This window comes from Capricornis sumatraensis, chromosome 3 (assembly GCF_032405125.1).
Source record: "Capricornis sumatraensis isolate serow.1 chromosome 3, serow.2, whole genome shotgun sequence".
Classification (NCBI taxonomy): Eukaryota; Metazoa; Chordata; class Mammalia; order Artiodactyla; family Bovidae; genus Capricornis; species Capricornis sumatraensis.
Genome location: NC_091071.1, coordinates 147255437 through 147399615, shown reverse-complemented (window position 1 = coordinate 147399615; position 144179 = coordinate 147255437). Strand labels below are relative to the sequence as shown.

Sequence of the window (144179 nt, the reverse complement as noted above, 5' to 3'; positions counted from 1 at the left end):
CCAGCTCATAGAGGCATGTGCTTTCTGGGTCTACACTGCTCATGCTCCAGGGTGCTCTGCAGGGGAACTGTCCAAAGGGGGCCCTACATTTCATGCACTTCCCAGGTCTAAGCTATTCAGGTTCAGGTTCTCAGGTACTCCACAAAGGCACAGACTCAGTTGGGCATGCGTTTTGTGTCCTTCCCAGGTCTGAGCAGCTCAGGCAACCAGGCACTTGGTGAGCGCACAGTCCTGGATGAGCTGCGCATCTTAATCACCTCCCTTGTCCCAGCCGCTCAATTTCCTGGGTGCGTTGCTGGAGGACTGTCTCAGGTGTGCCATATGTCTCCTCTGGGGAGCTGATCTCTGGCTGTGACCCTCCTGGAAGATGTCAACCATCCAGGATCCCAGGAAGACTTGGTTGGCAACTGGAAGTCTGTTTATAGTTTGGTGGAGGATGCCAGTCTCTGGGGCTGAGATTGCCCTTGCATTCTGGCTCTGGCTGATGCCCACCTGTCTCTTTGCCTCCCTGCCTCTGGCAGGGGGATGGGCCAGTCTGCAGCCGGCTAGCTTTCCTTTGGTATTTGCTCAATCCTTTGTTCTGTGAGCAGGCCAGGCTGTGCCTTAGGTTAGAGCTTTTCACTGGAAAGTTCTCTCTCTCTCTTTTTTTTTCCCTGTCTCTGGCTATCCCATAGTTTGGGCTGCTAACTCACATTAGCTCCCTCAGATTGTCCTCAGGGCATTCAGGCCCGGTCCTTACCCTAAGCATGTAACCATTCCCTCCCTGTCCAGCCCCTGCTTGCTGGTGGTGGATGCGAGAATCTGGGCTACTTCTCCAGTGAGAGTTGTGGTTAGGCACATATTCTGTGGGTTTTTTTTTTTTTTTCTTTTCTCCTGGTTATGTTGCCCTCTGAGGTTCCAAAACTCCCCACAGACCCACTGGTGAGAGGGTTCCCTGCTGTTTGGAAACTTCTGCTTCATGACTCCCTCCCTGGGATAGGTCTCTATCCCTAACTCTTCTGTCTCTTTTTTTGTCTTTTATATTTTGTCCTACCTCCTTTCAAAGAGAATGGGCTGCCTTTCTGGATGCTGGTGTCCTCTGCCAGCATTCAGAATTTGTTCTGTGGAAGTTGTTCAGCGTTCAGATGGTCTTTTGATGAATTTATAGGGGAGAAAATGGCCTCCCCATCCTATTCCTCTGCCATCTTAGGGCTGCCTCCTGCTATGGACTTTTTAAGAGAGTGTGAAATATGCTTCAGAACTGTACCACTGCATTCCAAGAGATGAGAATACCAGGCCACCTGACCTGCCCCCAAGAAATCTGTATGCAGGTCAAGAAGAAACAGTTAGAGCTGGACATGGAACAACAGACTGGTTCCAAATTGAGAAAGAAGTACATCAAGGCTGTATATTGTCACCCTGCTTATTTAACTTACATTCAGAGTACCTCATGTGAAATGCCAGGCTGGATGAAGCCCAAGATGGAATCAAGATTGCCAAGTGAAATATTCTCAGATATGCAGATGACACCACCCTTATGGCAGAAAGTGAAGAAGAACTAAAGAGCCTCTTGATGAAAGTGAAAGAGGAGAAGGAAAATGTTGGCTTAAATCTCAACATTCACAAAACTAAGATCATGGCATCCAGTCCCATCACTTCATGACAAATAGATGGGGAAACAATGGAAACAGTGAGAGACTTTATTGGGGAGGGGGCTCCAAAATCACTGCAGATGGTCACTGCAGCCACTAAATTAGAAGACACTTGCTCCTTGGAAGAAAAGCTATGTCCATCCTAGACAGCATATTAAAAAGCAGAGACATTACTTTACCAACAAAGGTCCATCTAGTCAAAGCTGTGATTTTTCCAGTAGTCATGTATGGATGTGAGAGTTGGACTATGAGGAGAGCTGAGTACCAAAGAATTGATGCTTTTGAACTGTGGTGTTGGAGAAGACTCTAGAGAGTCTGTTGATTACAAGGAGATCCAACCAGTCCACCCTAAAGGAAATCAGTCCTGAATATTCATTAGAAGAACTGATGCTGAAGCTGAAATGCCAATACTTTGGCCACCTAATGCAAAGAACTGACTCAGTGGAAAAGCCCCTGATGCTGAAAAAGATTGAAGGTGGGAGGAGAAGGGGACAACAGAGCACGAGATGGATGGCATCAGTGACTCGATGCACATGAGTTTGAGTAAGCTCTGGGAATTGTTGATGGACAGAGAAGCCTGCCGTGTTGCAGTCCATGGGGTCACAGTTGGACATGACTGAGCAACTGAACTGAACTGAACCCTTCTTTGCTTCCAGGCCAATGACTGGAGTCAGGTCTCAGCATGAATCAAGTGGGGAAATGCTGTCCCTGTTTTAAAGGAAACAGTTTCCCCAAAGTTCTTCAGAATCTGCTAGTATGTGTTGTCAAGAACCAGGAGATTCATATCATATGTATTTGAGGGGGACTGGGGGTAAGGTGGGGACAGAATATTAATTTACTAGTGAAGATTTTATCAATATGGGCTATTCTCCTGTGACTTAGAAGGCAACACCTTGACAAGGATTCCTGGAGTCAGTCTCAGTATGCTGCTGGAATGATGCCTTGAAGCTTGAAAAATAAGGACTGTCTACAATGGGGATGGAGATGAAAGCACAGGCTCAGGAGTGTTTTGAGAAAAGGGTCCTGATACTCAAAAAGATAGCCTTATTACTTAAGTCAAAGGAACCCATTAGCTGACTCTGTTATGTAGAAGGACCCGGGCAGACACTCTTTAAGAAAAATAAAGGATGCATTAGTGAAGGGATACTGGTATCATTGAAAAACAAAGTGATGGATGTCATCTCTAGATCAGGATTGACAATAGAGGAGTCTGAGCTTCCTAATGATGCTGGAGATGAAAAAATTTTGGAATAATCATAGTGGGATCATTTAACTAACACAGGTAATTACTATAACATTATTACTACAACAGGCATAGACCATAGTGGGAACCAAGGAAACCTAACCCACAAAGATCTGTGGTGATGGTGAATTAACCAGGGTGTGCCTTGGACTAGATAAGTAGGCAATCAATAATAATTGTTGATTCATTTGTATACGCAAAAACAATCAAGAGCTGGAAAGCAAATGTTTGATGTCAGTCATTGAAATAACAAATCATGCTCACTTACCTTGTGTTCACATCTGAGTCTATTCTCAGACCCAAGGCTCACTGATCAAGAAGAAGGCCAGGTTCTCTTCAAAAAGGAACTTGCAATGTCATAGCAAGTATATAGTAGAAATATTTCACCAAATCTCCAAAAGAACCTCAGGGCTTTTATCACATGAATAGTCCACTAGACAGATGGTAATACCCAGAACTTTCAAGGATTTAGCGTCAAAGATGACTCTGATGCTGAGGGACACAAAATGGCTTCAGAGCCCCTGTTCAATTTGGAATACACTGAGGCCATAAGACAAATAGAGGTCCTGTCCATGTCTATCTCACAGTGAGTCCATGAAGTCCCCAGGTAATTGATCATTTCCCCATTATAAATGCAAAACTGGATATATTTTGCAGGTAGCAGAAACCTCCATTTACTCCTTGACTTGATAAGTAGAGCCATGGTGGTAGGAAAAGGCAAGAAGTCTCTGAAACTGACCCTGCCACCTGGCCAAAACAGTAACTCAATATCAGTCCTTATCAGTTGGAATGCCAGAGATGTGTACCATCCTCAAAGTCTTAAAAGATAGACTCCATTGCGTTCTCATTTAAATCACTGGTATAGCCCCTATGAAAATCAGATTGATGACACATGATAGTGGACTACCACAATACAGACCTTTTTCACAGCTGCTGTCATATGTGGTACTGCTACTAGGACAAATCAACACAGCTGCTCTTGACTTGAAAAATGAATTTTTAAAATTCATTACCAGGAAAGAGAATCAAAAGCATTTTGCATTCATGCGGACGGGCTTGTGGTTATTCAGTTGCTAAGTCACATCTGACTCTTTGTGACCCCATGGACTGCAGCATGCCAGGCTTACCTGTCCTTCACTATCTCCCAGAGTTTGCTCAAACTCATGTCCATTGAGTCAATGATGCCATCCAATCATCTCATCCTGTGTCTCTTCCTGCCCTCAGGATCAGGGTCTTTTTTAATGAGTCGACTCTTCCTATCAGGTGGCCAAAGTATTGAAGCTTCAGCATCAGTCCTTCGAATGAATATTCAGCATTGATTTTCTTTAGAATTGACTGGTTTGATCTCCTAGGAGTCCAAGGGACTCTCAGGAGTTTTCTCTAGCACCACAATTTGAAAGCATCAGTTATTTGGCACTCAGTTTTTATGGTCCAACTCTCACATCGTACATGATTACTGGAAAAACCATAGATTTAACTAGATGAACATTTGTTGGCAAAGTGATGTCTCTGCTTTTTAATATGCTGTCTCAGTTTGTCATAGCTTTTCTTCCAAGGAGCAAGCATCTTTTAATTCATGGCTGCAGTCACCATCTGCAGTGATTTTGGAGCCCAAGAAAATAAAGTCAGCCACTGTTTCCACTGTTTCCCCATCTATTTGCAATGAAGTGATGGGACCGGATGCCATGATCTTAGTTTTTTGAACGTTGAGTTTTTTAAGGCAGCTTTTCACTCTTCTCTTTCATCATCATCAAGAGGCTTTTAGTTCCTCTTTGCATTCTGCCAGTTCCTCTTCACTTTCTGCCATAAGGGTGATGTCATCTGCATATCTGAGCTTATTGATGTTTCTCCTAGTAATCTTGATTGCAGCTTGTGCTTCATCCAGCTCAGCATTTTGCATAATGTACTCTGCATATAAGTTAAATAAGCAGGGTGACAGTGCACAGCCTCGACATACTCCTTTCTGTTGTTCTACGTCTGGTTCTAACTGTTGCTTCTTGACCTGCATACAGGTTTCTTAGGAGGCAGGTTAGATGGTCTGGTATTTCCATCTCTTAAAGAACTTTCCACAGTTTGTTGTGATCCACATAATCAAAGGCGTTAGCATAGTCAGAGAAGCAGAAGTAGATGTTTTTCTGGAATTCTCTTTCTTTTTCTGGGACCCAGGGGATATTGGCAATTTGGTCTCTGGTTCCTCTGCCTTTTCAAAATCCAGCTTGAACATCTGGAAGTTCTCAGTTCACATACTTTTGAAGCCTACCTTGAATAAGTTTGAGCATGACCTTGCTAGCATGTGAAATGAGTGAAATTGTGTGGTATTTTGAGCATTCTTTGGCATTGACTTTCTTTGGGATTGGAATGAAAACTGACCTTTTCCAGTCCTGTGGTCGTTGCTGAGTTTTCCAAATTTGCTGGCATATTCAGTGCAGCACTTTCACAGCATCATCTTTTCAGACTTGAAATAGCTCAGCTGGAATTCCATCACCTCTACTAGCTTTGTTTGTAGTAATACTTCCTAAGGCCCACTTAACTTCACACTCCAGGATGTCTGGATTATGAGTAGAGAGCCATATACAGTTAGAGTCCTGCCCCAGGTCTTTGTAAACTTTCCTGCTTCCTATTGCAGTAGACTCTAAAGCAGAACTCCACAGAACTTTACACTGGTCCTGTAGGTGAATGACATTCATTGAACTAGTGACCATGAAGTGGCAAACGCTCTGGATGCTCTGATGAGTCATATGTCAACTGGAAAGTACATAAACCCCACAAATATTCATGGTACATCAGTGATATTTTTATGGTCCAATGTCTTGAGGAATGCCAGGATATTCCTTCAATGCTAAAGGACAAGTTATTACACCTCTTACCTTAAAAACAGAGGCACAGCACTGTAGCTCTCTTTGAATTTGGGAGATATCCTATTGGTAGGGTTAACTATCTGACATTCCTTGCTCCTTGGTGGTAAAATTCAGAAATATGTTTTGCTCGGTTTCTCAGAGGACCAACAGCAAGACTGAGCCCCAGTTATCCACATGCTGACCTTCTTATTAACATTAAATCTTTTATTGGCTTTTCTTCTTACTCTTCTCTTTGCACCTCATCCTACAGTGGTTCTTAGGAACATCTTCTAAATAAATTATATCCACATTCTCACTCAGGATCTGTTATTGGAGGCACCTAAACCAAGACACTTTATAGGACAGAGACAGGGAAAGCCACTACAAAGTTATTGCAATAATGCAATAGGAGATGATGATGATGGTTCATTCAGGGTGGTATTACTGTAGTCAGGAGAGGTTGAATTCTGGATATATTTTCAAGTTAGATGCATAAAGTTGGATGTGTGATATGAGCTAATGAAGGAGTCCAGGATGTTTCCAAAGATTTTGCCTGGATTAATTGGAAAAATTGAGTTTCTTTCAAGTGAGACAGAAAAGATTTCAGGAGGAGCAGATTTTCTGGGGGACATACAGAACTCAGTTTTTGTCAGCCTACTAGATATCCCTGAGAGGCTTTCAAGTAACTAGTTGGAAACATGAGTCTGGAGTTCAGGAGGAAGACCCACTGAAGGGATACAATGATAGTCATGGGTATATAGATGATGTTTCCAGCAATGAGATCATCAAGAGAGTGATTATAGGGAGAAAGAGAAGACAACCAAACTCTGAACATTGCATCCCTCCAATGTTAAAAGACTAGAGAGAAGAGAAGGAACAAGGGAGATCAGAAAGAAGTTAGCAGTGGAATAGGAGGAAAATCCAGGAAATCAGATGTCCAAATGGGAAGCCAAAGTGGCAAAGAAAAATGATAAATCAAGGAAGAAGTAGCAAATGCTGAAGATAAGTTAGATTACAGAAGGACTAAGCATTTATAAGAGAATTTAGCAATGGAAAGATCAGTTCAAGCCTAATGACAAATGTTGGGTGTTCAAAGCACTTCATAAATCCAGTGAATGTCAGTGGATATCAGAGCATTCCTGGGACTAAAAACAATCCATGTTTTATAAAAAAGCTGAAGAGAAAATGCATGAAAAAAAAGAAGGACTCTTAAAATGAACTTTGGCTGCCTTTCAGTTTTGCTTAGGGTCAGCCATGTCATTGACAATAAAACATTGGAAATAATATAAACGACAAATGAGTAAACTCCCCTTGGTGCTCTGGGGAAAAACTGTAGCACTAGAATTTCCTGGCAGTCGAGCCAGATAATTAACGCAATGATTTCTGATAGATTTTACTATAAAATAAATTGAATAAACTGGATAGTAGGTTCTATTGAACAATAGTATATAAAATTTCCAATTGCAGAGTATTTTGACTTATTACAATCAATAAGAGGCTGCTAGATACTTTGGAAATGATGATTAAAAATAGGATGGTACAGCTGCCTGATAATAATGCTGGAAATCACTTGACAGTAAGCCTTCATTGTTCAATGAAAACCCAAGAGAGATAATGCCAAAAAGCCTTATATACAATAAGCAACAGACTCCCAAAAAAGAGAGGGCAAAATAAGTTCATATAATCATGTCACCCATTCTCTATGTGGCAAAAAGTTGTTCTGTGTCTGGTTTTAATGTTGGTACAAATAATGGATTAGTTTTTCCTTATGATCGTATTTGACTTTGATCCAAGAATTACATTTAGCTTTACTTCACTGGTGCCTAATGTCATCTTCTTTCCTGTTGGAAAGTGTTACCTACACAGGATTTGCATTTCTTCATCCACTATCCTTCTCTTGGCAATATACACTTAAGATAAAAGTAGTATCTGTCTATAGAGCTGTTAAGAGTATCATGCAACTTAATCTAGCTCAATCACTTAAAACAGTACCTGGAAAAAGTGGTGCTGTGTATATGAGTGTTTCCTCTTATTTTAACTCTTATGTGGTAAATGTTCTACCTTTGCATTGCCTATGTTCATATTGGTTTCTGGCCTTTGTGATCACGACAATTATAATATATAGAGTTTGCCAAATCATTATGAAAATGAATACTTATAATTCTAAATGTATGCTTCCCAGGTGATACAATAGTAAAGAATCTGCCTGATAATGCAGGAGATACAAGATACATGGGTTCAATCCCTGGGTTGGGAAGATTCCCTGGAGTAGGAATGGCAACCCACTCCAGTATTGTTGCCTGAAAAATCCCATGGATAGAGGAGCCTGGCAGGCTACAGTCCACGGTGTCACAAAGAATCATAGGTGGCTGAGCACACACACATATTCTGAATGTATAAATGTGTAAAAATTGATGATCCTGAGACCTTTGGAAACCCTACTAATTCTGGAGACAGAAGTAAATATGAGCCACTCATATTCCAAAGGCCTGGATCAGAGCTCAGAATCTTAAGGTTTTTGAGTCTGAGATAAGCACTCAACATATTCTAAATGAGTATTTACAGCAATTACATACTTCTAAAGGAAACTAGGAAAGTTATGACCAACCTGGATAGCATATTCAAAAACAGAGACATTACTTTGCCAGCAAAGGTCCGTCTAGTCAAGGCTATGGTTCTTCCAGTAGTTATGTATGGATGTGAGAGTTGGACTGTGAAGAAAGCTGAGCACCGAAGAATTGATGCTTTTGAACTGTGGTGTTGGAGAAGACTCTTGAGAGTCCCTTGGACTGCAAGGAGATCTAACCAGTCTATTCTAAAGGAGATCAGTCCTGGGTGTTCTTTCGAAGGAATGATGCTAAAGCTGAAACTCCAGTACTTTGGCCACCTCATGTGAAGAGTTGACTCATTGGAAAAGACTCTGATGCTGGGAGGGATTGGGAGCAGGAGGATAAGGGGACAACAGAGGATGAGATGGCTGGATGGCATCACTGACTCGATGCACGTGAGTCTGAGTGAACTCCGGGAGTTGGTGATGGACATGGAGGCCTGGCATGCTGCAATTTGTGGGGTCGCAAAGAGTCTGACACGACTGAGCAACTGAACTGAACTGAACTAAAAGGAAACTAATACATCTATCCCTTGGCCAGCCCCATCATATCTAAGGTTTAGTAGGTATTCTCTTTGGCCCAAATAGGGCCTGTTTATTGTCCAAGCCTGGATTTTCTTTGTAAAGAGGCATCATTGGTAACATGAGTACTGAGACCCTTGCAGAAACTAGGAGCTTTGGTGATTGGACCCAGCCATTCTTCAAGCTCCTGACAACTCCCCAGGATACAGTGAAGAGGTGGAGTGCAGATCTGCTACTCTCAGGAACCCTCATCATCAACGCTCCTAGGAGCCTCTTTCAATTTTGTCATGTCTGGTTCCTGATCTTACAACCTCAAAGCATATCTGCTTTCTTGGACTATTTTCTCTTACAAAAGAAAATTTTCTTTTTAAAACAATTTTTCTATTTGGTGGCATCAGGTCTTAATTGCATCATGAAGGATCTTTGTTGCTTCATGCAGGATCTTTCCTTGTGGGGCATGGACTCTAGTTGTGGTGAGGCTCAGTAGTTGGGCACACAGGCTTACTTGCTCCATAGGACATTGGATCTTAGTTCCCCACAGGTATCCAACCTATGTCCTCTGCATTGCAAGGCAGATTCTTACCCACTGGACCACCAGGTAAGTCCCCCAAATTTTCTTAACTCTGCAAATCAGGGTCCAGGACTCTATCAATTGAAAGTGTAACTGAGACAGAGATTTGAAGAAGTAAAAAAAAAATTAGTGCTTGTGCTTCTGATTCATCTATAGCTATGTAAAGAAAACACACATTAATTCCTCAGTGAAGAATTCTGGCACATAGTAGTAAAGTGGGCTGTACCATCTCTTGCCTCTGACTTCCACTCATGCCACTTTCTCTGCCTGGAATACTGCTGCTTGCCCTTCCTTCTTCCTTCTTCCTTACCTGGCTAGCTCCTACTCACTCTGCACATCTTAGTCTAAACCCTCCTTGAAGTGAAGTGAAATGTTAGTCGCTCAGTCATGTACAACTCTGAGACTGCATGGATTATAGCCCAACAGGTTCCTCTATCCATTAAATTCTCCAGGCAAGAATATTGGAATGGGTAGCCATTCCCTTCTTCAGGGGTTCTCCAAAGGATCTTCCCGACCGAGGGCTTGAACCCAACATTGTAGGCAGATTCTTTACCATCTAGGCCACCAGGGAAGCCCATCACTTAACAAATTTAAACTATGCCTTGACTCATTATCTTAAAAAATTGGCACAGATGAAAAAAAAAATTGGCACAGATGAACATTTTCCAGAACATTAATACACTGTCACACATGATGTTCACTGCTGCTTCTGCTGCTAAGTCGCTTCAGTCGTGTCTGACTCTGTGCAACCCCATGGATGGCAGCCCACCAGGCTCCCCCGTCCCTGGGATTCTCCAAGCAAGAACACTGGAGTGGGTTGCCATTTCCTTCTCTAGCACAGCTTAAAGTGAGGATAGGGTGGCCCCAGCTGGCCTGTGGATAAGGCCAGGTTTCTCTTCCAGGGCTCCTGCTTATGCAAACTCCTCGCTGGAGGAGGTCCACGTTTTCAGAAGTAGAGTGCTTGCAGGCTCTTTCTTTCATTTTTTCCCCAAATCTTCTGACAGAAAAGGATCTGTAATCATCTATTTGCATCTTAGTGGAAATGTAAATTGCTGCCTTGAGTGTCCCAGGGCTGCTGCAGGTTCAACCTATGTACTCTTGTGCAATGCAAAGCTTTATTCCCAAGTAAAATAAGGTTAAGCTGCAGAGTAGATTTTGCTTATTTCCAATACAGGACAATACAGGAAAAGGGGACGACAGAGGATGAGATGGTTGGATGGCATCACCGACTTGATGGACATGGGTTTGGGTGGACTCTGGGAGTTGGTGATGGACAGGGAGGCCTGGCATGCTGCAATTCATGGGGTTGCAAAGAGCTGGACATGACTGAGTGACTGAACTGAACTGAATACAGTATTAAATGACTGGTTCAAAGTTGGGAAAGGAGTACGTCAAGGCTGTATATTTTCACCCTGCTCAGTTAACTTGCATGCAGAGTACATCATGCAAAATGCCGGGCTGGATGAAGCACAAGCTGAAATCAAAGATTGCCAGGAGAAATATCAATAACTTCAGATATTCAGATAGCACCACCCTTATGGTAGAAAGCAAAGAGGAACCAAAGAGTCTCTTGATGAAGGTGAAAGAGGAGAATGAAAAAACTTACTTAAAACTCAACATTCAAAACATCAAGATCATGGCATCCGGTCCCATCATTTCATGGCAAATAGATAGGGAAACATTGGAAACAATGACAGACTTTATTTTCTTGGGCTCCAAATTCACTGTGGATGGTGACTGCAGCCATGGAAGGAAACCTGTGATAAGTGACAGTGAAAGTCTCTCAGTCATGTCCCCATGGACTATACAGTCCAGGGAATTCTCCTGGCCAGAATACTGCAGTGGGTAGCCACTCCCTTCTCCAGGGGATCATCCCAACCCAATGATCGAATCCAGGTCTCCAGCACTGCAGGCAGATTCTTTACAGCTGAGCCACAAGAGAAGACCAAGAACACTGGAGTTGGTAGTCCATCCATTCTCCAGCAGATCTTCCTGACCCAAGAATCAAACTGGTGTCTCCTGCATTGCAGGAGGATTCTTTACCAACTGAGCTATCAGGGAAGCCCTTATACAGTGTATTAAAAAGCAGAGACATCACTACACTGACAAAGGTCTGTCTAGTGAAAGCAATGGCTTTTCTAGTAGTCATGTATGGATGTAAGAGTTGGATCTTAAAGAAAGCTGAGCACTGAAAAATTGATGCCTTTGAGTTGTGGTGTTGGAGAAGACTCTTAAGAGTCCCTTGGACTGCAAGGAACAGTCAATCCCAAAAGAAATCAACCCTGAAGGACTGATGCTGAAACTCCAATACTTTGGCTACATGATGAGAATAGCTGACTCATTGGAAAAAACCTTGATGCTGGGAAAGATTGAAGGCAGGAGGAGAAGGTGATGACAGAGGATGAGATGGTTGGATGGCATCACCGACTCAGTGGACAAGAGTTTGAGCAAGTTCTGGGAGATGGTGAAGAGAAGGGAAGCCTGGTGTGCTGCTGTCCATAGAGTCACAAGAGTTGGACATACTGAGCAACTGAACAAAAACAACAATTAAGTAACTGTGTGTGTGTGTGCTGTTACTCAGTTGTGTCTGGCTGGCTCTTTGTGACTCAATGGACTGTAGCCCACCAGGCTCCTCTTTCCATAGCATTTTTCAGACAGAAATACTGCGGTGGGTTGCCGTTTCCTCCTCCAAGGGATCTTTCAGACCCAGGGATTGAACCTGCATCTCCTGAGTCCTGCACTGGCAAACAGATTTTTATTGCTACTGAGCCATCTGGGAAGCCATTAAGTGACTTCAGGCCTGACCTAACTTCTGCCATCAGTTAAATATCATCAAATATATTCTGATTTTCCCAAGGGTCATTTTGAAAACCAAATGAGATAATGTATTTGAAAGTGTCCATAAACTATAAAGTATTACACAAATGTTAGTGCTATTATTAGTAAGTTTCATGAATTTGACATTCATTGGCATTCAAGGCGAGTCTAAAAATTCCTTATTCATGACTGCCAGATCTCAGACACACTTGCTGTATTCTTTTCTGCATTCAGTAGAATCTGTAATTCCATGTACATTTAGGGGGAGATTCTGAATATTGTCATAAAGCAAGAAAGCATTTTTGTTTAAGAATAAAATGATACATCTGTCTTGCAATAATTTTTTAAAATCTTTTTTAATTCTGTCTTTTGTCTCCATGAGAATTGTCCCAGCCTTCCTTATTTTATCTCATAAGAGAATTTTATTTTCCTATGTGACTTGAATATTTTTTTCTGTCTGATCCAAGAGCTGAACTTCAATATTCAGTAAAATATAATAAATATTTAAAAATACATTAAAACAGTATAATTTAAATATCAAATTATATATTAAATGTATAATTTAATATATAAATATAATATGGTAAATATATTAAAATATAAAAACTCATTTTTTCATTTTTGATAAAAATGTATTATATCCTCTATTTACTCCTGGTTAATAGGAAAAATATTACATTTATTATATCTTATAAGCAAATTGCAGAGTTATAGAACCTTATCTTTTAAAGAACTATTTTTTTCTTCCTATCAAATGTGTACAATTCAAACATTAGCATATATTTCATATTTCCTGCATATCACTAAGGTACTAAAATTTTCCTTTAATCAAATGTTGTAAATTTACATAACTAAAAATGATCATTGTCTATTCATGTTGAAAGTTTGTTTAAAGATTGGCCTTTGTTTAAAGTGGTATTTGTTTGAGAATGTTTTTCTCCGAAGCCAGAAAATTGTTTCAGAAAACAGGCAGCAAATTATGAAACAAAAGAATCTGTTATTTAACCTCAAGCTCAAGTACCTACATCATGGGATTGAAGCCATTTACCTCAGGCTGAGATTTGAATCCATGAGCTGGGACTCAAACCCAGCCAAAACCCAGTTTGGGACTCAAATCCATGTGGCTGGGACCTGAACCCAGCCAAAACCCTTGGTCTTTCCACTAAGATCACAGACTGGGTTTCAGGACCTACTGAAGCTCAGGTTCTTGATGTCTCATTGCAGAAAGAATTCAATGAGAGACAAAGTGATAGGTGAGAAGTGGATTTATTCAAGAGAGACACACTCTACAGACAGATTGTTGGCTGTCACAGAGGGCAAGTGCAGTGGCCTCAAAATGTGGTGTGGTTAGCTTTCATGGGTAATTTCATAGGCTAATGAGTGGCGGGATTATTCCAACTATTTTGGGGAAGGGGTGGAGATTTCCAGGAATTGGGCCACTGCCCACTTTTTGGTCTTTTGAGAGCGCCTTGGAAATGTCATGATGCCTCTGGGTGTGTCATTTAGCTTGCTGAATGAGGATCAAGGTCTAGTCAAAGTTGACTTGTCTGCCGTCTTGGGCCCATTTGATTCTGCTTGGTTTATGTTTTGTCCTCTGGGACATGTCGTTCTTTCAAAAGTCGTGTCCTGCCCTCTTCTCTCGCGTTTAAGGATCATTTATGTATGGCAACCCACTCTAGTACTCTTGCCTGGCAAATCCCATAGATGGAGGATCCTGGTAGGCTGCAGTCCATGGGGTCGCTAGGAGTCAGACATGACTGAGTGACTTCACTTTCACTTTTCACTTTTCACTTTCATGCATTGGAGAAGGAAATGACAACCCACTCCAGTGTTCTTGCCTGGAGAATCCCAGGGAGGGGGGAGCCTGGTGGGCTGCCATCTATGGGGTCACACAGAGTTGGACACGACTGAAGTGACTTAGCAGCAGCAGCATGTAGTCACTTAGCTCTGAGTGTCTGAGTGAACTGCAATGTCATGAGTTACGTTTATACTCTAAGCATATTGACTTTTAAAAATGAGAATTCATTCGAGTATTCATTTGCTTATTCATCCAACAAATACTTTTGGCCAAATATGTTTGAGGCACACATTTAGGTGAACAAGTGCCTGATCCAGGCATTCAGATGAATAATAGAGTCTCTTGCTTTCATGAAGATAATGATTAGGTGGATAGAAGTAGACCATAAAAAATACATAAAACAAGATCACAAAGAGCTGTAATGAGGGAAACTGATAAGTGAATGAAGGGAAGGTGAGTTATTTAGATTGGAGCAGGGCATGGCAACCCATTGCAGTATTCTTGCCTGGAGAATCCCATGGATAGAAGAGCCTGGTAGACTGCAGTCCACAGGGTCACAAGGAGTTGGACATGACTGAGCACGCACACACTTAAACCACAAAGAACTGGAGTAAAATGTTTCTGGGAATAGAAATGCAAAGGCCCTGAAGAAGGAGAAGGCTTTTTGCCTTTTTGGTATTTCAGCAAGAAGCCAAAGTGACTGCAGCTTAGTGAGCCGAGGAGAGAGTGTAGGAAAGGAAGTTAGATGGAGTGGGGGGGTGGGGGTGGGGGTGGCAGGGAGCATCATGAAACTCATGAAAATCACAGAAAGAGATTTGAGTGGTAAAACTTCCACGTGGAAAAAGAAGCCACAGGAGAGCTTTAAGCACTGGAGTTACAGGGTCTGTTTAGATTTACAGCATCACTCTGACTGCTGTGCAGAGAATGAACAGCAAAATTCCAAGAGTTGAAATGGGAAAGTTAATAGCAAAGTGATTTCAGTGGACTAGGTGAGACATGGTGGTGGACCAGGTAAGAACAGAGGAGATGGAGAGAAATTAATGGGTTTGTGGTACCTTTAAAGATAAAGCCAATGGTTATCAAAATATTAGAGGAGGGGATGAGAGAAATCAAGGTTAACTCCTAAATTTTTGATACAAGGCACAGTGTCAATGACCATGCCATTTACTGAGATAGAAAGGCTAGGGGAGGGATGAGTTTTTTGATAGAATATCAAGAGTTCCAGGAAGAGTATGAAACCTGGGAGGAGATGATAACATACCAGGAAATGAGGAGAAGGGGACAACAGAGGATGAGATGGTTGGATGGCATCACCAACTCAATGGACATGAGTTTGAGTAAACTCTGGGAGTTGGTGATGGACAGGGAAGCCTGGCACACCATAGTCCATGGACTCGCAAAGAGTCAGACATGACTGAGCGACTGAACTGGACTGACTGAGACCAAAAACAAATCAGTCAACAGTAGCAGAACTACAGTTAGAGGGGAATGACACACGGTTCTTCCAAACATGGTCTCTTTCTTATGCTTTGAAGACTAACCAATGGGCGCAAATAATTCCATGGGTTCTAGCTTGAGAGAGCTGTAGTTGTGCTTAGGTGCAGAATACATAGATTCACAGTTTTACAAACACTGATATATCTAATTTCCTCATATAAGTTAGAAATATTTTGCTATAAGAAATATACATATATTATAGAACTATACAGGTGCCTGATGTATAATACATGCTCAAGAAATATTTGTGGAATGAATGCAAACACATATAAAATATAAAATAATTATGAGTACATGTGCTCATGGAAAACTAGAGGAAGAATCATAAACTATTTATAGATGCATTTAGAAAAGCTATGACAAACCTAGGCAGTGTATTAAAAAGCAGAGACATCACTCTGTCAACAAAGGTCAGTATAGTCAAAGCTATGGTTTTTCCAGTAGTCATGTATGGATGTGAGAGCCAGACCATAAAGAAAACTGAAATAATTGATGCTTTTGAGCTGTAGTGTTGGAGAAGACTCTTGAGAATCCCTTACTGCAAGGAGCTCAAACCAGCCAATCCTAAAGGAAATCAAACCTGAATATCCCTTGAAAGTACAGATACTGAAGCTGAAGCTCCAATATTTTGGAGCTTCTCTCCATGATGAGAAGAACTGACTAATTGGAAAAGACCCTGATGCTGGGAAAGATTGAAGGCGGGAGGAGAAGGGAACAACAGAGGAAGAGGTGGTTGGATGGCATCACTGGCTCAATGGACATAACTTTGAGCAAGCTCCAGAAAATGGTGAAGGACAGGGAAGCCTGGTGTGCTGCTCTCCAAGGGGTCACAAAAAGTTGGACACAACTGAGTGACTGAACAACAAAAAGTAAATTGGTGAGCATAGAGAAAGCCTGAGTGGACACACAATAGTGCAATTGTACTGTTGCTTATTCCAAAGCCTCTATCTTTTCAGTATTTTTTTTTTCAAATAGGGAAAATTACTCAAAGAACATGTTATTTTAAAAATCAGCTTTCACCTGTGATGGTGGTGGTTTAGTCGCTAAGTCGTGTCCGACTCTTACGAGTCCATGGACTGCAGCCCACCAGGCTCCTCTGTCCATGGGATTTTCCAGGTAAGAATACTGGAGTGGATTGCCATTTCCTTCCCCAGGAGATCTTCCCAACCCAGGAATCGAACCTGGATCTCTTGCATTGCAGGCGGATTCTTTACCGACTGAGCTATGCATTCACCTGGCATACAATGAAATCTTCATCCACAGGGAAACATGCAGATGTGGGCAAATGAAGGATATTCCTGCCTGAAAGCTGTAAGAACTGATGTTGTAATTGATTTGACTGGATTCTAAGAATGACTAAGTGGCCATAGATCATTAGGAAATAGAAGATTAACTAGAGAATATGTTCTTTGCTAGAGAGTAATAAGCTGGGAGTTTACGGTTTCTGATAATTTCACTATCCACTTTACATTTTTATTAAATCTGTGTTATTGGAGTACAAGTTAGCTAACTTTAGATGTAGCCAGTTATTCATTGCACAACATAGCATTCAAGTAAATGCTAATATGGCTTCTAAAGGTTAAAGTTTCCAGTGCAAGATTTTCCTAGGCAATAGTTTAAAAGACTTGACATTTGCTGAAATGAGCCTCTTCGTAAAAGTGTTCTTCCTCCTGGAAAATAAGATTTACAGGAGCTAGACCCATTCAATAAACATTGAGGGTCTAATATACACTAGGCATTGGGTATGATACTTTGAGACAAGCCTTTTATCTGATATAGAGGTTAAAAGACCAACACCTATACCCTTTCCTTTTCCATCTGATTAATGGGAAAGAACACAATAAGGACTGGTACTCTGAGAGTCTAGAGGAGCAGCACCAGGCCCACCATTGGAGCCTGGGGGCCCAGGAAGTCTTCCTGGAGGAAATGACAAAGTAGCTGAGTTTTCAGAGATGAGTAAGACCTCAGGAGTTTACATTTCTGACATCTATCATCACCGTCTATTAACTCTGTTTGTTTTTTACTTGAGAAATTTATGTCATGTAAATTTTCATCTGAAAACCAATATTGATCTTAACCGAAACTTTGTATATTCAAACCATGAGAGTTCCAATCAGAGTGGGTATGCACTTATTCTGAAAACTATGGTTAACTCATAAAGATTGCATTAGCAAATGACATCCCAGAGCAAATATATCGGGGAATATCTTTAACCATAAGGTGAACATGTGCATGGGTGCTGTAGTTTCTCAGGCTTTGAGAGATAAACTCTTCCTGGAAGTTTGTTGGGGAAGTAGGGAAGAATAGAAAGCTATTGACTAGCTAAGCCTTATAGAGACTTCAAATAATGTTTCTGAGTCAAGTAGCTTTTACAATATATTTTAAAATAGTAGCTTTTAAATGGAAAAAAATGTTTCTCATACTGAGGTTTGCTTACATATATACATACAAAGGTAAGACTAAGTCTAATTTCTTAAGCTAATAGCTCTTATAAACTAAAATAAATATGTAAATAAAATATAAAATCAACAAAATTACAAATTAAATATAAATTAATGTATAAATATAATTCAATTTAAATTGAAAACGTTAACTATGTCTCATGCTACTATTTTGGTAAATTTAAATAAAAAACAAAATAACGAATAGATTAAATAATACAAAGATTTGAAAAATATAGACTCAGCCAGACTCTTATATTAAGTGTATATATATTTTTTACCACTGTGACAATTAAGGACATTTATTCTATTTTTCTCTTTTCTATCATCTTTACCTGCTACTTCTTACAGTATTATTTCAACCTCATGTAATGTATGTATTCATATTTTTAACACAGTAATACTAATACAAATAATACTAGTTCACATTAGTATTGACAATTTCACAGGGTTGCTTTCTAGTTGAAAGTAATTAGATTTTGTACCTAACTAAATTTTGACCAGAGAAACCCATGATTGCCAATTCATTGAAATTTGCATTAATTAGGTACATAACTTGAGTTATCGGTGAGGAGGGAAAAGAAAAAATTTTTCATGTGTATCTCTTATTCTGTTTGTTGTTTAGTCACACAGTCATGTCCAACTCTTTGCAACCCCATGGGCTGCAGCACACCAGGCCTCCCTGTCCATCACCAACTCCCAGAGTTTACTCAAATCCATGTCCATGGAGTTGGTGATGCCATCCAACCATCTCATTCTCCGTCATCCCCTTCTCCCGCCTTCAATCTTCCCCAGCATCAGGGTCTTTTCCAATGAGTTGACTCTTTGCATCACGTGACCAAAGTATTGGAGTTTCAGCTTCAGTATCAGTACTTTCAATGGATATTTGGGTTGATTTCCTTTAGGACTGACTGATTTGATCTCCTTGCAGTCTAAGGGACTCTCGAGATTCTTCTCCAGCACCACAATTTGAAAGCATCAGTTCTTTGGTACTCAGCCTTCTTTATGGTCCAACCCCCACATCCATATATGATCACTGGAAAAACAATAGTTTTGACTATAAAGTTTACTAAATTGCTACATTTGAGGAATATGATAAATTCGAGGAAGAATATCCACATTTATGAAATCCTTTTCATTATCAGTTACAACTGTATACAAGACTAAAAGGATTGCTAAATACTGAAGGTGAAGAGGAAGGTGGGTTAAATTTGAGAAAACTGTCCAAGCATTGTTATATCTTTATTGATTTCTCGCATGAGAAAGTTTCTTCTCTTTGGAAGAAAGGAAGGGAAAAATAATTTCGGTGTAGGAATAAATACAGAAGCAAGTAAAAGTGAGACAACACAAAAGAAACATCAAGATGAAATTTGTCTGATTTCAGCAGACAAGTTAAGTTGGAGCAAAGCAGGTGAGGGGATGCAAGAGAAACTTAAATTTATCAGTATTGTGAGTTCCTTAGTGAAGGAGAGACCCACAGTTCAGGACAGTGAACAAGTGAAATCACTCAGTTGTGTCCGACTCTTTGCGACCCTGTGGACTGTAGCCCACCAGGCTCCTCTGTCCATGGGTTTCTCCAGGCAAGAATACTGGAGTGGGTTGCCATTTCCTTCTCCAACAATTCAGGATTCTTCTACCATAATTTGATGTCTGTCATTTATTTTGTCATGAATTTGAAAGCTTCAGAGAGGGAGAGTAAATGGACAGAGGATGTTTGCAGTTTCCATAGAGATTGTTTGGAAGAAAGACATAGCTGTTACCATGGTCTAGTGGTTTTACAACCTATTTTTTCTCAGGCATCTCTCATAGTAATATATAATTTTTTAAACCTCCTTCAGTTTGGTTCAATTCAGTCGCTCAGTCATGTCTGACTCTTTGCAACCCCATGGACTGCAGCACGCCAGGCCTCCCTGTCCATCACCAACTCCCGGAGCTTAATCAAACTTATGTCCATTGAGTCGGTGATGCCATCCAACCATCTTATCCTCTGTCATCCCCTTCTCTTGTCTTCAATCTTTCCCAGCATCAGGGTCTTTTCAAAAGAGTCAGTTTTTCGCATCAGGTGGCCAAAATATCGGAGTTTCAGCTTTAACATCAGTCCTTCCAATGAACACCCAGGACTGATCTCCTTTAGGATGGACTGCTTTGATCTACTTGCAGTCCAAGGGACTCTCAAGAGTCTCTTCCAACACCTCAGTTCAAAAGCATAAATTCTTCGGCGCTCAGCTTTCTTCATAGTCCACCTCTCACATCCATACATGACTACTGGAAAAATCATAGCCTTTACTAGACGGACCTTTGTTGGCAAAATAATGTCTCTACTTTTTAATACGCTATCTAGGTTGGTCATAGTTTTTCTTCCAAGGAGCAAGTGTCTTTTAATTTCATGGCTGCAGTCACCATCTGCAATGATTTTGGAGCCTAAGAAAATAAAGTCTGTCACTGTTTCCACTTTTTCCCCATCTATTTGCCATGACGTGATCGGACCAGATGCCATGATCTTTGTTTTCTGAAAGTTGAGCTTTAAGCTAACTTTTCCACTCTCCTCTTTCACTTTCATCAAAAGGTTCTTTAGTTCTTCTTGGCTTTCTGCCATAAGGGTGGTGTCATCTGCATATCTGAGGTTATTGATATTTTTCCTAGCAATCATGATTCCAGCTTGTGCTTCCTCTAGCCCGGCGTTTCTCATGATGTATTCTGCATATAAGTTAAATAAGCAGGGTGACAATATACAGCCTTGACGTACTCCTTTACCTATTTGGAACTAGTCTGTTGTTCCGTGTCCGGTTCTAACTGTTGCTTCCTCACCTGCATATAGATTTCTCAGGAGGCAGGTTAGGTGGTCTGGTATTCCCATCTCTTTCAGAATTTTCCACAATTTATTGTGATCCACACAGTCAAAGGCTTTGGCATAGTCAATAAAGCAGAAATAGATGTTTTTCTGGAACTCTCTTGCTTTTTCCATGATCCAGCGGATGTTGGCAATTTGATCTCTGATTCCTCTGCCTTTTCTAAAACTAGCTTGAACATCTGGAATTTCATGGTTCATGTATTGCTGAAGCCTGGCTTGGATAATTTTGAGCATTAGTTTACTAGCGTGTGAGATGAGTGCAATTGTGAAGTAGTTTGAGCATTCTTTGACATTGCCTTTCTTTGGGATTGGAATGAAAACTGACCTTTTCCAGTCCTGTGGCCAGTGATGAATTTTCTAAATTTGCTGGCATATTGAGTACAGCACTTTCACAGCATCATATTTTAGGATTTGAAACAGCTCAACTGGAATCCCATCACCTCCACTAGCTTTGTTCTTAGTGATACTTCCTTCTTTGGAAATTTAGTGATTTAAACCTTCTTGGGAAATTTAAATCATTTGGTAATTTTTTATGTACTGCTAAGTTTCTAGGAACTTGCTACGTTTTGATATGCATGAACTAAAATAACTGTGATTGAGTTTATTGAAACATTTAATTCAAAGCAAGACTAACAATAATTGAGAATCATCCTAAAATATCACTACTGTTTCTATTATCTCCCTGGCCTTTCCTAATGTGAGGCCACTTCTTTGTTACTCATTGGAAAGTGAGAGGAATAGTGTGTATGCGACAGAGCTTTTTGCACCTGCCATGGATCAAATGGCAAACAATGGAAACAGTGATAGACTTTATTTTCTTGGGCTCCAAAATCACTGCAGACAGTGACTGCAGCCATGATATTAAAAGATGCTTGCTCCTTGGAAGAAAAGCTATGACTAACGTAGACAACACATTAAAAAGCAGAGACACTACATTGCTGACAAAAGCCCATCTTGTCAAAGCTATGTTTTTTTCAATAGTCATGTATGAATGTGAGAGGTGTACTATAAAGAAAGCTGAGCACTGAAGAATTGATGCTTTTGAACTGTGGTGTTGGAGAAAACTCTTGAGAATCCCTTGAACTGTAAGGAGATCAAACTAATCATTCCTAAAGGAAATCAGTCCTGAATATTCACTGGAAGGGCTGATGCTAAAACTGAAACTCCAATACTTTGGCCACACGATACAAAGAACTGACTTTATAGAAAAGATCCTGATGCTGAGAAAGATTGAAGGCAGGAGAAGAAGGGGATGACAGAGGATGAGATGGTTGGATGGCATCACCGACTCAATGGACATGAGTTTGTGTAAGCTCCGGGAGTTGGTGATGGACAGGGCATGCTTCAGTCCATGGCGTCACAAAGAGTTGGACGCTACTGAGACTGACCTGAATTAATTTATCAAATTCTAACAGAAAATCTTCTGGCCATTGTTCTAGGGAAAGTGATTAGTCATTTCTCAAAGTTACTAGAGCATGTTTGTGGCTGACAGGGAAAAGTAAAGCCAGTAGTGCATTATCTGAAGTGTTCCCCACTGTTTAAAGCAATGAGAAGGGTCACAGGATTCTAAATAAAGAAATGACTGAAAAATATAGATTGCTTCAAAATTGGCAGGTTATGAACCAAATTATTAGAACTTAGGCATTAAAGGTGGCGGAAAAGAGTGCATCTCTATTACATCTTTTCATCTACTGATTATCTTTTGGCCAATAATGGCTTGTTTTCTAGTGAAACAAATGCAAAACAATTTGGGCAATGAAGGTGCTTCTTCCAAAAGTAAACCTTTTTCTTTTTTCCCAGTAAAATCAAACAAGTCAATTTTATGATGCATTATGATGATTTTTCCTGCATCACTAGTACAAATGGAATGTGGAGATTTGATATTATAAGTGGGATTTTGTCAGAATACCCATTCTTAATTATTTTTGAAAAGCACTGGATAGATTTGTTTGATTTACAATTTTTTATCACCTTGGTTCTTATGTAAACCCCATTTGAAAATCCAAATTAATCCAGAGAAACTTTCAAAATGAAATAATACATTCATTTAATAGAAAACTTCCAGGAATACTAATTGGTAGTGAGAGCTTTATTTCCTAGCAACAAGTTTCTTGCCAATGTTATATTTTTCAGACTGTGAATACACATTGTATCATCAGATTATAATTGCATTTCAAATTGTCATAATTTATAGTTACCCTTTCCCTACGTATATTTGTACAAACAACAAATCTTTTTTGTACCAATTTTTTTTTTAAACCAATTTAAACTCCCACAAAGAAAAGCAATTAAAATAGAGAATCTTTTGTTTGTTTGTTGACAACTCACCAGTCAGATAGTGGATAAGCAATTATTTTTCTACTATTTTTTTTTAGTTAAATTTTGACATAAACAACTAACTTGCTAAAGACTAGACATATATTGCAAAGATATACTATTATGACATGAGAATAGCATAAAAAATTTCTGAGGATGAAATAGAAACATACTTCTCAATGACTACGTTTTATCTATATAAAAATCTAGTCATTTATAGGATGTTCAGAAAGACAGGCCATTCTTGATTATTTAGAGATCAAAGAGGTATTTCTTTTGAGTTTTCATAATCAAATTCCTAGATGTATACAGGATTGTATAGGAAAGAAAATACAAAATACTTACAAATATACATTACAAAACTGGCCTTTGGAAAATTAGTACTCACTCAAAGGGAACAGAATTCTGTACACTTAACACTAGATTCTATTTTGCCCAGTGCTTAAAACATCAGCATCTGGAGAATATGATATAAATGCAACAGCAAATCAAATTCAAAGCGAAAATACAAATATTGCATAAAATGCCAACTTTCTTGAAGTCACTGAAAGTGATAATAGATAACTGCTAGAATCTTGAGCAAATGCCAATTTCACTACCCAGCCACTGGAGAGGAGCAAAAAGAGTAGGAGGCATGAAGACAAGGGAGGAGCTTCAAAAAAGAACTATTTGACTATCAAAGGATTAAGAGAGGCCCATACATGGATGAAAACATGAATTAAGAATGCCATGTCTGACTATCAAACACAATTCTTTGCCATGTTACACCCCAAAGCAGTGAAGTTTTGTTTCATACTTTGTTCATTCTAAAGATGAACACGTAATTGCAGTTATAACCTGTTGTTAAATAATTTATTTTCACAATTTTGATTTCATTTTTTAAGTTAAAGAACCATCATATCTCTTTTATCCCCCTCTTCTTCTTTCTCCTTCTCTTCTTCTATTTTTTTTTTTTCATTCTCCTACATTAGTATTTATTATGAAATTCTGCCCTGGAGTTAAGAGGACCCACCTCAAGTAGACTGTTTTTGTTATTGTTTAGTACCTTAGCCAAGTCTCTTTTGAGACCCCATGGACTATAGCCTACCTCGCTCTGTCCAAGGGATTTCCCAGGCAAGAATACTGGAGTGGGTTGCCGTTTCTACCTCCAGAGAATCTTCCTGACCCAGGAATCGAACCCACATCTCCTGTGGCTCCTGGGTTGGCAGGTGGATACTTTACCCCAAGTGGACCCACCCCTTTCAGAATACTGAGATTTGAAATAGCTCTGGCTCATTCCTTTTTCTGTTCCCCGCCACCCAAAAAGGGTCTCCAGGATCTGACACTATTTGGTATTAGTCCCCAGTTTGTCTATTGCATCAGTGATGCCATCCAGCCCTCTCATCCTCTGATGACCGCTTCTCCCTCTGTCCTCAATCTTTCCCAGTATCAGGGGCTTTTCCAGTGAGTTGGCTGTTGGCATCAGATGATCAAAATACTGGAGTTTCAGCTTCAGTATCAGTCCTTCCAAGGGTATTCAGGGTTGATTTCCCTGAAAAGAGCTTTCTAAATATTGATACTTATTTGACCAAAAACATTTTTTTTCTACATGAAAGTCAAGTTTTAACAAACTGAACAGGTACTACATGGAGGAAGCCATTCTTGTTGCATTGCTATTCTGCAACATGTGGAAATAAATCTCTCATATCCTTCCTTTTAATTCTGGACTTGAAATGGAATCTCTTTCTATTTGATGTATTCTTTTTGTTAATTCTAAGTATCAGAGAAAATCATCACCAGAATAAATTTTCAGTCTCTTCCAGACTTAAGTAATTGGAAAGGAGGATATGACTGACTAAACAGCTTTGCTCATTGTGATTCAGTCAAGACCATCCATACAAGTGAGGAATGAAAACTATTGGTACCTACCCTTCTAGTACTTTCTAAGGAACCCTGGGTCATTAATACTGGGTTTTTTGTTCACCCCTAGTTCTAATATAGATGCCCAATAGAAATATTAAACATAAATTATAGGTTGAATTTGAATCTTAAGAAGAGATCCATATTTGCAGTTTATTTTCTTCAGGTACCTTACAATTAATCTTAATGGAGTATTTTAAAGAAAATCTCACCAGTGATGGATGTAGCTTCAGTGTAAGATGTGAAATGATTATTCCTCATAAAAACATAATTTATACAGGATTTTATTATATTTCACTTAAATATTAAGTAAAATGTGGTTCATTGTGATTATACACTTTTATAAATTGTTTCATGACATTCTTTGTTTCATATTCTGTTTATGCAGAATATGAATAATAGAAAAAAGAGGTGCAATCCTTTCTAAAGTCATGCTGGAAAGCAATAAAAGGTTCATTATTTTAAAAATATAGTTACAATTGTGAAATTGCTCTCCCTGTACTTATTTCAGTGAGTTAAAATATTGATTTTCACAAAGATGAATATTTTTAACTTTTACTATATTAAAAAACATATCAAACCTTGTAAAATAATGAGTACCATATTTGTATTCAAATTTTCATTAGGCATTTTAATAAATAAACTATTTGTATTAAGTAGTACATAAAGATGATAAGTGGAGCTACTTAAAATACAGAGGCTGTAGTACAATCTATTTGGAATATGATTGTACTTCTCTTCCAAAGTGCTATTTTTCTCTTTAAATTTGTTCTTTAAGAAGTGCGTTGCTTGGAAATCATATCACTCTCTTAGCAAGGTTGGGTCCATTGTTACTTTGACAGGATGTGGACGTCTTGATTCATGTTCGCACAGAACTAAGCTATCACATATATCACACCACGCTTAAACACTACATAAACCAAATTTAGTGATCTGTTTATTCTTTATGCTTGCATAGGCCCAGTTGTTCACACTTTGAAATGTTCAACTGTCTGCAATAATTTACTGCAGAAAAAAACTCTTTCCTATATTTCTAAAGTCTGTAACTCTTCAACCTTGTGAATTTAAGAATGAGTCAGGTTAATCTTATATCCTACTACAATAATATATGTATGCACATACTATTACTTTTATGTGCCTTTGATCTTGGTTGTATTATGTAGTGGTTTGTTCTATGTTTACTTGGTTGTAAATTTAAGTAAAGCCCAATACAGAAGTGCATACATAAACCAATTTATTCACAAGTCTGCAGGCATATTTCAGTTTGTAAGAAAGAAAATGATGTCTTATGGTAACTTTTATTTTCAAAAGTTAGTGGCAACTTTATTTAGAAGATCCATGGATCAAATACTATCTAAAATAGGTACTACCACTACTTCAAAACTGGTGTGTTTGTCAGCAAGTAATACTTAAAAGAAATACACATTTCCAGTAATACTTAACAATTTTTGATTAATTATAGAACATTTACCAGAGCAGAGCTTGTCAAGATTGCTTGAGCTACAAATATCTTAGTGCTAGAATTTTATTTAAAGAAATATAGCATGTGAATGAGAATAAGAGAGGATATGGGGTTATGGTTCTGTTTGACTTGATATTAAATTTAGTCCCTGAGTAGGCATATTAACTTGCCATTTTGTTTGTTTTTATTTATTTTTTTGTTATTTTAATTCAATATTTGAAAAATTATCTTTAGATATACTTTTCTTTTAACTATGCTGTAATGATGTTATGTAATTAAAAACTAACTAGGTCTGAGGATATCTCTATTTAAGTTATAGGGGGTTATTTTGTCTGTGGTTCTAGTATTAGAACAGAATGAGTGTGATTTTGTGATTCTCCCCCAATGCTTCAACCATTTATTCTGGCACCCTACAATTCAAGAAAGGAAATTTTATTCCTATTTGGAAATGAAATCCAGATGAGAAATTTCAAAGCAAGCCACATTGTCTATTGATCATAATGGGAGTTGCACAAAATCTTGATAGATTTTACTTTTTTAAAAGAAGGTATTTTCTTCAGCAGAAGCCATTGCGCACTGACAAATGAAGTTTAAAAAATTTGTTTCAATTTTAACAAATGTAGGGTTGGCTGAGTACCTCTTATTTTGAGTTCAAGTAAGGAGAAGTATTTGGTCTGATCTCCTTGCAGTCCAAGAGAGTTTCAACAGTCTTCTCCAGCACCACAATTTGAAAGCATCAATTCCTTGGCGCTCAGCTTTCTTTATGGTCCTACTCTCACATCTGTACATGACTACTGGAAAAACCATAGCTTTGACTATGGACCTTTGTCAGCAAGGTGATGTCTTTGCTTTTTAATATGCTGTTTAGGTTTGTCATAGCTTTATAATAATCATTGGTGTGTATAGTTTTCATAGTGTTTTTACATAAGATATTCTCATTTGATTCTCACAGCAATGCTATGAGAAGGTAATTATTATTTTTCCTATTATAGAGTTAATACAAGGGAAGCAGAGATTATAAAATCTGTGACGGGAGTGGGAGAGAGATTGGTTTTCTAGCACCTAATAGAGTGATGGCATGTACACGCTCAAGAACCACGTGATGCATGAGATACGTTAAATGACTTAACTAAAGTCAGAGTATTAGCAAAAGGCAAGACAAGGGCTTGACCATGTATCTTTTATATATATATATATATAATTTTTTGGCTGTGCCAGGCAACATGTGGAATCTTAGTTCCCTTACTAGAGATTGAACCTGCACCCTCTGCTCTGGACCAAGTCTCAAGTACAATGTCCTGTTTTCATTTTTGGTTTGTTTTTGTTTCTTAGCCTATTCATTAGTTGTTATTCCATCTCTCGTATTTTTTTTTATCTCCCTACTCCTACCCCAAAAGATGCACATGAATCCTTTTAAACATATGTATACATTTGAAGTATATTTCTTTTTGTTATAAGTAGACTTAGCCATTAAAAATAGTTGGAAAACAAAGGGTCTTTTTCCTTTTCTTGTTCTTTCTGGGTTTTTATAATTACTGCTCTCATAGTACCTACATTCACCAAAAGTAATAAGCCAGAAAGGTGCGAAAATCTTGGACATCATGTCATTGAATGTGAAAATAGAACTCTATTGAGAAGATAATATGATCAGAAAAAAATTTCAGGTAATGTTTTTTACCCACACAGACTCTCATCTCTTGCCTCTTGCAGAATAAGCACACATTTGGTGGGCTGTTTGAATGGTTTTGAGGGTGAAAAGCTAGAAGCCTGAAACATCTTCCAGCACCACAGTCTTTGTCCTTGTTCTGCGAGCAAAAGGTTTCCCCTTTGGGGCAGAAAGTATCTGATGTTTAAAAAGTAATAATAAAACAACAAAAAACCCAGAATCTTCTTACCCAGTGGCCCTACTGAGATAAAACAAAAGATTAGATTTCAAGGCAGACTTGCTCAAATCTGGGCTCTTACCATTTTTGCTAACAATTTCATACTTTCCTCATCATTTCAAGGTCCCAGATTGCCAGCCAGCTCCTATCTGTATTTTTTTTTTTTTTTTGGTGTCGGGGGCTGGGCAGCATATGATGTGCTCTGATCTGTAAGCAAAAATATATTCAGCTACCTCACTGGCATAAGAGACATGAAATACCATTATCTCCACCTCAGTGTACATAGAGAGCATCCATAGCATTTATCAGGGAGCCAGGCCCCATAAATATATGGAATTCAGATTTGTTTCCATAGTAATCCTATAGCCGGCTAAAAGAGTTCCATTATTAAGGACTTGTTCTTAAAGTTCTCACCATCCAACTCCTGGGACTCTTCATTGGCTGCCTTTTCTTGTTGCAAGCCCTATCCCTTAACAGTCTTGTTGGCTCTTCTTTCTGTTCCTCCCTCCCCCATTTCCTCTTTCCCAGGCCCCAAAGCTAATTATTTTTTCTCCTTGTCCATAGTAGTTTAAACACTGCCTGTTGGTGCTTTAGCTTTTATGAATACCCTTCTCAGCCAAACATCTTATCAAGAATTTTACCAAATCATCTCACAAAAGAAATTCTGATTTGAACCATTAAGAAAATCATTTTTCAAAAACATTTGGGGGGTTATTCTGATTTTACACATTCATAGGTTTTATTTCTCTTCAGACAGTTAAAGAACAGAATGGGAAAGATGAGAGATCTCCTCAAGAAAATTGGAGATACCAAGGGAACATTTCATGCAAAGATGGGCTTGATAAAGGACAGAAATGATATGGACGGAACAGAAGCAGAAGATATTAAGAAGAGGTGGCAAGAATACACAGAGGAACTGTACAAAAAAGATCTTCATGACCCAGATAATCACAATGGTGTGATCACTTATCTAGAGCCAGACATCTTGGAATGTGAAGTCAAGTGGGCCTTAGAAAGCATCACTACAAACAAAGCTAGTGGAGGTGATGGAATTCCAGTTGAGCTGTTTCAAATCCTGAAAGATGATGCTGTGAAAGTGCTGCACTCAATATGCCAGCAAATTTGGAAAACTCAGCAGTGGCCACAGGACTGGAAAAGGTCCGTTTTCATTCCAGTCCCAAAGAAAGGCAATGCCAAAGAATGCTCAAACTACCGCACAATTGCACTCATCTCACATGCTGCTTGGAGAAGGAAATGGCAACCCACTCCAGTATTCTTGCCTGAAGAATTCCATGGACAGAGGAGCCTGGCGGGCTACAGTCTATGGGGTCGCAAAGAGTCGGACACTACTGAGCGACTTCACTTCACATGCTGCTAAATTAATGGCCAAAATTCTCCAAGCCAGGCTTCAGCAATATGTGAACCGTGAACTTCCAGATGTCCCAGCCGGTTTTAGAAAAGGCAGAGGAACCAGAGGTCAAATTGCCAACATCTGCTGGATCATCGAAAAAGCAAGAGAGTTCCAGAAAAACATCTATTTCTGCTTTATTGACTAGGCCAAAGCCTTTAACTGTGTGGATCACAATAAACTGTGGATAATTCAGAAAGAGATGGGAATACCAGACTATCTGACCTGCCTCTTGAGAAATCTGTATGCATGTAAGGAAGCAACAGTTAGAACTGGACATGGAACAACAGATTGGTTCCAAATAGGAAAAGGAGTACGTCAAGGCTGTATATTGTCACCCTGGTTATTTAACTTCTATGCAGAGTACATCATGAGAAATGCTGGACTGGAAGAAACACAAGCTGGAATCAAGATTGCCGGGAGAAATATCAATAACCTCAGATATGCAGATGACACCACCCTTATGGCAAAAGGTGAAGAGGAACTAAAAAGCCTCTTGATGAAAGTAAAAGAGGAAAGTGGAAAAGTTGGCATAAAGCTCAACATTCAGAAAATGAAGATCATGGCATCCGGTCCCATCACTTCATGGGAAATAGATGGGGAAACAATGGAAACAGTGTCAGACTTTATTTTTTTGGGCTCCAAAATCACTGCAGATGGTGACTGCAGCCATGAAATTAAAAGATGCTTACTCCTTTGAAGAAAAGTTATGACCAACCTAGATAGCTTATTCAAAAGCAGAGACATTACTTTGCCGACTAAGGTCCGTCTAGTCAAGGCTATGGTTTTTCGTGTGGTCATGTATGGATGTGAGAGTTGGACTGTGAAGAAGGCTGGGCGCCGAAGAATTGATGCTTTTGAACTGTGGTGTTGGAGAAGACTCTTGAGAGTCCCTTGGACTGCAAGGAGATCCAACCAGTCCATTCTGAAGGAGATCAGCCCTGGGATTTCTTTGGAAGGAATGATGCTAAAGCTGAAACTCCAGTACTTTGGCCACCTCATGCGAAGAGCTGACTCATTGGAAAAGACTTTTATGCTGGGAGGGATTAGAGGCAAGAGGAGAAGGGGACGACCAAGGATGAGATGGCTGGATGGCATCACTGACTCGATGGACGTGAATCTGAGTGAACTCCGGGAGTTGGTGATGGACAGGGAGGCCTGACGTGCTGCGATTCATGAGGTCGCAAGAGTCGGACACAACTGAACGACTGAACTGAACTGAACTGAACATAGCTTTCAAGCCACCAAGAGGAGGTTACTGATCATGAAACTGGCAAGAAATGTGCAGGGCCACACCTTTATGTACTGTAGCATGTTCATCATAGAAATTTATAAAAAATATAATTCACACTAAGAAGATAGATAATTTTTAAAATGTAGGAAAACATTTAGGATGTGATGAGTTTTAAATATTTACTACTTTTAAGAAACAATTTATTTAATTCTAAGCTTACATAATATGTTTTTTGATAATGGATATGTTTAACAAATAGCTAGTAAAATTCCTACAAAGTTAGTGTTGAATCTTTTGAACCTGTATAAACCAGCTACCACACATCACTGATAGATGCCAAAACCATATATATGTGAATTGTTGTTTTTAATAATGTGAGTTAATTTTTATTCTCATGCTCAAGTTGCCTTGAAAAAGCAAGTTAAAAAAAAATTCAGTCCTTTAATTTTATTCAGTTTGCTTTAACTGAACCAGGGCTTTTATTTGAATATCTAAGCAACCTATTTCCAAATCTCTCTTACAGTGCATAAATGAGCAAATAATAATCTCAGTCATTATTAGTTCATTCCTGCTTGCTTCCTGCTCAAGAAAGTGGATTTTCATGGACTCCTCTCCCAAATTCCTAAAATTCTTTATTGCACTCAGCTATGTATTATACATGGGCTTCCCTTGTGGCTCAGCTGGTAAAGAATCTGCCTGCAATGTGGGAAACCTGAGTTCAATTCCTGAGTTGGGAAGATCCCCTGGAAAAGGGAAAGGATAACCATGGTGACTGCAGCCATGAAATTAAAACACGCTTACTCCTTGGAAGAAAAGTTATGACCAACCTAGATAGCATATTCAAAAGCAGAGACATTACTTTGCCGACTAAGGTCTGTCTAGTCAAGGCTATGGTTTTTCCTGTGGTCATGTATGGATGTGAGAGTTGGACTGTGAAGAAAGCTGAGCACCAAAGAATTGATGCTTTTGAACTGTGGTGTTGGAGAAGACTCTTGAGAGTCCCTTGGACTGCAAGGAGATCCAACCAGTTCATTCTGAAGGAGATCAGCCCTGGGATTTCTTTGGAAGGAATGATGCTAAAGCTGAAACTCCAGTACTTTGGCCACCTCATGCGAAGAGTTGACTCACTGGAAAAGACTCTGATGCTGGGAGGGATTGGGGGCAGGAGGGAAAGGGGACGACAGAGGATGAGATGGCTGGATAGCATCACTGCCTCGATGGACGCGAGTCTGAGTGAACTCCGGGAGTTGGTGATGGACTGGGAGGCCTGGTGTGCTGCAATTCATAGGGTCGCAAAGAGTTGGACACGACTGAACGACTGAACTGAGCTGACCCACTCTAAAATTCTAGCCTGGAGAATTTCATGGATTGTAAAGTCCATTGGGTTGAAAAGAGTGAGACACAACTGAACAACTTTCACTTTCATGCACTCTAGATAATCACTACTATTTAATATGTATTCAGAGTCGGACACGACTGAAGCGACTTAGCAGCAGCAGCAGGAGCGGCAGCAGACTGAAGCAACTTAGCAGCAGCAGCAGCAGCAGCAGCTCGAGCCAGCTGAAATTGCTGTTACCTGACCAATTCTGACCTACAAAATCAGTCATTTCATATGCTTCAATCTAATGTTTTTGTTCTAGTCAAACTGGTGCCAATGTTCCCCTATCATGCGTCTCTTTGTTATATGATTCTGCCCATTTGAAATCATCTTCCTCTGCTTTTCTACTACTTCAAACTTTTATCTTCCAAGACTAAACTCCCACTTTCACCTCTCCCATAAAAACATCCACCATCACCCCAGTCTTCTATAAGCAATTTTAAACACTCTATCCTTTGACATTTTGTGATACTTACAGATGCACTGCATAATGAAACACTTAATTATAACCTGTCTCATATAATTTGTATTGTTTCTTATATTAGTCTTATCTGTAGACAGAAAATTTTCTTGGGAGAAAAGACTATGAATTAAACTTCTATAAATTTATAATGAGGAATTGTGCTGAAAGTCAGTATGCACTCTGGTCTTTAATTTGGAATTAAAAATCCTTTGGAAGTTAAATTTAATTAAAAGTAGGTTATGCAGGTGCTTAAAACTTGGGTTTTGAAGACAGGCAGACCTGGATCTATTTCTCACCTCTGCCATTTATAAACTGTGTGTCCTTGGGATGGTTACTAAACTATCTGAATCCTCTTTTCTGTCTATTGAAGAGATAATGACACCTGTACCATTAGGTGATTGTTTAGATTATATGGTAAATCTGCATTTGATAGACTCTTTTTGGAAATTAAAAGCCAATAGATAGAGTTGACTGTTGAATAACGGGAGTTTGAACTGTGCAGGTCCGCTTATACATAGAATTCTTTTAGTAAATGTGTAGTTGGACCTTCTTATCTGTGGCTTCTTTATCCTCAGATTCAACCAACTGTGGGTCCCAAACTTGGTACATGGTCCAAGGTTGGCTTATCCTTGGATATGGAACCCGCACATGCAGAAGGCTCACATGACACTTGAGCAACCTCGGATTTTGGTATCCATGGCAGTTCCTGGAACCAATCTCCCCCTCCCTACCCTATGACTCCTGCCCCATATTGAGGAATGACTGTATATTTTTCTCAATGATTTGAATACTTCTGGTAAAGATTATCATTGTGTTATGTCTGGCTTAACAGTGAAAAGTGTTGGTATAGTTATTTTTAAGATAAGCTTTTATCATTTGAGGCAACTTCCCAATCTCCCAATTAACATCTAAAAATTGCACGTGTGTTCTCAATCACTTAGTCGTATCCGACTCTTTGGCACCAGATGGACTGTAACCTGCCAGGCTCCTCTGTCCATGGAATTTCCCAGGCAAGAATACTGGAGTGGGTTGCCATTTCCTTCTCCAGGGGATCTTCCTGATCCAGGAATTGAACCTGTGTCTCTTGAGTCTCCTGCTTTGGGAGGTAGATTCTTTACCACTAGTGCCACATACATACATACACACACACACACACACACACACACACACACACACACACACACACATATATACACAGACACAGAGAAAGAGAGAGGCTGAGGGAACGTATATTTTTAAAAGTTGAAACATACTGGATTCCGATCTGAGCATCAAAGAGGATATTGTCATTCTTATTACTTAAGAATAAATTTCTTATCACTGTATTATTCTTAGACCTAGAGTTTTGTACAGTAATAAGTGATAGTATTAAGAGTTTACAATGTATCAGTCAAGGACTTTGCTAAGGGTATTAGTTTACTTTATTCGTACAATAGCAATGAAGTATTTTCTATTATCCCTGCTTCACAGATGAAGAAATAAATAAACTATCTTTGAAATAGTGAGAAAAGCAACTAAATGAAGGCATATGCAAAATATTGAGAGATTTGATAAACTTTCTCTCATAGAGTGACTTTACATAGTAACTAAATTTTAATTCAATGTTCTAAACTCTCAAATCTATTTTTGAAGGGCTACTAAGGGTTATTACCAACACTAGCAAAATGAATTCAATTATGGTATAAACCATAATTTTCAAAACAGTATATGTGAATGGAAAAAAAGCTGAAATGCACTTTGTAATTTCAGGGACAGTGGTATACAGTCATTCACTCATTTATTTCACTATTAAACATGTACTGTGTCTAAGGTATACTTAAATATACTGATTACCTCTCACTTGGCCTTGGAAAGAAATTTAAATTATCGTATGAATTTTGATTAAACTGATAACAAAATTTTGAAACACAATGGAACCCAAACTAGGTCCCATTCTTGTTTCCTAAATGAACACTTTATGCGTAAACAAACAGCTGCTGGAATTCAACAGAATTTAAAACAAGCTGTTTGTAAATTTTACTGACAGCTGTTTTTGGTGATTTTCGTCAACAGAATTTTTCTGCTTTGCATCACAACATTCTTTTATTATGGGGTCCCCTCAAAGAATAACTTGCTTGCTTTAATCACGTTTACAGAGATTTATGACTTGATGCTTATTCATTGGTAGAGCTTCTCGACACAAAATGTCAGTGAGCCTGTTATAAATTGCGTCTGGCATTCCTACTCTATCTTTTATTTGGCTGGGAGTATTTCCACCTGAAAGTGATAAATTCCTGCTATAACTACTTTATGTGCTTCAATAATTACACTGTACAGAAAAAGGAGGTTTCTACTGAGATATCTCCTTAAAAATAGCAAGCCATAAAAGGCAGTGGAATGGGCTGAACTCTGAAGTCTGTTGAACACAAAACAATGCCCAGTGAAATATCTGTGTCAGACTGAATTTGATAAATGATCAGGAAATATAGAAGACACAAAAACCTTTAAATTCTCTGCTGAAGGGACTTACTAATATACCCATGCCTTTAGACTAGTTACTTCTGATCCAGTGACAGAAATTTGGTAGGTGCCTACAAGAATGGGGTTAACATCCTATCAGAAACCATTTCAAACTATCTACATGCTTCTAGAGACTTAGGCAGTTTTTCAGTAAATGCCAAGGTCTACGTGACCTTGAGACTGTGTCTATACATGCAACACAAAGAGGCTGCAGCCACTAACTTGATCAATACAGGTGTGCACAACCGTACTAATCAAGAGGGGATCCACCTGCATCACATGGTTCTGTAAGGGGTGGGTACTGATTTGTTTTGGCCATACTGTTTGGTTTGTTTCATAATGCATAATGTACAGAGAACAAAATTATTGGGTTTTTTTTTTTTTTGCACAGCATATGTGATCTTAGTTCCCTGACCAGGGATCAAACTTGCGCCCTTTGCATTGGAAGCACAGAGTCTTAACCACTAGACTGCCAGGAAAGTCCCCCAAATTACTGTTTTTAACTGCTGAGGTGTTCTTGCTCTTAAAGGAGGAACAAAACATTGTAAATAAAAGATCTCCAAGTTAACTGAACAAAAACTATAAGGATTTTATTATCAAGTCCTAACACCATGCCAAGTATGATGTTAGGAATTCAGTAGATACTGCATCTGCGAAGATACTAAGAGAGATTATGGGCATTAAACAGAATTCAAGTTTCTTTTCAGAGTTATGACATCATATTTGCGAAGGAATTGCTACAGCCAGTACCTCGGTTCCATAGGCACGGAATTGAGTGGCTCCTTCTTGTTCAGAAGAGGTAAGAGAATTCTCTTTCGTAAGAGAATTTTAAAGCAAGTGTAACTGGCTTAGTGTAAATCAACAATGCTAAAACCAGTTCTAAGAATGGGAAAATGTGTTGTGCACTTTCTGTGACATAAGCTTTAATATAGACATTAAGGTTTAGGACAGCCCATTGTGAAGGGATTTGCAATGGTTGTGCTGCCTTCTTGGTTTAGAAGAGTTTCAGTTTGTCATTCCTTTCTCACAACAACCCTATGAATGTGAGGTTGATATACATTAATCTGAGGTCTGCAAAAGATTAAACTAAGTTCCAGGATAAGTTAAACAATGAGCCCATGGACACAATTCTAGGAAATGACAGGGCTTGGTTTTTAACCCAGTTCTGCTTGATTCCAGAGCTCCAAGGCATTTAATCATTATGCCACACTTGTTTCCAGAAAAAATGGCACAGAACTTATGACTTTAACTTGGGTTAATGGCATTTTCACATCATAGGAAGGCTGTCTCAGTTATAGGTAGAGAGCAGACACCACCCTCCTAGATGCGGGGGAGGTTTGTTCTACTCCATCAATTACCACATTCGATTGTTCTTTATCAATTGTTTTCAAACTGTATTTTCTGGGGGGAGCTCGAGGTTTCATAGAGGTCCTTGAAAACAAAATTTATATCCATCAAGAAGAAAGCACTCAAAAGAACTGAGGTGGTGAGTTCACTGCATGACATCATAATTAAAGGCCAGAGAAGAACTAGTGTACGTGCTAAATTTGTGGGATAGCTTACATTCCATTGGCTGAGAGTCTGGGTATTATGCTTCTCCCATTTTGCTTGTTATATATGTTCATCTGAATGAATATGAGGAATTTACTATTTGTAAAATACTTCAAACACAACAAACAAGTTAGCATTTAGACTGTTTTCAACAAATGGTTATACTGAGCCTGAATATTGGGAAAGAGGTCCAGGCACAAGATGCCTTTGGAATAAGTAAAAGTGGTTCACTTTGTGACCCCATGGACTCTACAGTTCATGGAATTCCCCAGGCCCTAATACTGGAGTGGGTAGCCTTTCCCTTCTCCAGGGGATCCAAGGATTGAACCCAGGTCTCCCACATTGCAGGAAGATTCTTTACCAGGTGAGCCACAGGGGAAGCCTATTTGGAATAAAGTAGAATTCATGTTTGTGCTCAGTCTCACTCTTTGAGGCTTCTCTGTCCATAGGATTCTCCAGGCAAGAATACTGAAGTGGGTTGCCATTTCTTACTCCAGGGGATCTTCCCAACCTAGGGATGAAACCTATGTTTCTCATGTCTCCTATGTTGGCAGGCAGGTTCCTTAGCACTGTGCCACTTGGGAAGCCCAGAGTAGAATTATAGATGATAGTCACAGTGAGGAGGGGGTGGGCATGGAGAGAGCAGAATGGGTAAGTAGGCTAGAGCAAGCCAATTTGTATCATTCAGATTACCTCCTGGTACCAGAGTGTTACACTGGGGTAGGATGAATAATTTTGGAAGAGTCTAAGGTTCTGGGAAATAATGCTTAATTGGAAGAAGAGAACCAAAGACTAGGAGTGAAATGAAGCAGCAAACCGGAACTCAAGGATTCAGGAGGTCCTTGCAGGGAAACAGAAAGGGACATAAGATACTATTTTGTTGTTCAGTTGCTAAGTTGTATCTGACTCTCTGTGATTCCATGGCCTGCAGCATGCTAGGCTCCCCTGTCCTTCACATCTCCCGGAGTTTGCTCAAACTCGGGTCCATTGAGTTGGTGATGCCCTCCAACCATCTCATCCTCTGTCGTCCGTTTCTCCTCCTGCCCTCAGTCTTTCCCAGCATCAGGGTCTTTTGTAATGAGTTGCCTCTTCGCATCAAGTGGCCAAAGTATTACAGTTTCAGCTTCAGCATCAGTCCTTCCAATGAATATTCAGGGTTGATTTCCTTTTGGATTGACTGGTTTGATCTCTTTGCAGTCCAAGGGACTCCTTGTCTTTTCTAGCACCACAACTCAAAAAAATTATTTGCCAGTCAGATTTCTTTATGGTCCAAATCTCACATCTGTGCATGACTACTGGAAAAACCATAGCTTTGACTATGCAGACCTTTGTCAGCAAAGTGATGTCTCTGCTCTTTAATACGCCATCTGCTGCTGCTGCTGCTGCTAAGTTGCTTCAGTTGTGTCTGACTCTGTGTGACCCCATGGACTGCAGCCTACCAGGCTCCAGGCAAGAGTACTGGAGTGGGGTGCCATTGCCTTCTCCATTAATACGCCATCTAGGTTTTCATTTCGGGGAAGGCAACGGCACCCTGCTACAGTACTCTTGCCTGGAGAATCCCCGGGACGGGGGAGCCTGGTGGGCTGCCATCTATGGGGTTGCACAGAGTCGGACACGACTGAAGTGACTTAGCAGCAGCAGCAGCAGCAGGTTTCATTTAGGTTTGTCATAGCTTTTCTTCCAAGGAGCAAGCATCTTTTAATTTCATGGCTGCAGTCACAGTCTGCAGTGATTTTGAAGCCCAAGAAAATAAAATCTGTCACTGTTTCCTTTATTTCTCTGTCTATTTGCCATGAAGTGATGTGAAGATACCATTTTGCCCTTTTAAAGCAGAGAAGGGATATTGTTAATGCCCTAAGCTAAAACTCCACTGGAATCCTATATGTGGACTAGATTTCCCAGGGGAGGTTTTCTTTAGGAGCAGAATTTCAGGATTTCACACATTGTTCATGGACCTCATCCTGAAAGGTTGCTCATCTTTTTACCTGCACACCCAGTGGACATGTGAGAAAGAACCGGCTCTTGAAATTCAGGATCCAGGGCTGGGAGGAAGAGTTGGTTTAAAAACACATATCCCATCTCAACTAAAAGCTAAGCATCAGCCAGCTGAACTGCAGCACTGTGGGGTTGGAAGTAAGGAAATGGAAGGGGAAGTGGCTGATGGAAGAATAACTGCCTATTCTTTTGACCAGTTAACTGTGGCCACCACAAAACAGCTGCCAAGAATTTTGTGAGGTTAGGGGGTGGGAGGTATTGGAGCAGTGGTGGTAGTTTAGTCACTAAGTTGTGTCCAACTCTTGTGATCACATGGACTGTAGCCCTCCAGACTCCTCTGTCCATGGGATTTCCCAAGCAAGAATACCGGAGTGGGTTGTCTTTTCCTTCTCCTGGGGATCTTCCTGACTCAGAGATTGAACCTCTTACATTGCAGGTAATCTCCTGCATTCCTGGAAGATTCTTTACTGACTGAGCCACTGGGGAAGACCTAGGGAGCAGTGGTAGAGGGAAGGAAAAAGGAAACAAATAGGAGAAAGAACTCATTGCACCTGCATCATAATTTACTTAATAGCACTATGAATAGACCAGTAACAATTATTTGGTTCTCAAAGCATTTGACCAAAATGTGAAATTTTCATTTACGCTGATCACAAAGTAAAGTATGCCCTGATAAAAAATAAAAGGCATCTGATAAAAGTATTCAATGTATTTTAGGAGAAGTAAAGCATTCACAGTACCAGTCATCTTCACATTGGTTTTGGGTACTTACGATGTAGGTGATTTTACATTTATCGTATTTAATAATCTGACAAATCTACAGGATAAATCCCTATTTTGCGAGTAAGGAAACAAATTCTTAGAGAACTTAGGACATGGTGTAAATCACACAATTATTCAGGAGAGGAAGTGGGATTAGAAGTAGGGCTGTCTGAGATGCATGGAAAAAGACAGTCTTGTGCATATCTACAATGGAATACCACTCAGCCATGAAAAAGCAATAACGCCATTAGCAGCAGCATGGAAAGATCTAGAGATTATCAACTAAGTGAAGTGAGAAAGAGACAAATATCATATGATAACACTTTGTGTAATCTAAAGTACAACATAAATGAAACAGAAACAGACATTAAAAACAGACTTGGGGATCCCAAGGGGGAGGGGTTTGGGGGGAGGGACTGAGACTTTTCCAAACTATTACATATAGAATGAATAAACAATAAGGTCCTACTTCATGGCACAGGGCATTATATTCAGTATCCTGTGATAAACCATAATGGAAAAGAACATAAAAAAGAATATATATATATATATATATATATATATGAAAAGTGTGGAAAGTGTCATTCTCTTTCCAACTGTGTTCCACAGTTGTGTCCAACTCTTTTCCACCTCATGGACTGGAGCTGCCAAGTTCCTCTGTCCATGGAAGTCTCCAGGCAAGAATACTGGAGTGGATAGCCATTCCCTTCTCCAGGGGATGTTCCTGACCCAGGGTTCAAACCTGGGTCTCCTGAATGACAGGCAGAGCTTTACCTTCTGAGTCACCAGGGAAGCCACAGAAGAAATTAATACAACATTGTAAATCAACTATACTTCATTAAAATTTTTAAAATTATGATTAAAAAAAGACTGGCTCCTGAAATTGCCAACTAATTCTCTAAGTTCATTTAACATTTTAAGTTTGCTAAACAATAAACTGTGGAAAATTCTGAAAGAGATGGGAATACCAGACCACCTGACCTGCCTCTTGAGAAACCTGTATGCAGGTCAGGAAGCAACAGTTAGAACCAGACATGGAACAACAGACTGGTTCCAAATAGGAAAAGGAGTACGTCAAGGCTGTATATTGTCACCCTGCTTATTTAACTTCTATGCAGAGTATATTATGAGAAACGCTGGGCTGGAGGAAGCACAAGCTGGAATCAAGATTGCCGGGAGAAATATCAATAACCTCAGATATGTAGATGACACCACCCTTATGGCAGAAAGCCAAGAAGAACTAAAGAGCCTCTTGATGAAAGTGAAAGAGGAGAGTGAAAAAGTTGGCTTAAGGCTCAACATTCAGAAAACTAAGATCATGGCAGATAGATGGGGAAACAGTGGAAACAGTGTCAGACTTTATTTTTTGGGGCTCCAAAATCACTGCAGATGGTGATTGCAGCCATGAAATAAAAGATGCTTGCTCTTTGGAAGGAAAGTTATGCCCAGCCTAGACAGCATATTAAAAAGCAGAGACATTACTTTGCCAACAAAGGTCCGTCTATGGTTTTTCCAGTAAGTCATGTATGAATGTGAGAGTTGGACTGTGAAGAAAGCTGAGTGCTGAAGAATTGATGCTTTTGAACTGTGGTGTTGGAGAAGACTCTTGAGAGTCCCGTAGACTGCAAGGAGATCCAACCAGTCCATCCTAAAGAAGATCAGTCCTGGGTATTCATTGGAGGGACTGATGTTGAAGCTGAAACTCCAGTACTTCAGTCACCTGATGCGGAGAGCTGACTCATTTGAAAAGACCCTGATGCTGTGAGGGATTGGGGGCAGGAGGAGAAGGGGAAGACAGAGGATGAGATGGTTGGATGGCATCACCAACTCGATGGACGCGGGTTTGGGTGGACTCTGGGAGTTGAAGATGGACAGGCAGGCCTGGCGTGCTCTGATTCATGGGGTCGCAAAGAGTCGGACACGACTGAGCGACTGAACTGAACTGAAAGCTTGTTTTGTCTGCAAATTGTAAACAATGGCTTAACAGGGTTAAAAATCAAGGATTAACTTCTTGGCTACCCCTGAACTTAAATGTGTTAATAAACGCATGCTCAATTGCTCACTTGTGCCTGACTGTGCAACCTCGCGGACTGCAGCCCACCAGGCTTCTCTGCCCATGGGATTATCCCAGCAAGAAAACTGGAATGGGTTGCCATATCCTCCTCCAGGGTATATTAATAAATGTTTTAGGCCACAATGGAAAAAAATATTATAAAAAGAATATCCTTATAAAAATTTTGAAATTTATAACATATATAAAAATGTAAATATATACTTATATATAAATAGAAACATATGAATAACATATATTTACATATAATTTATATGGCTTCTCTGGTGGTTCAGACGATAAAGAATCCACCTTCAATGTGGGAGACCTGGATCCGATCCCTGGGTTGGGAAGATCCCCTGGGGGAGAGCCTGGCTACCCACTCCAGTATTCTGGCCTGGAGAATCCTATGGACAGAGGAGCCTGGTGGGCTACAATCCATGGGGACGTAAAGAGTCAGACAGGACTGAACGAGTAACATAGATAATACTTAAAACTTCTCGGCTTGTGACTTTCCATTGATTAAATTCAGTGAAAGTTCCTTAGAATCGTCTCAGTTTTTTGCCTTTATCCCTCCAGACAGCCTGTGGCCCCGCCCCTTTCCCTCCAACACAAGGGTTCTGCGGCGGCCGCTCCCCCTGTCTAGGCCCCGCCCCACCAGCTAGCGTGCCCCTACTTTTGGCGCGTTTCGGCCTTGCTCCGCCCACCCCGCGCGCCCCGCCCATCCCGCTAGCGCCGCCCCCTAGGCGTCCCGCTGGCCCAGACCTAGAAACTGCTTGGGCTGGGGGCGAGGAGTCGGGTCGCCGGTCTCCGGTGTCTCGGAGGTTGCCCGAGTTCTCTCAGCCTCCCGCCTTCGGAGGAGCCTACCCCGAGAGGGCGGGGCGATGCAGGGGAACCGGCAGCCGAGGGTCCGCTCTGGGAACCAGTCTCATCCTGCGCCCGCCATGAAGCCGGCAGGTCGCGGGGCCTGGGCCCACAGCCGCGCCGCGCTGGACCGGCTGGAGAAGCTGCTGCGCTGCTCACGCTGGTAAAGACCGATTCTCGAGGGGGCTTCCGGGAGAGCCGCAGCGCGGCCAGGGGTCTCCTCAAACCTCCGATTTCCTCCTTTCATTCCCGCTTCCCTTCCCGTCCCCTATTTGGGCGGGCGAGTAGTGTTAATACATGCCCAGGGATCTGGCCTGCTGCAGTCTAGGGGTCTCAAAGAGTTCCACACGACTTACGACGGAACAGCAACAGGGATCTGGTGTTCGTTCTCCCCCGTCTGGCCCCCATTCAATCCTTTTCGGGCGACTTTCTGCCTTTCAGTTGCACCAAACACCATCTAAGATGGTAGTTTTTGAACTTTAGCGGGCAAAAGAGTCTAGAGGTGTGGCTAAAGAGGAGGATCCCAGTTCCCGCCTGCACAGTTTGAATCGGTAGGGCTGAGGCATCTGCACTGTTCACCTTGCCCCTGGTTCTTGTGTCCAGGGTAATTTCAAAACCTTAGGCCCAGGGCTGTAAGGTTTGAAGAAGCCCGCTAAATATAAAGCAGCAGTCACTTTGCTGAACTGGCTCCTTTGATCAGTTCTCCGTCGCAGCCTTGTTTGGGGAGGGGGAGTTCTGGGTACCCTTGTTGGCGATTGAAGATGCCAGTGTAATGGACACTGCCAATTGCGCATTCAGTTCCACATTTCCTTGGTTTGATCAAAGACTGTGTGGCTTGGGATTCCAGCTCCTAGAGATGCTGTATGTTATTAACTTTTGCTTGTTTTCCTTCATACTGTTAGACACCATGGGGATCCTTTCAAGGTTTTCATTCCATCATTTTTATGACTGGTACTCCTTGCTTCTCCTTTTCCTGTAGCTTCTCCTAATATAGAGGTCAAGAAGGTTTATAAAACCAGAAAAGGGTTTATCTCACTTTTCCTGCTCAAAAATCATTTATTGAGCCCCTGCTGTGTGCACAGCTCAGTATTTCTGCATCACTATCACTTTGGCAGCTTTTCTCCCTGCTTGTGACTGTTCTATCATATTTCTATTTTGGACTTTGCTTTCTCACTGTGATTTCCAACTTGCAGAACTTAGTTGTACAGAAACCATAAGTAATATAGCAACTTTTTCAAACTGAAAGGACTTAACTGTCAAGAGTTTTGTACTTATATTTCGTTTTACAAAAACTTTAAAACTTGTGATGAAATGACATCGTGACAGTAGAAAAGTGGCGTGTTTGTATATGAAGACATTCTGATTGTGTGTGTTTTCCCATAGCTCACAGGTCATCCATCTGAGAATAAAAAATTTCAAACAAACCGGCTCTCCCGGCTGTTAAAACAGAAGCAACTGTAGTCACACCTTTAAAAGTCAATGAAAGTTAGACATTCAGATGGTACATTTCAGTATGGAAGGTGCTAGGGTAGCAACATGTTGCTTCATTAGACAGTAGAGTTCAGCTGTTGGGGTGGCCATTGTGACTATCATAGAACAAGTGATTGACAATAGTTGTCTTTTTTTTTTTTTTGACTACATTCGGTCTTAGTTGCTTCATGTGGGACCTTTTTCTTTTTCGTTTTGTTATGTGGGAGATCTTTCCTTGGCGGCACATGGGGTCAGTAGCTGAGTCACTTGGGGGCTTAGTTTCTGCAAAACTTGTGGGATATTAGCTATCCAACCAGGGACTGAACCACATTCCCTGCATTGCAAGGCAGATTCTTAACCACTGGACATCAGGGAAGTCCTACAACAAGTGTCTTATAAACATACAAAAATACAGTCTGCTTGCTGAATGGTTTGGGAGGAAGGTGGACAAAAGAGGTAATCTATAGGAATAATCTGTAGGTTGTACTGAAATCTAATAAGGCCAGTTTCAGTTTTATCCCCTACCAGTATTTTTCCAGTTTTATTAAAGTGAGCAAACAATAAGAGCCAAAAAAGACTGAAAATAGACATCGGTAACTAGGGCTAGATTTTTAATACAACTCATCCCGCATGGTTAATAATATTTAACTCCAGTGATTGAAAGCACAAAATTAATATGTGAACCACTGATGGATTAACTAAATCATAGCTATTCCTTTTGTGCTTATTTTAACATAGGGCTCTGCAAACTCTCTAAGGGTCATATGGTATATATTTAAGGCTTTGCTGGCCACACAATGTTCTTTTGTTTTTTACAACCCTTAAAAACATAAAAAAATTCTTAGCTCAGTTCAGTTCAGTCGCTCAGTTGTGTCCAACTCTTTGAGACCCCATGAATTGCAGCACGCCAGACCTCCCTGTCCATCACCATCTCCCAGAGTTCACTCAAACTCACATCCATTGAGTCAGCGATGCCATCTAGCCATCTCATCCTCTGTCATCCCCTTTTCCTCCTGCCCCCAGTCCCTCCCAACATCAGAGTCTTTCCCAGTGAGTCAGCTCTTCGCATGAGGTGGCCAAAGTACTGGAGTTTCAGCTTTAGCATCATTCCTTCCAAAGAACACCCAGGGCTGATCTCCTTTAGAATGGACTGGTTGGATCTCCTTGCAGTCCAAGGGACTCTCAAGAGTCTTCTCCAACACCACAGTTTAAAAGCATCAATTAAAAACATAAAAAAGTTCTTAGCTCAAAGGCTGTACAAAAATAGGCTTGATTTGGTGCATAGACAATAGTTTGCAAAACTATTTTAAAACATCTTAAGGTTAAAAAATCCTTTTTGATGGAAAATTTAGCGTCAGATAGGGTTTAGTGTTTAGAAATGATTAGTGTTCCTCTTCCTGTCACTGCACATTTGACATTGTCTGTGGCGAGTAAAGTATGGGAGAAAACCAGCCCAGTCTTCCCACTTATGCTTTGCTTAGTGGCTGTATCATAGCTTGAAAGGAGCAACTCAGGATGCCCTGTTTCTTGCTTTTGCTACCCATCATTCAAAACAAAGTCATATTATCTGCAATTGTGTGTCAGTATCTCCTTTTTATAGAGCTTCACAGTTTTACTCAGTGGGCTAGTGATTACCCCAATTACCCTCACATTCAGCTTGCAGCTGTTATCCATCTCCCGTTCCCAGCTGTCACCTGTCCTGTGTAGAACATTATATCTGTTTTGGAGCAAGCATTACTGGTGGGTGAGGGTGGATTGGCTACATTACAGGGCATCCTTTCTTGACCTTTAACAGGAGTATGACTTCAAGGCGAAGCTCATGAAATTGTTCAAGAGGCCAGATGTGACATTTGTGTTAAGTGCGTGCTTCACAACCAAATAGCAGCTATTTAAAGATTTGCAAAAATGCAACAGGAAGACTGTCGTTTGAGAGGCTGGCCGAAAGCATGAGAATAACGTGTTCCTAAAGGAAGCAGGAAGTAGGAAATGTAGTGTGAAAGCCCAGGTGTCATTTGACACTGTTTTGTGAGATAAAATAATTAGATACCTCTTGATATATTTTTTTGGTGGGGGTTGGAGTTTAGCATCTACCACAATTTTAACTTGGAATTCTAGTGACTTTTAAAAAAATTGAAGTGTAGTTGATTTACAACGTGTTGTGTTATTGTCTGGTGTACAGCAAAGTGATTCAGTAATATATGTACATTTTTTCATATTTTCCATTATGGTTTATTACCATAAACCATTGATATTGAATATTCTCTGTGTTATACTATAGGTCTTTATTAGGTCCTTATTCTAATGATTTTTTTAAGTCAACTTTTAGTAAAAAGTAAAAATGTAGTTTTGTGTTTTTTAAGATAGGGGATTTTATTTTTCTAAATTATCTCTGGTCATTTTATTAATAGTAAAGGTGATTGACATTGTTTTGAAGTTGCATAGCTTAGTAGTTAAGAGAATGGATTTTGGATCCTGGCTTCAAATCCTGGCTCAGCGATTTTGGACAAATTATTTCATTTTTATATATTTCCTTTTCTTCATCTGCGAGATGAGTTAGTAGTTTTTACTTTGTAAGTTTGTTAAGGGAATTAAATGAGTTAATATTTATAAGGTACTCAGAGCAGTGTGTGTTCTGTTTGAATTGCTATATGGATGCTTGTAAAATAAAGGATAGAATTCCTGATGCCAGCTCAGGAATTTGTCTTTCTTCATTAGTTCTGATTGTTCAGAGGCGTTTTTTACAGGCCATCCATCCTTTAATGGGATGATTATTGCCTTCATTGTTAGGACGATGCGAGGCACCTGTGTGTTCTGATGCCCTGAGGCTTTCCACCCTCAAGGAGGGTATCTTGAGCTGTAAGAGGTGAAATGTGTTACCCTAACACACAATCCGGGAGAAGGCAATGGCACCCCACTCCAGTACTCCTGCCTGGAAAATCCCATGGACGGAGGAGCCTGGTAGGCTGTAGTCCATGGGGTCGCTGAGGGTCGGACACGACTGAGCGACTTCACTTTTACTTTTCACTTTCATGCTTTGGAGAAGGAAATGGCAACCCACTCCACTGTTCTTGCCTGGAGAATCTCAGGGATCGGGGAGCCTGTTGGGCTGCCATCTATGGAGTCACACAGAGTCGGACACGACTGAAGTGACTTAGCAACAGCAGCAACACACAATCCAGGGTAAATTAGGGGATGCAGAAATGAATACTTGTGCAGGGCTAATGGAGGAAAGCTTCCTGGGCTTTTGAATTGGGGTTTAGATAGATTTTTATAGGTGGATCCAGATAGAAGATTATAGCACATGAAAATATGCGGAAAATTATATAGAATAGGAAGGGAGTGAGTCAGGTGGGCAGAGTTAGGACAAGGTCAGATCCTAGATTAGAAGCATTGTTACTCCCTAAGGAGAGCCACTTGTGTAACTTTCCCTGGACTCTGGCATCCTCCTAAGTAAAATGAGGAAAATGGATGACTTGATTTTTCGAACTCTTTCCTGTTCTCAGATTCTGGAATTATTAGCATGTTTTGGATGCAAAATATCATTTAAAACTTTTTAGTTAAGTTGGATAGACACATAGCAAAAGGCACAGACCATTGTATCATGTCCTCCAAATTGTGGGATTTATTTACTTCTGTGGTCTTTTGGTTTCTTTGATTGGCACCTTTCTCTCTCACTGATACTACACATTTCAGAAGGGTAGGTCCACATTTGCCACAGTGTTGGACGTATAGTTTCTTAGTGTTTGTTAAATTAAGATATTAAAGCATCTAGATTAAGATTACATTGCAGCTGTGAGTACCAGAGGACCTGGTCAGTTCATTTGAAATGCCAGGAATCCTCCATAGGTTCCTGGGGGATAATTACCCATAGTAAACAGTGACTAAGGCTTCATCATCACATCCGGTCCCATCATTTCATGGCAAATAGATGGAGAAACAATGGAGACAGTGACAGACTTTATTTTCTTGGGCATCCCAAATCACTGCAGACGGTGACTGCAGTTATGAAATTAAAAGATGCTTGCTCCTTGGAAGAAAAGCTGTGACAAACCTAGATAGCACGTTAAAAAGCAGAGACATTACTTTGCCGACAAAGGTCTGTATAGTCAAAGCTATGGTTTTTCCAGTGGTCATGTACAGATGTGAGAGTTGGACCATAAGGAAGGCTGAAAGCTGAAGAATTGATGCTTTTGAACTGTGGTGCTGGAAAAGACTCTTGAGAGTCCCTTGGACTGCAGGGAGATCAAACCAGTCAATCCTAAAGGAAGTCAGTCCTGAATATTCATTGGGAGGACCAATGCTGAAGCTGAAGCTCCAATACTTTGGCCACCTGATCCAAAGAGCCCAATCATTGGAAAAGACCCTGATGATGGGCAAGATTGAGGGCAGGAGTAGAAGAGGACAACAGAGTATAAGATGGTTGGATGGCATAACAGACTCGATGGACATGGGTTTGAGGGAGTTGGTGATGGACAGGGAAGCCTGGCGTGCTGCAGTCCCATGGGGTTACAAAGAGCTGGACAGGAGTTAGCAACTGAACGAAACAACAACAACAAGGCTTCAGGGCAGATGTAAAGGTGCAGGTCTTTCCCCTGTGGATTTAGAGCTAGAACCAAGACATGCACAGTCCTGTTACAGGCTACACAGACCTGGTGTTATATAGGGCTTGTGACTGCTGGGGAAACTTACCAGAGACATTGAGCACCTTTTAGTTACTGACCTCTGTAGCAGAGGAGATGGTCTTCCAAGTGAAGTTACTGTTATGCAGGTCTGAGGCTGAGGAGAGTTTCAGGCTCAGTGCAAATTTGAAAGTTATCAGCAAATACATGGCAATTGAAAGCATACTCCCGGAAGTAAGTGGGAAAGAGGGTATAAAAATGTCGACTTAAAAAATAGTCACAACCTAGAATTTGAGAGTTATGTTTTATTCAGTGGGAATTTTTAGGACTTCAAGCACTGGAGACAGCATGTCAGGTAACCCTGAGAGTATTGCTTGAGGGCTGGGAGGAGTCAGTTTACATAGAAGTTTGCAACAAAAGGTGGGTAGTCTGAATATCAAAAGCATTTTTGTGAATTAAAATCAAATATCTCAGGTTAAGGAATTTAGCACTTTTCTGTGTATGGGAAGATGCAGGTCTGGGCTCACAGAAGTCATTCCTTTCAGAGGCATCTCAGCTATTTGGGGCCAGTAGCATCTGGGCTCCCTGTAGGGAGTGGCTGCAGGCTACTAACTGCTGGATTGGAGGTATTGTTTTCCTTCCTGGTTGCCCTTCAGGCTCAGACATTCAGGGTTGAAATCGCTGATGACTGTGATCCTTGTTTACTGATGTGGCTGGAATACTTCATCTATCAAAGGTGAATACCTGTGTCTAAGCCTTAAAACTCCAGAGAACCCACTCCAGTACTCTTGCCTGGAAAATCCCATGGATGGGGAAGCCTGGTGGGCTGCCGTCTATGGGGTTGCACAGAGTCAGACACGACTGAGTGCTTTCCCTTTCACTTTTCACTTTCATGCACTGGAGAAGGAAATGGCAAGCCACTCCAGTGTTCTTGCCTGGAGAATCCCAGGGACGGGGAAGCCTGGTAGGCTGCTGTCTATGGGGTCGCACAGAGTCGGACACGACTGAGGCGACTTAGCAGCAGCAGCAGCAGCAAGCCTTAAAACTCAGTATATGAACATCAGGTAGGTGAAAGAAGTGAAGTGAAGTGAAGTGAAGTTGACTTGACTTGTGTCCGACTCTTTGCAACCCCATGGACTGCAGCCTACCAGGCTCCTCTGTCCGTGGGATTTTCCAGGCAAGAATACTGGGGTAGCCATTTCCTTCTCCAGGAGATCTTCCTGACCCAGGAATTGAACCTGGGTCTCCCGCATTGCAGACAGACGCTTACCGTCTGAGCCACCTGGTAGGGGAAGTGATGCTTTAAGAACAGGAGCATCAGCAGTTACTTAGATACTGTTTTGCTTTGATAGAAAGGGAATATATCGGAAGACAAAATAACCGAAACTATTTGAGTTGGATATACATAATATTCTCTGTGGCTTATCTATCTCCTAATAGTAGATTCTATTCTGTTAGACATTAGGGTATAGAATTCTATTAACCCCTTTGATGTTTGACTCACTGATTTATTCAATATTTATTGACACTAAATAATTAGATATGCAGATGACAACACTTACGGCAGAAAGCGAAGAACTAAAGAGCCTCTTGATGAAAGTGAAACAGGAGAGTGAAAAAGTTGGCTTGAAACTCAGCATTCAGTAAACAAAGATCATGGCATCCGGTCTCATCACTTCATGGGAAATAGATGGTGAAACAATGGAAACTGTGAGAGACTTTATTTTGGGGGCTCCAAAATCACTGCAGATGGTGACTGGAGCCATGAAATTAAAAGATGCTTGCTCCTTGGAAGAAATTTAAGACCAACCTAGACAGCATATTAAAAAGCAGAGACATTACTTTGCCAGCAAAGGTCTTATCTAGTCGAAGCTGTGGTTTTTCCAGTAGTCATGTATGGATGTGAGAGTTGGACTGTAAAGAAAGCTGAGCATCGAAGAATTGATGCTTTTCAATTGTGGTGTTGGAGAAGACTCTTGAGAGTCCCTTGGACTTCAAGGGGATCCATTCTGTCCATGTCCATCCTAAAGGAAATCAGTCCTGAATATTTATTGGAAGGACTGATGCTGAAGCTGAAACTCCAGTACTGTGGCCACCTGATGCGAATAACTGACCCATTTGAAAAGACCTTGATGCTGGGAAAGATTGAAGGCGGGAGGAGAAGGGGACAACAGAGGATGAGATGGTTGGGTGGCATGAGTTTGAGTAAGCTCCGGGAGTTGGTGATGGGCCTGGAGGCCTGGTGTGCTGCAGTCCATGGGGTCACAAAGAGTCGGACAACTGAGTGACTGAACTGAATAATTAGACATGAATTATTATTTTTCCCTGTGATTTACTTTAATCTGACATACAGAATAACTGTGCAAAATAATATGCTTTCCTGTCATTGTCCATATTCCTTTATTTGCTAACAATTTTGTTTTTTTCCCGTTAAGAAAAAAACCCAGATTGTATAGTTCACTTGGTGAGCCTCTGCATTGTGGTAAGTGTGTTGGTCCACGCTTAAAAGAGCATGGGGATTTTCTGAAATGCTTGAGCACTGTAGTAGCTGTCTAAATCAGCTAAATCAGGTCCAGCTCTTTAGCGACCCCATTGACAGTAGCCCTCCAGGCTCCTCTGTCCGTGGAATTTCCCAGGCAAGAATGCTGGAGTAGGTTGCCATTTTCTCCTCCAGGGCATCTTCCAGACCCAGGGATTGAACCCAAGTCTCCTACTTGGCAGGCGGATTCTTTACCACTGAGCCACCAGGGAAGCCCAGTAGCTATCTTGAGTGAGTGAATGAGTGAAGTTGCTCAGTCGTGTCCGACTCTTTGCGACCCCATGGACTGTAGCCTACAAGGCTCCTCTGTCCATGAAATTTTCCAGGCAAGAGTACTGGAGTGGGTTGCCATTTCCTTCTGCTATCTTGCCTAATACTAAATAGCAATTGATATCTCATGGAAATTTAGGGACCAGTTCAGTTCAGAAATAGGTCTGCCTCAGTATTGTGATCTCAACTGAATTTACTTTCTTTTTCTTCTCTGCAAAGAAAATTTTCTGTCAGTAAGACCTTTAAAAAAAAAGTCTGTTTTCCCTACTTATTTCTTCACTTAGTTTTAATCCTCTGATTACAGGTCTTTCTAAATCAACTACATGTAAAGTAACAAAAGTATGACGGCAGATGGAAAAAAGTAAAGTAGCTGAATTTTCAAGGTGCAGAAATCCTGTTACCATGCAAATATATTTTCTTATTCCTCTGGCTTTTTTCCCCTGTATATCAGACAAAATACAGGGTGAGGATAAAATAGAATTGCTAATATAAATGCATTTTTATATGTAGTCTTCCACTTGATTCATGCACTAAGGATTTATTGAAATCACATGGCACCATGCTAGGTAGGTAATGGTGTGTTGGGGAGCTCAGAAAAAATGAAAGTCAAGATTTCTTGTCCTTAGGACTATGATCTATTTGGAGACTTAAAAAAAAAAAAGGAATCAGGAAGATATCAACAAAATACTTAGTTTTCAACATTGGTTTTCAGAGCCCCCGCTTGATGCCCTGTGTGGAACTTTAGATTTTGTACCTAAGACACATGTTAACTTGGCTTATAAAGCTACCTAACTAGATTAGTAAGCCCCTTAGGAAGGAGTATAATGCAGTCAGCTTTGCGTCCAGTGTGTGTCTGCTGCAGGGTACAGATTCTGCAGAAGTGAATGGTATGGAAACAAAATTCCAAGTGTTTCTATGCTTCTTTGTTTAGTGTCACTTTTATATTGTCATCCTGGAGAGTATTTGGAAAATGTGTTGGGAGAGGAGGAACTGGGGACAGTCTGAGCAGTCCTGGGCTTGGCATTGGACTTAAGGTGTTCGAGAAATGTTAACAGATACTGACTGGTGTGATAAGAGCAGTTTTTGCTTTGGAGTAACCAAATTGTGAAGAACTGTTTAAAACTGTGTTTTAAAACCTGAAAGTAATACATGTATATGAATTAACACAGTATATAGTCATTCAATATTTGTTAAGTGAATGACAAGTAAGTCTGAACCTTCTTCAAGAACCCACTGTGATTAATTACTTGTGTGTCCCTTAAGTGGTTCTCTGTTTGTATAAGCACTTTGTACCTCAGATGAGAGGATACAGTGACCAGGTAGATGTGTCATGATTTATTTAGCCATTTCCTTGGTAGAAATTTAGTTTTCAGTCTTGTGCTATATAAACACAAGACTTCGCCTAGAGTAGATGTCCTTGTCCATGTGTCTTTACATTAAAAATTTTTAAATTGAAATTATGCCTGAACACGGTTGACAAAATCAGTGGGACAAAGACTGTACTACTGTAATGAAACGTTCTTTGGCCCATTCCTATCACCTTTGAGTTCTATACTCCAGGTACAGCCTCTTTCATCTCTTAGTTCTTTTAACTCCACGTGACCAAATGTGTTTCTATTGCTAGTTCTAGATTTTTTTTTTTTTTCTGTTTTGGACATTATTTGTTAATTCCCTAACTTCCTACTCTGAAAGATGACTTTTCTGATTACCAGTGATCAACTTTCTACTGTGGAAGATGACTGGATATCGTATTCAAAGGACAAAATAATTTTTAGTCATTACTGTGAAGACCTAATGCCTGTTGTCTCCCTTGAGATGACTTATACTATTCTGAATTCTTTAAAAAATATGTGTGTATATATATCTAACATTTTATCTTAGTCTCTGGAAGCTTTTGGTGTCTTGTTTAGATAGACATCTTTACTATTTTGAAGTTTCAGTTTTGCAAGCATCTGAGCTTATCTGAAAAATAAATTGCTGGCAGTAGAATAGTTGAGTTAAAGTTTGGCATATTTAAAATTTTGATAGGTATTGTCTGGTTGTAATAAGAATTCTTTTATTCCAGAGCATCTTCTCAGCGAAGCTCTAGACGTTTGAGAAAGTCTCACTATTGACAGAAATCAGTGTCACCCTCTGTGTAGTGAATCTATTCTTTGAGCTCTTCCATTAGAATTCTTTTGAACTACTCCCAGCTTTGGCTATAACACTCCTCTCCCTGCTTCTTCCCCTAACTCACACATGCACGTACTTTTCATTCACTCTTCCAGTGTCTCTTCTCATTTATTAACAGCAATAAAAAATATTTTCAAGGTCATTAATTAAAATAATTACTATAGTTGACCAGTTATTCATAGTGCTAGATTCATTGCTAATTGCACTGTAGTATCTTGTTGCTGGGGTGAAGGGTAAGAACTGTAGATCAAGAAATTCAGAGTCATTTTAGGAAGGAAATTTAAGTTTATAAATAGAATCAAGTCATTGAGTCAGGTATTGGCAGAGAGAGCCAGAAGGCTGTGGGCTGCATCCTGAGGGTACACCTCCATTGAGAAATAGGAAAAGCAGCAGCTAAGGAAGTATTGAACTCAGCAAATTAAGAAAATTAAAACTCAGGGAAGGTTTCAGGAAAGAACGTGAGGTTGATGTTATTTCACAGGGATGTTGGGGAGAACGAGGACCAAAACGTGTTTTGGTGAGCAGTGTGAACAGAGTGATGGGAGTTAAAGCTAGGAAGGAAAGGCAGATTAGCTAAGGGGTCCCCAACCTGCAGGATCTAACGCCTGATGATCAGAGATGGAGCTGATGTAATAAATAATAGAAATAAAATGCACAATAACTGTAATGCTCTTGAATCATCCTTAAACCCCACCTACTCCCCAACTAGTGCATGGAAAAATTGCCCTCCACAAAACTAGTCCCTGGTGCTATAAAGGGTTGGGGACTCCTGGATTTGCTGGTGAAAGTGAAAGTGGAAATGAAATCGCTCAGTCCTGTCTGACTCTTTGCAACCCCAAGGACTGTAGCCTACCAGGCTTCTCTGTCCATGGGATTCTCCAGGCAAGAATACTGGAGTGGGTTACCATTTCCTTCGCCAGGGTATCTTCCAGACTCAGGGATCAAACCCGGGTCTCCTGTATTGGAGGCAGACGCTTTACCTCTGAGCCACCAGGGAAGCCAGGGAAGGATTTGCTGGTGAGATTCCTTATTTAAGATCTTAAATATACAAGAAAGGGAGGAGGTAGGGCGGAAGGTAGAGTGGAGGGTAGAGTCTAAAGGTTTTTTTTTTTTCTTATGTTGCAGGAGAGATCAACTTTGGATGTTTAGATGCAGCTAGAAGATGAAAGGTGGCTATAGTCATGTGAATAGACTGTTTTAGAAAGCAGAGAAGATAAGGGATCCAAGGACAAGTCTGAACCTGGAGGGTGGGGAAGTAGGAATAAATCTGGTGGGACAAAGCTCACACTGTTTGGCTTCAGTAAGATTAATGGGATTTAGAGCTTGGGCACTGCTATTCTATTCGTTTGTTTGTTTACTCGCAGAACATCTACTACATCATTTTGGTAGAGATACAATGGTGAGGAAACTACCTGATGAGTTTTAGAGACAAGTTTGTATATATTTCTTTCTTTTTATAGTGGTTATTCAGAGCCTGCGTGCAGGCATAGAAAGAGCTGACTGGGGGGCCTGTCTAGCATTGTAGATTGGCATTCTTGAGTGTCTGAGAGGTTAGTAGAATTGGGGTGATGGTGAAGATGGTGCTGAAGCAGGTAAAACTCTGTGGCCTGGGCTGGTAGGGAATCCAAGCAGCTAATACTGAATGGAAGTCTCTCCAGATGGAGAGCAACCTGAATGTGGAGGTTTGGTCAGGGTGATGGGGTAGAAGAGAGGGGGGATATTATGATAAGAGGACTTTTGGTCACACCACTCTTGAGATCTCAGAAGCAGAGCTTGTAATGAAGTAGAATTTAACACACTTATTCGGAGATCAGAGGTTAGGTTTGGTAGCTCAAATAATGAACAGAAATTATAGGGCTAGCATGAGCATTGTAGCAGAAATACCTGAATTGCCAGAAGTTGCCAGCACAAGTCATATTTTTATCACTATGTTCTATGTAGTGTGATAGAGAAATCAGATATTCTGAGTTTTTAAAAAGTGATGGGTTTTATAATGTCAGTGAGCACCATTTTCAATATCTTGAGAATAACATTGTGGGTGTGCTCTGTTTTTACACTCTTGCTGAAAACTCAATTTCACTTTAATGTTCATATCTATTAAAATGTGCAGTGTGATGCGTTTGATCTTTCAAGAAACAGAAAACTATTTTTATTGCTATGTGAGATGTGTGCAGAGATAATTGGATAATAATGATGTAAATACCTAAAGGTCCTAGGGTTAGTATAATAAGCCAAAAAAAGTTCATTTTTAAAAAGCTTTACTTCTCCTGTTTTTTCTTGCCACATTACGCCCTCTGACTAATGACTTAATCTGTGTTTATTAGTTAAGTAGCTTTACCTTCTTCGGATTATCAAACTTAGCAGGTGTTTTTTGATGGACAGTGCTGGGGATACTTAATTTTCTGCAGACTGCCAACCTGATAATTCCTATTCCCAGTTGCTTTAAAGAATAAAACAATTTCCTGTAAATAGAAAGAATTGCTGCATTTCTGAAAAGACATCTGTAAAAAATAGATGGCTACTTGACAACAACTGGAAAGCAGTTTTTTGTTTTTTTTTTTTAAATGGGAAACCATCAATTTTTATGGTCAAGGGGACCAGATGTCCTGTTTTTCTATGACAGTCTTGGTTTACACCTGCTGTTCTATCCAGTTATCACTCCCCTTTACTCTCAGAAGTATTTTCATTTGGACATTACACTGTATAGCCATTCTATTTGTGAGTCTCCTTTTGAGATTTATGGTCTACACTTTGAATCATGAATTGAAAGAAGTGGCTAGTGGTTCGTTTTACTTGAAAGAGGTTCAGAGATATTGAGCAAAGTTGCTTCTTTCTATGATTTCACAGCATATGCATTATAAAAAGTGTTACAGTTTGTCCTGAGTTTGGTAGTTGCTATTTGAATTCAGCAGATGTGTGATGATACAATATTTAATCAGGGAGTTACAGCCTTTCAAATGAATATGACCTTAATATCTTATGTTTTGAGAAACAAGTACAGTAGTGTTGGGTCTTGGACTTGTGAAATGTTGGGTAAAAAATGTTTAACAGGGACCTAAGTCTTGATTATTTTTCTTTCTTCAAACAGCACTAATATTCTGAGGGAGCCTGTGTGCTTAGGCGGATGTGAGCACATCTTCTGTAGGTAAGTAATGATGGCTTATGATAGATAGACACACACATTTAATGTAAGTGTATTTTTTACTGAGGTAATAGTCACGTGATCATGTTGATACTGGTATTACTTTCTGTTGTATAATTCTCATGGACTGCAAAATGACTTACTGTACATTATCTCCTTTTGATCCTTTTTTCTGTCTTAATTTACTAATCAGAAGCTAAAAGGTCAAAGAGGATAACTTACTGACAGGTACAAAGCTTAGAAAATAGCTTTACTAAGTATGGGGAGAAAATTAATTATTATATAATTCAAATATGCCTCTCTTACTCTTCCAGTTAATGTTGAATCTTGGCCTCTACAAACTGTGAAACCTAAGTTCTTTTCATTTACTGTATTAGTTTCTGAAGGCTGCCATAACAGGGTGCCAAAAACCAGGTGACTTTGAGAACAACAGAAATTTATTGTCTCACAGTTGTGGAGCCTAGAAGTCTGATAGCGAGGTGTTAGTGAGGTTGGCCCCTTCTGAGGGAGGTAAGGGAGTATCTGTACCATGCCTCTCTCCTATCTTCTGGTAGAAAGTCTTTGGTTTCTGGCAGTGATCCTGTTAGAGATACATCACTCTGCTCTTAGCCTGCAAGTTCACATGGCAGTCTCCCTTGTGTGCCTTTTGCCGTTGCTGAGTCACCAAGTTGTATCCGACTCTGCAGTTTCATGGATTGCAGTAGGCTAGGCCTCCCTATCCCTCACCTTTTCCCAGAGTTTGCCCAAGTTCGTGCCCTTCGCATTGGTGATGCCATCCAGCCATCTCATCTTCTGTCGCCCTCTTCTCCTTCCACCTTCAATCTTTTCCATTATTAGAGTCTTTTCCAATGAGTGGGCTGTCCACATCAGGTGGCCAGAGTAGCCTCTTTGTGTCCAAATGTCCACTTTTTATAAGATTAAAATACCAGTTGGTTATATTGGATTAGGGTGCTCACCCTAATGATCTCATCTACACTAGATCATTTACGAAGACCTTGTTTCCAGATAAGATCACAGGTCCTGGGGTTTAAGACTTAAGTATCTTTTTGTGGGGGGACACAATTCAAGCCATAACAGTTGCTATGAAATTATCTACTAAAGCCCTGTCTGAGAGGTTAGAATGTTAGATTTTCATTTCATCTTATTTCTTAGTCAAGAGGAAATCAATTAAAGGAGTGAATGTCTTAGTTTAATTGTCTGTGAGACAGGGTTAATATATCCTCCTTTGAATCAACCTTTTAATTATTTCAAGTTATGACTGTGATTATCTGGCATGAGCAAACTGCAATATGAAGTTTAAGCACATATGAAAGTAATTTACAGTGTCACTTGGGTGCGCTGGGGACTGTGGGAGGCGGCTATGGTTAGGGTCCAGATTTTGTTTCTATGTAGAAACATAGGTCTGCTCCATGGGGCACATCCGGCAGGAGGATGGGGTAGGAAAGAGTATCTCTTGCCTACCTGATAACTCCATTTGGATGATGAAGTGGGATTCCAGGCTTGGTATGTTGAGAGCAGGTCTGTTGCTCGTCCTTGCCTTTACCCTGTTCTGCCTTGGTAATCTTCATATCAGTAAACCGTGCCATTGGAATAAATGGTACCAAAGTTGCTCAAAGCAGAAACCAGTAGGCACACCTGGCTGCTATTTTTCTTGCTTATCCCATATCATAAAGTTCTCAGTTTCACCTGAAAATGTACCCTAAGTCTTTCATTTTCCCACGTTTCTATTTCCTGTTTATGCTTTTGTCCAAGCCACCATCGAATGATCTCTCCCTGGCCTATTGTAAAAGGTTCAGAACAGGTCCCCTTCTCCATTTTCTACATTCTTGTGAGTGATCTTTTGAAAATCTGAATCACATTCATATCATTACCACTCTTAAAATTCTTCAGTGGTTTCCTTTTACAATCAGAATACTCTGCGCTGGGGTCCGCAAGACTCTGCACAGGGCAGAGTGTCTGACTGCCTCTCGGACCACACTGTTCAGCCACCATCTCCTTTTGGTTCATTAAACATGTCAAACTCACTCCTACCCCAGGACTTTTGCACTCACTGATTTTTCCATCTGAACTGTACTTCTGCCAGATTTTTGTGAGGCTAGCTTTTCATCAGTTGTATTTCAGCTCATACATTACCTCCTTCAAATGTCTCCCATAATGGCTGTCTAAAATTCTGTCCGCCAGATTTTTGTGAGCCTAGCTTTTCATCAGTTGCATTTCAGCTCAAATATTACCTCCTCCAAAAGGCTTCTCATAATGCCTATCTAAAATTTGTCTGCTCCCTGCCTCCACTCTGGAATAAGCAGATTTATTTCATTTTGGGGTTGTACTCACTGTATATAATAGATCAGTTACACATCTAGAGCATAACAAACTTGAAATTGTATGTAAAGCATGTGTATATGTGTGTGTTCCATACCTTTAATTGGATTCTGATGGGGTCTATATGTAAGGCATGTGTGTGTGTGTGTGTGACCATACCTTTAATTGGATTTTGAAGGGATCTGTGATTTAAAACAACCAATGAAAGATTAAGAGAGGCATGAGAACCGTCTTAAAAGAGAAAATGGTCATCTGTATGTGAACAGAAGAAAGAACTGATTCAGTGTAGTTTTGATTCATTTTCATCATATGGTTCCAAGAATTAGGGTAGCTGTTTGTTTCCTGGTGATTTGGAGATATTAAAGCTGTTGACCAGCGCTGTAAATGCCATGAAGTTTTGTTTTCATTTTGGGGCGCTATGCTGTGCATCCTTGTGGAATCTCAGTTTCCCAACCAGGAACTGAACCTGGGCCATGGCAGTGAATGCCTGGAATCCTAACCACTAGGCCACCAGGGAATTCCTGCCATGCAGCTTTTAAAAAAAATTAATTAATTTATTTTAATTGGAGGCTAATTACTTTACAATATTGTGGTGGTTTTTGCTGTACATTGACGTGAATCAGCTGTCGGTGTACATGTGTCCCCCGATCCTGAACCCCGCTTCCTTCTCCCTCCCCACCCCATCCCTCTGGGATGTCCCAAAGCACTGGCTTCGAGTGCCCTGCTTCATGCATTGAACTTGCATTGCCCAGCTATTTTACATATGGTCATTTACATGTTTCAGTGCTGTTCTCAAGTCATCCTACCCTCTCTCTCTCTGACCGCCATGTGGGTTTAAAAGATGGCTTTAATATGTCGCAGTACAGCTGAAGCCTTGGAGTCAAGGGAACGTTAGCAGGAACACAGGTCTTTATCTTACTGACACATTCTGGCGGCTTCAGAATATCATACTTTTGTGCCAGTCCCTGATAAAAGTAGTTCATGAACTCTCAGATGTAAGTCTTCAAGATATGTGGCAGGAGGACCCAGACATTTTGGGCTCAAACCACTTGGCATTCTTGAAAATTGAGCCCTGCTAAGAGCTTTTGTTTATGGGTGTGTGTTTTTCCCATGTAAAACTTAGACATTTAAACAATACTAATTCACTTAATGAGATTAAACACATTGCATAGTAATATTAAAGAACACTTTTTAAGGGAAAATAACTTTGGCAAACCAAAGGAAAAATGGCAGGGTGGCACTGTTTTTACGTTTTTGCAAATTTCTTTGTTTTGCTGAGTAGCTGCCGCTAAGTCGCTTCAGTTGAGTCCAACTGTTTGCGACCCCATAGACAGCCTATCAGGCTCCCCCGTCCCTGGGATTCTTCAGGCAAGATCACTGGAGTGGGTTGCCAGTTCCTTCTCCAATGCACGAAAGTGAAAAGTGAAAGTGAAGTCACTCAGTCGTATCCAACTCTTCGTGACCCCATGGAGTGTAGCCTACCAGGCTCCTCCGTCCATGGGATTTTCCAGGCAAGAGTCCTGGAGTGGGTTGCCATTTCATTCTCCTTTGCTGAGTAGAAGTCGGGTTAAATATTCTGAAGGGGCTCCTGTTGGAGGAGTCCTCTGCCTGCAGACAAGAGGGTCACAGGAAAAGGGGTGTGGTGTTTGGAGAAGATGTGGCTGCTACGGCTATTATTTTACCCCTTCCTGCTGCAGCCCATCTGGTGAAGCTAAAGAAGGTGTGGAAGGCTTTTTTATTCATTTTTTCAGCTGTGCTCTACATCTTGCAGAATCTCAGTTCCCCAACCAGGGACTGAACCTGTGCTCTGGCAGTGAATGCCTGGAATCCTAACCGCTCGGCCACCAGCGAACTCCCACCATGCAGTGTAGAGGGTTCTTGTTTCGGGATTCACAGATAGGTTTCAGGGGGGAATTGTAAACAAAAGCTTGTGCACATCTTCATCGGAGTCATAAATGGTGTTGTTGTGTTGGGTTGTGTTGTGTTTAGTTGCTCAGTCTTTGTGACCGCATGGACTGTAACCTGCCAGGCTCCTCCATCCATGGGGATTCTTCAGGCAAGAATACTGAAGTGGGTTGCCACGCCCTCCTCCAGGGCATCTTCCCAACCCAGGGATCAAACCAAGGTTTCCCGCATTATGGGCGGGTTCTTTACCATCTGAGCCACCAAGAAATTTAATAAAAGCCTTTCTAATTATGAGATTATAACTCTTGGACAGATAATCTGAGGTCATTTAACTGAATCTACAGATTAAAAGTACCTGAAAAAACCAAAATCTTTTCTCAAAAACTACTTTAAAACCTTTAGACACTTGTACACAAATAAAAGAAAAAATACCTTTACCTTTGTCTGTGCAGTAATTTTGGGAATTTCTATGAAGCACGGTGTTAGGTTTAGAACAGGCAAGGTTCATATGCATGGCTTGTACGCATTGGGGACTAATTTTTTTTTTTTTTAATCTCCCACTGTACTCTCTTTTGGAGAAGGCAATGGGAACCCACTCCAGTACTCTTGCCTGGCAAATCCCATGGACGGAGGAGCCTGGTAGGCTGCAGTCCATGGGCTTGCTGGGAGTCGGACACGACTGAGCGACTTCACTTTCACTTTTCACTTTTATGCACTGAAGAAGGAAATGGCAACCCACTCCAGTGTTCTTGTCTGGAGAATCCCAGGGACAGCGGAGCCTGGTGGGCTGCCATCTGTGGGGTCGCACAGAGTCGGACACGATTGAGGCGACTTAGCAGCAGCAGCAGTACTCTCTTTAGAAGCTATAGATTTATCTACAGGGAAAAGTTATGCAGACTTTTGTCTGGCCAGGTATAGTCTCTTCGTAGCAGTTACATAAGCAACTTTAGATGTGGATTGCATGATGTCTGTATTAGTGTCATATATTCTTTCGAAAACACTGTTTTAACTGATATTTTATGATTGACCAATGTTTATTAGAACAGCCTCTGCTTCATTTACTTCTGTTCATACTGTTTATTTTTTTGAATTTAGATCCTGCTGAATGTGTGTTGATATCTATATATTTTTTGATCCTTTTTAAGTTATTGTGTAAGTGACTGCATTGGAAGTGAATGTCCAGTGTGTTACACCCCAGCCTGGATACAAGATGTGAAGATAAACAGACAGCTGGACAGCATGATCCAGCTCTGTAGTAAGCTTCGGAATTTGCTGCACGACACTGATCTTTCAGGTAAGAAGGAAGTATCACTGTCTCTCTTAAATAACTGAGGTTCATATTGATTTTATAAATGTATAAAATATGAATGACTTATTTCAGATTTGAAGGTTTATAGTGTTATGAATCAGGAGGTGATAGGTACCTTAGAGATAATTAAGTCTGACTACCTTATTTTATAGATGAGAAGCCAGGGTCCAGAGAAGTTACATGATCTTGCCTGAAGTCTCCCATAGTTAGTACCAGGAGCAGGAGAAATAAAGCCTGTTTCTTTTGATTCTCAGTTCAGAGATTTTTCCTCACCTACACTACCCGCTTTTTCAGTTCAGTTCAGTCACTTAGTTGTGTCTGAGTCTTTGCTACCCCATGGACTGTAGCACGCCAGGCCTCCCTGTCCATCGCCAACTCCTGGAGTTTTCTCAGACTCATGTCCTTGGAGTCAGTGATGCCATCCAACCATCTCATCCTCTGTCGTCCCCTTCTCTTTCTGCCCGCTTTTTACTGTTAAATAATATCTGTATAATATATATGGAGTAGTGATTTCTGTCCCTAGTAATAATGATTTTGTCCTTCAAACTCACTTAAATATCATTTCACTAGACAGAATGCAACCTTCTGTGTATCATTTTCCTACAGATTTATTAGATGTGCACATTTTGAAAGAGCAAAACCTAATATTCATTTTCTTTTCTATTTAAACAGAGGTTAATGTTTTTCAAAATTGTTCTTAGGCTCTGCGTATTAACTATGCATCTTCCCATTTTGCTTTCTGCCGAGAGCTAATCAGCTGTAAAGAAAGTGAAGCATTTTAAATCTTCATAATCAGATACTGGAATTGGGTTTTTATTCACCAGGTAATACCATGTTAGCTTGTGTTTATGGGAAAACCTTTTCTTGACTGGTAGGATGCTATGAATGATTGATGAGGCTCATATAAAATGGTAGAATTTCTATTTTTTAATATTTATGATCTTATTTTCCAACATGATAATGTTATTGTCAACTACTAAAGGCGAAGTTGTTTGGGCAAAATAAAGAAATAAGACAACTACTTTGAGTCTTACTGACCAGGTCCATATTTTTGAGAAGACTGATTATTGTATTAGATTCTATTCTTTCATGATAAAATGAGCTATGGTGATAAAGTTTTTCTTATTTTCAGATATAATTTTATATGCACATATTTTTAAAAGTACTTACCTTAAAAAATAGCATAACCCTATTTAAAGGCACAATGAGGAAAAGTTTTATTAGCTCATCTGTGTTCTTTTCCTTCTTTATCAGAGGCAGTGCTGATAGTGTTTTACTTTATATTTAGAAAAGATGAGTGTATGATCTGCTCCCTCCCCATCCCCATACCGTTGATTAGGCAGGAATTCTTAATCAAGAGTCCACACATCTTTAGCAGTGTTGAGGGTGGGGATTAGTGATTCTCTTAAGTGTATGATATGAAAAATGTCATGTCTCTGTGAAAGTAGCTTGCATCAGGTTCTTAAAGATGTGTGGCCTTTTAGGAATGTCGGCCAGGCGTTGAGATTTGGGTGCTATTTTGTTTGTGGCTGTCATGATATTCTGATCTGATTATTCTTCAGCTTCTATATAGTCAGATATTAGCTTGCTAGGACTGCTGTAAAAAAGTCCCACAGACTGGATGGGTTAAACAATAGAAATTTATTGTCTCAGTTCTGAAGGCTAGAAATCAAGGGGTAGGTAAGTTTGGTTACTTTGAGGTCTGTGAGGAAAAGATGAGTGCCAGGCTTTTCTCACTTTGATTTGTAGAAGGTGGTCTTGTGGTGTTCTCCGTATATGCATGTTTGTGTCAAATTTCCCTTTTTTGTTTGATCAGGGTTCATATTACATTAGAGCCCCATCTTCCTCATCTTAACTAATTATATGTGCAAATGACCTGGTTTCCAAATAAGGTCATGTTCTAAGGTAATGGTATTAGGACTTCAAAATGTGAATTTTGGGAGAGACACAGGTTAGCCCAAAAGAAGCACTGACACCTCTGATGGTACTAATGACGGAGCAGAATAACCTTCAGTGGGTTGCTTGTGGTCACTTCTGGCTCACTGAGGTCTGCGTGCCATGTGATGCCAAGAGGAATCAGGGGGCTCCTCAAGAAATTTTACTATTAGTTAGTGATGTTTGAGTTATCAGTATGGTTTTCACATTTCATGGACTTTGGAATATTAAATGCCTTGATATTTCATCATTAAAAAAGAGATGTAGGAAAATTGCTGAGTAGAGAACAAGTTTTCGTGTGGAACCTGAGGCCTTCTGGACGTCTAAGCAGAGGTGGAGCATGGGGAGTGAATTACAGCGATTCACTTTCCAAAGGCCACTTTGTGTTTATTTTCCTTATTATAATGAATGATGACTACATTAGTCATTATCAGACTTGAGCTGTGCTGGCTTTAACATTTTATGTATTTTAAAATGAATTGAAATTTCACTGTTTACCTAACCTATAATCACAATTTTAGGATTTTTATTCTGTAGGTGAGGAAACTGAGGGCCTAGGTTATGCAGGATGGTAATATTGTCAGTGTCTCGCCTATTGTTTTATCATTTAGCACAATACTTTTGTTAGAAGTGTGGGTAGTTCATTGAATTGTGTTAGAAAAAAATTGGCAGTGTTAAGACTAATTCATATCCTAGAGACTAAACTTAATTAAAACAATATTAAAACAAATTCTTACATTTTGGTTTCAGTAATCCATTTTATAACGGTAACATCTCTTTTGCTATATTTAGAGAAGATGAAATGTATCTAGAATATAAATATATTGAAGTATAAATTTCTATCTGGATGTGTTATTTCCATGGTGCAAAGTATTTTCTACTTCTTGTAAGTTACATCGTTATCACCTTTCCCTCTCAAGGTTTAGCCACCCAAAACAGATTTAGTCTTGAAGGGAATTGAGGTGGTTTCTTTTGGTATATCCCTTTGTGTCTTTGTAGTTTATTCTGTATATTTTTTATCTAGCAAGTACTTCTAAAGCCAAAATATTATAAGGCAAACTAGATGACTATGTAAAGGGAGCTAACAGTTGGTGACAAATAATGGTTCATCCTCTTCGTAATGAGGAACTTGGAAAATAATATCATTATAAGATAAAAGTATTAGATTAAGTGATTCCTGAGTTCTAGCTCCAAAATCATATGGTTCTATTAAATGGTAATCTGTTGAATATGATTAATTAAGTGAAATGGTTGGACATAGCCACATTTTCTCTAATTTTTTAAAACCTGTAATTTCATAATTTATCTTCCAAATGAACCTGGTTACTTTCATTTACTATAAAATATATAATTACTGTAATTAAAATGGGTAATTAGGAAGAACTTGTCAAATCATGGACATGGTATATGGCATACTGGAGACAAAGAAGCCTAATTTATAGTAATCCTTTCTAAAATGAGCTTTTAAATACTTGAACAGATTTTTCTTGGTTCAGTGTTCTTTAAAGAGAAGAGATTGTCATAAATTTTTCTGACAACCATTTATGGGTAATTTTACCTTATTCTTTAAAACATAATCTGCTTTCTAAGAGTGGCATTAAACTTTAAAGTTTTTATTTTCTCTTGCCCCCCATCTTAAATCAGACATTGCAGGTGCTGGTCAGGTTTTGTGAAGCATATGTTGGTATTGGTGACATTTGAAAAAAAAACCAGCAACACTTTGATTATGCTTTCATGGGTCTCAATTTTCCTTTCTGTTAGGAAAGGTTTTGGGAGAGATGCTGGTCTTTCTGTAGCGAATTGCATAGTGTTTCATATATGCTATGACTTTTTATAATAGATGAAGATGAGCATTTGAATAGCTGTGTCACCGCTGTTTTGTTTTAAATAGAGCTGAATACTTCTTAACTTAATGAAGGCGTTAATGTTGCATAGATGGTAGCAAAGTACTTTCCTTTGATTTTTAATAAGGGACTAGTTTGTCAAAGAGATTTCTCAACTTCTGTTGTGAAACCTATAATAGAGAATAATTTGAAAGGCACACAATGTACATCATTATAATCCTTTGATGTAGATTAATGATAGCTAAATCACATTGGTTAATTGCTTCCCTTTTCTATAGTTTATTATTAAATTTTAACAAAACTCTTGGCTAAGCAGCTCCTTAGCAGCATGTACATCTCCGTTCCTCGGTGTTTTGTGGAGTACTCAGAAGTACTTAAATTCAGAGAATAGAATTCTTTTATATGTCATTAAGAAATTTACTATGTAGAGGAAGAACCAATATTTTTCTTCATGAAATGAATATGATAATTCATGCTTAACAGCATTCACCCATAAAACCTGTTGTAGCTGTTGATAGTTTGATTTATGTTCCAACAGTAGTGGTGTTTTCTCTTTTTACACTCTTAACTTAGTTATGCTGTGTAACTTAGTTAGGCTGTGTAAAATCCAAAACTTGAAATTGTGTTTGCTATAGTCATTCTTGCTTAGTTAGGACAAGATGCATAATCAAAATCATCCTGAGTAAATTTATTACTGGATGATTAGTGAGATTAGTAAGATTATTGTGTACATGTAAATTGTATGAATATATGCTATCTTCATTTACTCCTGTATTTGTGTTCCGCATTTTAAAGTCTGTTGTTGATTATGTTGTTACTGAAGAAAACATGTGCTCTTCAGTTTGAAGTTCTGTTGTCTTTTTAGGTTTAGATTTTTTTTTTTTAGTTAATTATGTTATTACTACCTGCAAGTCTTAATTTTCCTTTAAAATGCCTAATTCTACATTTTGTAAGTTTTATAACTGTTAAGGACTTCAGAATTCAATGTTTTTAATTGAAAATGTCATCACCTGTGTTTAATATTAAATTAAAAAATCAAGTATGAGTTTTTACAGACTAGCAAAGGATTAACCTTTAAGTCTTTGTAATTCTGAGTCTTTCTTAAAAAGTAATCCTGATAACATTTCATTTTGACCTTTTCTCTCGTCTCCAGATTATGTTAGAAAGGACTTAGTTTTGAAATCTATTTGTCACTGCAGAGAAAAGTGACATTTAGATGTTGAATTTAGATGTAAAGTCTGTGTGAATGGATCTTCATTTGGATTGCCTTTATTTCCAAGATCCTGTCTTAATTGCACTTTTCTGAGCATCAGTTCAGTTCAGATGGAAAAAGGGTGTTAGAGGGTCTGCTCTCACTCCGATACCCTCTTCTCCTTCCAGCTGGTTTATTGTTAACTGGCTTTTCAGTGCAGTGGCTTCCTTTTCCATTCCCAGGAGGAAGGAATAGCTTCTTTGGAGTGAGTGTGGGTTTCACTGAATTTTTTTGCTTGACAGGGATCATATCTCTGAAATTTCTCCAGAGATAAATACAAGTTGATTTTCAAAATCCAGTGTTTCATTTTTCTTAATCTGTCTAAAGTGCTATTTTTTACTTGGCAGATCTATTTATAAAGATAGGAATTTTGTACTTAAGAAACATGAGGTGAAAGAATACACCAAAGGAGTTTTGAACTTTAGGGAAGATCTGAGAGTTTATTAATCCTCTCATGTATTAAAATAATTTTAAACTGTTCTTTGTGAATAAAGAGTATCTAAAAGGAATTCAAAAATAACATTTCATAACTTCATTTTCTCTTGCTAATATTTTAAGACATGAGAAATGTTGAAATGTATTCCCAGAAACAATAGAAAAATGAAATTAAAATTACTGTGTATCTCTTTAAGTATGAAAGCTTCGTAGGAATAACGCACTTGACAGTTTCACTGTGGTAACATCCATACACGCTTACTTCCTACTCAGTGGCTGTTACGGTCCTCAGGAGTAAGATGCATAGGTAGGTTTTTTTCTTAAAGCAACTTAGTGTTAGAACTTCATTAAAATTTTTCTCTAGATTCCATAATGTAAGAAAGATTTTATATAGAACTCTTGGAAAAGAGTCTGCCTGGCAATGCAGGGGACACGGATTCCATCCCTGGCTCGGAAGGTGCCCTGGAGGAGGAAATGACAACCTACTCCAGTATTCTTCCCTGGAGAATCCCGTGGATAGGGGAGCCTGGCGGGCTACAGTCCATCGTGTTTCAAAGAGCCAGACACGACTGGGCACTCGTACATGCTCCAGCTTGAATGAAGAGTGACCTTTCAAGAGAAAAACATTAGTCAAATGACTTCCTTATTCTTTTTTAAAACAGGACAAATAAAACCTATTCTACTGTCCTAGTTAGTTATGGGAGACTCAGTCCATGTTAATTCGGGGAGTAAGCATTAGGAAATGTGAAGTTACTTGTTGGTCATTGTCAGTCCTGTCAGGTGGTCCTGGTGATTGTGGTTTTTTCCCAGTTTCTCTGCTTTTCTGGTGTTCTTCTTCATAACTGAAGTGGCCTCTTGATAATCCATTGTGTGTGAAGAGAAGAGTATTGGATTGGGAGCTGGGAGACTTCCTTTTCTTTCTTTTTAACTTTTAATTCCTTATATTTAAAATGAGAGAATTGGACAGTTCCTCAACTTTCTTCTGGTCCTTAAATTAAATTCTAACCTCCCTTGAATAAATACCAGTCAAGATTTAAGAGAACATGAAAGTGAAAGTGAAAATGAAGTCGCTCAGTCGTGTCCGACTCTTTGCGACCCATGGACTGTAGTTGGCCAGGCTCCTCCGTCCGTGGGATTTTCCAGGCAAGAATACTGGACTGGGTTGCCATTTCCTTCTCTGGGGATCTTCCTGACTCAGGGATTAAACCTGGGTCTCCTGCATTACAGGCAGACTCTTTACCATCTGAGCCACCAGGGAATTTAAGAGAACATTCCAAATAATTTATTCATCAATTCATCAGTGTTTTCTGAGCACTGTTTATGTGCTCACCACTGTGCTGGGCTGAGTGGGTTGGTTTTACCTGTCCATATGGAGTGAGAAAAGAGAATGTTAAGGGAATATTTTTGAATAATGGTTGACTCATTGGCAAAGACCCTGATGCTGGGAGGGATTGGGGGCCGGAGGAGAAAGGGACGACAGAGGATGAGATGGCTGGATGGCATCACCGGCTCGATGGACAGAAGTTTGGGTGGACTCTGGGAGTTGGTGATGGACAGGGAGGCCTGGCGTGCTGCGATTCATAGGGTCGCAAAGGGTTGGACACGGCTGAGTGACTGAATTGAACTGAACTGAACTGAATGGGCTTAAGGGCAAAAACAGAACAAGAGAGCTTTAAGAGGGACCACTGCCAGAGTCAGAAAGTGAAATTCTGTACAGTTATTCTCTATTTCTGGAGCCTCTGTTAACAGGCAAGATTGGTAGGTCTGAAAGAATAAAATACACATAAAGATTATACTATAAGTTGTGTGAAGAAAAGCTTTCTTCTCCTTATGTGTCCTCTGCTCACCCGACTGGGCTTCCCTCACAGCTCAGTCAGTAAAGAATCTGCCTGCAATGCAGGAAACCCAGGTTCGGTTCCTGGGTTGGGAAGATCCCCTGGAGAAGGAAGTGGCAATCTGCTCCAGTGTTCTTGCCTGGGAAGTCCCAAGGACAGAGGAGCCTGGTGGGCTACGGGTTGCAAGAGTCGGACACGACTTAGCGACTAAACCACCACCACCACTCACCCTACTATTACATACAGTACTGTTTCACTTCTGACGCCAGATGTGTGGGTTTCCACACGTCAAGCCATTATGTGACATAAGCTGGGTGTCAGTTTACCCAATTCTGACGCTGTCTACCTGGAGATAGTGTCAAATCTTACAGGTTAGGAGTCCGTAAGACCGCCCCCACTTCCTCCTAGGTGCCACCCTCAGGTCCAGTTTCTGCTTCTGAACCCACTGGCTATAAATTGTAGGCTGCTGTCAACACCTCGAATTTAAATAATTTGCTACAGTGTCTCACAGAATCCAGGCATACATGTTACTTACCAGATTCTTGGTTTATTATAATAGGATATACCACAGGAACAGCCAGACAGGAGGAGGTCCATAGGGCTAAGTGTGTTGAAGGGGCCAAGGGCTTCCATGTCCCTTCTGGGTGTACAGCTTCCCCAGCACCTTCACACGTTCATCAGCCCGGAAACTCGCCAACTGTGTTTTGAAGGGTTTTTTTTTAATGGAGACTTCTTTATATAAGGGGGGTGTGTATGTGTGTGTGTGTGTGTGTGTGTGTGTTTTGGAGGGTTTTTTTTTTTAATGGAGACTTATTTATATAGGGGTGTGTGTGTGTGTGTGTGTGTGTGTGTGTGTGTGTGTGTTAGTTGCTCAGTCGTGTCTGACTTTGTGACATCATGGACTGTAGCCCACCAGGCTCCTCTGTCCCTGGGATTCTCTGCGTAAGAATACTGGAGTGAGTTGCCATTTCCTTCTCCAGAGGATCTTCACAAGACAGGAATTGAACCTGTGTGGATCACAATAAACTGGAAAATTCTGAAAGAGATGGGAATACCAGACCACCTGACCTGCCTCTTGAGAAACCTATATGCAGGTCAGGAAGCAACAGTTAGACCTGGACATGGAAAAACAGACTGGTTCCAAATAGGAAAAGGAGTATGTCAAGGCTGTATATTGTCACCGTGCTTATTTAACTTCTATGCAGATACATCATGAGAAATGCTGGGCTGGAAGAAGCACAAGCTGGAATCAAGACTGCCGGGAGAAATATCAATAACCTTAGATATGCAGATGACACCACCCTTATGGCAGAAAGCCAAGAAGAACTAAAGAGCTTCTTGATGAAAGTGACAGAGGAGAGTGAAAAAGTTCGCTTAAAGCTCAACATTCAGAAAACGAAGATCATGGCATCTGGTCCTGTCACTTCATGGCAAACAGATGGGGAAACAGTGGAAACAGTGGTTGACTTTATTTTCAGGGGCTCCAAAATCACTGCAGATGGTGATTGCAGCTGTGAAATTAAAAGACACTTACTCCTAGGAAGGAAAGTTATGACCAACCTAGATAGCATATTCAAAAGCAGAGACATTACTTTGCCAAAAAAGGTCCGTCTAGTCAAGGCTATGGTTTTTCCAGGGGTCATGTATGGATGTGAGAATTAGACTGTGAAGAAAGCTGAGTGCTGAAAAATTGATTCTTTTGAACTGTGATGTTGGAGAAGACTCTTGAGAGTCCCTTGGACTTCAAGGAGATCCAACCAGTCCATTCTGAAGGAGACCAGCCTGGGTGTTCATTGGAAGGACTGATGCTGAGGCTGAAACTCCAGTGCTTTGGCCACCTCATGCGAAGAGTTGACTCATTGGAAAAGAGTCTGATGCTGGGAGGGATTGGGGACAGGAGGAAAAGGGGACGACAGAGGATGAGATGGCTGGAATGCGATTCATGGGGTTGCAAAGAGTCCGACGTGACTGAGCGACTGAACTGAACTGAACTCCTGCATTGCAGGCAGATTCTTTATGGTCTTAGCCACCAGGGAAGCCTGATCAAAGTTTTGATTGATTAAATCATTGGCCTTTGGTGATGGGCTCAACCTCTGTCCCTCTCTTCCTGGAGGTCAGGGGGTGGGATTGAAAGTTCTAACCCTCTAATCCAGGTCCGTTCCCTTGGCAACCAGCCTCCAACATTAGGGACTTTCTGATATCTTAGTAACATAAACTCAGGTGTGGTTGAACCAGGGCTTGTTATGAATAATAAAAGACACCAATTTTATCTTTTTTACTGGAGCTGTTTCGGCAACTAGGAACACAATTAAATGTAACAAAAGAAGCCCCTGTGGTTCATCTAGGAAATTTCAAGGGTTTTAGGAACTCTGTGCCTGGTACAGTGGGCTTCCCTGGTGGCTCAGTAGTAAATAATCTGCCTGCCAATGCAGGAGACACAGGTTCAATTCATGGGTTGGGAAGATCCCCTGGAGAAGGAAATGGAAACCCTCTCCAGTATTCTTGCCTGGGAAATCCCATGGACAGAGGAGCCTGGCGGGCTATAATCCATGATGTCGCAAAAGAGCTGGACACAATTTAGTGACTAAACAGCAACAACAACGGTGGACAAAGACCAAATGTATATTTCTTATAAATCACAGTATTACATATAGCATGTATTTAGTGAAAAGTTTTAATTTTTACATAGTGAGAACTTAGGAATTCAAGTGCCAGCTCAGTCACCAATTAGGTATATAACTTGTATTATACAAGTTTTATTTTCTTTTTGTTTAATTTACATAAGAAATATGAGAACATTCTATTAGCAACTGAGTAAGCAGTATGAAAGTGTGTAGAGTAACATGTGAAAGTCCCCCTCTACCCTTTATTCCCAACCAAAAAACATAAAATCTTTTTCAGAGATACTGTTTTTAGTTAACCTTCCTAATCTTTCTTTGCATGAAATGTTCCATTGGTATCTCTGATTTTCTCGAAGAGATCTCTAGGCTTTCCCATTCTGTGGTTTCCCTCTATTTCTTTGCATTGATGACTGAAGAAGGCTTTCTTATCTCTTCTTGCTATTCTCTGGAACTCTGCATTCAGATGCTTATATCTTTCCTTTTCTCCTTTGCTTTTCACCTCTCTTCTTTTCACAGCTATTTGTAAGGCCTCCCCAGACAGCCATTTTGCTTTTTTGCATTTCTTTTCCATGGGGATGGTCTTGATCCCTGTCTCCTGTGCAATGTCACGAACCTCATTCCATAGTTCATCAGGCACTCTGTCTATCAGATCTAGGCCCTTAAATCTATTTCTCACTTCTACTGTATAATCATAAGGGATTTGATTTAGGTCATACCTGAATGGTCTAGCGGTTTTCCCTTCTTTCTTCAATTTAAGTCTGAATTTGGTAATAAGGAGTTCATGATCTGAGCCACAGTCAGCTCCTGGTCTTGTTTTTGTTGACTGTATAGAGCTTCTCCATCTTTGGCTGCAAAGAATAGAATCAATCTGATTTTGGTGTTGACCATCTGGTGATGTCCATGTGTAGAGTCTTCTCTTGTGTTGTTGGAAGAGGGTGTTTGCTATGACCAGTGCATTTTCTCGGCAAAACTCTATTAGTATGGCATCCGGTCCCATCACTTCATGGGAAATAGATGGGGAAACAGTGGAAACTGTGTCAGACTTTATTTTTCTGGGTTCCAAAATCACTGCAGATGGTGACTGCAGCCATGAAATTCAAAGATGCTTACTCCTTGGAAGAAAAGTTATGACCAACCTAGATAGCATATTCAAAAGCAGAGACATTACTTTGCCGACTAAGGTCTGTCTAGTCAAGGCTATGGTTTTTCCTGTGGTCCTGTATGGATGTGAGAGTTGGACTGTGAAGAAGGCTGAGCACTGAAGAATTGATGCTTTTGAACTGTGGTGTTGGAGAAGACTCTTGAGAGTCCCTTGGACTGCAAGGAGATCCAACCAGTCCATTCTGAAGGAGATCAGCCCTGGGATTTCTTTGGAAGGAATGATGCTAAAGCTGAAACTCCAGTACTTTGGCCACCTCATGTGAAGAGTTGACTCATTGGAAAAGACTCTGATGCTGGGAGGGATTGGGGGCAGGAGGAGAAGGGGACAACGGAGGATGAGATGGCTGGATGGCATCGCTGACTCGATGGACGTGAGTCTGAGCGAATACTCCGGGAGTTGGTGATGGACAGGGATGCTGCGGTTCATGGGGTCGCAAAGAGTCAGACACGACTGAGCGACTGAACTGAACTGAATCTTTCTTTATAAATATATGAAAATATTTGAATATAAACACAATAGAATTTTAAAAATTTAAATAGGATTGTACTACTCTTAAAGTGTCTTGAGGATCTTTGCATGTTAGTTGATGTGTATAGCAGCTCCATAAGATTTTGTAATATAAATGCTCCATAGTTCACTGATTTCCAGTTGATAAACACTGACTTTTTTCCTCATTTGGGCTATTACAAATATTGCTGCAGTTAGCATTCACACATTCAGATTTGCAGACACATGTATGAATATTTTGTATATTTTGTAAGATAGGTTACTAGAGGTAAAATTGCCTTGTGAAAGAGTACATGTGTAAAAAAATTTGCAAATATTTTATCACATTGCCATTGAAATTCCTCAGTGCACCTTTGCATTTGTGATGATACTTGACAAAGGGCCCATCATGGATTCCTACACATACAGGTGGTTGCGATACAGGAAAGGAACTCAGAGCTTTGGGGAATTGACTGTGTATAACACTAGTACTCTTGCCTGGAGAATCCCAGGGACAGAGGAGCCTGATGGGCTAGAGTCCATAGGGCTGCACAGAGTCAGACACGACTGAAGTGCCTTAGCATGCACAGAGAAAGCAGAAATGGACCTGCCTTTTTTCCCTGGGGAAACACTGCTGCTCCCTCAGGTTTGCTTGCTGCACGCAGTCCTGAGAAATGGCCTGGGTAAAAGCATCCAGGGCCTTCCCTTCTTGGTACACCCCACAAGAGCATGTCGGTGTGCTCGGGAGCCTGAGCAGATTGTCCCTGCCAGCGTAAGTGTTTTTTCTCTAGGTGCATCCAGTGCTATAAGCCAGAAACATATGAATTGTTTTGTCACCTTTTTCTTTATTCATTTCATCACCAAATCCTGTAAATCTTATCTCCTAAATATTTTTCAAGTAATTCTACTTCTTTCTTGACTGTCACCTCTCTAGGCTGTTATCTTCTCCTTGTATTACTACTTTGCCTCTTGACGATTATTCTTGCATCCATTCTTGCCCTCTTCCAACCTGTTCTCGCACACTCCAGCCAAGAGGGATCTTTTAAAAACACAGATATAGTCATGCCACCGGATTGACATAAAACATTTTAGTGGTTTTCTTTTGCTCTTAGCATATGTGTTGAAGTCTTTAACATTGCCAACAAGAATTTGCATTGTCTGGTAGTTTACATATGTTCATTTTTAGTGTGTAGGAATACAGTTGCAATTGAACTTGGTATATTGATTTTGTATTCTGTGACCTTGAACAGTCACTTGGTTTATTAGTGATTTTTTAAGAGATTCTTTGGGATATTCTGTATAGCTAATCAAGTTAGCTTTGAGCAGATACATTTTTATATCTTCAAATTCGTGTGATTTTTATCTTTTTCTTAACCTTGGTGTGCTATCACACTTCCAGTGTGATGTTGAATAGGAATGATGAGAGTGGACATCTTTGCCTTGTCTTGATGACAGAAACAAGATAATAGGAACAAAATAGTAGTCCAATTTTTCTCATTAAGGATGGCACTAGCGGTGTGTAGTTTTGTAGATGTCCTTAGCAGGTTGATGAAGTTTCCTTCTATCCCTAATGCTGAGCCTTTTTAAAAATAATGAATGGATATTGGATTTGGCCAGTGTATATATTTTTCTATATCTGTTGAGAAAAACCACCTGTTTTTCTTTTTAGTTTGTTTTATAGTGAATTATATTGATTAATTTTCAAAAGTCTTCTTTTAAAATTAAGCATCAGCTAATAAGTTGGTTTTTTTTCTTGATTTTATTCCCTCCCCAGCTAATAAGTCTTAATTTTTTTGACTACTGTTTATTAAGTCTCACCTGTTAATCTGTGTATTTACTATAGCTTTTCCCCATGGCTATACTTCCATACAGCAGACTGTATGTTCTAATTATTTGTTTGTATATTTTGTCTTTCCCAGTGGACTGTAAGTTTCTAGAACATGGTCTAAAATCAGATAGGACTCTGTAAATATTTGTTGAATGAGGCTATCTGCTTTCATAATCTAGGAAGGAAGGAAGAGGTACACAAATAAAAGGTGATACACCTTAGAAGAACTATCAACACAATTCTTTGGGAGTTCAAGATGGGAGAGATTAAGTTCATGTAACAATTTCTTTTCCTTTTTCCTATCAGATTTGAAAGAAGAAACATCTAGGAAATGTTTATTTAAAGATGCACAAAGTAAGAAGAATTCAATAAAAATGTGGTTTAGTCCTCGAAGTAAGAAAGTCAGATATACTGTGAGTAAACTTTCAGTGCAAACCCACCCTTCTGTGAAAAATGATGAAAATGCTCAGCAGACCTCCATGTACGAATTTGTCTCTATGACCCCTCCGGTGGAGGTTTCTGAGAGGCCTAAGAAGCCTTCCACAAAATCTAGAAAAAAACAGAAAAAGAAAACCTTAGCTGAAGTCAACCAAAAATGGAATTTAGAGGCAGAAAAGGAAGATGGTGACCTTGACTCCAAAGAGGAAAGTAAGGAAAAGCTGGTATCCTTCTGTAGCCAACCATCTGTGATTCCTAACCTGCAGATAAATGGTGAAATAGACTTACTAGCAAGTGGGTCCGTAACAGAATCTGAATGTTTTGGAAGCTTGGCTGAAGTCTTTTTACCATTGGCTGAGCATATAGAGTCTCCAGAAATTGAAAGCAAGAATGAAGTAGTGACTCCTGAAAAGACAGTCTCTGCAAACTGTCTTCCGTCTGAGAAATCTTTGCCATCAGGTTGTAATGGGAAGCGTGGGCATCACAACAGAATTTCCAGTCCTGTTTCTAAGAGATGCAGAAGCAGCAGTCAGAGCACTGGTGGAAACTCTGTTAAGCCAACAGTGCTCTCAGAAAACACGCCATTGCCTGCATGTTCTTCACCACCTTCAAACAAAAAAGCTGGGGACACATTAAGGAGGAGAAGCCATACTATATTGGATGAATCCATTAGCCTGTCACCAGGTACGCCGCCTTCTGTCCTGAACAGTCCAAGTTACAGACGAATGCTGTGTAGTCCCTCAGCAACAAAGCTGTGGCCCATTAGCCTTAGAGCTGTGAAGAGAAATCATCGAGGAGAGACTTTGCTCCATATTGCTTCAATTAAGGTAGGATGCTTACTGTGAAATACAGCTTCACAATGAGACCCAGTATAAAGTGGTTTCTTTGGAGTTTGTGAAAAATGACACGATTACTAGGCTAATTAACCTGACCATAAGTGGTACTTCCTGTGAACTGGGGAAGCAAGAATTGATAAGGACTTGAACCCTACCTCAGAGCAGGGTCCCTGCGCCAGAGGAGCATGACCTTGCAGGAGAAAACCAGTATTTCCATATTTCAGCTTCAACTTTGCCAAGTGCTTTTGTTTTTTTCTATTCCATAATGGTTTTGTTTGGGCTTCCCTCATAGCTCAGTTGGTAAAGAATCTGCCTGAAATGCAAGAGACCCTGCTTCGATTCCTGGGTTGGGAAGATCCCCTGGAGAAGGGAAAGGGTACCCACTCCAGTATTCTGGCCTGGAGAATTCCATGGACTGTGTAGTCCATGGGGTCACAAAGAGTTGGACATGACTGAGCAACTTTCACTTTCAATGGTTTGTTCAGTTTTTACCATTTTTTTTTAACCCATTCTTCTTATGCTTTAAGGATATAGACACAACATTGCCAAGTTTACTGCTGGCAGCATGTCTTTTACCCAGCTTCTGAGCTCAGGGCAGTTCGAGAAGGCATGAGCTTCTGTATGTTTGACCCTCCTAGCGGGCCTGTGCAGAGTCCGGGAGGTCTTACTACATGGCCTGGGCATTCCTCCAGTGACTGGAAATTTGAGTGTCATGAATGACTCCTGTGGTTCACCGCAGAGGGACTTCTCTGGGCCCCACAGCCAGCCTATTCCTTTCAATAGCCCATTCTTTGAGTTATGTCTGTTTATTGCCTCTGTACCTCAGAAGTGGCAATATTTGTTTTTTGGAAGCTACCTCTTTTGCTGAGCATGAGGTGTACTTGCAGTGGTTACTCTTGGAAATTGACACAAGTGCTGGACATAGAGGGAGCGCTTAGTGACACAGCTTTATAGACTTTGGTTTGTGAATTCATACAGGTGTTATGAAACGATAATATAGGAAAGATTAGCACTGAATTAGGATAGCTTTTTTTTTAATCGTACATTAAATTCACTGGGAAACTTAGGTCTTTTGCATGGGTAGAGAACTTTGGGAGGTCTGGAAAGAACCCCTTGAGACCCGTGAGCATGAAGGTGGTGAGCATCATAACATGTTTGGGAGGAACATGGAGTAGGCCGAGTCCAGGTATATTCTTTCTGGTAGAAAGGGAAAAACACAAAAGTAAGTTTCTTCTAATGTTTTTCTTTTCTTCTAATAAATGATGAATGTAGAATATTCTTTGTCTGGTTCCCCTGTAAGACGACCATTTTCTAGGCCGTCCATATACTTTGAACAACTTGAATTTTTGGACTTGGCTCTAGTTCCATTTTAGTCTGATTTTTGCAAGGTATGGTTTTAAAAAATCAGACTTTATTTTGTGTCTTCTTTATATATATGTGTGTGTGTGTATGTTCATATGTGTATTACAGTAGGTATAACAGTATTAACATTATAGTGTTATTAATGCTTTATAGATATAAGTAGTTAGTATAGTAATCAATGTTTTTTGTTCATTTTTCTAGCTAGTACATGAATGTAGATTACTCTAGTTTCTACATTCTGCTTTCTGGGAATTATTTTCTGACTGCTAGTTAAGCATCCACTTACTTTGGTAGAGAATTTTTCTTTCAATCATAAGAATCATTTATCTTTATTAGTGGGGATCTCTAGGACCTAGAGTCCAGGCCGTGGTTTGTCAAACACTTTATTAAAGGAGAAATTAAAGTGAATATTTTCAGCTCTGTAGTAATATGGTCTTAACTATTCAACTCTATTTTAGTGCCAGAGTAGTCATAGACAATATTGTAAACCAGTAAAGTTTTGTACACAAAATCAGGTGTCGAGCCTTCAGGCCATAGTTTATCTATGCTCAACATGGGCCATGGAAAAAAGCCCAGGGGAATCCTAAGGCAGGAAAATATGGTGGCATGATGCTGTCTTGGTGAATTTTCTCCGTTGATAACGTTCAAGATTGCTTCAATGCAGGTTTTGTCAGATTGTCATTTTACTTAGAAATTGTAATGCCAGAACTAGAATTTTGATTCTCTCCAACTTACCAGATACTGTTTTGTCACTCACTGGCAGATTCTGATACAGTACCTTTAAGAAAAGTTAATTGATTGCTATTGTTTTTAAAATACCTATTTAACAGTAATGTTCTTTGAAAAATTTTTTATAAGTAGAATGTATGCTCCCATCTCAGCTTGATTTTAATAGTCAAAACAAATACTTGAAGAAAAATCAACAAATTTATCAGTATATTTATCTTTTTATAAATAGTATTCATTTCACTTACTATCTTTTTTTTTTTTTTGTATTTTTTTTTTTTATTAAATTTTAAAATCTTTAATTCTTACATGTGTTATCTTGATTTTTTTGTTTGCAACCCAGAATGAATAATCCATGTGTACTTGAAAACCGATTGCTGCGGTACTGCTGTCTTGTTTATGCTTTCTATCCACCTACTTCAGAAAAGGATTTGAGGTGACTCTAAAGTTAAAACTGCAGTTGACCCTTGAACAAGGCAGAGGTTAGGAGGGCTGACCTCCACACAGTCAAAATCCACGCATAACTTTGGATTCTTTAAAAAGTTAATAGCCATCTATTGACTAGAAGCCCTTACTGGTAATATAAACAGTCAATGAATACATATTTTCTATAAGTATTATATACTATAATCTTACAATAAAGGAAGCTAGAAGTGAAAGTTGCTCAGTCATGTCTGACTCTTTGTGACCCCGTGGACCATATAGTCCATGGAATTCTCCAGGCCAGAATACTGGAGTGGTTAGCCATTCCCTTCTCCAGGGCATCTTCCCAACCTAGGCATCAAACCCAGGTCTCCCGCATTGCAGGTGGATTCTTTACCAACTGAACCACAAGAGAATCCCAAGGAAGCTAGAGATAAGTGTTAGTTAAGAAAATCATAAGGAAAACATTTATGATACTGTACTGCTTTTATACAATACAAAAGAACATTAGTTTATGTTATAGTCAGTCAGTACATACATCAGTGTTGTCTTGTACGATATAAAATAGTGTACTTGGTATATGGAATACTAATGCTAGACATCAAAAATGAAGAGATATTGTGAAAAAGAAATTCATATTTATTAACAGGTATAATGATTCATGCATTGATAGTGAAGCAGCAGTGTGATTGCTTTATGGTAGACTAGTGTAATTGATACAGTTGCATCACTGTAGCCCAGCCTATACTCTGTAAGTGAATCATAAGATTTGTATGGCCCACAGTGTCATACTCATAATACACTATTGGAAATATTGTTACATTTTTTAAAAAATGACTTACCTGTGATGATAGACTGATGTGCAGTTTCTCCATTTGCAAGAGAGAGGCATACTGTACAGAGAGGCATCTTGAATGGTAGTGTAGTTCTTTGAGAGCGAAGTTATAAAAGAGTAAGAATACTAATGCATTATTAATTTAATTTAAATACCAGCATAGATCAGGGTAAGGATCAACTGTTAACTACATATATTTTGTGCATTCATGACATACCTAACTTTCCTTTATTTTTTTCGACAGTTCTATGCTACCTGGTGTTGTCTGCAAGTTGTTTCAAAACGTCACAAACTGAAAATTTTTCCAGTATATTTATTGAAAAAACTGTGTGTTTAAGTGGACCCATGCAGTTCAAATCTGTGTTATTTAAGGGTCAGCTATACTATAACATGGAACAAAGCACAGGGAAAAGGAAGGAGTTAGAGCAGCCGAGTGATGAATACAGATCTGATGACATTGCAGGTCGACAGAACAGATGAAGTGTTTTGCTGTCAGAGACAGATTTTGTTGTTGTTGTTATTTTCTCCAGAAACATCTTGTAAACGTGCAGCGCCCACATTCTTGTTTCCCCCAGATGCTAAGAGTGCACCGTTGCACAGTGTGCACCTGGTGGATGTGCTGAGGTCTGAGAATCCCATAGGAGTTCTACTCTTCTATTGGGCTGGTTAGCATCCCTTGCTACAGTGATGGCTTTATAGAAGGACCTTTGAGCTTGGCCACATCATTACTAAAATTCTTTAATATCTTGCCCCATACCTACTTCGGGCATCTTTGTTGGCCGTAGCTATCACCCTAGTGGAAGTTACTTGTGTTTTCTTGCCCTAGCCACTTGAAATAGCTTCCTGTTGCTGTCATAGCTAGTAACCACAAATTTAGTGAGTTAAACAAGCAAATTAGTTTTCTTACAGCTTTCTGGGTCAGAGTCTGGTATGAGTCTCACCAGATTATAATCAGTTCATCGGCTGTGTTATTTTCTGGAGGCATTAGGAGAGAACCCATTTCCTTGCTTATCTGGTTTATTCGCAGAAACTGTATACTTCCTTATGGTTATAGTGCTAAGATCCTGTTTTCTTGCTGGCTTATAGCTAAGAGCTGTTCTCAGGTTCTAGAGACTCACATTCCTGGGTATGTGACCCTTTTCCTTTGTCTTCAAGTTGGCAACAACAGTACTTAATTGCTAAAAGGAGAAATGTTAGGTACCTGGTTAATTCATTTATGTGTAAAAACTTAACCGTTTTGGGTGTTGCTGTGTGTAAGTACTCAGTCATGTCTGACTCTTTGTGACCCCATGGACAGTAGCCCACCAGGCTTCTCTGTCCGTGGGATTCTCCAGGCAAAAATACTGGAGTGGTTTGCCATTTCGTACTCCAGGGAACTTTTCCGACCCAGTTATTGAACCCACATCTCTTGCATCTATCACAATGGCAGGCAGTTTCTTTACAACAAGTACCACTTTGGGTAGGAATTATTATTGTTGTACTTTACTGTTCTGTATTATTTTTATACAGATATTTATTCTAAAGAGCTTACCTTTATAAGGAAAAAGTTTTGTTTGTGTGTGAGTGTATTTGTTTTTGAAAAGTTAACTTATATTGATGCCATATGCATGAATATGTGAAGAATATTTCCTTTGAATGAAAGGTTAGCAGTAAGAAGATTCAGTGTGACACATGTTCCCTTTAAGGTATTATTTGAAAACATCAAGTCTGTTTAAAAATTTTTATAAGCCTTGGTAAATACTGTTTCCTCTGATTTTTCCTCCTTCTGTGGTTTAAGAGAATCTCAATTATTCTTGTAAGTTGTAAGAAGCCTAGAAGTTCTTATTACTCAGGAAATATTCTGTTTGAGAGTATTTCTGTTTTAAAGTAATTCCAAGAAATCAGAAGCAGAAGTGAATTTATTTCCTGGAAACTATATATTGGTTCAAGCTTACCCCGTTACTGTGGACCCTATCAAATTATCATAATTTTATTTATGTGCATGACATTACATCTACATAAAGGAGAAGGAGAAAATATGACAAACTTTTCAGAATTAGGGAGGAAAAAACAGATTGAGTATGAAAAACAAGCAATTTGCAAATCAGCTATACATCTCAGGGTTCAGTTCAGTTCAGTCACTCAGTCATGTCCGACTCTTTGCGACCCCATGAACCGCAGCATGCCAGGCCTCCCTGTCCATCACCAACTTCCGGAGTTTACCCAAACTCATGTCCATTTAGTTGGTGATGCCATCCAACCATCTCATCTTCTGTTGTCTCCTTCTCCTCCTGCCCTCAATCTTTCCCAGCATCCGGGTCTTTTCAGATGAGTCAGCTGTTTGCATCAGTTGGCCAAAGTATTGGAGTTTCAGCTTCAACATCAGTCCTTCCAATGAATACCCAGGACTGATTCCTTTAGGATAGCCTGCTCGGATCTCCTTGCAGTCCAAAGGACTCTCAAGAGTCTTCTCCAACACCACAGTTCAAAAGCATCAATTTTTCAGTGCTCAGCTTTCTTTATAGTTCAAATCTCACATCCATACATGACCACTGGAAAAACCATAGCCTTGACTAGATGGACCTTTGCTGACAAAGTAATGTCTCTGCTTTTTAATATGCTGTCTAGGTTGGTCAGAACTTTCCTTCTTCGGAGTAAGCATCTTTTAATTTCATGGCTGCAGTCACCATCTGCAGTGATTTTGGAGCCCCTCAAAATAAAGTCAGCCACGGTTTCCATTGTTTACCCATCTATTTCGCATGAAGTGATGAGACTGGATGCCATGATCTTCATTTTCTGAATGTTGAGCTTTAAGCCAACTTTTTCACTCTCCTCTTTCACTTTAATCAAGAGGCTCTTTAGTTCTTCTTAACTTTCTGCCATAAAGGGGGGTGTCATCTATATATCTGAGGTTATTGATATTTCTCCTGGCAGTCTTGATTTGATTACAGCTTGTGCTTCCTCCAGCCCAGTGTTTCTCATGATGTTCTCTGCATATAATTTAAATAAGCAGGGTGACAATATACAGCCTTGACTTACTCCTTTTCCTGTTTGGAACCAATCTATTGTTCCATGTCCGGTTCTAACTGTTGCTTCCTGACCTGCATACAGGTTCCTCAAGAGGCAGGTCAGGTGGTCTGGTATTCCCATCTCTTTCAGAATTTTCCAGTTTATTGTGATCCACACAGTCAAACGCTTTGGCATAGTCAATAAAGCGGAAATAGATGTTTTTCTGGAACTCTCTTGCTTTCTTGATGATCCAGCGGATGTTGGCAATTTGATCTCTGGTTGCTCTACCTTTTCGAAAACCAGCTTGAACATCTGGAAGTTCACGGTTCACGTGTTGCCTAAGCCTGGCTTGGAGAATTTTGAGTATTACTTTACAAGCGTGTGAGATGAGAGCAATTGTGCGGTAGTTTGAGCATTCTTTTGCATTGCCTTTCTTTGGGGTTAGAATGAAAACTGACCTTTTGCAGTCCTGTGGCCACTGCTGAGTTTTCCAAATTTGCTGGCATATTCACAGCACTTTCACAGCATCATTTTTTAGGATTTGAAATAGCTCAACTGGAATTCCGTCACCTCCACTAACTTTGTTTGTACATTTCAGGGTAGTCTAGGGGTAAAATGTTAACATAAGACACCTTTGATAATATGAAGAGGTGACTTGAAAGAAAACTGCCACCAGCTAGCAACTTTAAAAGAGATTCTCTTTTTAGTTTCCAAATTGTCGCTCTAATTGTCTATGTGACTTCCATATGACTCTTTATTCCACAGTTGTGTTTATATTATTTTACAGGCTTCTTTAATATGTTTTTGTGACTGCTGTGTAGAATTAGACTGAGGATATTTTTGAGAAGGTTTTTGTGTATTTTTTGTGTATACTTTGATTTTGAAGATTGGGAATGTGTATGGTTCTGGCAGTTCATCTGCCTCTGTATTCATGGGATTATTTCAAAAAATAAAATTTGTATCTTGACAGATGTTCCTGAGCTCATTTGGAACTGACTTAAACATAGTGCAACAGTAGCTAAATGTACGCTAACTTGCACCACGGGTGTAGAATTGCTCCTCTGAGGAACTGTGGGAAAAATTTTTTTTATTGGATGTGGCGCAACTGATTTGAAACATGTGGAGTGCTTGCTTTTTAGGCCCATTGAGTATTTAAGGTATTTTTGGTAATCTAGGAACTTAAGAATATATATTGCATGAAGATTTGTTTTTGTTTTTGTTTTTTTGAAAACTGAGTAAGCTACCAGCTTAGATTTGCTGTATTTGTGAGGTAGTCTGAAACAGCCCAGTAAAAGCAAATGTTACTGTCTTGAGGGGATTTAGTGACTTCTACGTTTTCCAACCAATACAGAATAGCTTATTTCATAGAGTTGGGGCTGCTTATGGTAGGAGAGAGATTTCCTTCTCCCTGAAGAAGCTCTTCTCAAAACACAACATTGGTGTATGTAATTTTTATCACATGTAACTTTTATTTATTCAGCATTTCAGAGTAAGCTGTCAGTTTTTTTTTTTATTTTGGAGAAAATAAGCCTTTCCTTTGCCTGAAAAATAACTTTGAGAAAATAAGGTGAATAGGATCACTCACACTCACCTAGAGTCAGACATCCTGGAATGTGAAGTCAAGTGGGCCTTAGGAAGCATCACTATGAACAAAGCTAGTGGAGGTGATGGAATTCCAGTTGGGCTATTTTAAATCCCAAAAGACGATGCTGTGAAAGTGCTGCACTCAATATGCCAGCAAATTTGGAAAACTCAGCAGTGGCCACAGAACTGGAAAAGGTCAGTTTTCATTCCAATCCCAAAGAAAAGCCATGCCAAAGAATGCTCAAACTACCACACAATTGCACTCATCTCACACACTAGTAAAGTAATGCTCAAAATTCTCCAAGCCAGGCTTCAGCAGTACATGAACCGTGAACTTCCAGATGTTCAAGCTGGTGTTAGAAAAGGCAGAGGAACCAGAGATCAATTTGCCAACATCTGCTGCATCATGGAAAAAGCAAGAGAGTTGCAGAAAAACATCTATTTCTGCTTTATTGACTATGCCAAAGCATTTGACTGTGTGGATCACAATAAACTGGAAAATTCTGAACAAGATGGGAATACCAGACCACCTGACCTGCCTCTTGAGGAACCTGTATGCAAGTCAGGAAGCAACAGTTAGAACTGGACATGGAACAACAGACTGGTTCCAAATAGGAAAAGGAGTACGTCAAGGCTGTATGTTGTCACCCTGTTTGTATAACTTCTCTGCAGAGTACATCATGAGAAACACTGGGCTGGAGGAAGCACAAGTTGTAATCAAGATTGCTGGGAGAAATATCAATAACCTCAGATATGCAGATGACACCACCCTTAAGACTTAAAGAGCCTCTTGATGAAAGTGAAAGAGGAGAGTGAAAAAGTTGGCTTAAAGCTCAACATTCAGAAAATGAAGATCATGGCATCTGGTCCCATCACTTCATGGCAAATAGATGGGGAAACAGTAGCTGACTTTATTTTGGGGGGCTCCAAAATCACAGCAGATGGTGATTGCAGCCATGAATTTAAGAGACGCTTACTCCTTGGAGGGAAAATTATGACCAACCTAGACAGCATATTAAAAAACAGAGACATTACTTTGTCAACAAAGGTCCGTCTAGTCAAGGTTATGGTTTTTCCAGTGGTCATGTATGGATATGAGAGTTGGACTATAAAGAAAGGTTAGTGCCAAAGAATTCATGCTTTTGAACTGTGGTGTTGGAGAAGACTCTTGAGAGTCCCTTGGATGGCAAGGAGATCCAAGCAGTCCATCCTAAAGGAGATTAGTCTTGGGCGTTCATTGGAAGGACTGATGTTGAAGCTGAAACTCCAGTTCTTTGGCCACCTGATGCGACGAGCTGACTCCTTTGAAAAGATCCTCATGCTGCGAAAGTTTGAAGGCAGGAGGAGAAGGGGACGACAAAGAATGAGACAGTTGGATGGCATCACCAACTCAATGGATATTGGTTTGGGTGGACTCCAGGAATTGGTGATGGACAGGGAAGCCTAGCGTGCCGCGGTTCATAGGGTCGCAAAGAGTTGGACCCGACTGAGCCACTGACTGAACTGAAACTAAATTGGTGTCTTGAGGATAAGTTGATTAACTACCAGTAAGACTCCAGTTTTGGGTTTAACATTGGCTTCACCAAGATGCCCTCTTGGCTTTAATTTTGTTTTAAATGATAATAAGAAACCATTTTCTTATATGTTCAAAAAGGATGTTTTTCACAAATGAAATGGTGATTTTAAAAGCTTCATTATGATCAGATGAACTTTGGCTACTGTCCTTGGTATTTTGACATGAATTTTGATACAGGTTGCTAATATCAGAGATATTGGAGTCTGTTCAGAGATGGACTACATGAGTTTGAGTTGGTATCTCAGAACAATCCATGAATGAGTAACTTATTATTTATTGACTCATGAGCAGTGGGTATAGAACAGGTTTAAATTGTATCTTGAAGAAGACAGAAATCTTAAAGAAGAAATACAAAATCATGAGTTTTTTTTTCTTTCCTTTATAATTTTTAATTTTACTTTCTCATTGTTCTACTAGGGCGACATCCCTTCTGTTGAATACCTCTTACAAAGTGGAAGCGACCCCAATGTTAAAGACCATGCTGGATGGACACCACTGGTAGTTTTCTTCTTGTTTGTTTTTTTATTATCTTTCTGTTTATGGTTTATAGTTATTATAGTTATGTAGGTTTCTATATATCCTCCTCTCCCATATATATAGTCTCTTTTTAATCTGAAGAACTCATATTTTAAACAAATAAGGGTAAATGTCATGTTTCATCTAGCTTTTCAGTTGTGCCAGGTGAAAAATTGCCTACCTTTTGACTGACTACTTCTAGATTTAAGAGTCTGGTTCCACTATATTGCTGAATTTGCCACATGTATGGAAAGCTAACTGCTACAACAGACATTAGGCTCTGTTCTGCAGCACTGCATGTCATTGGGACCACAATTTTCGGGAAAAAGAAGTCAAGAACTGGGTATAGGAATGTAGCACAAGGCAATGGTTGTTACTGAGGATCTGTCTTGGCCTCAGTTATAGCCTGTCCAATTACAGACACACAGAGGTAGTAGAAATCTTTGCTCACATTAAATAATTTTTAAAGTCTTTGCTTTTTATTGCTAAAAATACAATGTAAAGGACAGTCTGGAAAAAGAATGGCACAAGTACATGGAAACAAGTGCTCTATGGACCATTGGGACAGTTAGCATGTGGTTTGAATACAACCATAGAATATCAAGAGATGAGATGGATGCCCTTATTCTGTGAACTGTAAATTCGAAGAAATGGAGAGATTCTCATTAGACCAGGTGCAAAAAAGGTTTTAAACTCGTCTATACTGACTTCTCCCTGCAATGTTTTAAGCTGGGAGTGTTTATTCTGGATTAGAATCACTTTGTTGTTTGGACTCCACACACAGTCTGGCTAACCTTTTCAAAGAAAGGTTGATTTTTCTTTTAAGCAACTAAGGCAAACTTTAATGAAAATTGGTGAATAATTTAGCGGACATGAGACCTAATTTGGAAATAGAAATAGACCAGAAGCATTCAGTGTGGTGTTTTGCCTATTAAGATTTGCAGGTATGTACTTAAAGGCATGGTATGCCAGAGATTTCTTAGAATACGACACAGTGGCATCGTTAGCAGATCATTAAACATAAGGAAGATTTGCAGTGTGAAGCATTTTTGAACATTCCACCATTCCCAGTTATGTCATTCATTAAGTTCCTTCTGAGCATCTCCTCTATGTTATATCTTTTGTCACTGACACCAGCCATACAATATCTGTAGCTTCCACAACTAGAGGCTTGTCTCGTCAGTTCTCATTCTAAGATATTCACTTTGCTGGGTGCTTACGTATATATATGCCACTTAGCTTATGGCTAAGCAGTTGATTTAGTGAATACTGTTCAGCCTTGAAGGATTTCAGATTTTATGCATGATCTGGTTTTGAAATACTTTCTGTGGGCTTTTTTTGCCCCTTGTTTTAAATTTCTTGCTATAGAGCAATTTAGGAGCTGTAATTGGACTAAAGCTACTTTTTCTTCCAAGTAAAGAGCGTTTGACCCAAGGCTCAAATGAGAAAAATCTTTTTTCATGAATTGCATAAATCTTGATTGCGACCTATCTTACCTTTAAGACTGTTAAGAGTGATTTTACTCTGTCAATAACTTATGGTCTGTGTGAGTATTTAGGTAAGAACCAGTTTTCTGATTCGAGGTTCGTATTATTTTTCTGAAGTGTGGGCTTTGTTATTATTCATTAGTCTTCCTCATTACTCTTCTCACTCTCCTTTAATCAGCATGAAGCCTGCAATCACGGGCACCTGAAGGTGGTGGAATTGCTGCTCCAGCACAAGGCGTTGGTGAACACCACTGGGTATCAGAACGACTCACCCCTTCATGACGCAGTGAAGAATGGGCATGTGGACATTGTCAAGCTGCTACTCGCCTGTGGAGCCTCCAGGGAGGCAGTGTAAGTAGTTCACCTTAAAACCTATTTTTTTTCTGCTGACTTTTTATTGAAGCAAGGTCTTTGATGAAGCAGAGACTTTACTACCTAAGTTGATGACTGTTTCTTTTTTTTTTTCACAACTATATTTAAATGTGGCCAATATATTCTAGACTTAAAATCAGCATTCATGACCTTTTCCTTTATAATTCTTACGTGTCGAAGGGAGGTGTACTCTTTTAATTCAGAAAGTTTTCAGATTAATTTTGGAAGCTTCGAGTTTCTGGAAAAAGTCATTCAGTTTTTATATAGATTGACTCATACTTATTAGTAAGGCAAGAGTTAGAAGCCTGTAAATAACTGCTTGGTATGCCCCCTAGCACTTTAGAATTGTAAATCTTCTATTCCTTTTCTTTTCCTGAATATTTAGTATAACCCCATTTAAAATATGTAAGAATTCAGATGTTAGGGAAGTGCAGTCAAATTATTTCTTAGATTTTTCAAATCATTCAAGTGAACCTCCAGGTAAATTGTTTCCTAGTATTGGAGCACAGAGACACATCAGTGAATGCTGGTGGCTGCATTTTAAAGTTGCTGTTGTCAAGAGTGTCACAAGTAAATGCTGCATGTGGATTTTATATCTGTAATCTCTAACTTGGTTCATGTCTCCCTATATATTATTTTACTCTTTTTAATTAATGAAGTAGTTGGAATGAAAATGCAAGCATTCCCTCTCTGTTTACCCATTACTGCTGCAGGTTTGGAAGTAGCACACAGAAGTCAGGACTTGCTCTGTTTACAGAAGGGAATAAATATTACAAAATGCAGATCTTCTAGGTTTCATTTTTAAAAAAAATAGGTAATCATAAAACATAGTTGAAACATAATAATGCAGGAATCTACTATACCTTGGTGCTGTTAGTTTTGGTGCTTTTAATGTCCTTTATTTCTCATCACATGTGATAAGGTGGTTGGGGCAAACTCAGAAAACACATCTCTTCTATTTCTTAAATTCTTTAAAAAATTTTTTACACACACGTCACATACATGTGTATTAGACTAGGCCGTGTGTTTGTGTGTATGTATACATATAGGCATGTGTAACAGGTATGACCCTCTTGTCGGGATAGCGATCCATTTGGTAGAGCAGGTGGTTGCTTTGTTCAGGTGAAACAGAATAGTTCCTGTTCGTGGGTGCTTAAATCAGCCATGACTACTCTAACGAATGGAGCACTGGTCAGGGTGTTAGGGATTCTAGCTTTTATTTGTGACTCCATTATTGCCTTTATAGCTTCAGTCAGGGTAGTTGCTGTGCCTTGGTGTCCTCACCTATAAAACATGGGTGATGCCTGCTGCTTTTCTATTTCTTCAGAGTATAGTGGGGATTCATGAGCCAAAACACAGGGTCTGTTGTATAGTTTGTACACCGTGATTCTTCACTACACTGTGAAGCTCATTAATACACAGGGTGTGGGCCTAAGACGGTAAGCGGGTCTGCTTTCAGAAGTGCCTTCTCAGATGGCTGTGTTGTTCCCGACAGGGTTATGGGGTGAAGCAGCAGGTGTCGGTACACCGCTAGCCCGTTACTGTCCAGTAGATCTTCCTGCACTGATGGAAACGCCCCTGACAGGTGCAGGCACTCAGTAGCCACTGGACATCTCTTATTATTCAGCACTTGAAATGGAGCTGTTGCTACTGAGGAAATACATTTTAAAATATATTTAAATTAATTTAAATAGTCACATACGCCAGATGGTTACTGCTTTGGAGAGCTGGTTGGTTACTGTTTTGATAGTAGGGAAGGCAGGTTTATCTGGTGACTGAAGTCAGGAATGATTTGGGGTAGAGGATACTAAGGCAACTGTAGGACAATTGCAAGAGTTGATTTAATTTAAGGTGTAACAGACCGGGAGCTATTTCTAAACATCGTTATTCCTTCTGTTCTGGACTGTTGGTCATCATACTTAAGTATTTTCTGTATTTTTTGATTTCTGTTTTATCTTGTGATAATTGCTGTTGACCTGATTAGCCTCGCCATTTCCTAACTGATCTCTTTTTCAGATTACTTTTCATACTACACAGCCCAAGAGCTTTCAAAATATACAGTTCTGGCCAAATGACTTATTTGCTTAAAACTCTTCCTGGTAACTCTTAACGTTTTTAAAACAGAAGTCAGACTTAAGAACTTGATTTGTAGAGCCTCAGGTGGTCCAGCTTTCCTCATCTCTCCAGTTCCGTCTTTCTGGTCCCTCCTGTCCCCCTTCTTCAACTTTTTTTGCACTAATGAAGTTGCTCAGCTGTGTCCGACTCTTTGCGACCCGTGGACTGTAGCCTACCAAGCTCCTCCGTCCATGGGATTCTCCAGGCAAGAGTACTGGAGTGGGTTGCCATTTCCTTCTCCAGGGGATCTTCCTGACCCAGGGATCGAACCCAGGTCTCCCACATGGCAGGCAGATACTTTAACCTCTGCACCACCAGGGAAGCCCTTAAATACAAGAATATAGTCTCTCAGAAAACCTCCTATAGAGACACAGAACTTCACATTCAAGTGCTAACATCAAAGATTTCAAGGGAGGAAAGGAAGCCAGGTTGAAAGACGAGGGGGAGGAGGCGGGAGCGGGGTCCGAAAGGGGTGGCCTTACAGATGTCTCCTGCCACCTACAGACACCCAGGTGTTATGGGACTTTTCTCTGGGCCTCCAGAGAAGGGAGGACTGGAACTCGGCCCTACCAGAAATCAGACCAGACCAGAACCAGAATTCGAGTTCTCTACCAAGAGGAGGTGATCAGTCTCCAATCCTCAGCTCAGGCTGAGGGCCCTTCGACCAGATTCCTGCGTCCAGGACCGGGAGACTAGAAAAACAGGGAAGGACAGGAGGGGTTAAGGAGAGGAAAGAGAGAGGGAAGGGGAGAGAGGGCATTAGAGTCTCTTGTTCCTTACTGGTCAGGGCACTCTGGCCAGGTTTTGCACTAGCCTTTCTAAATTTTTATTTCCTTAAGATGTGCAAAGCTGTTTTGTCTCCTAACCATCAAATATGCTTTTGGTTTGTGTGGTATATTCTTCCTTTGGGTTTCATCTTAGGTATGGTTTGTTTTTGGCTGGCCTTCGCGAGTCCTTTGTATATGGTGCTTCCTCCTGGTTATAAATGGAGGTGGCAGTGTACCTGCTTCTTACTATCTTCTCATTAGGCTGTGTGCTCTTGTGTTCCAGGGATCGTGCCTGCTCTCCCAGGCCCTTCTGAGTGCCTGATGTAGTCTGTTGTTGTTCCGTCACTAAGTCGTTTCCGACTCTGCGACACCATGGACTGTAGCATGCCAGGTAGTCTGAACCCACAGTTATTTGTAGAGTGAGTTGGTAAGTCTTTGAATGCATAAAGAGTTTCTCTTGTGGCTCAGCTGGTAAAGAATCCTCTTGCAATGTGGAAGACCTGGGTTCGATCCCTGGGTTGAAAAGATCTGGAGAAGGGAAAGGCTCCCCATTCCAGTATTCTGGCCTGGAGAATTTCATGGACTATATAGTCCATGGGGGCGCAAGGAGTTGGACATGACTGAACAACTTTTACTTTCATTTTTCTGAATGCATAAAGGGGTTCCCTGGTGGCTCAGATGGTAAAGAATCTACCTGCAATGCAGGAGACCTGGGAAGTTCAGTTCATTCTTTGCGTTGGGAACATCCTCTGGAGAAGGGAATGGCAACTCACTCCATTATTCTTGCCTGGAATATCCCATGGAGAGACTGGTGGCTATAGTCCATGGGGTTACAAAGAGCCGGACATGACTGAGCGACTAACACTTGCACTTTTCTGAATCCATAAAATGATGATATGTTTTTTCATCTCTTGATTAAAGGGACAGACAAGATGAAAATAGGAATTGCCTCCCTCTGCTCCCAACTTCACTATAACTATGAAGAGAATGTGTAAATCTAAGTTTCCATAAGCTGCACCTTATCTCGGATAGTAGAACTGGTTCCCGGTATTCATCGGCGTGAACAAACGATGTATGTTCCCTGGGCAGAATTGTTAGTCTCTTGTCCATTGTTCATTCCTGTTCCCTTTTGTGGGATCAAGGCCCCCCAAAGTAATTCTAGCCTTGACATTTTTAAGGTCTATTTTTCTTTCTGCCAATGTTCTATATATTGTTTTTCCAGAGTTAAGTATTAACAGGTGAGAACAGATGAAATTTGTTCCTGTGCTTTCCTCCATATCTGAAATAGAGCATGGGGAGGGGGTCGTGGAGACTTTGTAGGGTTCTTACTACTCGTTTTTTTTTCGCCTAAAGTTCATTTTCCATTTAAGCCGTTAATATCTCAGACTCTGAAATCTGAGTTGATAGGTGTGCTTCCTTTTTTTTCTCTGCTTACCATGTATTTTACTCTTAATATATCTTGTCTCAGAGTAACCAGGACTAGACTTTTTCCATCTCTAGAAGAAGGGTAGAGACGAGAAAGGGCAAAAACTGTTCTTTTATCCTTCCTTCTTTGGCCCTTGGTGCTTTGGCTAATTGAAGTTGCAGATAAATAGTGTCCTTTTGCCTATTCTAAATTTCTAAATACCATTCTTTAGCTCTAGAAGAGACATTTTGGAATCTTCTTCATTATCTCAAAGCTAAAGGCTTCTTTCTACTTAGATGCCTTCTTTTCCTGAATTTCCAACAGAATGCGTGTTAGATTTTTCTCTTACCGTTTACATCTTCATCTCCCCAGTTGTTTTATCTGCTACTTTTATTCTAGTCGATGTGAACAGACATTTATGTCAGTGGTTACAGAATAGTATGGTACATGTCTTCATAGCTCAATGCCCCCAAGATTCCACGAGTATCTAGGATAGGGGCTAGAAATAACGACTAGAGGAAGTCATGAAAGGTTTCCTAGAGGATGTAGCACTTCAACTGAATTTGAAGAAGAAGGATAAGAGGGTGGACTTTGCAGAAAGAGGATGATGGTTGCTAAGGTACTAGGCACTTGTTTCACTTCTAGGAGCTGATACAAGACTGGAATGAAGGGAGGGAGGATGGTGAGACAAGAGGCCAGAGAAGGTGGGCAGAGGCAGTGAAAGGCCTTGTGTGCTAAAGAGTTCACATATGAAGTTGAAAATTTTCACCTCCACACTGGGAAGGAATCCAATTGAAAAGGTCTGTTCCATAATCAAGGGGAGAAGTAAAGAGAAGGATCAAATGATCATATATTAGCTTTTATTTTGTATTACATTTGTCACAGTTTCCAGAGAAATATTATAAAATAGTAGTGATAATCTTGGCATACTTGCTTTATTCTCATTTTAGAAAAAATATTGGCCATAGGTTTGCAGGTCAATATTAAGGTTGTATTAAAAATAATGATCTTGTCATACAGATGAAAAAATACTCAAAATCACTAAGTATTAGAGAAATGCAAATCAAAATATAATAAGATACCACCTCACACCAATCAGAATAGCCACCATAAGAAAAGTCTATAAATAGTGAATGCTGGAAGGGTGTGGAGGAAACACTGTTGATGGGACTGTAAATTGGTACAGCTACTATGGAAAGCTATATGGAAATTCCTTTAAAAAATAAAACTAGAGCTGCCATATGATCCAGGAATCCTGCCGCGGCCAGCACAAGCAAGAGTTGCACCTGCACAGGGAGAGAACGGAGCGTCCCCGCTAAGAAAAATAAGAGAGAGACAAAAGATGGGATTGAGAGGATCAGACCAAAAATGGCTGATGCCTTTCTTTATTAGGCTATAGTATTTATAGGATAATGTACGTGACTTAAGACATGTACAGGATTATTTTTTAACCTCAGGATACAATCACTAGACCCTTACCATTGTGTACAGAGTATAATAAGTAATCTATCTTTTATGACATGTTGCAGGACATCCTGACCTTAAGGGCTATAAAAATTCTTCAAGGGGGGCGGGACAGGGAGCTTAGGAACATGCCTAAGGCTCTGCATACCTGCCGAGCAGCTCCCAAGACTTAACCCTTCACGGGCAGTCCCCCGCAGAATCCCACTGCTAGGAATATATCTGGAGAAAACTTTAATTGAAAAGATGCATGCATACAAGTGTTCATAAAAGAACTATTTACAGTAGCCAAGACTTGGCAGCAACCTAAATGTCCGTCCACACAGGAATGGATAAAGAAGAGGTAGGATATGTATACAGTGAAATAATAAGAGCTGGAATATTGATGGAATATTACTCCAAAATAAAATAGAATGAAATAATACCATATGCAGCAACATGGATGGACCTAGAGATTCTCTTCAGTGCAGTACAGTTGCTCAGTCGTGTCCAGCTCTTTTTGACCCCATGGACTGCAGCACACCAGGCCTCCTTGTCCATCACCAGCTCCCAGAGTTTATTCAAACTCATGTCCATAGAGTCGGTGATGCCATCCAACCATCTCATCCTCTATCGTCCCCTTCTCCTCCTGCCCCCAATCCCTCCCAGCATCAGGATCATTTCAAATGAGTTATTTCTTCGTATCAGGTGGCCAAAGTATTGGAGTTTCAGCCTCAGCATCAGTCCTTCCAATGAATATTCAGGACTGATTTCCTTTAGGATGGACTGGTTGGATCTCCTTGGAGTCCAAGGGACTCTCAAGAGTCTTCTCCAACACCACAGTTCAAAAGCATCAATTCTTTGGCTCTCAGATTTCATTATAGTCCAACTCTCACATCCATACATGCCTACTGGAAAAACCGTAGCCTTGACTAATCAGGTCTTTGTTGGCAAAGTAATATCTCTGCTTTTTAATATGCTGTCTAGGTTGGTCATAACTTTTCTTCCAAGGAGCAAACGTCTTTTAATTTCATGGCAACAGTCATCATCTGCAGTGATTTAGGAGTCCAAAAATATAAAGTCTGTCATTGTTTCCATTGTTTCCCCATGTGTTTGTCCATGAAGTGTTGGGACAAGATGCCATGATCTTAGTTTTCTGAAAGTTGAGTTCTAAGCCAAATTTTTCACTCTTCTCTTTCACTTTTATCAAGAGGCTCTTTAGTTCTTCTTGGCTTTCTCCCATAAGGGTGGTGTAATCTGCATATCTGAGGTTATTGATCTTTCTCCAGGCAATCTTGATTCTAGCTTGTGCTTCATTCAGCCCAGCGGTTCTCATGATGTACTCTGCATATAAGTTAAATAAGCAGGGAATATACAGCCTGGACATACTCTTTTCCCTATTTGGAACTGGTCTTTTGTTCCATGTCCAGTTCTAATTGTTTCTTCCTTCTCAAGAGTGAGGTCAGGTGATCTGATATTTCCATCTCTTGAAGAATTTTTCATGGTTTGTCATGATCCTCACAGTCAAAGGCTTGGGCATAGTCAATAAAGCAGAAGTAGATGTGTTTCTGGAACTCCCTTGCTTTTTCGATGATCCAACAGCTGTTGGCAATTTGATCTCTGGTTCTTCTGCCTTTTCTACATCCAACTTGAAGGTGTGGAAGTTCATGGTTCATGTACTGTTGAAGTCTGGTTTGGAGGATTTTGAGCATTACTTTACTAGCGTGTGAGATGAGTGCAATTGTGCAGTACCTTGAGCATTCTTTGGCATTGCCTTTCTTTGACATTGGAATGAAAGCTGACCTTTTCCAGTCCTGTGACCACTGCTGGGGTTTCTAAATTTGCTGGCATATTGAGAGCAGCACTTTCACAGCATCATCTTTTAGGATTTGAAATAGCTCAACTGGAATTCCATCACCTCCACTAGCTTTGTTCATAGTGATTCTTCCTAAGGCCCCCTTAGTTCACATTCCAGGATGTCTGGCTCTAGGTGAGTGATCATACTATCGTGATTATCTTGGTCGTGAAGATCTTTTTTGTATAGTTCTTCTGTGTATTCTTGCCACCTCTTCTTAATATCTTCTGCTTCTGTTAGGTCCATACCATTTCTGTCCTTTATCCAGCCCATCTTTGCATGAAATGTTCCCTTGGTATCTGATTTTCTTGAAGAGATTTCTAGTCTTTCCCATTCTGTTGTTTTCCTCTATTTCTTTGCATTGATCGCTAAGGAAGGCTTTCTTATCTCTCTTTGCTCTTCTTTGGAACTCTGCATTCAAATGAGTGTATCTTTCCTTTTCTCCTTTGCCTTTAGCTTCTCTTCTATTCACAGCTATTTGTAAGACCTCCTCAGACAACCATTTGGCCTTTTTACACTTCTTTTCCTTGGGGATGGTCTTGATCCCTGCCTGCTGTACAATATCAGGAACCTCTGTCCATAGTTCTTCAGGGACTCTGTCTATGAGATCTAATCCCTTGAATCTTACTTCTCACTCCACTGTAAAATTGTAAGGGATTTGATTTAGTTTATACCTGAATGGTCTAGTGGTTTTCCCTACTTCCTTCAATTTAAGTCTGAATTTGGCAGTAAGGAGTTTATGATCTGTACCACAGTCAGCTCCTGGTATTGTTTTTGCTGACTGTATACAGCTTCTCCTTCTTTGGCTGCAAAGAATATAAACAATCTGATTTTGGTGCTATCCTACTGAGCTAATTATCTTAGGTTATCATATCAGAGGTAATCACAACAGAGATTATCATACTGAGTAAATCAGAAGGAAAAAGACAAATAGCATATGATATCACTTACATGTGAAATCTAAAATATGATACAAATGAACTTATTTACGAAACAGAAACAGATTCACAGACATAGAAAACAAACTTATGGTTATCAAAGGGCAATGGGGGTAAGAGAGGAATAAAACAGGAGTTTGGGATTAGCAGATACAAACCACTATATATAAAATAAAGAGCAAGGTCCTATTGTGTAGCACAGGGAACTCCTGTAATCAATATCCTGTAATTAACCATAGCGTAAAAGAATATGGAAAAGAATATATATATATGTGTGTGTGTGTGTGTGTATATGTGTATGTATTTATAAATGTATGTATGTGTGTATAACTGAATCACTTTGCTATATACCAGCCGCTAGCACATTGTAAGTCACCTACACTTCAATTTTAAAAAAAGATTTTCCTTTCGGTTATTTCACCATTTTTAAACAAGACTGGATTTTATTTTATTAAGTGATTTTGAGATGATCTTGCACTTTTTGCCTGTTGATATTACTACCACATTTAAAAATATTACTCCATGTTGCATTGTTGGGATAAACTTAGTGTATTGTGTTAATTTTTACACAAATAGTTTGTATTAGTTTCCTAGGATTTATTTAAGACTTTTGCATCTATAGCTATAAATTAGAATAATTTGTTGTTTTAACTTCCATTTTTTACCTTCAGGTTTTGATGTTAAAATGATACTTATAGTTCTTAAAAATAATCAGGATGCTTTCCACCTTCTCTGGTCTTGGGTATGTGAATAGTTTATGTAACAGAAATAATTCCCACCCTGCTTCCTGTTTCCCATCCCCTGTCTTTTGTCCCCAACCTGACATAACATTATTTATTTTGATCACTTTCATATAGTATATTTGGAGATACCTCTCAATTTGGTTACTACTAGTAGTTATCACTCTGAAATTCTAATGTATTAACATTAGAATTTAATGTATTGAATTAATTAATGAAATTAATTTAATGAAATTCTAATGTATTAACATTAACCTATATTCTACTAGGTTAATAGAGGTACTAAAGAGAAGATGGACTTTTTGTTATCCTTTTAATTTATCCTGAAATTGTCCCTGTGAACTATGAAACTAAGTTATCTATTTTGTAGTTAAATCTGAGACCATATAAATGTATACTTCTTACTTTATCTTTGATTTTGATTTAATTTTAATATTCTATTTCTTTACTGTTTTCTTATAGTCACATTTTGCTTAGAATACTTTCTTAATGTGCTTTGAGCTTTTGCTGTGCAAACTGGCATTTTTTAAATGGCTCTTGCATTTGCATATAGTATTAATTTGCTTTTTCAAATCCTAAAAGATGATGCTGTGAAAGTGCTGCACTCAGTATGCCAGCAAATTTGGAAACAAAGGTCCATCTGGTCAAGGCAGTGGTTTTTCCAGTGGTCATATATGGATGTGAGATTTGGACTATAAAGAAAGCTGAGCACTGAAGAATTGATGCTTTTGAACTGTGGTGTTGGAGAAGACTCTTGCGAGTCCCTTGGACTGCAAGGCGATCCAACCAGTCCATCCTAAAGGACATCAGTCCTGGGTGTTCATTGGAAGGACTGATGCTGAAGCTGAAACTCCAATATTTTGGCCACCTCATGCAAAGAGTTGACTCATTGGAAAAGACCCTGATGCTAGGAGAGATTAGGGGCAGGAAGAGAAGGGGACGACAGAGGATGACATGGCTGGATGGCATTACCGAGTCGATGGACATGAGTTTGAGTGAACTCTGGGAGTTGGTGATGGACAGGGAGGCCTGGCGTGCTGCAATTGATGGGGTCACAAAGAGTCGGACATGAATGAGCTACTGAACTGAACTGAACTACTCCTTCTAAGGAAAGTTATGACCAACCTAGATAGCATATTATAAACCAGAGACATTACTTTGCCAACAATGGTCCATCTAGTCAAGGGTACGGTTTTTCCAGTAGTCATGTATGGATGTGAAAGTTGGACTATAAAGAAAGTTTAGCACCGAAGAATTGATGCTTTTGAACTGTGGTGTTGGGGAAGACTCTTGAGAGTCCCTTGGAGTGCAAGGAGATCCAGCCAGTCCATCCTAAAGGAGATCAGTCCTGGCTGTTCATTGGAGGGACTGATGTTGAAGCTGAAACTCCAATACTCTGGCCACCTGATGCAGAGAGCTGACTTACACTGGGAAAGATTGAGGGCTGAAGGAGAAGGGAATGACGGAGGGTGAGATGGTTGGATGGCATCACCGACTCAATGGGCATGGGTTTGGGTGAACTCTGGAAGTTGGTGATGGACAGGGAGGCCTGGAGTGTTGCGGTTCATGGGGTCGCAAAGAGTTTGACACAACTGAGCAACTGAACTGAATTGAACTGATTAATTAGCTTAGCTCTGAATTTACTGTGTTTTGCATGAGACATTTACCCATTGTTACCCAGGAGGGAAAATTCGTTCTATTTTTAACTTCATATATGAAAATAAAGTTCATATCTTCGGTGTTTCTTTGTTGCTTAGAAATATGTTGATAACTGTTTAAAACCTCATAGGCTGTCCTTTCCCACGGCTATCTATGTGTCTCAGAGTGAACCTAAAACAGAACTATTCCAGACACATGAGAAGTATATTGAGTGTTTGGAGCATATCATATGCTGTTTTTCGTTTGTTTGTTTTAACAGAAATAGATAGAGTTCAGGATTTGATACTTGGTCAGAATAGGAAAGACTAGAGATCTCTTCAAGAAAATTAGAAATACCAAGGGAACATTTCATGCAAAGATGGGCTCGATAAACGACAGAAATGGTCTGGACCTAACAGAAGCAGAAGATATTAAGAAGAGATGGCAAGAATACACAGAAGAACTGTACCAAAAAGATCTTCACGACCCAGATAATCATGACGATGTGATCACTCATCTAGAGCCAGACATCCTGGAATGTGAAGTCAAGTGGGCCTTAGAAAGCATCACTACAAACAAAGCTAGTGAAGGTGATGGAATTCCAGTGGAGCTGTTTCAAATCCTGAAAGATGATGTTGTGAAAGTGCTGCACTCGATATGCCAGCAAATTTGGAAAACTCAGCAGTGGCCACAGGACTGGAAAAGGTCAGTTTTCATTCCAATCCCAAAGAAAGGCAATGCCAAAGAATGCTCAAACTACCACACAATTGCACTCATCTCACATGCTAATAAAGTAATGCTCAAAATTCTCCAAGCCAGGCTTCAGCAATACGTGAACTGTGAACTTCCTGATGTTCAAGCTGGTTTTAGAAAAGGCAGAGCAATCACAGATCAAATTGCCAACATCCACTGGATCATGGAAAAAGCAAGAGAGTTCCAGAAAAACATCTATTTCTGCTTTATTGACTATGCCAAAGCATTTGACTGTGTGGATCACAATAAATTGTGGAAAATTCTGAAAGAGATGGGAATACCAGACCACCTGACCTGCCTCTTGAGAAATCTGTATACAGCTCAGGACGCGACAGTTAGAACCAGACATGGAACAACAGACTGGTTCCAAATAGGAAAAGGAGTATGTCAAGGCTGTATATTGTCACCCTGCTTATTTAACTTCTATGCAGAGTACATCATGAGAACCGCTGGGCTGGAAGAAGCACAAGCTGGAATCAAGATTGCCGGGAGAAATATCAATAACCTCAGATATGCAGATGATACCACCCTTATGGCAGAAAATGAAGAGGAACTAAAAAGCCTCTTGATGGAAGTGAAAGAGGAAAGTGAAAAAGTTGGCTTAAAGCTCAACATTCAGAAAACGAAGATCATGGCATCCGGTCCCATCACTTCGTGGGAAATAGATGGGGAAACAGTGTCAGACTTTATTTTTCTGGGTTCCAAAATCACTGCAGATGGTGACTGCAGCCATGAAATTAAAAGACGCTCACTCCTTGGAAGAAAAGTTATGACCAACCTAAGCAGTATATTTAAAAGCAGAGACATTAGTTTGCCGACTAAATTTCGTCTAGTCCAGACTATGGTTTTTCCTGTGGTCATGTATGGATGTGAGAGTTGGACTGTGAAGAAGACTGAGTGCCGAAGAATTGATGCTTTTGAACTGTGGTGTTGGAGAAGACTCTTGAGAGTCCCCTGGACTGCAAGGAGATCCAAGCAGTCCATTCTGAAGATCAGCCCTGGGATTTCTTTGGAAGGAATGATGCTAAAGCTGAAACTCCAGTACTTTGGCCACCTCTTTCGAAGAGTTCTCATTGGAAAAGACTCTGATGCTGGGAGGAATTGGGGGTAGGAGGAGAAGGGGACGACCGAGGATGAGATGGCTGGATGGCATCACTGACTCAAGGGACATGAGTCTGAGTGAACTCCAGGAGTTGGTGATGGACAGGGAGGCCTGGCATGCTGCAATTCATGGGGTCGCAAAGAGTCAGACATGACTGAGCGCCTGAACTGTACTGAACTGCTATTAACAGAATTTTCATTTGAAGGATGTAGAATTCTTAGAGTATAGTATATACATTGGACTTATTATTCCACTACTGTTGTTAATTTTTAAAATATTCATCTTCTATAACAGATAATTTGTATTTTATAGCTGTTAGGAATCATGTTGCTTTTTTTGAATTTCTCTGCTGTTTCTTGTTTCATCACAAATTAAGTGACTTGAAAAATTAAAATCTGTGTGTTTGCAGTTTCATAGTTGTTTGTAAAGGATTTCATCGTGCACCGTCTTGGTATCCTGTCATATGTTATAGGTTTAGTATTAGTAAAAGTGCTCTTTCATGTGTCATTTGGGATAGACTGATTTATACGTGCAAGTGCAAGTTTAAATTAGCCCATCTCTCCTTCTCCCCTTGTACTAGTGGTCAAGTTCATCTCCGGGACAGCTGTAGGTGCGTGTCTATTCATCATTCTTTTTTTCTTTTTTTAAGTTTTTATTGGAATATAGTTGATATAAAATGTTGTGTTAGTTTCTGCTGTACAACCAAGTAAATCAAATAAACATATACATATTGCTTGTTGTTCAGTGGCTAAGTCATGTCTGACTCTTTGCTACCCCATGAAGTGTAGCCCACCAGGCTCCTCTGTCCTTCACTGAATTTCAGAGTTTGCTCAAAATATATACATGTAACCACTCCTTTTTAGATTCTTTTCCCATTGAGAAGAGTCCCCTGTGTTATACACTAGGTCCTTATTAATTATTCTGTCATTCATGAGGGGGAGGACATTGAAGGCCTCTACTATATTCTGATCTCTGCCTTTTGGGTAAAACTGAAATGTTAAACACCTGAAAAAAAGGCTGAAATGTTAAAACACACTCCAATAAGTACTTTCTTTTTATTAGCCTTAGTGATGAGAAAGAATCCAAGTGAGGATTGTGCCTTTCATTTTTTTTTATCCTTGTATTGTATCCTATGGGTGTGTGCTTAGTCACTAAGTTGTGTCCAACTCTTTGTGACTCCATAGACTATAGCCCACCAGGCTCCTCTGTCCATGGGCTTTTCCAGGCAAGGATACTAGAGTGGGTTGCCATTTCCTCATCCAGGGGGTCTTCCCATCCCAGGGTTTGAAGCTGCATTTCCTGTGTCTTCTGTGTCTCCTGCATTGTCAGGCAGATTCTTTACCACTGAGCCACCTGGGAAGCATGTAGGACAACATAAATCTGCACGTGTTTTAATGTTGCTAAAAAACCAGGCTTCTGTCCTTCCTTCCCTTTAGTGCACATCCATATTGTCATTACCGTGCATGCATGAAGTATGTCATAAAATTGGGGAAAAATGAAGAGGCCAATACTTGAAATATAACTTATATTCCCAAATCTTCATTTTGTTTCTGTCTCCTCAAAAATGCCAATCTGATAATATTAATAAAAAACAATTATTGAGCTCTTACTGTTTTCCAGGTGCTGTCTTAAGTGCTCTTGATACATTAATTCATTTGGTCATTATATATATTAATCCTACAAAGTGAGTTGTATTCTCATTATACAGATGAGAAAAGAGACATAGGAGATTCAGTTCAGTTCAGTTCAGTCACTCAGTCGTGTCCAACTCTTTGCAACCCCATGAATCGCAGCATGCCAGGCCTCCTTGTCCATCACCATCTCCCGGAGTTCACTCAGACTCACGTCCATCGAGTCAGTGATGCCATCCAGCCATCTCATCCTCGGTCGTCCCTTCTTCTCCTGCCCCCAATCCCTCCCAGCATCAGAGTCTTTTCCAATAAGTCAACTCTTCACATGAGGTGGCCAAAGTACTGGCGCTTCAGCTTTAGCATCATTCCTTCCAAAGAAATCCCAGGTTTGATCTCCTTCAGAATGGACTGCTTGGATCTCCTTGCAGTCCAAGGGCCTCTCAAGAGTCTTCTCCAACACCACAGTTCAAAAGCATCAGTTCTTCGGCGCTCAGCCTTCTTCACAGTCCAACTCTCACATCCACGCATGACCACAGGAAAAACCATAGTCTTGACTAGACGGACCTTAGTCAGCAAAGTAATGTCTCTGCTTTTGAATATACTATCTAGGTTGGTCATAACTTTTCTTCCAAGGAGTAAGCGTCTTTTATTTTCATGGCTGCAGTCACCATCTGCAGTGATTTTGGAGCCCAAAAAAATAAAGTCTGACCCTGTTTCCACTGTTTCCCCATCTACCTCTAAAGTCATACAGATATTCAGTGGCAGAGTGAAAAGTGAAAGTGAAGTCGCTCAGTTGTGTCCGACTCTTTGCGACCCCGTGGACTGTAGCCTACCGGACTCCTCTGTCCATGGGATTTTCCAGGCTTTAGTACTAGAGTGGATTGCCATTTCCTTCTCCAGGGGGTCTTCCCAACCCAGGGATCGAACCCGGCTCTCCCGCATTGTAGACAGACGCTTTCTAAATTCAGGCTGTCTGGTTGTGTAACCCCAGCTCTCAGCTGTCCTGCTGTGTTGATACCTTCTGCCTGCTGATAGCCGTTCAGGGAGCTGTTCAGGGTCCTTAGTCCACCTCTTCAGCTCCTTCCTTTTCGTTTCAGGTCACAGTGTACAGTTCCAGAACACTGCGTTCTTTGTCTTCTCTGTCTTTCTTCCTCTTTTCTTCTTTCTTGCTCTTCTCTTTATATTTTTTGGTGTTTCTCATTTTCCACACTAGCTCATGTCAAGGCCTTCACACAAGCTTTTCTCTCTCCTGGGAGATTCTTATTCTACTTCTGTATCTCCTTTTATTGTTTCTCCTTTCATGTCTACGCAGCTTTACCAGGCTTTAAAGTTCTTCTTGTTTTCTTTCCTTGGCTTTTGCCCCAGTGAGCTCTGTGAGGCCCTTTTATCTCATTGGTTCTTTAGTGCCTAAGAGAACTTAGAAGTAGTTGAGTGCATGACTGCCAAACTTATTACAAAATGACGTTTGTAGCTTTTCCCCTAGGTGTACAGAATTGCCTCTTGGTGTCCACAAAGGACTTGGAACCAGTCCCACCATGGATACCAAAATCTGGTACTCAGGTCCCTTAAATAAAGTGGCATGGTATTTGCATATAACTTACACGTGTGTGTGCCTGTGTGTGTCAAGTTGCTTTAGTCGTGTCCAGCTGTTTGCGACCCCATAGCTTGTAGCCCACTAGGGGCTCCTCTGTCCATGGGATCATCCCGGCAAGAATACTGGAGTGGGTTGCCATTTCCTACTCCAGGGTGTCCTCCTGACCCAGGGATTGAACCCAGGTCTTCTGCATCTCCTGCATTGGCAGTCAGATTCTTCACCACTAGTGCCACCATGCACTTCCTCCAGTGTCCTTTAAAGCATCACTAGATTACTTATAATACTTAATACAGTGTAATGCTATGTAAACAGTCGCTAGTACATGACAAATTCATTTTGTTTCTGGAATTTCCTAAAAAAAATTTGTTTTTTCTTCTTTCATGTTTTTGATCCACTCACTGTTTGTTGAATCCATGGATATAGAACCTGTGGAAATGGAGGGCAGGCTGCATGCACATATACTCAGTCTATGTGTGTTAAATAAATAAATAAATAAATGATTATTACTAGTTGTGATATATATACATTATGTATATTAATACATATATGCACTTTTATGTTGAATCTATTAACCTCGGTCAGTTACAGGTCAGCAACAATGACCCTCCAACATTTCTAATTAATTTTTCTGTAGTGAAAAAGCAGTAATTTATGGACACTTAGATTGTCAATATTTTAAACTAAATATTTGAAGAGAAATTTAAAATCTTCAGTCATACCTTCAAAACTTTTATGTGAAATATATTTAAAATTATTTACAATCAGTACTAAAGAAATAGAGCAGGAATATATCAGAGGAAAAAAAGTGGTAAAATTTGCTAATATAACGTATTGTGAAGAAACAGAAAAAAATTGGAATCAGAAAGATACTTCCCTGGTTAGTGACTATATAAAATGTTTTACTTATCAGTTTTTATGATTTAGTATTGCTAAAGTATGTTATCTATATGTAGTCATTTGCCATTCACTGAATCATAAAGAGATTTCCTTGATAGGTCATAAGAGAACTGAACTGTCAAAAATGGTGCATATGAAAGTTGTTAATATACCGTCATGCACTACGTGTAAATTCAGCACTGAAGATGTTGATGTTTTCCTATATTCTGAAAATAGTTTTAATTATACTGGTGTTGCATTGACCCATAGTTTAGCCAGTAGACATTTATGTTTTTCTGCTTTCACAGCTACATGCTGTCTTTGTCTCTAATGACTGTTGCTTTATGCCTTATTTGTGGCATTCAGTTACTCAGTCGTATCCGACTCTTTGCAGCCCCATAGACTGCAGCACTCCAGGGTTCCCTGTCCTTCACCATCTCCTGGAGTTTGTTTAAACTCATGTCCGTATCATCCTCTGTCACCCGCTTTTCCTCTTGCCTTCAATCTTTGCCAGCATCAGGGTCTTTCCAGTGAGTTGGCTCTTTGCATCAGGTGGCCAAAGTGTTGGAGCTTCAGCATCAGTCCTTGCAATGAATTCAGGATTGACTTCCTTTAGGATTGACTGGTATGAACTTGCAATCCAAGGGATTCTCAAGAGTCTTCTCCAGCACCACAGTTTGAAAGCATCAATTCTTTGGAGCTCTGTCTTCTTTATGGTCCATCTCTCATGTCTGGACATGACTACTGGAAAAACCATAGCTTTAACTGTACAGACCTTTGTCAGCAAAGTGACGTCTTTGCTTTTTAATACACTGTCTAGGTTGGTGATAGCTTTTCTCCCAAGGAGCAGGCATCTTTTAATTTCATGTCTGCAGTCATCTTCTGCAGTGATTTTAGCACCCAAGAAAATAAAGTCTGCCACGGTTTCAATTGTTTCCCTATTTATTTGCTGTGAAGTGATGGGACCAGATGCCATGATCTTCTTTTTCTGAATGTTGAATTTTAAGCCAGCTTTTTCACTCTCCTCTTTCACCTTCATCACGAGGCTCTTTACTTCCCCTTCACTTCTGCCATTAGGGTGGTGTCATCTGCATATCTGAGGTTACTGATATTTCTCCTGACAGCCTTAATTCCACCTTATGCTTCATCCACCCCAGCATTTTGCATGATGTACTTTACATATAAGTTAAGTAAGCAGAGGAACAGTGTACAGCCTTGATGTACTCCTTTCCCTATTTGGAACCAGCCCATTGTTTCACGTCTGGTTCTAACTATTGCTTCTTGACCTGCATACAGTTTTCAATTTTCCATGTTCTATTTGGCTTAGACACATGAGCATAAAGTAATTAGGCTCTTCAACCCTGATAGAAAGCTTTCTTGCATTAATTCCATCCATTTCATAAATCACATTGCTTATTCCCCCAACAAGCCCTTCACATTCATCTTCCAAATTCTAGTTTCTAGTCCTGAGTTTGAATTCATTTTATTTGTGTGTGTGTTTTTTTAACCTCCTGTAAAATCCATCTCACATTTCACCTCATTATTTGTGCCTTGATTAATACTTTTTAGTTTTATACTTACCTATTGGAAGAGTATTTGTCCTCAGTAGGATTACAGGCAAAGACAGTGTTTTCTAAGTATTATGTATCCCTCCAAAATAATCTGTTTTAAGGTTAAGGTTTTAGATTAAAGTATGTCAGAAAATAAAGAACATGCTATATTTAAGAACATTTAGGAAAAAAATTGTTCTATAAGCTCCCTTGGTAACCCATTCTAATAGCAAATTATTGATACTTCTGCATCCATGATATTGCAGTAAATCTAAAGCAAACATAAAACACTTCTTCCTTATATAGTGATGGGGAACAATTGATTCATCATGTCGTCAGTTAATAACTGATCACATCAATAGTCCCTTGTGGCTTTTCCTCTATGTATTACCTTTTTTTTTTTAAGAATAAATCTAAGTATATTTTAAACTGATTTTTGACATAAAATGTAAGCAAAGTATTCATCCAAATATATCATCATGGGGAAAAAGTTTTATGCCTTTTTGTGCCCACATAATAAAGGAGAAATCTTACATATGCTCTGTCTTCTCTTGCTATGGTTTTTGAAGGTGTCACATAAAAACTTGTGCCTAATTCCAAATTTCAGTGGTCCATGGCAAAGCAGTATCATGACAGAATTTAATAGACTGCATCTCCCGTGATGCAGGACTAAGGGTTAACTGATTATTTCAGTAGTGTTTTTAATGTGCCATTCTCCAGTTCATTAGCAATGCAGGAAGGCTAAGCATTTAGCAAATTGTGTATAAGCAGAAGCCATCGATAATCCAGGTAGAGAAATCACGTTTAAAAACGATATTGAGGTAGTCAGCTTTGTGTAGTAAGGACTCTAAATGACTAGAGTCTTGCTAGTCATTTTATGAAGCAGTTTTTTTAAGATTGTAAAAGCATCTTCCTTGTTCAGAGACCATTGTTTATTTTTTATTTAAAGCCTTTTTAAGCTGATTTGGTTCTTTGGAAAGTACTTTCATTGAACATTTTTAAATGTTGTCATGGTTCTCTTCAGTTTGTATTTGTATAAAATAATTATGCTGTAGTTACTGTGCATTAAAGTACACTTGATTGGGCTCTTAAATTTCATTTCCTTGGAGAAATCTACATTTGTCTTTGATAAAAAGTCTCTATGTCTGCACTGATTGATTTTTTTAATGCATATAGTGTGACTTTTTTTGTTTATTTTTGCATCTGGGGATAGAAGATCTAGCATATTGATTCCTTTTTGATTGTCATACTTACAACGTATGTAGGTGAGGAGATTGTGTATTTGGTACATGGGCATAACAGATAATAAAATTGAGAAATGTCAAGTGTAGTAGATGAGATCAGCTCTCTTTTGAAAGAAAACGAACTTATCTGCTTTGAGAGTGAAAGTGAAAGTCGCTCAGTCCTGTCCGACTCTTTGCAACCCCATGGACTATACAGTCTGTGAAATTCTCTAGGTCAGAACACTGGAGTGGGTAGCCTTTGCCTTCGCCAGGGGATCTTCCCAACCCAGGGATCGAACCCAGGTCTCCCGCATTGCAGGCAGATTCTTTACCAGCTGAGCCACAAGTTAAGCTCCCGCTTCTGCTTTAAATGTATAATAATTTGGGAGGACCCAATTTCCAGTGTAATAACTGGGTCATTCTTTTTGTAATCAGAAAGTTGAAATACAGATGATTGTATTATACTTTGGTTTGAGAAAGACTATTGCCAGAAGAAAGACACATGCTGTAGGACTTGGGCATGTAAGGGAATCTGAGAATACACGTTGATCAGAGTTTACATAGCACTTGCCCACGGAGAAGGAGTGACTGAACCTGATAGTCGTGAATAGCAATCATTAGAGAAACATTTGCTGTGGTTCATTTCTTTTCCCAATCTACCATCAAAACAGCTTTCTCTAAGATCATTAATGACCTTGACTCTAAACCCAGTAGGTGCTCGTATCTCTCATCCCTGTGCTCTCAGATTTGACACCTTCTTCATTTCTCTCCCTCTTAATGTTTCCCTGTTTCCATGCAGATCTTTTCTACATGTTTGATACAAATTTAAAAGCTCATATTTTACCAAGTTTATAATTTTATATCCTATTTAACACATTGCATTTTTTTTACATGAACAATAATGACTGCTGTATGGATATCCTGTACTCTAAAAACCAGAAAAAATTTCAGAAGACAGGTTCAGTTTAGAAGAGTTTTCTGCCATGATATAATGCATTAAAATCATTTTGAAACTGTATATAAAGAAGTGGACTATTAGACAAAGTGCTATAATGTTAGCAGTGTCCTTATGATTGAAATATGGGCATTATGGAATATCGTTAGAATGAATAGAAGGAAAGCGAGACCTTTGTCAAGTCAGTGGAAGCTTTCTCTCAGTGAAGTAACAGCCATATCATGTGTCTGAGGTCTCTTGCATTGTAATGTTCTGTGACTCTCAAATTAGTGCAGCAGGGAAGTCTGAACTCCATCAGTTTATTCTGTGATGGCTGTAATTATTATAGATTGTAGTGTACATACACATTAAAAATTAATTTTAAAATGCCCTGTTTACTACTTTATTAAATTGTCATGTGGCATAGTTTTCCTTCTAGTGAATCTAAATACCTATCTTGTGAATTTGTCTAATTTTTGTATTTGTTTATATAGACTACAGAGCCTGTAACAGCTATAGTAAGTGATTTTTATTTGCATTTGAAAGCATGTAATCAGCCCATAGTGATTAATGATTATGAAGCTTTATTTTCAAATAAGAATTTGAATACCAATATGGAGTTGTGAAAAAAAAAATCATGTTTAAGTAACAATATATTCAGTTAAGAATATTTCCTGTAATGGTCTGGTGTTAAATTGAAATTTCACATCTTTTTTTCTATTTTTACATATTTTTTCTATTTTTCAGCAGATTGTAGTTCTTGATTCTTATGCCTTATATGAATTCTTGAGTCATTTATTTTCAAAAAATTGTGTCTTATTAGGGAGGTTGAAAAAATTGTTCCACTAGTGTATTCATTTAGTTAAAAATCAGATCACACATTTTATTTACTTAAACCCATCTGTACTTATTTTACCAGCAACATATTTGGTCTGCGGCCTGTGGATTATGCAGACAGTAAAGACATGAAATCACTGTTGCTGCTACCGGAGAAGAAGGCATCCTCATCAATCAGCCATTGCTCAGTAGTGAGTATGGATGTAGCCTTGGGACATTTATGTGTTTTACTTAAATTGATTATAAAATGGCAAAATTTCTAGTTAGTGAACTGCTTTCATTCACCAGTTGAGCACTTTCTATAAAGCAGCTGTTGTGATTTCAAAGACATAATCAGAATAAATCAACAAATATTTATTGTTTTCCCCCCTCCATATATTAGGTAGCATTCATATGGCAGTAAATATGACTGATAGAACTCTTATTCTCAAGAAGTATACTTTCTAATGAGAGCTAGGAAAGATACAGACTGTTGATATATATACTAATATAAATGAAATAATTTTTGAAACTTAAAAATGAGTTCTTTGAAGAAGACTTTATAGAGTGTAATAGGCTGGAGGTTGTGGGCTTCAAGAAAGGTACCATTTTACCTGGGTCATCGAGGAGAGCCTTTAAACATCTGATATTTGGTCGGAAACCTGATTGATGTCGAGGGAGCACCCAGGTGAATGTCTGGAGGACAAGTGTTCTAGCAGGGGGAACAGCAAGTGTGTAGGTCCCTCAGTGGGTGACCTTGGTGTGTTTGAAGGTTAGAGAGAAAGTCGTTATTGCTGGTGACTCAGTTCAGTTCAGTCACTCAGTCATGTCCGACTCTGCGACCCCATGAACCGCAGCATGCCAGGCCTCCCTGTCCATCACCAACTCCCAGAGTCCACCCAAACCCATGTCCATCAAGTTGGTGGTCCCATCCAACCATCTCATCCTCTGTCGTCCCCTTCTCCTCCTCCCCCCAATCCCTCCCAGCATCAGGGGCTTTTCCAGTGGGTCAGCTCTTTACATCAGATGGCCAAAGAATTGGAGTTTCAGCTTCAGCATCAGTCCTTCCAGTGAACACCCAGGACTGATCTCCTTTAGGATGGACTGGTTGGATCTCCTTGTAGTCCAAGGGACTCTCAAGAGTCTTCTCCAACAACACAGTTCAAAAGTATCAATTCTTCAGCACTCAGCTTTCTTCACAGTCCAACTCACACATCCATACATGACCACTGGATAAACCATAGCCTTGACTAGACAAGACCTTAGTTGGCAAAGTAATGTCTCTGCTTTTTAATATGCTGTCTAGGTTGGTCATAACTTTCCTTCCAAAGAGTAAGCATCCTTTAATTTCATGGCTGCAGTCACCATCTGCAGTGATTTTGGAGCCCCAAAAAATAAAGTCTGACATTGTTTCCACTGTTTCCCTGTCTGTTTGCCATGAAGTGATGGGACCAGACGCCATGATCTTAGTTTTCTGAATGTTGAGTGTTATTACACACTGCAGTGAATTTGTAATAGATGCCATACAAATATATAGTAGTCTTAAAGAAAGAAGCTGATTTTAGGAGGGATCAGAAGAGAAGGTAACATGATGTCTAAGTAAGCCTTGTACAAGTTTTAGCAAGATATATAATACTGTGTTATATTGGCTGCAAATAACAGAAAACATTCATTCAAATACTTAAAGAGTGTATTCTCTTAAATAATCTTAGTATACGACAGCTCTTGTTATAATTTGGCTTAGCAATTACAAGGCTGCCCAAAGATCTAAATTCTTTCTGTTCTTCTGCTTCACTGTCTTCAGTGTGCTGGCTGTGTCCTCACTAATCTCCCTCCTGGTGATTGTAGGGTGATTGCCACAATTCCAGATACAACAGTGTCCAGCATTAGGACTGAAACCTTTCCCAGAAGCCTTCAATGGACTTCCTCTGATGTCTTATTGGTCAGAACTGGTCACATAATTACTTTTGACATACGTTGTGGTTGAAGGTAGGGTCAATCTTTGAAGATCTGAACAGAATTGGGACTCTACTAGAGTCTAGAGGGAGTGAGGAATGGATTTTCATTGCCCACTGCAATCAGGTACACGAAGCAGAAATAGAGCCCAGATCTAAAGAACAGCTGCTCAGAGACAAGGAGACATAAAGGACCTTAGAAATTTGAGAAACTAGAATTAGTGTGAGAGGCGCATGAGGTGCATTAAAGAGAAATTGGAAGTAAAGACCTGGGTTGGGATCAGATTGTGAAAGACCTTGAGCTCTCTGTGGAGGAACAGAGACTTTATTCCCCAGTTAGTGAGGCACCCTCAGTGGAATGGGACTCTGGGGGATAGTGAGGGCGGGCTGGGACTGAAGACTGGTGAGGAGGCTGTTGTTGTGTGTCCATGTGAAGTGGAGAGGATTGGAACTACAAGTGGTGTTGGGGATGGGGGTATGAAGTGAAGATGAGAGGCTTTAAAGAGAGCGGGGTGATGGACTCAGTGTATCTTAACTGCTCAGAAGGGGGAAAATGAGAGAAAAGGGTAAACTGAGATCTAGAACTGTTCAGAGAAGGCTTCTTGTCTAGTAAGGGCAGCAGAGTTTGTTTAAGATAAGGAGGTAACTGAAGGTGTTTATAATTTGAGGTGGTCGTTTCTTGGGCTCCAGAATCACTGCAAATGGTGACTGAAGCCATGAAATTAAAAGACACTTGCTCCTTGGAAGAAAAGCTGTGACAAACCTAGACAGTGTATTAAAAAGCAGAGACATCACTTTACCAACAAAGGTCCATCTAGTCAAAGCTATAGTTTTTCCAGTAGTCATGTACAGATGTGAATGTTGGACCATAAAGAAGGCTGAGCACCGAAGAATTGATGCTTTTGAAGTGTGGTGCTGGAGAAGACTGAGAGTCTCAGACAACAAGGAGAACAAACCAGTCAGTTTGCAGTCCATGCAGTCACTAAGAGTCAGACATGACTGAGCGACTGAACTGAAACTGAAAGGAAATCAACCCTGAATATTCACTGAAGGGACTGATGCTGAAGCTGCAATACTTTGGCCATCTGATGCAAAGAGCCAACTCATTGGAAAAGACCCTGATGCTGAGAAAGATTGAGGACAAGACGAGACGCGGGCAGCAGAGGATAAGAGAGCTGGGTGGCATCATCACCACAGTAGACATGGGTATGTGCAGATTCCAGGCGACAATGAAGGACAGAGAAGCCTGGCGTGCTGCAGTCAGTCCCTGGGGTCGCAAAGTGCTGGACATGACTGAGCAACTGAAGAACAGTAGATGCTATCACAGGCTGGTTACCCTTATTCTTTGAAAACTCTTAATCTCCTTGCTCCAGGCATCAGCCTTGGAAGTGTGCCCTACCTATAGACCTGGAAGAGAACCTAGAAATCAGCAGTTTAATTTCCTTGTTTTATAAATGAGAACACTGATATGTAGTGTGATTTGCTCAGGGTTAGCCCACCACAGAAAAAAAAAACAACCAAAAAACCAAACACAAATTTCCCCCCCAATAGATCAATTAGAAGTTGAGTGAATTCAGAATATTAAGAAAATTTTAGGTCAGTAGTGATTCGGTCCTATTGTACTTAACTATAAATTGATCCTTACTCTATTCATTTGGACTTGGATTCTGCTGGCAGAACATAATGTAACTAAGTTGTCATTTGCCAATATTTCTTTTATGTTAGAAACGGGAAAAGGATTATTTTAGATGTGTCAAAAATAAAGATATGTTAATGGTATTATTGGAATCTGAGAGTGGCAATCTTCCTCTTAATTTAGCCTTCCAGTTACTCTTGTGTTTTTGTTAAATGTAAGAAACCTACACTTTCTGCATGTCACATGGATACTGCCCGTGAGTGAATATGGTTATCTACTCTCTTAATGGTAGATACTTGGCTAAGGAAATGACCATGAACGGTAACAATTCCTTAAGTTCTAAAGAGTTGTTTCTTTGTGTGTACTCACTAAAGACAAAATCTTTGCCAGATAGCATCAGTCTCCCTTTCACTCATCTCTTTCAGCCACATAGGCTGCCTCGCTGTTTCTTGAATCCCCCAGACACGTCCCCATTTCAAGTCCTTGGTGCTAGAGTTTTCTCCACCAGGAACAAATGTAGGGAGCCAGATGTACACGTGGCATGCTTCCTCACTCCCTCTGGCTCTTGTAGTTTTTTAAACTCTGTTTTTGATAAACTCATTAATTTTGATAAATTCAGAGTAACTAATTTTTCCAAGAAAAAGTTTCATATCAAATTATTCCTTAGATAAGTTTATTTAATGCCAGTGTACATAGTATCTAATATCTCTAAAAACAGATTATTGACCCTTTGGATTATTTTCTGAACAGCTTTTGAATCTCCTGATTCTGAGACCTCTGCTTACTCAAATCAAATGCCTCCACACTCCCACCTCCTGCCCCAAATTAAACATGTGGCTTTGACAGCTCTTTGCTTGATTTTGTTTATTTATTTTTAATAGCTTTCCTTAATTATGAGAAATTAGTGCCAGTTTCTATTTTTTATTCAAACTTAGAAACTCGATAGAAAAATGCTTGACCCACTTTGGTGCTTTCCTGAGCTTGATGGAAGTAGTACCATATGCTATATTTACAATTGATATATTTTCACTTTTTATTTTGTGCAGAGAACTCATTTAGCTGAAGTGGAGTTATAAAAATGGAAAAGTAATGTGTTCCATTTAGAACTACTTTATGATGCTCATTTGTAAACTGACAGGAATATTTGAAATACTGTTTTTTAACATGATTGTAATATAGTAATTGATTGATAAAGTAGACTGAACTATTTTCATGCTATGGAGTGTTTACAGTGTTTAGGTTAAACATAGTTATCTCATGTTATAACTGAGTGAATAGGAAAGATAAATGGACAGAAATGTGATGTCAGTATGTGTGTGGGTGTTTGCACAGCATGTCCAGTAAAACCTCTGTAACTTGAACCTTCAAGAAAAGTAGTTCAGGAAGCTGAAACTTTAAGTGCTGAATATTGTCATAAAAAAAACTGTATAGAAATGTTTTTTAAAATGTCATGAATACATACTGGCTTAATATATAATAGAATCGTATTTAATGCATTTTGGGTGAATGAATTATTGAGATCAGTCTGTTTAGAGATGTAGCCAGCAATTTACATGTAATATTGTAGGGCATCAGACCAGATAAATTATCATTATTCAGATATGTGAAGTGAATATTTAAATATAAATTTCCTCTAATCTAGTTGCTGAACTATACTGGTAATTATACCTGCAGTGTTTCACTCATGTTCTGTGGAACTTCTGAGAGCCCATTCATACATGTAGGAGGGTCCTTTTTGTTGTATTTGAAAATTAAAGTATTATGTCTTGCTTTTTATCTTGTAATACAGTAGTGCTCATTTACCCTTTCTTTCTTATCTGTTGGATCATTGCTTTTTTTCATCAGGTAGCTTTTGGCTAACTCTCATCCCAGTTTCTTGGAATTAAATTTCTTGTCTTTTTTTGTCTCCTGTAAATTCTTTCTATTAAAGTAAAAATATTATTCTTTGTTAGAGCACTTTCCTTTTCATAAACTGCAGTGACTTATTTCTGTTGGTAAATCCGATATAATAACTTCAGTATTCCCTTGTCTGTTTTTACTTTGTTGGTTTTGAAAAATAATTCTTTCATTGTTAAAATTTTGTTTTCTGTTTTTGAGATTAGTGCTGCTCTAGAAGCCTTGGTGTTTTTTTATTTTTTACTTAATCTCAGTTTAAATTAAACACATCAGGCTGGATTTAGCTCTGTTGGAATTAGTTAGTTTAGGGAGGGTAGAGAATTGATCATTTTAAGTGGGTATTTGGGGTTATTTTATAAAAAGGTGGGGCTTACTGGTAACAGAATGAAGTTAGAAAACCCTAGAGAGATCCACTTTAGAATCGAGGAAACAACACACCCCAGCTATAGAGAGGTGTCCCAAATGGTGTTTTACTGGGGGCAAGGGGTAAAGAAATAGAAAAACAGTTATCCAGATGCATTGAGCTTTAAGGTTCTGAGTGACTGTTCAATGGAAATTATTGGGAATTACTAGATAAAGTAGAGAAATCCAAGCTCATATCAAGTGAAACTCAGTTTAATCTTTAGCCTTTAAATGTTTTTGACGCTATGGCATCGCCTCTTCTATTGACAGGTAAACACTGGTCAGCGTCGGGATGGGCCTCTTGCACTTATAGGCAGTGGACTTTCTTCTGAACAACAGAAAATGCTCAGTGAGCTTGTAACGATTCTTAAGGCTAAAAAATGTGCTGAGTTTGACAGTACAGGTGAGGATTATTGATTTATTTAGTTTTGGCAGAAGAGAATTTTAAATGGGTAATTCCATTGTAGAACTCACCTTGATAATTTATACATTTTACCCATTGGAATCTGACTATATACTTTGAATCTGGTAATAAATTCTAAAATGTTTCTACAGTTATAAATTACTTACAGTCTTCATTTAATTAGGAAATATAAAGTTTAAAGCTTTGCCCCTATTTTAGGGCATATGTCAGAAGAGCAATTTTATGAGTTTGCTAATGACAGATAAATGGTCAAACAATGTAATGGCTTTATTTAATTCCTTAGTTGTAATTGGAAATAGAAAAGAAATTTGCTTTGGCCAATGTGGCTTTGGGCTTCTCAGGTGGCTCAGTTATTAAAAAAAAATCCACCTGCCAATGCAGGAGATGTGGGTTTGATTCCTGAGTTGGGAATATCTCCTGGAGGAGGAAATGGCATCCCATTCTAGTATTGCCTGGAGAATCCCGTGGACAGAGGAGCCTGGGAGGCTATAGTTCATAGCATCACAAAGACCCAGACGCGAGTGAGCATACACATACACTCTGTGTGGCATTAAGATTTATGATTTATGATCTAATTTTTCATGTTGGTAGCCATAATAGAGAACGAAACTAAATAAGTCTTTACCAAAGTATAAAAATTGTTGCCTTTGAAGAAAATTCAGATGTAAGTGGACAGTTAAATAATTGTTTTGGTTTATATTTCTGTTTCTCTTACTGCTTTTTTTGTATTGTAGTAACTCATGTCATTGTTCCTGGTGATACAGTTCAAAGCACCCTGAAATGTATGCTTGGAATTCTCAGTGGATGCTGGATCCTAAAATTTGAATGTAAGTACTGGAAGGGAATTAAATAGACTAATTTCATTTTTTAATTGCAGTATTGCCAGTAATTATTTAAGGACCTTATGCTAATGTTTTTTACCTCTGTTTAGTCCCTACATTTTGAAAAAGCTTTTCATATTAATGGTATCATTTCGGTATTCTTAGTAAAAGTATACAAGTATGTTCTCATTTCAAAATCTTCCTATAATACCAACTATTTTAATCCAGAGTAAATGGATCCTGTAATAGACCTGTAAGCTTAAGTAATCTGTGTTACCATTATTGTTGTTGTTGTTGTTGTTTAGTCGCTCAGTCATGTCAGACTCTTTGTGGCCCCATGGACTGTAGCCAGACAGGCTCCTCTGTCAGTGGGATTTTCCAGACAAGAGTACTGGAGTTGGTTGCCATTTCCTTCTCCAGGTCATCTTCCTGATCCAGGAATCAAACCCGCATCTCCTGCTTGGCAGATGAATTCTCGACCACTGAGTTATCTGGGAAGTCCATATTACCAATGTATGATATATTTAACTCAATAAATGCTTGTTTTAAATATGACTATTAAATGAAATTAGTTTATTGCTTTTCCTTGTGATGTCTAAAAACTTATCTGCATAACTCTCTTTAGCTCTCTCTGCTAATATGATTTGTTTTAGGAAGGTCTTTGGAAATTGAGACTGCCTTGTACCACCTGCTGCTGCTGCTAAGTCGCTTCAGTCGTGTCCGACTCTGTGCGACCCCATAGATGGCAGCCCACCAGGCTCCCCTGTCCCTGGGATCCTCCAGGCAATTGTACCACCTGATTGGGGGCAATTACACTAGCAAGTCTCAAAACCTCTGATGAAAATGTGTTCCTGTTACTCCTTTCCAGTTAGCAGTCAGCCACCTTCACCTTTGCTGCTGCCTCTCACCTTCCCAGCTCTCACCTGTTTGTTTTACCTAGGACTTAACAAAATAAAAAGAAAGTTTGTACAAGGTTATTTTCTACTCCTCAATCACTAAAGTATCTTCTGCTTTTGATATGACAACTAAAATAGGACAATGAAATGACCTTTTTGCTAACTGATTGTTTATAAAAAGAAAAGTGTCTGTTAAAGAGGGACCTGAGAAGTCCTGTCATGATGCAGTTGAATATCTTGATCTTAGAGGTGGTTGTGTTACGTAGTCTACGTATATGATTAAATGTCAGGTCTGTGTGTGCACACACACACAAGTGGTGAATGTATAACTGATGAAATCTGAATAAATTCTTCTGACTGTATCAATGTCAAATTCTTGGTGCTGATAATTGTGCTATTGTTGTGTAAGATATTAACACTGGATACTAGAAAAAGAGTGCATGACACTTTCCTGTACATTTCTTTGCAATCACCTGTGAATCTATAATTATTTCAAATTTATAAGTTAAAGAATAGTGAGTGTTTTTAATGAAACTTTCTTTGTAAGAAGCAAATGATGGGTTAGAGTTAGTTTTGAAAAATCTTTTGTTTTATAGGTTTGTACTTTCTAGGTTTTATGGTAGAGTTGCTTGATTGAATCAAAGCCTTGATTATATTACTAATTTAATTTGTTGTTTTAAATTAACTTGGTTGGTAAGAAGTTTTCTTTTAGCAGTTGGTATTCATCTCAGTGAAATACAGCTACCACTTTTCTTTTGATGGTTGTCTCCACTGATTTGGTCTGTGACATATATAACTGCGGTGCCACTCTTGTCTGTTCTAGTCTGTGTCTGTTACTCCACTCTGCCAGTCAGCCAAGCTAAAAGGTATGAGAATGAGTTGGACTGATTGGCCACTTATGTAGAAAAAAAGTTTTTTCTTTAGTCCCTTATTTTTGGTCCTTTGTTTCCCTTTCAGCCCTGTATCAAGTCTTATTGGGCCTCAGTATTTTAAAAATTGACCTAAAATGTTTCCATGATTATAGATGTTTTTATACTGAACTTTTGCCAGAAAGCTTGCCAGTGGTTATAGAAAGAAATGGATTTTCATAGTAATAAGAATCTCAGTAATAAAGAAGCTGTGTGAACTTTTAAATATTAAGGCACTTACCACTTAACCCTGTAAGTCTAGTTGTGAATTTGCTGAACTTGCATCTTGTTACATATACAGACTACATGATTCATTTCCATAAAATCTGCCTTCTTAAGAAATGGAGGTTTTGTCACTTTAATGGCTTGGCCATGTCATTTTTATAGAATCACTAATGGACTCAAGCTGGCTTAATAGTGTGCCATTTGGTGATTGTCACAGTAGTGAATAACAGACTCTGATATCAATGGTTCTTTTAGGATAAAAGGTGGATGGAATCTCTTACTGAACTTCATATCCCCATATTTTCTAATTCAAAGTACAAAGAGGAATAGGTTCAGGGTTGGAGACAATGAATTTAAATAGTTGCTGGGTTTAGTTGCAAGAAATAGTTGCAAGAACACTTTCTTTCCTAATATATTTTTCTATTGTTTTGTGTTGTTCTTAATGTCAGGCAACTTAGTGTGATTTTTAAAAACATGTTGAGAGCTATTCAAAATTAGTTGAAAATCATCTATATTAAGGAATGATATGGTGGGCTGAAGCTTTCAAAACTAATCACAAAGATCTATGAGTTATTAAAACTAGATTTTGTGTTTGAGATATTCACTGACTTGCCTGAAAGACAAAATCTTTACTGGCTGAACTCTGTAGAATGTTTGTTTAGTATTAGCTTTTTCAGTATTTTCTATAAACCAAGTAGACTGAAAAGGAAGTTTCATGTAAACTTTCTCTGTAGGGAATTGACTTACTTTAAAAATTAAACAAATTTAAATAAATCAACAAAAATATAAAACAGTCTGGATTCCTTGGATCCAAATTTAACTGGAGGTTTTCTGTTTAAATGTATTTTTCTCTTAACTGGTTAATATCTCTTATTTTTCTATATATGGAGCATCTTACAGTGTCATAGTTAATGAACTGTGCATGAACATTCTAAGAATAGGCCATAATTATGCTATTGTACCAGGCATTCTTTCTCATCATGTTTATTTTACAGATATTTTATTGGATGGTATTTATTTTGTAGAAACAGAGGTATAGATAGGAAAATTCCTTTGTCAAGATTTCAGTTTGTGCCTGAGATTCTACTTTCGTCCTAGTTTTGGTGACAATTCCTCACAGGAAACTACTAACCATCCCTGTACAGGGTGATTTTGGTAATTAAAGAAGTGGCTAGAATGAAAAATAGAAGATGTATAAATTGTATTCATCTCTTAAAGAATGAAGAAGATGGAACTGCATCCTAAAGGTGTAAACTAACCTTCAGAAAGAGAAAATGTGTTTTACTGAACTGTTCTTTCAGTACACTGCTTTCAAATCTCCTCTAGTCTAACCTTTTTTTTTTTTGAAAAAAATTGAATTCTGCCTCTTCACTTCTCATCTCATTGTGGAGGGGAGAGCAGATGGCTGTCATTTTTTCTTTCATAATCTCTTCCTCTTCCCCACTATCATCTGAGTTGAAATAAAATGTAGAAGTTTTGAAAGACTTAGCACCTAAGGAAATTGGTGTGGGAATGTGCCAAACATTTTACTCTGGACTTTTATCTGTGAGGAAAGGAAGGGCCAGATACAGTATTGCTTTGTTTTAGTTTTAGATGTGGAAGATGGAACCTAAAAGGCAATCACTACATCATTTTATAAATAACTTCATAATCAGATTAATGAACATGCTTTTCAATTAAAATTTTCTTTAAATGGATATTGAGAGTGCTGTGGAATTTTTAAAATAAAGAAAAATTTTATTCATATTTTGCTAATTATAAAAAAATAAATATACCAAAGCATTTCTATCAACTAAGATTAGTTAGGCAACTTCATGCTTACAGAAATCTTTTACCAAAGATTGTCTAAGAAAAAAAATAATAACATCTGTTAATATAATAATAGTCCTATTTCTGAGATATACCCCAAGCAAGTAATAGAGAAGGAAAAAAAACTGATTTCTATTGTTATTTCTCATAACAAGAAATAGGGGGAATAAATGGAGTGTCAGAGAATTAAGAAAATTCTGAAATACTTAAAGATATTTTCTGAAAAAAAATTTATATTTTTACGTGATAACTTAGGTCTGAAATATGAAAAACAAATTTGTTTAGACTTTTTAAAGAGCATAAAACATTTATGTCTCTTCTATCAATATTACATAAATGTGTGAGTATGTACAGGCGAAAGAAGTAAACAGTCATGGATTGGATTAGGTAGAGGTCTGTTTATAACAGTTTTAACATCAATATATGTCTCTTAAATGTTTTAGGAAGAAATTCAAATTCTTAAATTCTAATAACAATTAGATCTTCTTTTTGATCTTTTCTCAAAATTTATTGAGGAGTTAATGGTTTCATTCTTAATCAGGGAAATTAGAACCTATGTGTGTATATTGCTTGAATCTGATACAATGAATTGTTTATACCTGTTACGTAGATCTAGCCAGATACATTTTAATATGATTATTGTCCAATGAACATAGAAATCTTACAGAAATAATTTGTGTTAAAAATATGATGAAAAAAGAGCACCAAGTATGAGTTCTTAAAGTATTTTATTAGGAAAACTTTTGGCCATTAGAATGACTTTGTTCGTTAACCACATTTATAAAAAGAAGGATTGTTTTAATATTATGATTCATAATACAGGGATTTAGAATTGATACCAAATTTTGCCTAAGCAAATTTTATGATACAGTAATATATTTTTGTGATAGAAGTTGACCTGCTTCTCAGTATGCATTAAGTAAAATAAATAAACTTAGCACACTGTCTTATGAAGAAACATATTTTTATGTATAAATGTGCTTGTAATTAGAATATTGGCTTAAAATGTAGCCAAAAATAAACAATTGTTCAATGATATTTATATGAAAATGCAAAATCTAGTGATTTGTGACAGTTGATTTCTAAATCCAAATGTTTATGATGGCATGAGAGGAGTATTTACCTTTTATGTTTTCAGCCTTCATTTTATTGTCCTTCCATCCTCACTGTGGAATTTCATAATATTGGTTTTAGCTTTTACTTGCCATCCAATTTTTTAAAAGTAACAGTAAGAATAAAAGTTGTTTTCCCATTTTTGTAGAAAGTTTCCTCTTAAAAACAATTTCCTTTTGTCTAAAATTTAGTGATATGATAGCCTATTTGACTAAAAATCCCACTAGAAAAGAACCTAAAAAATAATTTTTTGTTTTGTTTTTACAACTTGGGTGTTCATAGAAAGGAAATTTACTAATATGCAGTTTTCTTGAGTTATATTAGTGCCTAGTTTGGATCTAATGACATTTATTAGGATTTTTGATTTTGACATAAAATTTTTGATTCTGTATTTTTATTTTTTTTTTTAGGATACCATTTAGCGTTGGCTGAGAGTAACATTTAATTCTAATTGTCAATGCAAATAGCCACTGGCTCCAGAAGAATAACAGTTCTTTAAAATAAGAGTTTGTTTATTGCTCTGGCTTTTGAAGAGAGTGAGCACGTTCTGTGGCTTCATCGAGGGATCATTTCCCCTTTGGACATTTGGAATTTGGAGCATTTGACAGATTTCCATTTTAAAGCTTTATTCTGTCTTCATTGAATTCTATAGCTGTGGATTCAGGAACCTACTCCCATTTGTGTAATCCTTTTTTTCCTTCTAAAACTAGGAAAAGTGACTAAGCTTAATAGAAATTAATGAACATCATCAGTGGTTCATGTAGCTAAAATGAAAATACACACCCATAGATTTGTATGGTTTTATGAAGTAGGAGGCAAGAGTGGTTACTGGAGATTTAGAATAAAGAAGTACATTTCTGGATGGTATAAGACTCTTTTTTTAAAAAAATCATATCCCAGAATTCATAAGCTGCATTAGTATGCAGCTTCCAGACGTTGCTTAGGTAGCCGGAGCTGCCTTAATGAGTTAGAGTTAATGACTTTGAGTTAAGCAGTAGTTTGGGAATTGGGCTGCTTACCTCTATATCAAAAAGTAATAAAATCAGGGCACAAGGAAAGCTTACCTGAAATGGTAGACATGATCAAGAATACATCTGAACTGAAAAGAATCTCTTCCTTTTAATAAGATAGCTCGTTCATTTCTATGTCTCTGCAAAATGATAGCTTTGGTCACAGTCTTAAAATACAACATGTGACAAGTAAAGATGTTATAAAGCATACATTTTACAAGGGTAGTGGCTTGGCACATTTTAAAGTATGTATCTTTCTGGCATATTCAGAAATCTGTGTTTATATAAGCAATATTAAGTTACTCATGTAAAGTCATTTCAGTTTGGATTCAGATCCTCCTATTTAGCTGAGAAAGTTAAGCAGTGATCTTGCATATATTTTTATTTCTGCTGAACTATTGCAGATGATGAAATAATATGGACTTTATTAAGTACAAATATAAAATGTAATTTGTTTCAGTTTTAGAAAGTATTTTTATTGCAGTATAATTGGTTTATACTGTGCTAATTACTGCTTTACAGCAAAGTAATTCAGTTATATGTATATATGCATCCTTTTTAAAAATATTCTTTTGAATTGTGGTTTATCATAGGATATTAAGTATTGTCTCTCTGCTATACAGTAAGGAAATATTAAGTTGGTGAAACTGGCCTGTTTTAAAGTCTTTATAGAGATTAATGATTACAGTATATATTATTACTTTAGATGAGTTTATGACTAGGAATATTTTGAAAGTTCTGATTGTTTAATACGGAAAATAGATTTAATAATTCTTGCTGCAGTTTGGTTAACTATGTTATTGAGTAATTAAAACTTTGATTATTATTAATAATTATCTTAATCTTAATAATAACTACCTTAATGATTATCTATTTAGGTTTGTTAAAGTAGTAACTTTAAATAGTATTTTGGCTTGTAGATTCATCCATTTCATTGCTTTGGATAAATGAAATTGGATTAGATAAATATCACTATTTAAGTTACTGAAAGTTTAAAGTATTCTTTTCATGTTGTAGTAAATCTGTTCAATTGGTTTATTGCAAAAGAAGTCAACTAGGAAGTTGATATGAAGTGTAATTATAAATGTCTACTGACAAGTATTACTATTCTGAAACTCAAAGGGTACAAATGAGAGAGTGGCAGCTTTGGTTTCAAATTAAACAAACTCATTGAATTCACTAAAGACAAAGCCAAATGCATTATTCTCTCTGCTCCCAATCTCCCAGGTAGTTAGCAGTTTTTGACATTTTGATACACTTTTTGGCTAATCTCTTAAAAATAAGGATCCTCTTATTTAGTCATCTGTTTAGTGGTTAGGTCATTTATTTTAAGAGAGCTACAATATATTAAATCTGAGTAGAGAGTACCTGGCATTTCCTAAGATGCTTTATTTTTTAAATAAAATAAAGATAGGAAAAAACTGATCTAGGAGTTGGAAGATATCTGAATTTTTTTCTCACTTATGTCACTTAAAGAATTTAACTTTCCTTTACCTGTGAAATGAAGAATTTGATTAGATGAAGCATCAGGAGTTTCAAATTGGCAGTCTTTAGTCCAAAACAGGTACAATTTATGTGATTTAGTTCATCATAATCATTTAATTTCTGTGTCTTTGAGTAAGATGTGCATATTATGATTGCAGTCTCTATAACTTCCTCCCACTTAACATGAGATACCCAACATGGTTACGTCATTTGAAAGGCTCTTTTAGGCATTATTCTCACCCAGGCTTCAAAAACTTCTCCATGTTTTCCGTGCAGCAATAATTCTATCATGTTATCATAGAACTGGAAACTGTTCCTTAGTTTTCAGCGGGGGTGGGGGGGTGGGGGGTGGGGGGGGTGGGAAACTATAGTCTCCTTCTTTAGTTGATATTAAGTGGCAGAGAGAGTTGGCAAAATGTTTCTTTTTGTAATAAGAGAATATCAGAGGAATGCATTCTTCATTTAGCTCAACAATTATAATTAGAGCCTTGGATTTTTCTGACTACCTTTACAGAAATTTACAGACCAATTACGATAAAGCTGGAAGTTTTATGATTTGAGGCATATTTACACTGAAAAAGCTGCCCTCTTGGTGTCTGCCGTCCCATTTCTCTTGATGCCGTGCTTGTCTCATTCTGCTATCTGTTAAGGCTATATTCTGTTAATTGACTAATGCTGGCATATCCCTTGGGTCAATTAAAATAATTTTGGTATGATTTTTTGATAGTTTAAATAACCAATCACATAAACCCATAAGGTGGGTAAGCAGCCAGCATAGGCACAGTGTATTTATTTATTTTTGTAGTTATACATTAGTTGTTTACTTGTTACAGTTAGATATCATAGGGGTATTCAATGTTCAGTTCTTGGCTTTATGTACTGGCATGTACAGTTCATCTAAAGAAACCAGTATAAATAAATGCTCTGCAAATATCATTAGGAGAAGGGGGCTACATATTTAAGTGACATAAAGTAAAAGGAATAATTTATATGTGAAATAATAAGTCTGAGGTAAGTCAGTTATTTGGTTATATTGGTAATGTTTTTTGTATTGATATTTAATATAGGATATCATGTAAGCACACTGTCAGTGTTTCTGGTATGATTTTGACCTAGTCATAATTTTTATTTTGACATTCATTTTTAATAAATGGTAAAATTGATAGTTTAGTATTAGCTTCATTGGAAAGATAGTTTTTCATACCCTGTGAGTGGTTATTAAAATTATATTTTTAAAATAAAGTTTTTAAGTACATACAAAAAAACAGTTTTTATAAAACTATCATATTTATAAGTTATTGATCAGAATAGGATTCAGCATAGCAGACTTAGCTAAATAGAATTCTTGTATTGAAAACATTGGGGGAAGGGGACCTCAAAACACAGACAAAACTAGCAGAAAATTAAGAATCACATGATAGAGAAGTACAGCTATGCCAGCGCTGAGCACTGAATTGTAATGTACATTCATAGCTCCAAGTTAAGAAAAATTCAGTCCCTTGACAAAGCTATGCTTTTGAAGAGATGGAGTATTCAGTCATTAAAATATTCTGACTTTTGTTATACTATATAATATCTTGGAACATCTCAACTGAAACAGCTGTCAGTTCAGTTCAGTTCAGTTGCTCAGTCGTGTCTGATTCTTTGTGACCCCATGGACTGCAGCACTTCAGGCTTCCCTGTCCATCACCAACTCCTGAGGCTTGCCTAAACTCATGTCCATCGAGTCAGTGATGCCATCCAACCATCTCATTCTCTGTCATCCCCTTCTTCCCCTGCCTTCAATCTTTCCCAGCATCAGGGTCTTTTCCAGTGAGTCAGTTCTTCACATCAGGTGGCCAAAGTATTGGAGTTTCAGCTTCAGCATCAGTCCTCTTCCAATGAACATTCAGGACTGATTTCCTTGAAGCGGCTCTAAGGCATTTGAAATACTCACCAGTCATCCCTTGGTGACTGCAGTGTGTACCTGTTGATTCCAAACATGTCAGACTCTGCTTTACTGTTTACTTTAACAAGTGCTATAGAGCCCCTGTATGTCAGATCACTTATAGTCTAACAGGAGGTTAGACATGGGATTGCCAGGATGAGTGGGGAAGATGGTTAGATCTCAGAGTCAGATCATTGTGAGCTGAACTTAACGTGGGACTTCTTATTCACTCTAATTTTGATCATGGCCATAAACTAAAATTTAGATTTTTACTTTGTACGTGGAATAATGTATTGAGTTAGGTTTTTTAGAAAGAAAACTCAAATTTGTATTTAGTACTGCCTCATTGCTAGTCTTCTGAAGGAAAGATCAATTTTACTCCGTTTTGTTTTGGCATAAGTTAGGTTTCTTTTTCTGTTTCAGAGCAATACTTAACCATGAAGAAGAAAAATCGCTTAGGTAAATGGCTTCATTTCACTGTGAAAGAAATAGTTCTCACTTGATATTTATTTTGCTTTTATCCTTGGTTTTTGCCAGGGGTGAAAGCATGTCTACAAAGCAAAGAATGTGAACAGGAAGAAAAGTATGAAATTCCTGAAGGACCACAGAAAAGCAGGCTCAACAGAGAACAGCTGGTATTTTCCTTTTGATTCTACTTTCATTGTTCTTATCATAAATTAATACTGTTATTACCATCAGGAAAAACTTCTGCCCTTTTAACAAGTACAGGTGACTGATTAAAAATTTTTGTAATTATTTATTTATTGGCTGTGTTGGTTCTTCATTGTTATGCAGGTTTTTCTCTAGTTGCAGCCAGCAGGGGCTACACTCTGTAGTTGTGCTCCGGCTTCTCATTGTGGTGGCTTCTTTTGTGTGGACCACAGGCTGTAGGGCACGCGGGGTTCGGTAGTTGCTGTTCCCGGGCTCCAGAGCCCAGGCTCAGTAGTTGTGGCACACTGGCTTATTTGCTCCACAGCGTGTGGGATCTTTCCCAATCAGTGATTGAACCCATGTCTCCTGCCCTGGCAGACGGATTCTTTACCACTGAGCCACCAGGGAAACCCCTGGTTAAAATATTAATTGTGCTCATTTCGAGTGCTTGATTCTGAGAGATGATAACAATGAGCAGTAAAATCCAGAAGGTAATAATTTCATACGGGTTCTGCATTTTGGGCATTTCAAACATTACCATAAACCTTTCAGAACCTGAGGAGTCTTAGATACAAGTAGTTTGAGAGAAGACAGAGCTGCTGCTCAGGTTTAGTTAACCATGTCTTTATTACCACATATTGAGATTTTAATGGACAAAATTCCATTTTTCTGTTGACAAACAAGTGTATTAAAAATGTTGAAGAATTTTTGTAGAAGGGACTTGTGAAGCTTTTTTTGTAAAGCACACAGAAATGTGTTTATAGCTAAGTGGCTCTCTGGCTGTGGCTTCCTAATGTGTTGTGCTGTAAGGAAAATGTTTCTAGAACCCTGGAGGCCACCCTGCCACATGCTGCCCTAGGGGAACCTGGGTTGGTAGTGTATAGGGACCTGAATGTGGATGGGCAGAGTTGGAAAGATCCATGGACAAGCTGTCACACTTACAGTGAAGTTTAGCTTGGTATATGCAAAGCATATTTTAGATACAGTAGGAAGGAATTCTTGAGGCTTTAAGTCCTAACAAGTATGAATAAAGATTCTGATACAAGAAGTTTGAGGAACAGATTTTAAACGTGTATGTATACCAAACACACATATACACACACATTCATAACACACCTAAAATGTGAGAAGAGTGAAAAGGACCAGAGTCTTCAGGAGAAAAAAATTATAGGAAACATTTATTTTCATGAGTATTTTTCTTAACCCAAAGAGTTACTTAACCCAAAGAGTTCTTGAAGTGTGTCTTGTCCTTGCACCTCACTAAATAGTTTCTTAACTGCTTATGACTTTTATTTCCCTTATTTCATGTGCAGTGTTTTAAAATATTTTTGTCTGCTTTTAATGAGCTTTTTTTGTTTGTTTTTTTTTCAGTTGCCAAAGCTGTTTGATGGATGTTACTTCTATTTGGGGGGAACCTTCAAACACCATCCAAAGGACAACCTTATTAAGCTTGTCGCCGCCGGTGGGGGCCAGATCCTCATTAGAAAGCCCAAGCCAGACAGCGACGTGACTCAAACCATCAATACAGTTGCGTACCATGCCAAACCTGATTCTGATCAGCGCTTCTGCACACAGTATATCATCTATGAGGACTTGTCTAATTATCGCCCAGAAAGGGTTCGGCAGGGCAAAGTCTGGATGGCTCCTTCCAGCTGGTTTATAGATTGTGTGATGTCCTTTGAGTTGCTCCCTCTTGACAACTGAACTCGCACAGTGTGATAACCTGTGATTGCACTGTTTTCATCAGTCACATTTTTACAAATAGGTAGACTCATTCATCGGAGAAGGTGATGGCACCCCACTCCAGTACTCTTGCCTGGAAAATCCCATGGACAGAGGAGCGTGGTAGGCTGCAGTCCATGGGGTCGCGAAGAGTCGGACACGACTGAGTGACTTCCCTTTCACTTTTCACTTTAATGCATTGGAGAAGGAAATGGCAACCCACTCCAGTGTTCTTGCCTGGAGAATCCCAATAGAGGAGCCTGGTGGGCTGCCGTCTCTGGGGTCACACAGAGTCGGACACTACTGAAGTGACTTAGTAGCAGCAACAGTAGCAGACTCATTCATATAGTTTTTTCCCTTGAATTAAGAAATATATATATATTCTTTGCCAGAGTAGGAATTCATTCTATATTTACCATTGACATTCACATACTGAGTGCTGAGACTGCTTTAGAGAATTTTTTTTTTTTAAACTAGCATATGTGTTGATTCATCATGTCTTTCTATTCACATTGTGCTCAGATGCTCAGTCACGTCCTGCTCTTTGCAACGCCATGGACTGTGCCCACCAGGCTCCTTTGTCCATGGGATTCGCCTCTCAAGAATACTGGAGTTGGTTGCCATTTTCCTCCTCCAGGGGGTTTTCCGGACCCAAGGACAGAACCCGCATCTCTTGCATCTCATGTAGGCAAATTGTTTACCCCTAGCACCACCTGGGAAGTCACTATTCATGCTATCAGATGTCAAAGATTTATGAGACAATATCAGAACTGTTGGTTACATCTACAAGTGGTATCATCATGTCTGTCGCTTTTAATGTTCTTTGATGAAAAAAATCCACACTTGCCACCAGCAAAAATATTTGCATTTGTTTAGTAAGCAGATAATACTATCAAATAATTTATTTTGGTTTTATTATAATGAAAATAGTTTACCTGGTCTAAATGTGTCACCATAGGTGTTAAAATTCTTTTGCTTTCTACAGTTCTGTTTTAGTTACTTATAATTTACCTGGATGTCTGTTCCTACATTTTTATCCCCCTTTTCTAAAAAGAAAAAAAGTCTTTTAATCAGAAAATCATGATTTGAATCTTCACATTACTGTTTTTTGGTGAAAATCAACATTGGGCTCATGATATTTTATTGTATATACTTGCTTATTAATAATCAGCTTATAACTGTGTTAATAGTATATGTATCTATCTGTGTAGAACATTTTCTCTAACATTTTAATTTCAGTATTTCTTAGGAGGTCTCACTAGACTAACAAATTTTTAGTCAAGTATAAGTGAATTAGAATGCAGTCTTTCTGGTAGACCTTAACATATATCCTTAACATAATTTTTTCATAGATCTTAATTTCTTTCTTCATAAATTGTTTTTCATGTTTAGGTTTCTGGGAGGGCAGAAGTTGGTAATTGATTTCGAACAGAGTTTGTCCAGATGATACAAATGGTTGTGACAATCAGTTTAATGGTAGCAACGAAAAGGGCTCACTCATGATTGCAGTACTGCCAAGGCTGCAGAGTAGTGGACAGGACATCTTCTGAGAATGGGGAGACCTGGGAAGGTTGCTGTGGTCTGAGTGTTCTTATTTGTGAATCAGCAAGGTAGATTGGATCATTTAAAACATTTTTCTAAGAAGTAGAATTCTTTAATAGTTTTTCTAGAAATTTAATGTACTTATAATATTGAAAACATGGGAAGGGTGTTACTGTTGAGACTTGCCAGCTTTGTCCCTTTTGGTAACCATTAGGTTAGAATATGGACAGTCTGAAGTTCATGAATATTTTAAGATCCATTTATTTGAAGTTTGAAATTTGGCTGATTGTTTCAAAATAAAGTTTACTTTAATTTCTTCTTTGCAATGTTATTTTTCCATATTAAGAAATGTATTATGTGAACACAATACTGCTGATCCTGACCTTCAAAGGGTGAATTAGCTCTGAAACACTCTCTTCAACCAGTAATGTGTTTGTTTTGCATTTCATTCTAATGGACAAAGATGAAGAACATATTTAGCAGGAAGCAATTCTGAGGGGTTAGATTATGTCTGGATTAAATAATTTAAGACTCCCTGGGATTTTGGTTGTCATTTTTGATTTATAACTGACTTTTGGTTGCTTTCTATTGCCTCATTGGTCATATCCTAGACAAATTTGTGTTTGTTTTCTCTGATCTGAATCCCTATTTGTAAAAACACTTCTGATATTTACATCTCGCCTTCCTTCGTTCATTCGCTTGATTTGTCCTCCCTCTTTGTGCCCCACTATTAAGCATTTTTATATTTGGTTTCCTTAACTATTTATTTTGACAGCAGCTAATTGATGTTAAGCTCTTGTATTTTCTGTATAGATACACTTGTAATTATTTTCATTTTTCAGCCAGAGATTCAAGCTTCCTTCTTAATTACCGTAAACCATTACAGTTGTTTGTGCTTGCATATCTCTGTTTCTTCTATAGAAGGGGCCTATTCTGCACTGTTGAAGAACGAGGCTCAGCAAGACATGTGAGGAAATCTTTCAGCTGACAAAAGCTTAATCTTTTTGAGTACTATATTTCAAATGTATATTAAGTACTTTATTACTTAAAATGTTTTGAATACAGTGTAACGTTGGTAATTTGGAATCGTGATTAAGAGTGTCATTTATTACACAGTGATTCCATTGTGTTTTTTTTTTAATTGAAATGTAATTGACAGAGTATTGTATTAGTTTCATGTGTGCATCATAGTGATTCAATACTTTATACATTTCAGATGGTCACCTTGTTAACTAGTTGCTGTTTCTCACCACAGTTATTACAATATTATTGACTATATTTCCTACGCTGCATATTACATCCCAGTGACTTAAATTTCTTTTATAACTAGAAGTCTTTACTTCTTAATCCCCTTCACTGATTTTGCCTGACTCCCAACCCACCCACCCCTTTTCCCTCTGGCAGCCACTGGTTTGTTTGCTGTATCTGTGAGTCATTTTCTGTTTTGTTTTTTAGATTCCACGTATAAGTGAAATGATAGAATAGTTGTATTTCTCTGTCTTATTTCACTTAGCAAAATACCCTTTAGAGTCTTCCATGTTGTCATAAATGACAAGACTTTATTCTTCCTTATGGCTGAATTTGTCAGTATTGTACATTTACATTGTACGTGTATGTCACTTCTTTTTCCATTATCTGTCAATAGGCACTTAGGTTCTGTATCTCGGTTATTGTAAATAATGCGTTAGTGAACATTGGGGTGCATACATATTTTCAAGTTTAATGTTTTTGTTTTCTTCAGATAAGTACCCAGAAGTAGGATTGCTGGATCATAATGGTAGTTCTATTTTTTAACTTCTAGTGTTTTCTATAGTGGCATCATCAATTACAGGGCTTCCCTGATAGTGTTGGTAAAGAATCCGCCTGCAATGCAGGTAGACCCTGGCTCAATTCCTGGATCGGGAAGTTCCCCTGGAGAAGGCACAGGCTACCCACTCCAGTATTCTTGGGCTTGCGTTGCGGTTCAGCTGGTAAAGAGTCTACCTGCAATGTGGGAGACCTGGATTCCATCCCTGGGTTGGGAAGATCCCCTAGAGAAGGGAAAGGCTACCCCCTCCAGTATTCTGGCCTGGAGAATTCCATGGACTACAGTCCATGGGGTTGCAAAGAGTTTGACATGACGGAGCAACGTTCACTTTTCACCAGTTACATTCCCATCAATGTAGCACAAGTATTCCTTTTTCTCCTCATTCTCTCCAACACTTAAAAAATTAGGTTGGTACAAAAGTAATTGTGGTTTTGAGTTGTTGAATCTTGCTGTTTGATACTAGAATACATTCTTAAATGTTATACATCATTTTAATGAGCATTGCTTGCTTTGTGGTTTTTTGCTAATGACATTACTTGCTATATATTTTATATGTATTTTAGACTATAAAAATGATGTTAGAAAAAAAGCAAATTGGAGCAATTTTCTTATTTGAGTTCAAAATGAGTCACAAAGCAGTGGAGACAACTCAACATCAACAGTGCATTTGGCCTAGAAACTGCTAACAAATGTACAGTGCAGTGGTAGTTCAAGAAGCTTTGCAAATGAGACAAGAGCCTTGAAGATGAGTGTAGAGGCTGGCCATCAGAAGTTGACAAGGACCAAATGAGAGCAATCATCAAAGCTATACTCTTATAGCTATACTAGAAGGTGTCAAAGAACAACCATTCTAAGGTCATTTGGCATTTGAAGCAAATTGGAAAGATGAAAAAGCTTGATAAGTAGGTGCCTTATGAGCTGACTGAAAATCAAAAAGATTGTCATTTAAAAGTGTTGTCTTTTACGCTATACAACAACAATGAACCCATTTCTCAGATTGTGATACGTAATGAAAAGTGGATTTTATAGAACTGATGATGACCAGATAGGTGGTTAGACTGAGGAGAAGCTCCAAAGCACTTCCCAAAGCTGAACTTGCACCAGGAAAAGGGCATGGTCACTGTTTGGTGGACTGCTGCAGGTCTGATTCACTACAGCTTTCTGAATCCTGGCGAAAACATTGCATCTGAGAAGTATGCTCAGCAAATTGATGAGGTGCACCAAAAACTGCAAGGCCTGCAGCCAGCATTGGTCAACAGAATAGGCCTAATTCTTCAGGACAATGCCTGACCACATGTTATACAGCCATCACTTCAAAAGTTGAACAAATTGGGCTGTGATGTTTTGCCTCATCCACCATATTCACCTGACCACTAACCAACCACTTCTTCAAGCATCTTGATGACTTTTTGCAGGGAAAATGCTTCCACAATGACCAGGAGGCAGAAAATGCTTCCCAAAAGTTTGTTGAATCCCAAAGCACAAATTTTTTATGTTACAGGAATAAACAAACATTTCTCATTGGCAAAAATGTGTTGATTTTACTGGTTCCTATTTTGAGTAATAAAGATATGCTGAGCCCAATATCTTTATTGAAGAAATTGTCTTTTCTCCATTGTATATTCTCTTCTCTTGCCATAGATTAATTGACCATATATACATGGTTATTTCTGGGCTAGTATATTTTGAAAGCAGGGAGTATGATCCCTCCAGCTTTGTTCTTTCTGAAGGTTGTTTTGGCTATTTGGGTCTTTTGTGGTTCCATACAAATTTTAGGATTCTTTGTTCTAGTTCTGTGAAACATGCCATGGGTATTTTGATAGGGATTGATTGTACATTGCCTGGGGTAGTATGACCATTTTAACAATGTTAATTCTTCAAATCAATGAGCAAGGTATATTTTCCCATTTAATTATGTTGTCTTCAAATTCCTTAAAAATACAGGTCTCACCGCCTGGTTAAATTTGTTCCTAGGTGTTTTATTCTCCTTATACAGTTGTAAATTAGACTGTTTTCTTCTATTCCTGGTACCTTGTTTTTGGTATATGGAAACACAACTTTTGATACCTGGAAGTTTCTATTAGAATGGTAATGTGGGAGAAGTGGAGAAAACACTTAACTGTTCAGACTCTGACCTGGTTAGATAAGGATTTCTTTGGCCACAGTGCTCCAGTTTGCCTGTGCATGCCATTCTGAGAAGGGTCAGTGAGCCTAATGGCAGGCATGAAGATTGGATTAAAGACCCAGGAAGGGCATGCCTCCTGCACAGGCTTTAAAGTCAGTTGGACTTGTTTACTGTATCTTTACTAGTTTAGTTAACTTGTGTCTACAGTTATAAAGGTGGGAAAATGCTGTCTGTCGCCCATGGATGTCAAAGTGGATGAAAGCACAGCACCGTGCAGGCACTCACAGGATCACTTTTCATTCCTATGTGAGCAGAGACTTCTCTAAAAGCAGCTCGTTGAGAAGTCGGTCGGTCCTGGTCTTGATCGTCTTGGTCCTGATTCATTCTTGCCATCGTCATCAGCTCTAGCTTAAATGCTGCCTGTGCTGTCTTCACTTAACTCATGTTAGCCTTAACAGCATCCAGGACCTGGCTTCCCTGGCTAATTTCTCTCCTCTGACTTCTCTCCCTGGCTGAGTGAAGCTTCCCCAGCTATGTAGATTCTCCTGCCCATTCAGGTAAGGTTTTATTTAGGTTTCATTCCCTGAATTGTGTGTATTATGCTTTGGTTACCAAGATTGCTTAGGCTTCTATCCTTACTATGTACACCTTGGAAAGCACTGGCCAAACCGTTCCTGTTGGCTTTGTGTCACAGTGCTTTCTGGGCACTTCAGTCTTTGTGCTGTATGACTTTAGGATAACCTTACTTTCTGTGCTCAGTCGCATCCAACTTTGTGACCCCGTGGACTGGAGCCTGCCAGGCTCTGTCCATGGGGATTCTCCAGGCAAGAATACTGGAGTGGGTTGCCATTTCCTCCTCCAGGGGATCTTCCCAATCCAGAGATCGAGCTCATGTCTCTTGTGTCTCCTGCATTGGCAAGTGGATTCTTTACCACTAGCACCACCTGGGAAGCCCAATCTTTACACATCGCTTAAATAAAGAAAATTGATTTTTTTTCTACCTTTAGTTAATAATTTGTAAAATAATTTGTGAAAATCATATTTTCATTATTAATACTACAGAATTTTCAAAATCACTCCCCATTGCCTGCTGCTAAAATAATAGTGCCAAAATATTCTTCCATCAGTGAAATATATAGGTCTTTTTCTGAATTTTACCAACGTACTATCTTCAAGTTTTTAAATTTCTTACAGAAATATTACATAATTACTGTAGAAAATTTGCAAGGTATAAAAACACAAGGAAGACAATAGTAGCCAGATTCAGGAATCAAACTGATAAATTAGTTTTTGGCTTTCATAATGTGAAAAAAAAATAGAATGAACGCTATTAAAAGGGCTTGAGTGCTTCAGTTTTCCACAGCCTCCATCGTTCCTTACTCTCCTGCCTCTCCACTTCTTGGGCCTTGGGAGTACTGAGTTAGTCCACAACTCAGAAGCACAGGTATTAACATTCTTTTCTATTCAACCACACACACACATACAACTTTTATAACTAAGGAATTAAATCCTAAATGTACTTCCCATATTTTCCCATGTGATTAAATATTTTTATATGTAATTTCCTATTTGTATAGTTGCCTACTACAAACGTGTTACAATTTTATCAAATTCATGCTATTGAATATTTGGGTTATTTCTGTTACAGAGATTGGAGAAGGAAATGGCAGCCCACTCCAGTACTCTTGCCTGGATAATTCCATGGACAGAGGAGCCTTGTAGGCTACAGTCCATGGGGTTGCAAAGAGTTGGACATGACTGAGTGACTTCATTTCACTTCGCTATTACAGATAAAGCTGTATAGTTCAGTCGCTCAGTCCTGTCCAACCCTGCGACCCCATGAACCGCAGCACGCCAGGCCTCCCTGTCCATCACCAACTGCCGGAGTCCACCCAAACCCATGTCCTTTGAGTTGGTGACGCCATACAACCATCTTATCCTCTGTCGTCCCCTTCTCCTCCTGCCCTCAATCTTTCCCAGCATCAGGGTCTTTCCCAATGAGTCAGCTCTTTGCATCAGGTGGCCAAAGTATTGGAGTTTCAGCTTCAACATCAGTCCTTCCAATGAATATTCAGGACTGATTTCCTTTAGGATGGACTGGTTGGTACTCCTTGCAGTCCAAGGGACTCTCAAGAGTCTTCTCCAACACCATAGTTCAAAAGCATCAATTCTTCTACACTCAGCTTTCTTTATAGTCCAACTCTCACACCCATACGTGACCACTGGAAAAACCATAGCCTTGACTAGATGGACCTTTGTTGACAAAGTAATTTCTCTGCCATTTAATATGCTGTCTAGTTTGGTCATATATATACATATTTATATAAACATTTTGGTCCTGGGGAAGGGGAGAGAATTTCTTTAAAATGTAAAGCTAAGTCACTATCACTATCATCTCTATAAAATGCAGTGCACACCCTACCTATTTAAATTACAGTTATGCTTAAAATATAAAAATTAAAAAGAGCCTTAGTTGATTGCTGCAATTTTCATGAGTTGATGAAGCTTTACTTGTAAGAGTCAGAACACCCCAGCTCTTACAGGTTAGAAGCTAAAAGGAAAAAGAGGCAAAGGAATTTTAGGCTTTTTGGTAGAGATCTTATGGATCACCTTGCCAGTGAGGGAGTTCCACTGGTACCTCAGATGGTAAAGAATTTGCCTGCAATGCAGGAGACTTGGGTTCGATCCCTGGGCCAGGAAGATCCCCTGGAGAATGGCAACCCATTCCAATATCCTTGGAGAATTCTATGGAAAGAAGAGCCTGACAGGCTAAGGTTACAGTCCATGGGGTTGCACAAGAGTTGGACACGACTGAGTGACTAAAATTTGACCAGTGAGGCGCTCTCCTGTTAAGATGAGGAAATGGGTCTGGTCACATACATCATTATTGGCAGGGCCCACATTAAAAGCATATGTTGTTCTGCTTCTGCCATCTCACCTTCCAGGGTACATTGTTTCTTTAAGAAATCCAAAGCATTCACTGTTACAGAGCCTGTAATCTGATTTCTACTTGATTGAACTTTTCAAGCTGATAGCATTCATCCCACATTTGCTGCAGCCCTACCCACCTCCACCTCATTGCAGGCATTGCATGTCATTGCGTCTGTATTTGAGACCAAAAAGGATCTTCAAATTTTTCTTCAAATCTTTCTTATTTCAGGCAGTCACAGCCAACTAGTCAAATTGGTTTTTCAGTTAGAATTATTTACCTTCACTAAAACCAGCCATGCTTGAAAAACTTAAGTAATCTTTATATGTATGTTGCTTTCTCCACAGTGTATTGGAAGTATAGGACATATTCCAGTCAGTAACTGTGGCTCAGTCTAGAAGTGATTCTCAACTAGGAGGCCATGCCCTCCTAATTGGTGGTTGAAGGGGGGAAAACAAGCTCAAAGGCAGCAAGAGAGTCGGAAGGAGGAAGATAATTTGAAAAAGCTCTCTAGGTGATCTTTATGCCTGCACTTCCCACAGTTGCAAGTTACATCTTTGGTACCATTTCTTGTTGGAAATTTGTGATGTGGTCACACCATTTAGAGATTATTTTTTGATTCAGGCAACTATTGTAATGCAAAATGTGCGTGGTGTAATTTGACTAAATGTAGCCATATCTTATGTATGTAATATAGCTCATCTCTCAAAACACATTTATAAAGCTAAGGTATGTGGAATTTGCTATAGAATGTGATTGATGCATGTGTCTTAAAATCGTCACCGTTCTCACTGTAATAATCATTTCTTTTCTCCTATAAGTTCTAGAGGTCTGATACCTAGTGGTAAATTCATATATTTCTTGACTGTGGAAGTAATGATAACAGGTATGATGTTTTAATTTCTTTTAAGAAGGAATTAATACATTCTGAAAAGTAAGTGAAATCTGAAGCTATTTTTCACTGGCCTTTCTTTTATAGATGCATGACAAAAGCACAAAGGGCAGACAGTTAAAAAAGTATCCTCTTTTTTAAAGTGGTATGCAAAGATGCACTAGTAATTACACATATGCAGTTTATCCTTTTTCTTTTTAAAAATGTAGATCTCATTAACATTTTTAAAGGAGGCTGAACAAGAGTCTGATACTGATTCACTCACTAGTTTGTACATTGATGCATTAGATATTTATTGGGAAACTGCTGGATATCACATCTCGCTTGGGCTTCCCTGGTGGCTCAGAGGGTAAAGCGTCTGCCTACAATGTGGGAGACCCGGGTTCGATCCCTGGGTCGGGAAGATCCCCTGGAGAAGGCAATGGCAACCCACTCCAGTACTTTTGCCTGGAAAATCTCATGGACTGAAAAGCCTGGTAGGCTACAGTCCATGGGGTCGCAAAGAGTCGGACACGACTGAGCGACTTCACTTCACTTTGGAGCAGTGAAAAATGAATGATGTGGCCACAGTCCTCAAAGGGCTTACACTTCAGTAGGAAAGTCAAACAAGTAGACAGATGGTTGCACAGATACTGTGTCTGGCAAAGCAGGCCACTTTTACCAGTTCAGGAAGAAGGGCTTGGAGGAGCCATGTACCCTAGGGGGCATTTCTATGTCGACATCAGGAAGGCTGTCTCACACACAGCTACCCATTACTTACTTGGCAAAAGAACCCACGAGTGTTGGCTCTGGACATGCAGCTTAATGTTTTGAAAAGGGTTCTAGGACTCATTCTTAGGATCAAATGAATTAATATTCACTATGATACTCACTAAACATTTTTTGATTCCCCTTGAGTGATATTTGTAAGAGAAGGACATTTTATCAATATTTTGTTAGAAGGTTTTTTCTTTAATTAGAAAGTCAAGTCAGAAATAAGAAATGTATCTTACTGAAGCCATGAATAGGAAATAAGAGGTGGTTTTTTTTTTTTTTTTTTTTTTGGTATCAGTGTTTAATTTGCTTAGTTACCAAAGTTAATCTCAAGATAATTTAAACAGCAGTTAAAGCTATCCAGATTTATTTCATCTATCTTTTCCTCTCCCCAAACGTATGCTTTTAATATTCATGCTGGTTTTCTCTGAATTCAGATGTAGTCATTAAGACGGTTTTTTTTTTTTTAATGTATTGTAAGAAAGCCTTTTAGTATGGATCATTGGTGGTTAAAAGAATTTACATTTTGCAGAGGAGTAATGTGTGTACATAGTTTAAAAAGTCAAATAATACTAAAAGACTCAGATGAAAATCATCAGTTTCCTGAACTTCTCTCTCTGTCTCTCCCCAGAAGCAACCATTCTGTGCACTTGCAGCAGTTCACACTGGTATGTGCCTTCTCCATTAGTAAGTATGTATGCTCTGGGTTCTCCTGATTCATCCATTCTAGACATGTATTGATTTTCTCTTCTGGTAGATGGTCGGTCATCTCGGCACTCCTGGCACATCTTTCCTCTACAAACCTTTCTAACAGGTGGCTTAAATCTCTCTTCAGGGCTTTCACCATAAGGACTGGAAATATTTCTTGCTCTTCCAAGTTATCTGCAGTGGTTGCATTTTCTTTTTGCAAACCTTTTTGGTTTTATTTTTATTAGTTTCTAAAATTTACACCCAGATGTTTGAACCTATGTCTGTATCTTCCACTACTTCCTGAGATCTTTGAGAAAGGTATCATGATATAATTTTTCTCCAAGAAACACCTGGTTAGGCAGTAGACTGGCTTCAGTGTTTTCCTGAACACTTCCCTCCTAACTAAGCCTTCTGTCTTCCCTTCTTGAGTGTTGACTGCTCACTTGTCAGATCTGCTGCCAGCTTTCATCCTGTGACTTCCCTTTCACAGGTCCTGGGAAGCCCCCTGCAGCTTTTCTCTATTGGAGTCGCTGTTTTCTGCTTTACATCAATATTTTGATGGAGAATATCCTCCAGTAACTTCATGAGAAAGAATCCAATCTCTAAATATTTTGTCTGAAAAATATTTTATTCTCCCATCACCACTGACCTTTGGCTTGGTAAATAATTCTTAGGTGGTAATGGACTTCCCTCAGAGTCAAGCTTTAAGGGGTTAATCAACTTCTGCCTTCTTGTCTGTCTTCCCTCTAAGGCACTGGGGTTTGACCTTCTCCTGTCTATGAAGTTGTTTTCATGGGTTTCTCAGTGTGGTTTTCAGGCAAAGAAAGGGGCAGGCTAGGGTATAATGTCTTCAACATCTATTTACATCCCTCTGAAAACCAGAAATTTTTACCTTTTATATATAGTTAATAAAACAGTGCTTTGGACTATTTCTGCCATTTGGAAATAATTGGACATACCCTTGTTTAGAAAGGTGTAGACTAACCTTTTAGAGTAATATTTGACAAAATAAGCAGGCTAGTCGTGTGGGACTTGGAGCAACTTGCCGACTGATATAAGTTCTACAGTTTCTTTTCCAAATGAGATTTGGGGCTTTGAATGATGATTTTAAATGGTTGACTCATTCTTTGCTCAGAAAAATCCACTGATTCTATCTGTAATATTCTATATACAAAGTATCGTGATATTCATGGTTAATCTTTTAAGCACTAAGCCTTCTTATCTCATGTTTCCTGGCCAGGCATGCTTTTACCTTTGCTGTTGTTCAGTCGCTCAGTCATGTCCGAGCCTCTGTGACCCCCTGGGCTGCAGCACACCAGGCTTCCCTGTCCTTCACCATCTCCTGCAGTTTGCTCAAACTCATGTCCATTGAGTCAGTGATGCCATCCACCCATCTCATCCTCTGTCATCCCCTTCTCCTCCTGCCTTCAATCTTTCCCAGCATCAGGTTCTTAGAGTGAGTCTGCTCTTTGCATCAAGTTTTTTCCTTAGGCAGTACTATTGAGATTTATAAGCCTTAGTGCCTAAAAGTAAAGGCTGTATTCGCAGGAGATCTGGTAAGATGAGATGGAAGTCATCTAGGCGTAGGGGAGGTGATGGGGGTTTTAAAAGTGTGTATGAAGAGGAAGCTATCAGGTAATGATGACGCAAAAAAGATAAGGCCAAGTGGTGATGACCTTTTGGACATTTTTGGAAGATGGAAATACCAAGTGGAAAGTCTGTCAATCTCCTGGGACTATGGTTGAGGGAAGAGGAAGAAGGAATAAACAAAATGAAGCATACACAATAATTGCTTTATGGCATTTTATGTGATGCTGTAATTTCTTAAGAATTTGCAGGTAAGCCAAGCTTCTTTATTCAAAGATAAGCTTGTGGTTTTGTAATTTTTTATCCTTAAGAAAATAGTCATTCAATTCTGAGCATATCAGTACCTTGTGGGAGTTTAGGGCAATAGACCTCTTACCCTGCGTTGGATGATAAATAATCCATAGAAATATCATATTCAGGTGGTTATCTCTGGAGAATATTTTAATATTTTATAATAACTTTTGAAGGAAAAGAATCCATAGAACAACAAAAAAAAGTTTTTCAGAGTTCAACATGTCCTTGATGGGCTCATCCCTTGTAATATTGTCAGCTGTGTCGAGTGTCAGAAAATGGTGATTTAGAATCTTGGTCCTCAGCCATTTCCTTCTCTTGTTTTGAATCTTCTCCAAAATTCTGTTCCATTATTAATCATTTCCGTTTGTAGGTGATCCTAAGGATCACTAAAAATAGCTTATTCTTTCAGTTGTCTTTGTGTGTAAAATGTTACATCACATGTAAACTGAAAGGTTACAGAGTTGGACCTCAGGAGTTTTTCCCCATTATTCGCCACTTTCTATTTGAGTGTTTTCTTACTGTCAGTTCTGCCACCAGATGTCTTAAATACATTCTTCCTTAATAGAAAGGTCTCTGCCTCCATCCCTGTGCTACACCCTGAGCAGAAGACTAATTGCATTGTCTTCAGCTAGACTTCCATTCCCCCTGTATCACCGTTCTGCTCTCTCTGTATTTTTACCCTTCATTGACCGTTCAATGGCATTCAATCTCAAAACTGAGCTTCTATGCTCTTGTTATTTTCTAGCTTTGTCATCTAAGAGTAAACAAGCTTCCACAGGATTCTTGGAATTGTCTAGTTTTATAAAGCCATCAGATGTTCACCCACTTGTGTAGATAAAACACTTTTTTTTTGCCTTATGAATTATTAGCTTTTTTTCCTTCTCTCTTTTTTCTCTCCAGAATTTAGGTTTTACTTCAACATTAACACAGTGTAGCTATCAGAAATTACCAAAAACTCTTATTTCCAGTTACTGGTGAAGGTCAATGGTCCTTTGGCTCTTGCTAAAGAAACCATGACCTAATTTGTATAAGCTTCTTAAAGTCAGGACTATATAGTAATGAAAGAAGTTAATGTCTTCTTGTTGCATGCCTACCATGATCAAACACCATTTTCATTGGTTTACATGTATTAAATAATTCTTGCAACAGCCTTGATTTCCCCAGAACAATTTTTGTCCCATTTGAAAGACAAGAAAACAGACTTTGAAAGTTTAAGCACCTTGACCAAAGTCATACAGATAGCTTTAGTCCTGCTGAGAGTTGAGTCTACATAATCTGACTCAATAGTGTGAACTATTTACTACCACCTCAGCCCCCCACAACATCTCTGAATCCAGATGTGGCTCCAGAAGAGTTTTTGGTGCAAAGAATCAATGCCTGATCTCACTGAAGCAACTCACTAAGGAGGATGAACCAGGAAAAGCATGTGAAAGATACAATGTAGTGTAGTGGTTCATAATGGGCTAACTTTAAATTATTAGGTGAATTTGAATGATTCATGTCTGGCTCTCAATTTCCTCATCTGTAAAATGAGGAGAAACATATCTTGAAGGGTCATGAAGATTAAATGAATACATATAAGTTGCTTATTGTGAAAAGAGTAATACTTATACAGGGAATCTATCTTAGGAACGGATCTGAAAGGCAGCAGTCTAAATTAGGTAGGAAATTATTTTTATCTTATGTAATACAAAACCTAGAGGCAAACGGTCCAAGGCTGGTACAGTGGGTCCCATTCTCTACCTTCAGTTCAGTTGCTCAATTGTGTCTAACTCTGTGACCCCATGGACTGCAGCATGCCAGGCTTCCTTGTCCATCACCGACTCCCAGAGCTTACTCAAACTCATGTCCATTGAGTTGGTGATGCCATCCATCCAACTTATCATCTGTTGTCCCCTTTTCCTCCTGCCTTCAATCTTTCCCAGCATCAGGGTCTTTTCCAATAAGTCAGTTCTGCACATCAGGTGGCCAGAGTATTGGAGCTTCAACTTCAGCATCAGGCCTTCCAATGAATATTCAGGACTGATTTCATTTAGGATGGACTGGTTGGATCTCCTTGCAGTCCAAGGGACTCTCAAGAGTCTTCTCCAACACCACAGATCAAAAGCATAAATTCCTCGGTTCTCAGCTTTCTTTATAATCTGACTCTCACATCCATACATGACTCCTGGAAAAACCATAGCTTTGACTAGATGGACCTTTGTTGACAATGTCTCTGCTTTTTAATATGCTGTCTAGGTTGGTCATAGCTTTTCTTCCAAGGAGCAAGTGTCTTTTAATTTCATGGTTGCAGTCACCATCCACAGTGATTTTGGAGCCCAAAAAACAAAAATCTCTCACTGTTTCCATTGTTTCCCCATCTACTTGCCATGAAGTGATGGGACCAGATGCCATGGTTTTAGTTTTCTGAATGTTGAACTTTCAGCCAACTTTTTCA

The 144179-nt window shown here is 39.1% G+C and overlaps 1 protein-coding gene across 1 annotated transcript; it reads left to right on the top strand.

The window, feature by feature from the left end:
• Nucleotides 1-42600: 42600 nt before the first annotated feature.
• On the top strand, nt 42601-129105 carry BARD1 (BRCA1 associated RING domain 1). Its single transcript, XM_068969189.1, has 11 exons — nt 42601-42743; nt 56739-56795; nt 62162-62310; nt 76030-76988; nt 86909-86989; nt 88673-88845; nt 110347-110455; nt 116403-116535; nt 117291-117383; nt 127288-127385; nt 128773-129105. Exons 1-11 carry the CDS (start codon nt 42601-42603, stop codon nt 129103-129105), a joined length of 2328 nt encoding a protein of 775 aa, XP_068825290.1.
• The last annotated feature ends 15074 nt before the right edge of the window (nt 129106-144179 follow it).

Bases quoted from the DNA above. Each gene is read 5' to 3' on its own strand.
- BARD1 (XM_068969189.1), top strand. From the start codon at position 42,601: ATGCAGGGGAACCGGCAGCCGAGGGTCCGCTCTGGGAACCAGTCTCAT. The intron at 110,456-116,402 runs GTGAGTATGGAT...TTCTATTGACAG, and splicing joins CAATCAGCCATTGCTCAGTA to GTAAACACTGGTCAGCGTCG. The intron at 117,384-127,287 runs GTAAGTACTGGA...GGTTTTTGCCAG, and splicing joins CTGGATCCTAAAATTTGAAT to GGGTGAAAGCATGTCTACAA.